General features: G+C 39.3%; 1 protein-coding gene and 1 pseudogene across 2 annotated transcripts; both read left to right on the top strand.

Moving 5' to 3' along the window:
• The first annotated feature begins 42,751 nt into the window (after positions 1-42,751).
• Positions 42,752-116,179, top strand: LMNB1 (lamin B1). Of its 2 annotated transcripts, none has more exons than XM_077138773.1 (11): positions 42,752-43,520; positions 79,882-80,038; positions 80,589-80,714; positions 86,352-86,522; positions 88,307-88,432; positions 99,052-99,272; positions 100,350-100,575; positions 101,820-101,924; positions 105,439-105,558; positions 112,526-112,630; positions 115,451-116,179. In XM_077138773.1, the coding sequence occupies exons 1-11, from the start codon at positions 43,162-43,164 to the stop codon at positions 115,490-115,492; spliced, it is 1,758 nt and encodes a 585-aa protein (XP_076994888.1). In that variant the 5' UTR covers positions 42,752-43,161; the 3' UTR covers positions 115,493-116,179. The 2 variants fall into 2 exon arrangements, with proteins under 2 accessions (XP_076994888.1, XP_076994889.1); XM_077138774.1 differs by lacking the exon at positions 42,752-43,520 and adding an exon at positions 44,067-44,086 and having other exon boundaries at positions 115,451-116,173.
• LOC143665234 (transcription initiation factor IIA subunit 2 pseudogene) lies at positions 89,461-91,467 on the top strand (annotated as a pseudogene).
• Positions 116,180-117,889: the final 1,710 nt, after the last annotated feature.

Genomic DNA, 117,889 nt, shown 5'->3' with positions numbered 1-117,889 from the left:
TTACCTGGAAATAGACCTGCCGAATCAGAAGCTCTGAGTGGATCCCAGCAATCTGTGTTTTAACAAGCCCAGATGATTCTAGTGTGTGTGAAAGTTGAAGAACCACTGAGCTAGAAATATAACCATATTCACCAAACATTCAATGGGACACGGCTGAACGAAAAGGTAAGGAGAAGATTTAAACTTTGGGGTTGGGATCTTAAGGAATATCCTTTGGCTTTGTATAAATCTTTTTTCCTTTGGGGAATTGCTTTTATCTCACACCACTCTTATGATTTTGGTAGGGCTACTGAACTGGGACTCTGCTTCATAGTAGGCACATGACCCAAGTCCAGACACATTCCTAACGTCCCATCTTCCTGGCTCTAAGACCAGGGCATGCAACCCAAGTCGGGCCAATCAGAGTCCTTGTAAGGATTTTAAATTTGGAGGTGGAGGACAGAGTGCTTTGCTTTTTGCATTCTGGATATGGGCAGATGTTAAATGGGGAACACTGTCTTATGATGTCCCTGCTCCATGGAAAGTCTTCCTCAATAGAGGAAAACAAGTCCAGAACATTGCAAAAGCAAATTTGAGAGAGAGAGAGAGCCCTGACAAGCTTAGGCGAGACCCTGGATCCATCGTCTGAAACTAGCCCTACCCTGAATTTACCAGCTACACAAAGCCACAAAGTCTCTTTTATGCTAGGGCTATTTTGATTGAGTTTCTGCCACTTGCCACAGGCTACTATTCTAGAAGTAGAAAGTGTGCAAAGGTTGTTAACCTACTTTATAATTACAATATTTTAATTTTCAAATCTATTAATATTTTGGCAACACTGAAGTGACTCCTCCAATTTATACGTTTATACTATTTCATACCTTAAACAGTGAATGTTTAAAGAAATTTAAACATTTTACATTGATGTTGCATAAACTTGCATTTTTTTCTGAATCCATGCCATTGCTTCCATCTGTCACCAGTAAGCTATGACACTTTTGTTCTCCCACAGCTGGCAGCTGCCACAGAAAAAACCCACTGTAGACTGCTGACTCCTTCGGGATTTTGTTCACTTGGAAGGAAACTGAACAGGGTAAACCTGGACAGCTCTTTTTCCTCTGTTTGGTTTCACACTAAGGAAACCCTGACAGATAGTAGGTGTTCAGGGAATGTTTATTGAATAAATGAAATGAAAATGCAGGAGAAACTTGAAATTACAATTTTTAAAAATCACTGAGGATTTTATCTCAACAGCAAATTTCAGCATCCCTTCCGGCATTTGGGAAATGTATTCGCTTGGCAAATATTAAGTAGCTGGGTTAAGGAAGTTATGGTAACAGAGTTTGTGTAGTAGAGTCTTTAAGTTTTAGGCAGGCACAACCACAGCACCTGTGCTGTGCAGCCCCTGCCCGGGCTTGTCAGGTGGTAGGTGAGTTGTGAGCAGCCAGCCAGCGTAACTTATCTCTGACCCAGCTTTACCCTCTCAGCTGTCGAAACGGATTACTGCATCGTCTTGGCTTCTGGCCGAGGCTGGCATAGGAGTGAATCTCTAAAGTGTTTATGGTAGATGAGGGTTCCGCCCACATGGTTACTCTGCTGAGGTATCATCCCTATTGGGATATGCATTCCAATGAAAACTAAGCTTTATTCTGGCTGGAGTACAGAAAAGTTTCCCTTGGTAGGCTGTTGTGATTTTCTCAATGTTCCTGGTATTTTGTGATAGTTGGTCTTTGTATTACTCAGGGTTCTCCAGAGAAATGGAACCAACTGGAGGTTGAATGGCTGGAAGTCAGCAAACTAGGGGAGGTTGGGTGGTTGATTCCTCAGGCCAGACCATTGCCGGTTTATTTGGCAAAGAAGACTCAGCAGAATCTATGGATTCAATGTCCCCTCCGCGACATCAGCCCATATGTCCCCGTTCCAATTTTCAGGGTCCCATTTGTGGTGGTTTGGGAGCTGTTATGTCCTCCAGAAAAGGCAGTACGCTTTCTTTTTCTTTAATGTTTGTATCGAGAAATCTTCACACACAGTCCATCTACAGCGTACAATCAGCAACTCACAATATCATCACGTAGTTGTGTTTATCACCATGATCATTTCTAGACCATTTGCATCACTCCAGAAAAAGGAATAAAAATAAGAAAAAGAACCTAAACATTCTTCACCCCTCCCTCTCATTGACCACCAGTATTTCCATCTCCCCAATTTATTTTATCCCTTAACCCCCCAATTATTTATTTATCTTTTATCCATATTTTTTTACTCCTCTGTCCATTCTCTGGATTAAAGGAGCATCAGACACAAGGTTTTACTACCACACAGTCACATTGTAAAAGTTATATCTTTATACAATTGTCTTCAAGAATCAAGGCTACTGGAACACAGCACTACAGTTTCAGGTACTTCCCTCCAGCCACTCCAATACATCATAAACTAAAAAGGGATATCTATATAATGCATAAGAATAAACTCCAGGATAACTTCTCAACTTTCAAATCTCTCAGCCACCAAAAATAAAGCCACTGAGACTTTATTGTCTCATTTCTCTCTTCCCCCTTTCTTGATGCCGTGTCCGAGCTCAACTCAGGAGTTCTGTCCCATGTTAACAGGGAGACTTATACCCCTGGGAGCGATGTCCCATGCAGATGGGGGAGGGCAGTGAGTTAACCTGCTGAATTGGCTTAAAGAGAGAGGCCACATCGGAACAACAAAAGAGGTTCTCTGGGGTGACTCTTGGGCATAATTATAAATAGGCTTAGCCCATCCTTTACAGGAATAAGTTTCATAGGGGTGAACCCTAAGATTGAGGGCTTAGACTATTGAGTTGGTTGTCTCTACTACTTGCATGAGTATCAGGAATTCTCCAAATGAGGAAGTTGAACATTTCCTCCTTTCTCTCCAGTCCCCCAAGAGAACTTTACAAATACTTTTTATTCACTGCCAGAATTACTCTGAGATATATTGGGGCATCACACTAACCTGAACAAACCAACAAGATCTCATGCCCTATTCAAGATTCCATGTACTTATTTTATGGTGTTCAATTAAACTGACCATATAAGTTAAATTAGGTAATGCACTATCCAAAATGTAAATTTTGCACCAAATAAACATCTCTCCCTTTGGTCTCACATAGAAGTTGAAGTTTTAAAATAAGTCCATGTTCTTTTAATTCATTTCTGTGGGTGCAGACCTCTTGTGGGTGGGACCTTTTGGTAAGGTTATTTCCATTGAGAGTGACCCATCCCATTCAAGGTGGATCTTAATCCTATTACTGGAGCCCTTTATGAGAGGATCAAGGATATAAAAAGCTGAGCGAACAGAGAGAGAAAGGCCCCAGAGAAGTTACGAGGGGACCTACAGGACACAGAAAGGAAGCCACTGAAACCAGAGCTGAAAGCAATGAAACCCAGGAATGAAGGACCAGCAGATGCTGGCCATGTGCCTCCCCATGTGACTGACGTGTCCCAGATGCTGGCAGCCTTTCTTCAGAGTCCAGGAAGGATCCTGCTGATACTTTAATTTGGACATTTTCATGGCCTAAGAACTGTGAATTATAAGTTAATAAATCTCTTTGTAAAAGTCTATCCATTTTTGGTATATTGCATTCCAGCAGCTTTAGTAGACTGAAACACCATTCCTTCCCAATACATGCCTTCACTTTAACAGCAGATACCCTGCAAGGTTGGAAATTCAATTCATGTTGTAATTCAGCCGTTCTCACAATGGGACTCTGGGTCTGGTTTACAGAGATCTCAAGCTTGCAGCTACAAGAAATAAAAGTTTCTTTCAGAGAAGTTTCTTTCAGAGAATTTTCAGATCCTTTGGGCAGTGCTAGAGTTGGAGATCTGCAACCTTGAGCTCATTCCTCTCTTTAACAACTGTATCTAGCATGTTTAGGAACAACCAGCCAAAATCATCAGACTTTTTAACTCCACAAAACTCTGTTAAGGTATCAAATACAGTATCACTCAGAGTATTTTCTCTTGTAAGCATTTAAGTAGCTGTAGCCAGTGGTGGTATTTTGCATAGCTCTATTGCCAGTTCATGCCATAGAATATCAGTGCCATCTTGAGAATTGGAAATAGTCATTACTGGCTTTTTAAGAAAATATGTTTATTATAAACAATGAACAAACATACAACATGTGCATTCATTACCATGATCTTTTTTTTTTTGAACATTTGCATCTCTCCAGCAAAAGAAAGAAAAAAGAAAAAATTCATAAATACCATACCCCTTACCACTCCCTTTTATTGACCACTAGTATTTCAATCTACTCAATTTATTTTAACCTTTGTTCACCTTATTACTTGTTTATTTCTTATCCATATTTTTTACTCATCTGTCCATACCATAGATAAAAGGAGCATCAGATACGAGGTTTTCACAATCACACAGTCATATTGAGAAAGCTATATCATTATACAGTCATCTTTGAGAAACATGGCTACTGGAAGTCATTAATGGCTTTTAGTCTAATCAGAGTAGAGACCCAATTCCCAAAACCCCAGTACCAACTCAGATGTCTCATCCTTATGATGCTGTTCCTCAAGAACCACTCCTGGTACCAAAATCTGTATTAGTCAGGGTTTTCCAGAGAAATAGAACTGACAGGGTATATATTCTGTAAATAGTAACAGTTTTTAAAATAAGAAGTGGATACTGTGACCATGGGGATTGGTGAGTTTGCATTCCGTAGGACAGGCCACAAGTTGGGAACTCCAGTGAAAGTAACACTGAAATCTCCAAGAGAAGCTGGCTTCTTTCTGACTGCTGTAATCCACAGTTCTTCCTTTAAGGCCTTCAGCTAATTGCATGAGATCTCTACGGCTGAAGGGATCTTCTTTGTTGACTGTAGATGTCATCAACCACAGATGCTATCAACTGACTAATGATTCAAATCCATGAAGTATCCTCATGGTGACAACCAGGTCAGGGCTTCTTGACCAAACAACTGGGCACCATGAACTAGCTAAGGTGGCACATTAACTCAACCATCACAGTGTTGACAATAAAAAATGATTAGATCTCCTGGTAGGAGATTTGTTTAATTTCCAAATATGAATTTCTTTATGGCTACCTGAGCCTAAAATGTACATATTTTAAAGACTGAATCCTTTGAAAACATTCCCAAAACTGCAATTTTTCTATATTCTGGCTGTAGTTTGCTTAGGCTTTCTGGATATCCTTTCCATTCATAGAATAAAAAATAACATATCTCTGATGCTATTTTCAGAGTTGGTTTTTATTCCTTGATTCAAACAAATGATACGAATGACTGTGTGTGAGGGATTTTCTGTAAATACCACAACCCCACAGCCAAATGGGTATAGAACTTTATGACACATGTTTTTTTGTTTCAGAACAAAGTATAATCCTATAGACCTGTCTCCACAGATTAGATTTTTGTTTGAGTTTAGGGAGGAGCCTATTTCATCTTCTTTTAAGGTGTTGGGAAGTAAACATTGTTTACTATGGCAATATACAAGTTCCAATTTGCCAAATAAAGAGTCAAAGGAATCGGTGACTCTATGCTGACACATACCTGGGAGGTTTTTGCATGTTCTACAGGTGCTATTTGCTGTCTGTTCTTGTTATGTCCTTGCTGATTATCTGATCATGGATGACTTCTTTTTTTTTTTTGCATGGGCAGGTACCGGGAATCGAACCCAGGTCTCTGGCATGGCAGGCAAGATCTCTGCCCCTGCGCCACCATCGCTTGCCCCATGGATGATTTTTGAATAGAGGAACAGGCACTCCCATTCTTAGTTTGAGAATATAAACTAGGTAAACAAAAAATTTTTAAGACTTAAGGAAGTCACATAATACCAAGGGTGATGATGAAGAAACATTAAAAGATTTTTATGGACAAAGATTATTCTAGTTATCTTTAAAGACAGATGTCTAATATCCCCATTGCTTCAATGCTTAGATCCAGCTGACAAGCTGAGTTCAAGTGCTTTAAATCTACAGGAGCATTTTTTTTTTTTTAAGGAAAGAAAATGTTTATTCGGTGAAGGATAACCTTGCAGAGACAGGAAGATAAGTGTTTCCTAATAGATGTCACTCAGCTGATAAGGTGAGGAATATTTCTTGGATTAAACAAAAGGGAGGTGGCTTATGTATAAGTCTATTGGCATATAAGAGGCCACATTTAAGATAGTGTGTTGACTATTGCTTTGCATTTCTTAAAGCTGCCAGAATGAAATACACCAGAAATGGGTTCACATTTACAATGAGGATTGGTTGACTTACAATTTATAGTTCTTTGAAAGTGAAAATGTCCAAAAAAAGGTATCAACAGAAGGATAAACAGAAAGCACTTCACTGGCATCTGCTGGTTCTTCACTATTGAGTTTTGTGTCACTTTCAGATTCTGGTTCTAGTGGTTCCTCTCTGAGTTTCTGTGGATCTTATCTTAGCTTCTCCAGGACTTTTCTCAAAGCTCTATGTGCATTTTCCATGTGTTTTAGTTTGTTAATGTTCCTGCTCTGCTGGGGCTCCAGAGATTCAGGGATTCATCCCATCTGTGTCACCAAATGGTTACCAGACAAAGGCTGTGGGTTTTTCTGCCCAACATACACAATTACCAATTCCTGAGACACCGGGTTTTCCAAGAAAGGAAGAGTTTATTACTACATGTGTTGCAGGAGAATAGACTGCCTAACACCCCAAAATCTGTCTTCAGGAGCATTATTTTTTAAAACCCATTGGAAGTGACCCATTCAATCAGCTTTCCCCAAATAACCATTTTGTTCATTTGTTTGTCATAGCCACCTGCTCAGTTCTGTCTTATGTCATGTGACATTGGCCCCCAAATCTCATCTAAACTTTCTTGTTCCCTCCTGTGTATGCCATTCTGAAACATTTCAAAATATCCAGTCTGACCAAGCAACATTCTATTAGCAGAATGTAAAGCTCATTTTTAGGCAGTTGCTATAGCGTCTGAAATTCATCCAGAAGTTTCTTGCTCCCTTTTGCCCTAACAGGAAATTCCTGGTTCTTATCTTTCCTGGAGATCTGATTCTTTTGGCTCTGCACCTTCTCTAACACCTGTCTCCAGCCACTGGCTTGCTCTGACAATTCATTTTGGAAGCACCTCTCTGGGTGACGCTCCCTAGGATGGATTGGATCCACTCATTGTAGCTGGACAGGGGCAAGTGCTCCAGACACCAAGCTCACCTGAGGACTGCCTGGTCAGCAGGCCAACCCTGCCAGACCCCTCCTGTGTCCCCAAGGGGAAGCAATGGGACCCCTCCTCTGCTCTGTAGTCCCTAAATAGCACCCATTTAGGATGTGACTGCATTACCTGCCTCTAGCAGTTTCTGATCAACTCTTTCAGTCCTTTACTAAGTAAATGACCCAGACCTTACCCTTCCAAAAATAAGGCCAGAAAGAAAAATCGTTTAATACAAAAATAACAAATTATATGTAGAATTCTTTAAAATATATTTTATTTTGTCAAAAGAAGCTAACAGTTATTCCAAAAACTTTTGATATATGTAGATGAGCTGACATTAAAATTTTCAAGCTTTGAATTTTTCTTTCACTCACCAGGCTCTTATAAAGCAGCAATGGCAAAAAAAAAAAAAAAAAAAAGCAGAAAAGAAAAAAAAGATCATTAACAGAGTTTTTAAGTGTTATTAACCAAAAGTGGAAGAAATGGGTTTCTTGTGATCTGCGCCCGTCACCATTCCTCATTCTTTACTATGATAAGTCCCTGGAAGTTATGCCAGCAAAAGTAAGCAATTTTAGCAAGAGAAAGGTTTGTTTTCTGTTTGTAGATGCTGCAGCTGGAACAGCGTGCTCAGGCCTACTGATAGCAGAACCTGCCGAGACCACACATCAAGGCCCCTCACTGTGGGCTGTGTCTAGAGTTTGGTAGGGAGACCAAGAGGCAGAGACTGGAGAAGAAAAACAGACCAGGGAAAGAGTGCTCTCCCAAAGGACCACTCAAGGCCGACCAATGGGTGTCAAAGGCAACCCAAAGGGAAAACAAAAGACTTGTTTCACCCCATTCAAATGTATGCAGATAGGCTGACAGCAATTTTGGTTTCTTTCCAGTAGAGAACCATTTTGCATTCCCTTCCAGAGGCTGAGTAGCACCAGCCCCTCACAAGGGTGGAGCCAGGGTAGAAGGATGTATGCAGAGCCCACCTATCATATACCCAAATATTTAAAAGTAATAAACCAAAGGCAATAAATTGTTAAATGAAATATGTTCCATTATCCCACCTTGATAGACACACCTCCTAAGCACTTGGCAAGCCAGAGTTCCATGTCTAAATGTGGCGGCACTGGGAGCTGACCCTTAGCCTCACTCCCCAGCCTTTTCTTTGCACCCCTGCATTTGTCAGGCGCTGTGAGAGGCCGTGTGTGTACATAGGTGCACCCAGCCCACATGTCTAATTCCTCCCCCACTTCCCCCCAGAAAATTCCAGCTGTTCCTTGTCCATATTTTGGGTCTGGAGTGTGCACACCTGCTGTGTGTCTTGGAAGGAAGAATCCAGGGGACAGACTCAAAAGCCATGGAAATGGGAGCAGGGCTGGAGCACGTTCTGAAATAAAACATCCCTCAATGAGAGAAATGTTCTACATCTGCCCTGACTAATATGGTAACCACAGGCCATAGGAGGTTATTGAGAGATTTCAATGTGGCTAGGGTGACCAGAGAACTGAACTTTAATTTTATTTAATTGCAGTTCATTAAAATTTGTTTCTGATGATTTGTCTTCTTTAATAGACTCACCATTTAATAACAACCTTGAAATCTGTTCCACTCATTGCAGGGGTCTTGCCTCAATAACTTAACCCAGTGTGAGTGGTTGTTGAGCAGCAGTCTATCTCCCAGGAACCCACTGTCTGTCCCCTCACAGCATACACTCAGTGCCTGGGACTCATGCGCTGTGAGACCCACACACTCCACTTGGAAATTTGAGCCCTGATCCTGAACTTTGATTGGAAAGCAACTGTGGAGTTACTATTGGGTTTTTTCCCTCCTTCTTCTTTGGTTTAAATTGATATATTCACATTCCATGTAGTCATCCAAAGTGTACAATCAATGGCTCACATTAATTTAAATCCAAATACCCGTGTATGGGTATTGGCTACTGATGAGGCGTCACAGATCTGGAAGGGAGGGCACAGGCTCTAAGTGACCTGTCAGACCCATCTCCCTCTGGGTGTCTGGGGGGGTGGGCTGATGGGAGGAGGATGAGCGTGGGGACCCCTAAAGGCTGACGGCCCCTCTTGCCCAGGGGGCATTATGGTGGGGTGTAATGACTGAAAGAAGTCTTATTTTCCAACTTGATTAAGCGAACATGGATTTCATGCTTACCAAGGGCAACATGCATTGCCACATGATGTGAAGAGAAATAAGATTTGGTTTTTACTCTCCAACAGCGTACAATCTAGCCTAGCAGATACACAGAGGCAAGACACTGTAATAAAGATGAACTGTGATAAATGTGCTAATCAGGGTATGCATGGAATGTGATGAGACAATCTGGGAGGAAACCATCTCCAGCCATGGTTATTTAGAATGGGCTGGGGGAGGAGGTGGAATTTGAGCTGGGAAAAAGCAAATGCCAGGAAGAAACACTAACAAAGACAGGGGGACTAGACCACGCAGCATCTATCCAGGAAAGGGCAAAGAGTTCAGTGGAGAGTTGCTAAAGCTATGCCTTGCAAACTGGACTTCGGTAGAGTCAATGAGGTCCTTGGTTCTGGGCTGAAAAGGAAGTTTGCTACTATTCAATAAGCAATGGGCAGTTGGGAGAGGAAAGAAGTGGTCAGATCCGCACTTTAGAAAGAAAACTCTAGTGGCATGGGGGGGAGACAAAGAACAGTGGGGGCTAGAAGCAGAAGGATCTGGAAGAAGGAAGATGCCAGGGTAACCATTTTAATAACCCAAGAAGTAAATAGTAGAATGATCCAAGACATTGTCAGCAGAATGGAATGAAGGGGCAGACTTGGGATCCCTGAGCAGACAGTATCAAGGACAGGCTGGGTGAGGGAAGCAGGAACTTAAGAAGTCAGAATGGAATGAAGGGGCAGACTTGGGATCCCTGAGCAGACAGTATCAAGGACAGGCTGGGCGAGGGAAGCAGGAACTTAAGAAGTCAGAATGGAATGAAGGGGCAGACTTGGGATCCCTGAGCAGACAGTATCAAGGACAGGCTGGGCGAGGGAAGCAGGAACTTAAGAAGTCAGAATGGAATGAAGGGGCAGACTTGGGATCCCCTGAGCAGACAGTATCAAGGACAGGCTGGGCGAGGGAAGCAGGAACTTAAGAAGTCAGAATGGAATGAAGGGGCAGACTTGGGATCCCTGAGCAGACAGTATCAAGGACAGGCTGGGCGAGGGAAGCAGGAACTTAAGAAGTCAGAATGGAATGAAGGGGCAGACTTGGGATCCCCTGAGCAGACAGTATCAAGGACAGGCTGGGCGAGGGAAGCAGGAACTTAAGAAGTCAGAATGGAATGAAGGGGCAGACTTGGGATCCCTGAGCAGACAGTATCAAGGACAGGCTGGGCGAGGGAAACAGGAACTTAAGAAGTCAGAATGGAATGAAGGGGCAGACTTGGGATCCCTGAGCAGACAGTATCAAGGACAGGCTGGGCGAGGGAAGCAGGAACTTAAGAAGTCAGTGGCTACTGAGATTGGAACCTGGGGATTGGAATTGCGATTCTGAAAAGGAAACGCCTAAACCCAGACCTATCACCAATGAAGCCATTCCTGGTAGTTGCTGAGTAAATAAGTATGGCTTGAAAATCTGAATAATTTAAGTAATTCCTTTAACTGGAAATTCTCCTTCTTTGATTATGTATAATGTTAACTCTAAAAGAAGATCACATCACCTGCCCTTACAGATCTCACGTGAGGGATTCTTCTTCATTTAGAAGATATTTAGAAAATAACATGTGCTTCATTCTTTTTATTCTCTGCAGACTTGCTTTCCCCCTGCTCCTTAATACACAGGGTAGAACTGGTCTAGTCCACAGCTTTTATGTTTTCACATCTCATTCACTTACAGGACCAGCCAGAGTCAGGTGACAATCTTGGTCCATTCAATTCAGGGGATGAAGTCATGTGCAAACATTGTCTTAGGGGTTTCATCCCCTGATCTGAAAAATATTTCTCAGCCTAAGGGAGCTCAGATCACGTATTTTCAAAATACATTAGTACAACAATTATATGTACTTTTAGCACTGTGACTACATTTCCAATTGAGAAAAGCAGGGGAATTAAAAAAAGAAAAGAAAAACTCTACTACGTTCAGTAATTTGAAAACTATTCCTCTGAAACTCCTCAGTAACTCAAGTTTCTGATCTAGGGTTTCCATTCACAGTCCACCATTCTGTCATGACGTCCATCTGTCACATTCTGACTACTGTCCCCATGACCTCTTAACATTGTTCTCACCAAGGTCACCAAAGGGCTTCTGACTTCCAGACCAGGTGTCCCTATCACTGAGCAACGCACCCAGACCAGGTGTCCCTACCACTGAGCAACACACCCAGACCAGGTGTCCCTATCACTGAGCAACACACCCAGACCAGGTGTCCCTATCACTGAGCAACACACCAAAGAATTTATCACTGTGGACCTTCACTTCCTAAAATGCTCTCTTTCCCTGGTTCCCCTACATACCTGACCCATCCTTTTTACTTCCAGTTCCCTTTCCATTCCCATGAAAATTTCTGATGCTCTTCTATTCTTCCACAACCGTTTACCTACATGATTTCTCACACTCTTGTGCCCATAATTTTTTTGTTTGTTTGTTTAATGGTTTTAATAGCAAACTTATAAGAAAAGCACAGAAGAAAAGCCACTTTAAAAACATTTACTTGCATTTAGGACAACTCAATTAGAAAAGGATAGTGAATAGATGGTGGTCAGTTGACAAGGGTGCCAATGGATAAAGAACAGTCATTTCAATGAATGGTGCTAAGACAACTGAATAGCCACATACAAAACAATGAAATTGGATCTTTATATCACACCATATACAAAATCAACTCTAAAAGAATCAAAGACCTAAATGTCAGAGCTAAAATGCCAGAACTCTTAGAAGAAAATAAAGGTATAAATCTTCATGACCTTGGATCATGTAATAGATTCTTAGCTATGACACAAAAAGCACATACAACAAAAGAAAAATTAGATTTCATCAAAATAATAACCTTTGTGCTTCTAAGGACATTACTGAGAAAATGAAAAGACAACCAACAGAATGGGAGAAAATATTTACAAATCATGTATCTGATAAGGGTCTAGCATCCTAAATAAATATTGGAATTTTACAGTCAACAATAAAAAGGCAAATTACCCAATTTAAAAATGGGCAAAGGATTTTAGTGTTTTTCCTCCAAAGAAAATATACAAATGGCCAAAAAATACATGAAAAGATGTTCAACATCATTAACCATTAGAAAAATGCAAGTCAAAACCACCATGATAAGGCGGGGCCACGGTGGCTCAGCAGGCAGAATTCTTGCCTGCCGTGCTGGAGACCCAGGTTCGATTCTTGGTGCCTGCCCATGCAAAAAAAAAAAAGCATGATGATATACCACTTCATGCCCGTTAGAATGGCTATAATCCAAAGACAGACAAAAACAAGAGTTGACAAGGATGTGAAAAAGTGGTTTTCTACTTTTAGCAATGTAAAATGGGACAGCTGCTACAGAAAACAGGTTGGCATTTCCTCAAAAAGTTTAACAAAGAGTCACAATGTGACCCAGCAATGCCACTTCTAAACATACACCCTAAGAAATAAAACATGTGTCCACACAAACACTTGTACTCAAATCTTTATAGCAACATTATTCATAATAGCCAAAAAGGGGAAACAACCCAAGTGTCTATGAGCTAATGAATGGGTAAACGGAATGTGGCATAGATCCATAACTGGAATATTATTCAGCAGTAAAAGGAAATGAAGAACTGATTCATGTTGCAACATGGATGAACATTCTGCTAAAAGAAAGAAGCCAGACACAAAAGGCCACATCTTATAAATTTCCATTTATATGGACTGTCCAGGACAGACAAATCTACAGCGACAGAAAGTGTTTTGTCTGACAGGGTTGAGGGGTAGGGGGCAATGGGAGTGACTGTTAATGATGTGGGTTTCTTCTTGGGTTGATGCAAATGTTCTTGAGTTAAATAGTGGTGATAGCTGCACAACTTTATGAATTCACTAAAAACACTGAATTAAAAAAACATTGAATTTTACACTTTAAAAGAATGAATTTTATTATATATATATATATGTATCCCCAATAAAAATATTTACTATGTCTCATGTTGTTTCTTTAGATTAGAGGGACAGTAAATAGCTGATGATCAAAAATATAGTCAAACAAATCTGGGTTTGAATACTAGCATCAAATAGCTCAACTTCTTTCATTCTTTTTTTTTTAAACCTTTTTTTGGGAAAGTGTATAATTTCAGACTTAGAGATAAGTCACAGGAATAGCACAAAGAATTTCCAAATGTTCTTTACCTAGATTCCCCAACTGCTTTCATATTTGATTATCCTTTTCTTACACTCTCCATTTAAACATATATACATTTTTAACTGAACCGTTTGAGAATAAGTTGCAAATATGATACTCCTTTATCCCGAAATGCTTCAGGGTGTATTTCCTAAAATTAATGACACTCTCTTATAAAACCACAAAATCAGAAAATTATCATTAATACAATATTATTATCAGATCTTATTCAGATTTTTTCCAATTGTCCCAATGTCCTTTATATCAAAAGAAAATCCCACATGATGCATTGAGTTTGGTTGTTATTTTTCTTCAGTCTCCTTTAATTAGGAACAATTCCTTATGTTCTTTTTTTTTTTCCTTTCATGATATTTTTGAAAAGTACCAGTCAGTTATTTTGCAGCGCGTCCTTCAGTTTGGATTTGCCTGAAGTTCCCTTATGGTTAAATTCAAATTATGTACTTTTGGCAGAAATCCCACCAACATCTCAGTGCATTATATCTGGAAGCACACGATGTCAATTTGTTTTGTATTTGGTGATCCTTTTTTTTTTAATCATATTTGGTGATCTTAACGTTGATCAATAGATAAGGAGGTATCTGCCAGCTTTTTCTTTTATAAGGTAACTATTTTTCTCATTGTAATCATGAAGAATCTTGTGGGAAGATAAACACAGCAATGGCCAAGCCTCGTGTCTTTATCTGCAAGGTGGGAATTAAAGTCGTGCACACGAGGCCCTTCAGTTCTGATCCTAACCCTCTTCTCATCTGGCCTCATCTGATTCTCACCTGTGCTCTCTGCTTCTTAGGTCCTTTCCCCGTTTCTCTGTCCTTAGAATCCACTCCTTTCCCAGCTCCCTGGGCTGAGTTGGTTCACTATGCTACTGGAAGCCAACAACTTTGCCTGATCGTTAATAGGTAACTTCTTTCAGCTGTGCCGTGCTGTGCTGTGATTTGTCGTTTTTATTTCCATAATGGTCAGTAGACTGGAAACTTCCTGGGGGACAGGGCCAGGTTTGATTTATTTTTGTGTCTGGGAATATGTTAAATTGTTGCTGTCTTCCCATGAATGAGGGCCCTGGTAAGGAAAGACCCAGTTAACCTGATTCACTTTGGTTTCACTGCTTACGTCTCTGGACTTTTTAAATAATGAGATGTAAAAGAAACCCATTTAAAATCTAACAGTGAAGATGTAGATGCCGCTTCCTTCTAAGTCAAACAATTTATATCTGGAAGAGACCTTGGTGACCAGATATTCCAATCCTTGTATTTTATGGACAAATTTAGGCATGGAGAGGTTGAAAACCACCCCCAGGAGTTTTAGTGGCAGAACTGGGTCTTGAAAACTCGGATTCTCTGTCCAGGGTTTCTTCATGGTGTGATATTTCTTTTAGTTTTGGTCCAGTCTTCTACAAACACAAACAGGATGCACACATTTCATGACATTTGAAAGATTTTCAGAGAGAGCAAATTAAGGTAACTCTACTCATTTTTACCCCCTACTTGTTTTTTCTTTCCTTGTTTCCATATAAAAGAAATGAAATTTCCACATGTGAAATTCCATGAACTCCTATCCCACTTAAGCTCTAGATAAAGAGTTATGTTTAGAGGGTGTGGAAAAGCTGTGTAAAGAAGGAAAAAAGTCAGTCCTTCTCCCTCCTTCTCCTACACACACTCCTGGGAGGGAGAGATGTTGAGTTAACCCTTTAGGGGACACTCGCCAAAGACAATGAATATGTCATTCCTCCCTCTTCAAGCACACTACTTTATTGTGAAAGTTTGTGCTGCCTTTTTATTTTCTCTGTTGTCTTGGGTGCAAAAAGAACAGAGGGGAAAATGCCTAGCAGCTTTGATGACAGTTTTGGTTTGACTCATCAACCAACTGAAAAGCATGGGTGGAGGTGACTATTCAAGAACCTTGGAGGGTGTGCCCGTCCAAGGGGTCTCCCCTCCCTTGTGAAGCCTTCCCCGAAATCCCCAACCTGCTGTGGTTTCCCCTCCCCGGGTGCTTGCTTTTCGTACTACTCATTTGGTTCCAAGCACATAGCCCCAGGTTTTTTTGAGTGGTCTTTTTATATACCTGGTTTAATCATCACAGTTTGGCTGAGGAGCCTTTATATGTGAAATCTCTTTGTATCTGTAGAACTTACTACTTTTTCTTTAAATCTATAAATATCTAGTAAGATACTTAATATGTTCCTTCTATGTGCAGAAAATCTGTTGGACCTTTGTAAAATCTAAGGCACGTGGCTCTTTCTCCTTTTGAGACCAAAATCTAGGAGGAAAGATAAATGAAATGTTTATTTGGCAAGTATTTATTGCACTTCCTTTCCCAGTTCAATACCAGGCCCAATGCTAGGTGTTAGGGATGCAAAGATGAAATAGAAAAGTTTCCTGTACTCAAGGAATCACTAACAGTGCGATGGGAATTGTCAATTCCAGCTGACAATAAGAAGGAGTCTCTGAACTTGATCAGGAGACCCCTAGGAGATATTTGGAATTCTCGACTTAGGCCAGAGAAGGTGTATCTTCCAAGACATTCACACTTAAAGAAAAGCCTAAGAGTTCCCTTAATATCTTCTCTTACAAAGAACTTTTTGATCAATGAAGAAAACTAGTTAAAGAGGAGGGAGAGAGGGAGTAGAAATTCAATGAAAGGATGTTGTAGATGGTAACAAATTTAATCCTACCCAACAGTGCCCTCAGTTTTAAGTCATTTTTTGGGAGGACACACTAAAGACTGGACAAATTCCACGAGGCCTGCCTGTGCCTTGGATGGAGATTTTCAGGTCTAACAAAATATTGCTGCCTCCAGAAGAAGGAGGAGAGAAGTGAGACAGAACCATATAAATTAGTTTTCATGACAGATATCATGAAGAAGAAACCAGAGGCGCTTACTGTAATCTTAGTTTAATTGGACACACACCCTGAATATTAGGCAAAACCAAAATTGTTGCTTTCATCTGAACTTAGAAGAATTAGAGGCCACGGACTTAATTATGTTCCCGCCTCCACACTGAACAGTAAATGCCTATTAACTTCTTCCAGAGTTAACCAGGTCTACGAGACAATATAATGCAGCCAATGAATGTGGCAGAACGGGATACTGTATATTTTGTGTCTATTGCTGTAGTCTGCGTGAGTCTGTAACAGTTCTGCTCAATTTCCTGCTGTTTAAATTTTTTTAAAACATCACTGACATATAACGACTCAGGAATTTTACATCCTGAATAGGTCAGCAACAACATTTGTATCTGGTGTTTGACTCAAAAGGAAGAATCACTTGGATATATGAAGTCGAACGGATCTTAAGGAAGGCTTACAAAGCAGTCTCCTGGGATTCTGGAAGGAAGTCTCTCAGACATTTTTTACTTCGAAAAAAGTTGGCGTTTAAGTTACCAGACCGCATATGTTCCACGAATTCCTTAAATACTTTTGTAATACACTGCTTTGACCTACCTTCAAATAATTCTAAATATATCTGCTGTGGCTGTTTGGAGTCTGTACTCCAGAAAGGACAGTGGTAAGGGAAGCTTACTATATGATTTTCATTGTACCATAAGCCATAATTTTTATGTAGTACTGAAATTATATATTAAACATGTGTATCACATTATCCTTTTTTTCCAACTTTTTTTTTTTACTGTATAATATAACATATGTACAAAGCAAAGAAAGAAAAAAGCAATAGTTTTCAAAACATTCTTCAACAATTAGTTACAGGACAGATCCCAGAGTTTGTCATGGGCTACCATACGATCCTCTCAGATTTTTCCTTCTAGCTGCTCCAGAATATAGGATGCTGGAATGCATAATTTTTTTTTTATCATCACAGTCGACTTTTTGTGTGTATCTGTGGGAAAAATGACATATATACAAAAACAGCAATGCATTTCAAAGCACAGCACAACAATTAGTTGTAAACAAATTTTAGAGTTTGACATGGGTTACAATGCCACAATTTTAGGTTTTTACTTCTACTGCTCTAAGATACTGGAGACTAAAAGAAATATCAATTCAATGATTCAGCATTCATATTCGTTTGTCAAACCCTACCTTCTCTGTATAACTGCACCATCACCTCTGATCTTTTGCCCACTCTTTAGGGGTGTTTGGGTTATGGCAATTCTAACTTTCTCATGATGGAAGGAGCTGTCAGTAATATAGGGTATGTATCATGTTACAGTGAGTTAAGTTTTCTGTGGTTGTAAGTGACGGTATAAGAAGAGAGCTTAAGCAGTAAACCAAGGGGGTAGATGAATTTATGGAGAACACTAGAGTGCCTCCTAGAAGCCAAGGAAGAGTGGAGAACAAGTCTTGGAGACGCAGAATCCAGGCCATCTCTAGGGACCTCAGTGAGGTCAGAGACTTTGTCTTTAGAGTGGCGCCCGCAGATACTTCTTGGGCAGCATGTCTACTACCCAGGAGAGAGAACTGATTGTCCTCTCTTTGCTCAAGATTTCACCTCTTGACTAACCAGCCAAGGTAGAAGCAAAAAGAAGGCTTGGAAGAATCCACTCCTGTGAGTACAGCGGGCTGTTCTCAGAGAGCAGAGGGTAGGGCGGCAGCACACAGCTCCTTTAACACTGTATCTGTACGGTGTAATGTACGGATACAGTGTTAGAGGAGAACGTCGTTTTTTTCCTACAGAAGAGTGCTCACCACATTAAATGATGTGTTCTCTCCTGAAATTCTATTTTCAACATTTTTCTTCTTCCTTTTTCTTTTAATTAATTGAGGCTCGTGTAGTGCTATGGGTCAGAGATGCAACCAATGGAAAATACAAGATGAGCCTGGCATATGAGATATGTCAGAAGTGAATAACTTGCAATTACAATGAACATACGTGCAGGGATAAATCTCATATTTAATTGGCTTTTCAAATAGAATTTTAATTTTAAAATAAAAGGCCAAGAATATGTCATTGTAACCCTGTGCTGTGGACGCTAATTGGCTTCTAGTCTTGAATGTGAGCATTTATGCCAACATAAACACATATTTTTTTATATCATTGTCCTTCACATCCAAAAATTATGCCATTTAGTCTTTCTAAGATGCAGGTGGGAAACTATAACTAATGATGTCTATCTTGTGTTTATGGAAATACAGTTTGCTGCTAGAACCAACGTTTCGATAGTCCGTCTCTGTATGAGTCCCACTTCTTTGTCTCATGTAAGTTCACCTCATACAAAAATGTCTTAAATAAGTGTCTTTATTTTCAGTAGCTATGTGATATATTGGTCACAATAAATTTAATGCACGATCTGAAGTGGAAAGATGGCTGAAATGCTTTTCTAGCTATCCAGAGAAAATGCCGGAATGCCGGCACGACTGCAGTGACCCCCGGGTCAATCACTACATTGGCAAGAAGGCAACTGCTCCGGCACTCGGTCCTCAGTGTCTGGTGTGGCTGGAAACCATGCCCTGTAGGCAATGCAAGCACAGACCACCTTCCTGCCTGGCCAGTAACAAAGCATCTTCGTTTCTAAAGAAGTATATAAGCAAATGTTTTCTCCTTCTTCCAGAACTAGACATATAATGAGAATCCTAGGAATTCTCACTCCAGATTGCAGCAAATATTTAGCTTTTCATATGCGCAAATGGAGATGGCATCTTTTGAACTATTTATCTTCTTATCATCCCATCAGCTGTGATTTTTCTGTAGCCCCTAAAAAGTAAACCCTTCTTTTACTTTTTAGGGGCAGGGTGTAATTTCCTTCTTTCCATTATTTAGGAATGGAAGTAGCATCTGTTTCATCTCCTTTATCAACCTCAGCCCATGGACTGTGAAAACACATTCGTCACTCAATTTACACCTCTGAAGGAAACCAAAACACCAAACAGAAAGAGAAATGCGAACCATCCAAACACTGTGTTTCTTGGGTCATTAGATCTAAGAATATAGTTAATGGATTTACATCTCAACTGCCAGATTGAAACCCCAAAACCTGGGTCACAGCACAGAAGGAAGGGGCCTGTGCTTTCACTGGGGTCTGCATGCAGCTTCCCGCGAGAAGCCAGTTGTGGATCCCTTAGCCTTGACCCAAACCAAATGACTCCACAATAACATTCCCAGGTGCCCCAAGGAAGCAAGGTGAATTTCTCTCACCAGTGTTATTTCTGCTGTTTGTTCATTCAGTATATTCCAGGAAGATGTAGAAAGACATCATGGTTTGGAGTCAAGCAGGCGTAGGCTCCAGTTGTACCTCAGTCTCTCCAGCTGTGAGACCACGACTGAGTTGTGTCCTCATCTGCATCTTCCTTAAAATAGAAATAGCGATATTTGGTTCCAAGACTGTGGCTGGATGCTTAGCAATAGCTGCCGCTCCTAGCACAGTGGCAGTGGTGAGGAATTCCGTAAGTGGGATTGGCTGCTCGTGCTGACCCTGCGAGAACACAACTCTCAATAAGCCTTTCAAACCTCTCTGGATGCTGGTGGAACAAGAGATTTTAATAAATGCCACCCAAAGAAACCCAGACTGATGTCATCCCTTGTTATGCACAGACTTATTCTGTTTTTAAGGAGACAGTGGGGGTGAGGGGTGGAGAGGGCATACTTCTCTGGAATTTCTCTATCTGTTTCTTGTCACAGTGGATACCTTGAAAAGCATTTTGGGGTCAAGACTTATTGATGCCTTCTGCCTTTGGGAGGCTAGTAAGACTTAAAGATGCAGGAGTCCTGAGGCCTTTTTTCATCTAAGGAGCAGCTTCTTTTTAAAATGAGATATTCTCATTTTAATGCCAAACCTTGGTGGGAGTGTAGGTTTCCAGGGAACATTTTGCATAGCTTCATAGAATGGTACAGCAGCTTATTCAGCGATCAGACAGTACAGTGACAGCAAATGTCTCTATGCCCCATGACCCAAGACGTCCAGAAGGGGACAGGTCAGTGCAAGGGGGCTCACCACAGTGGGGCCAGCAGGGGCAGCGACTTGGCACAATCTGAGTGCCCACCAATGGAAGGTGAGCTAGACGTGGGAGATGCGTTATGCAGTGCTGGGTAACAGACTAGATGACACACAGTTCAATGATGGACCTCAAAAACCCTGCTGAGATTAATTGCAGGTGGGAGCTTTTGATTAGGTTATTTCCATGAAGACGTGACCCTGACCATTCAAGGTGAGTCTTAATTAGTTTATTGGAGTCCTTAAGACAGCTGACAAGGGTGCATGGGTAGTTCGATTCCCAGACCATGCACCCAAGAAAAAAAAAAGAGAGAAAGCTGACAAAGAGCAGAGAGATGAAACCAAGGTATAGATGTTCAGAGATGCAGAGGGAGCTGAGTGAGCCACGTGAACCCTGAGGCCGGGAGAGAAGGACAGCAGACATCCCCATGTGCTCTTCCATGTGACACAGAAACACTGGATGCGATCAGCCTTTCTTGAGAGACAGCATTCTCTTGCTGGTGCCTTAATTTGCACATTTCCACATTTCCACAGCATTAGAGTTGTAATTTGTAATTTAAATAAATCCCCTTTATAAAAGCCAAAAAACCAACAAAACCCTACTGAGGGAAAGCAGCAGAATGAGCGCCATAGCACTGAAGATTTCAATACGGATTGAGAATATATGAGTGCAAAGTAAATGTATACATTTTACAGTGACCCATAAAATAAAATAGTATACATTAAACATATCAAAATGGCAGCCACTAGGGTGGGGGTTAGAAAAGGAAGTGGAGAATGGAGATAAAAGGAAATGGATGAATGAATGAATAAATAACAGGGGTTGGAGAAATTGGGGGTATGATTTGTTTCATTCTGTTTCTCTTTAACGATGAACCTTTAATGTATTTCAAACCCTGGGACATGTGTGTGTCTACTGTCCCTGATATCCGTGTCTAATATGCTGAGAAGGGAAGTGACCAGTTGTCTATTAGACAAAGGGAATAATTTTTCAGTCCCCAAAAGGTTGTAAAGTTTAGTGCCAAATGCCAAAATTTAAAATAGTTAGAATATTACCATGCTATAATTAAGCCTATACTAAAAGGTTTTGCTCCATAAAATCATCATTCTATACCCATGGCTCCCGGCCCAGGTGTTCTTACAACCCCACGCTGCTTACTTGTACCTGAATTGGGAACAACAGCTCCTCTCCACACCCAAAGGAGGGGCAGCTGTATCTCCTTTCTGTTACGGAGAACTCAGAAGGTAAAGGAAAGGTCACCGAACAAATGAGCCAGAGGCCTTTAGATACAAGCCCTGCACTTCGCACAAGTGTTTTGAGGTCTGGACCTAGTTAAAAGGATACGTTTTCCTTTCATTATCTTCCAAGTATCACTGAAAGCCAACTTCCCCCGTATATCCTTGTATATATCTCTCTGCCTTTCCTTATTTTAATATGCACACATCTGTTCACTAATGCTGTCATCTTCAGCATTTCTTTTAGGAGCAGTCATAGTTTGCATGCTGCATTCCCTGCTGCCCTCTTAATTCTAAGTCACTGCTCCAGTAGTTCTTTGACATTTAGGGTTCTTGGCTGCAAGCAACAGAAGTCAATTCTAGCTGTCATTTAAGCAGAGAAGGAAAGTATTGAATTGAAAACATATTGGGTACATCACAGAATCATGGAAAGGGTAAAGGTCAAAGGTCAAAGAAGGCTCCCTAACTGGGGTCCTGAACTTCTCTGGGAAGGTCACCGTTGCTGCCAATGAAGAGAAGACCCTGGAGCTGCTCCCCCGCCTACCTCAACACTGCTTTGCTGGCCCCACTCCCCTTTGAAACTGGATGTTGCTACCAAAATGAATTTGCCACTCTCCCTTTGCCTTAGGGTCACGAGCTTCCAAGTTGAGATCAGGTGCTGGTGCATCTGATTGACCAAACCTAGGTCTGCAAAGGAAGTGGGTAGCTGGCCTTCTCGGCACCGTTAGTGGGAAGGTGACCCTTCCCCCCACGAAGACTCACATGGTGGAGAATTCCCCAAACATACGAAGTTCAGAGGGCGAACAGTGAAAAAGCTACGGATGTCAGTACAGGTAGGGGGCATCTCATGTTCCAAACGGATGTGGTCTTATTTCACCCAACTTAGAAAAAATACTCTAAGTATTTTGAGTATTGGCTTCCCAATACTCAAAATATTTTGTTGGCTTCCCTTTCCTTATTAAAATTATTAATATTTATTAAAATAAAAAGATACACTTGGACAGTTTCTTTTAGTAAGGTACAAACTGTGACATCAAAACCTCACTTTTTTGTCTTTTCCAAATTTACATCGTTGTGTTTGAAGTATTACTATGGGGTAAATCTTCTCCTAGTCAAGCTTAACTGCAACTTATCACCAAGATTTTAATTATATTCTTATTAGTCAATATTTGTAGTTTTGTAATTTTCAGTTTATTTTCTTTTGCCTTTCCAGCTTTAAACTGCCATGATTATATTTAAAAATATATAACATGTATACAAGATTGAAAATGAGAAAAAAGAAGTCAGAACAAGAAAAGTAAAGGAAAAATATATAGTGTAAGAAAAATAGACTAAAAAGGATTTTTGTTAGTGAAATAAGCATTAGTTTATTCAGATAGCATTATTTCTCAGGCAAATAAGGGAATCTTATTTCTTCTAGACTAATAGCTAGTCTGTATTTGTTTATTTGTGAAAAGGTTGACTCTTTATCCTGTAAAGTTTCAAAATCTAGTCTGCTTTGCTGATGTCCTCTTTATCTTGCATCTTTTTGAATAATGGCGATTGAGCTGTCACTGCTGTTCTACATCGAATGTACCCTCTATTCCTGTGGTTTTATGGTGAAATGTATTTCCCTAATGATTTTATTCCATTTCTCTCCCCCAAACCAAAATGAAATTGATAGAGACTCAGTATAGGAATTAGGTACTTGTCTATCATTAAACAACTGACAGTTACAAAATAGATCTGATTCCAAACCTGTCAGTTTTCTTCAATAGGGAAGAAAAAATGTTTTAAGGACGATAGCATTGATCAGAGAAAAAGAGAGCCTTGTTGGTGGGAGGGGAAGTAATTGGTGTAACTTCCTTTCAAATTAGAAACCCATGGCCTAGGTGCTGCTGAATGCTGGTCTCTCTTCCTAACAAAGGCAAGTGTCTCTGACCTCCCCATGCTGAAGGGTGCCGAAAGGAGCCAGTGTGGGAGAGAAGGGAGGCCAGCCAGATGGTGGAGGGACACAAAGGAGGTTAGGGGTGAGGGGACTAATGGGCTTTCCTTCCTTCACTAGGAGTCAGTGGCCAGCAGATGGTTACAACTTTAATGCACCCATTTTCTGTCCAGCAGGCAGCTGTGTTGGTCCTGTCATCATGCAGAAATTATGCACTTTTTTTTTCCACTTCAATTGTGGAAGTGATGGATAGACATACAAAAGAAAAAAATCTGTATTTAAGTAGTGTTTGTATCTAAGAAAAATAGATATCTCCTTCTATCTTTTGCAATAACTAGGTGCCCATTAATATTTTGTCATCATCCCAAAGTGATTTTTTTCTTTCTATTACAAAAAAAAAAAAATACAACAACAACAAAAAGCCATTCTGGTCTAAATCTATCTGTGTACCTGGATACATAAAAAGTAATCTATAAAATGATAAAACTGCCTATGAAGCCAAACTCAGCAGCCATAGCAATGTGTGTTTGGGGAGAGGTTGGCCTATAAGTGAATTAAAAGATGATTCACCATGCACATCTCAGAGATTCTAACACCTGCCTTTCCTTGTACACACTGTCAGCTGCTGTGGAGTGGGGGCTGTGTCTTTATCATCTCCTATTTTCTATGGGGCTAGTCACAGTAGTATTTACTGAAAGTTTGTTCAATTGAATCAAGTTATAATAAGTCAATCATTACATCTACCATTCAATATTTGTGTAACTATTGATCCTATACCAAGATAAGCATTAATGAACGTGACAAAGTAAAACAATTTGCATTTTGAAAATGCAGTATTGTAAAAGGCACTGATTTTTCTCCTTACTGTATAATCCTTTATATGCTAAATTAAATAGTTGCTGTCAAAAATTGGGAAGTAATGATCCTAATTACTTCCTATCTATTTTTGTAGGGGAAGGGAAAGGAGTATTTATTGAGTACCAACTATGTGCCAGATACACTCTACATACAATAACTTAGTCAGTACTTTCTTATTTTTTTAATTAAAAAAATTTTTTTGACCATAACATACAAAAATGAACATTCTTGCCATATGATCATTTCATTCTTGGTATATAATTAATAACTCACAATATCATCACATAGTTGTATATTCATCAGCATGATCATTTCTTAGAACATTTGCATCAATTCAGAAAAAGAAATTAAAAGGAAAAAGAAAAAAACCTCATACATGCAATACCCCTCACCCCTCCCTCTCATTGATTGCTAATATTTCCATCTACCCAATATATTTTATCCTTTGTTTCCCCTATTTTTTTCTATACCCCTTATCACTCCCTTTCATTGATCACTAACATTTCAATCTAGTAAATTTATTTTAACTATTTTTAATCCCAATGTTTTAATCATCTGTCCATACTGTAGATAAAAGAACCATCAGGCACAAGGTCTTCACAATCACACAGTCACATTGCGAAAAGCTATATCATTATACAATCATAAGAAACGTGGCTACTGGAACACAGCTCTACATTTTCAGGCAGTTCCCTCCAGCCTCTCTGTTACACCTTAACTGAAAAGGTGATACTATTTAATGCATAAGAATAACCTCCAGGATAATCTCTCTACTCTGTGTGGAATCTCTCAGCCATTGACACTTTATTTTGTCTCATTTCTCTCTTCCCCCTTTTGGTCGAGGTTTTCTCAATCCCTTGATGCTGAGTCTGAGCTCATTGTAGGATTTCTGTCCCATGTTGCCAGGAAGGTTTACACCCCTGGGTAGTCAGTTCTTTCAAAGCCCTTAGGAGATCATTTCTCTGCCTCTTACAGATGAGGAAACAGAGTTCATATGAAGTAACTTCCTAGAGATTACTAAATGAGTGGCTGAGCAGGATTCAGACTTGGGTCTGCCTGGCTCTAAAGCCTGAGCTGCCCTGCCTTTATTTATTGATCCTCATTACCACCTTCGTATTCCTGGGTACTCAGTTTCATTTGTCTCATGTGAAGGCAGGTTATGGTGTTCAGTTGTTTGGTCAAGCGCTGGCCTGCCTGTCAACGTGAGGATATTTTGAGATGGAACTTTTACTACAATCAGTTGATTGCATCTACTAACAACAAAGGAGATTGCCCTCGGCAATGTGGGGGAGGCACCTCATTCAATCAGTTGGACATCTTAAAAAGCCAGAACCGAGAATTTCAGAGGTCGGAAGAGGAATTCGGACTCAACTTCAGCATTGGCTCTTGCTGAAATTTTCAGCCAGTCAGTTCCCATGCGGAATTCAGATTAAGGAATTCTGTCTCATCTTTATCAGATTGTCCAGCTAATGGCTTGCCCTACTGAGTTCAGACTTGTCAGCCCCTGTCGTTGTGTGAGCCAATTCCTTACAATAAAGCTCTTATCCTGTTTGTTCTGGTCAGCCCACTCTATATCCAAAACTTTCTCCATGCTCTTCCCCAATCCTAAAAAAAGACGTCCTGCACCCAGATCTTCATTCTCCTACACTAACTCTCCTACATTAAAATGATTTCTGGAGCTTTAAAAGACAAATGGAAGGTGAAATGTTGTGTTGTCTGTGATCTAGCGCAGAGCGTGAATGCTGTTCCTGATGTGCAATTCTGCATCCTCCCTCTCCCAAATTTCCAAAGCTTCACGTTAACCTTGTGTCTAATATGTGATGCCTGTATCTTATTCTTATAGTTGATATTTATTCTACTGGCTGGACAACTTTTAGATCTAGCAACATCTCTGGTGTTAACTAGATTCAAAACCATTTGGTGCAGGTGATAGATCTATCGTTCTTTCCCTTTTAAATATCGTTTTAAATAAACACACCATATTTAAAATAGGCATTTTAACAGTCAGTTTCCTTCCATTTCTTCATCAGACATCATGATCAGTTTTGCAGGAAGCATTTGAGGTGACATAGTAAATCTGGAACTGAAATAGGTCAGTAGTACTTAGAAAGATTGCTTTACTTTCGGTATTGTTGTTTATTATATTTAGTACTATTTTACAATAATTGCTATATGGCCACTAAAACAAACATTACAGATCAGACTCTTATTTTCAGACAAGAGTAATAGGAAATAAGAAGTATTCCAAATGTAATCCTTGCAAAGTCCTTAAATAATTGTTTCGAGAGGTTTCAAAAGTCTCTCGATTCACGCCTCCTAGAGTGCTTTGCTTAAAGGCAGTATGCACAAATACCTCTTAGATAAAGCAGACTCTTCTGAGAAATGAAAGACGGAAACGACCGGGGTACTTAGATCATCCCCTATTGTATATTGCTCTATTTGGTATGGGTGACAACTGGCAGAAAGGTGACAGCGTGTTATCATTTGCTACTGCCTTAACCAGTCTTACGATTCTGGTTGACTAGGCAGGACAGACATCCCAAAAGCTGAAAAGCTATGTGATGGGTTCCAAAGGAATGCAATGATGCTACAGGGATGATAATGCTACAGGGATGATAATGCTACAGGGATTCATAGGAAGAATGGCATCTTAATTATTTTGGGGTAAACCAGACATTTTTGATTCACATTACTTTAAAAAATGAAAGTACTGGACTCACCCCAGGACTTCCCTTTTCCCTGTGGCAATTGAGAATTCATTTCACCATCCCTCACTTTGAAATGAAGCCAACTTAAATCCTTTAAAGGAAGTATATAGTAAATGAAAGAAACTAAGAATTTAAGATTAAAGAAATGAAACCCGATTTCTCATAAATGACAACAGGCTTCTGAAAACATTGTACCACAGGGTGATTTTGCAAGTGCACGTTGTGACAGAACGTCTTTCTGCAGCCCTGGCTCTCAGGGAGTTGTGTGACCTAGTTGTTGTCACTCCGTAGTCAGTCACAGCCACACTTCTGTGGTTCTGGTTGAAATTTAAGAGCTCCAGGGAAATGAAGGCAGGAGCTTTGACTTATGCTTCCTCTATATTCTCCACAACAAAGTTTCATGATTTCATCATCCCATGATCTCTTTTGATAAATATCAAAATCACATTAACTCCCTAAATCTCAGAAAGTCCTTTGTGAACGGTGGGCATTCTGTCCTTCCCTACCATCTGCAGTTGAGAATCACCGCTTTTATAAAACCTCTCTGGCCCCCCAAAATTTAGCCATGTTTTACCTTTTATTTTAACTTTTATATTTATACTATAATGATACTTTTATTGTATCATTAAAACAATAGTTTTTTAAATTTTGAAATATAAAATCATGTAAGAAGATTAAATATCTTTTATACGTTGCAATGCTACCCCAGATCTAATAACTCTCTCTTTCTTCCTTTCTTCCTCATTCCCATCCCCCTTGACAGTTACTGTTCTTCTCTTATTCACTTAAACTTACAGAGTAACTTCTGTTGTTTAGAAAGTGTTATACTATTAAGATAATCTAAAGAGCAGCATTTGTATTTTATCAATGGAAAGATTAGTGCTCAAATTTGTAATCGTATGTAATAAAACCAACAGAGTAGTGAAAAATGGAATTTTGTAGGTAGAAACTGTTGCTTAAAATTTTTTTATTGAGTTCTCTCTTTTGTCGCATTCCTATTCCTATTCCACTCTTTCCAAGATAAAATGTCAGCAGCCCGCCTCAAGTTCCACCCTTGACACCTATCTTTAATACTCATTACATCTTTTAGATCTGATCAAGTAACAGATTTTTTTTTAAATCTGATTTTGTACAGTTTCTGACTCCTGCAGAAATTAAATAAGTTTTACAACATGGGTGTAAAAATGAAGAGTTCATAGAAAATTTATAGTTCAGGCAACAAATAAGATAGAACTTTTATTTACTTTATTTTACAAAAGAAAGCTTCAAAGTTTATCTAATGAGTTTTTTTTTTTTTTTAATATTAGGAAAGTTGTAGGTTTACAGAAAAAACCTTCCCCCACCTGGTTTTCCCTATTATTAACATCTTACATTAGTGTGGTACCTTTGTTATAACTGATAGAATAATTTTATAATTGTACTGTTAATTATGGATCATAGTTTACAACAGTGTTCATCATTTGTGTTGTACAGTCCTGTGATATTTCATTAAAAAATTTTTATTCTCGTTGCATATACAAACTAATATTTCCTCTTTTAACCACATTCAAATATATAATTCAGTGGTGTAAATTACATTCACATGTTATGCCACCATCACCACCCCCCATCACCAAAACTTTTCTATCACCCAAGCAGAAACTCTGTACCAATTAAGTATCAATACCCTATTCTCTAATGCCCACTCTGGCCCCTGGTAACCTGTATTCTAGTTTCTGGCCTATGAATTTACTTATTCTAATTATTCTATATCAGTGAAATCAAACAGCATTTGTGCTTTTGTGTCTGGCTTATCTCATAAGTATAATGTCTTAAAGGCTTGTGTTTGTTGTCACATGAACCAGAACTTCATTCCTTTTCAAGGCTGAATAGTATTCCCCTGTATGTATATACTACCATATGTTTATCCATTCATCAGCTGATGATCATTTGAGTTGCTCCTGTCTTTTGCAGTTGTGAATAATGCTGATTGGAAATCAGTGTGCAAATACATTTGAGTCCTTGATTTCAATTCTTTTGGCTATAAAGCTGTAAGAAAGGATGGCCAGGACATATGGTTATTCTTTACTTACTGTCTAAATAAACCCAATCATTGAAGGAACCAGGTAAGCTTCTTCTTTTCTTTCTTTTCCCTTGGGTTAGAACTTCCTTCTCCCTTTCAAATGCCAGGGTGGATGGGATGGCCAACTGGACCAGAGCACAGGTTCCCTTCTACTTCTTAAGTAATCCTGGTTGGAGGGTGCCCTTTCCACAATACCACCAGAGGCCTGCTTGGGGTATGGTTAAACTGGAGAAATTGCCAGTACTATTCTCAGTCACATCCCATGCTTGGGAGGCTGTGATCCCAAGACACTGGAGACCTTCTTCCCATCTAGAGAGATAGGCATAGTGGTTTCCTGGACTGAAGCAAGAAGCCAGAATGGCTTTGACTTTTCTGCCCTGGTTGAAGGGAAAAGTAAGGACAATGTACTATAATTTTCACCAGGAGTAGTATTCTGAAAAAGGAGTGCCATGCATTTGAGCTCCTTTTCGTGTTCCTCCATACCCACTGAGAAGGGCACGACAAGACTAGTGGGTCAACCTGTCGTGCAAGCATAGCAGTTGCCTTTGTCTATACTTTATACTTTATATTTAATCCATTCCATCCAGGCGTTTGCATCTCCGTATCCTGTCCCTATTGCTATGGTTTGCTCAAATTTTCTGTCCTGCCCACCCTGACAACTTTGGGATCATTCTGTATTGGGGAACTTAACCTCCAGCTGGGTCTCCTTAGGCGCTTTCGAAGAGTTAACTGGAGACGGCATTATTGGTGTTGGGGACAGGACTTGTATCCTGAACCTTCCCAGAGCCTCCCCTCCAGTGATATCGGCCCCCATTCCATAGGTGTACTTGTTTGAGCCCAAACTGGATTTCCCACCTAGAGTGGTGATACTGACTTTGCCATTTTGATCATCATCGGTATGGAATTGCACTGAAGATCTTGGCAGTCTGATGGAGGGTTTCCTTTGTAAAAGGTTATTTTTTTCTTTAATGGCCTCTAGGTCTGTGTAATGAATCCCGTGTTCACAGTCCACCCTTGAAACTGGGTAGTCCAACATACATCATCTCAGGAGGGGCAAGGAGAGTCTCGACTATAACATCCCCCTACTGGTTCTGGACACAAGTACTTGTTTTCCTCACTCAACTGCCATTGATTCATTAAGTCTCCACAGTCTGTTTCTAGGCAAGCATCAAATGTTAGGCCTGGAAGACAGGACACCTTTCCCCCAATATTTCAGAAAGCCTCTCTCACCCCAAACCATGCCAGTATGGCATCTCCTTTACCTTCCATCAGCTTCCCTCTTGCGATAACCTCCCATTACTCAGCCTCCACTCTTCGGCAAATGCATTCTTGTGTAAACTTCCCTTATTTACTGTATGCCCTCTGATATTAAACGTGCCCAAGGCAGCATTTAAATTTTAAACTTTACCAATGGAAAGCTGCCGACTCCAAACATAGCCCCCTATTTCTGAAAACTAGCCAATAGAGACCTGCCTAACCCTTGTTCCCAACTCCCTAACCCTAAGCCTTAAAAACCCTATCCCCTGCCACCTCGGGGCAGCCATTTTTCTCTCTCTCTCTCAAAATGCTTCCTGGATGACTCTGTTTTTCCCTGAAATAAAGCCTTTGCCTGAACTCTTTTGTCCCACCTCCTTCCTGGTGAGTTTGTTAAGTTTGTTTTCATCGAACTATACAGTTTGGGACTTTAAACCTTCAGTTACATTCACCACTAATCTAGTGGGGCTTGTTGCATTCCCAATTTGGAACATTATGACTAGCGTGATTATTCTCATTTTCAAATTGGACCTCAGATCTCTCATATGTCTTCCTTGGGTAAGACTCTCCTTTGGCCAGGATCACTATTAACTATGTTAGATTAAAACACAGAATTCAACCCCCCAAATCCAAAAACCCCTTCCACCTCCCAACTATTATCTCTTCAATGTAATTTTTAAAGGGTCCAAAGTTGGAGTTATTTCCCAGGAATCCCAGACTGCGTTGTTGGGTACTTATCATCCAGATCAAATACTGGTCCTTCCACTTGGGTGTAGTGAGTCCAGCCTTTTTCTACTGTCCAGATGGCCATTTCAGTTGTCAAAATAATTGGATAGGGCCCTTCCCAGGCCGGTTGGAATTCAGACTCTTTCCATGATTTGATGAGGACCCAACTGCTGGGTTGGTGTTGATGGACAGCAAATTTAAGAGGTGGGGTCTGGGCCAGCAAGCCAAGGTGCCTGAGGGATGACAGAGTAGAGGACAAAACCAGTGCATAAGACATGAGAAGTCCTTTGCAAAGTCAGCTACTGGCATGGTCTATCCTAAGGCAAAATTCTCCTCTGGCTCTGGACCTGTAAAACTCAGAAGTAACTTGTTGCCAACATACAAAGGAGGGACAGTCATAGGATAAATACCCTGTTTTCTATGAGGAGAAATTGGAAGGAACACATGGGTCACCAGACCCAAGCGGTTTTGAAAAAAACCTGCAGGGCAAAGTCTATTAGATTTCAAAGTGTGAGAGTCATTGATCCTCAGGGCCTTAGAAAGTGGCCTTCCAAGGGCCTATGCAGTGGCCGGCTTCTCTCCAAATGCAACCTTGGAGGACACTGAAGAGACCACCTTTTTCTCAGCTCCACCCTCTCCAAGCATCGGGCTGCATCTGGGCTCTTTGCTATTTCTGGGCACATGCTCAACGCCTCCATGTGGTGGCAGCCAGGCTCTCCCCAACCCCCAAGGAATGTGCTGCACCTTCTCCAAGGCCTGAGGCAGCACAACTCCTCCACAGCAAGGAGGTGGAAGGCCCACCCTCTGCCCCCTGGGCAAACTCACCCACTCTAAGTATCCGGTGGGTCTGCTCTTCTGCCCAAGGCTTCCTGACCTCTTTAGCTTCCACAGTTCCACGTCTAAAGTTATTTCACCTTCACATTGTCCCCCTTCTGAGCCCCCCAGTCCAGACCAGCAGTGGCTCCATCCACACAGGCCCCACAGTGCTCCTGTTGGCTCTCTAGGTAGTAGTCTCGGATTGTGCCCATTAGCCAGTCCCATGGGTACTAACAGGTCCCTTTCCAACAAGTTATCCCCAGCTTCTGGAATGTTCAGCAGGCAGCTTATAATTTGGTTATCTTCCCAACAGATATTAGTAGGTTTGAAAATGGGGACTTTAAATCCTTCCCTTTTTACACCCCAAACTGTGAGAGAGCTAACAGAGAATTTGATCCCCTTTGGGATGTGGTTCACAGAAGATGGAGCTGCCTCCGTGTCTAACAAAAATGTAATTTCTTACTGATATGGGCCCACCTTCAGATTTACCAAAGGCTCCAGGTGGGTTCTTGAGATGAGGAGCCTTTGACCCTCCTAATCCTCAAAATTCATCAGGGGTATTACCTGACCTTTTTTTAAACTCAGGCATTCACTTTTGAAATGACCAGGTTTCCCACAGTGATGACACTCTACTGAGTCCTGTGTCCTCCACACGCCTTTGTCCCCTTTGGCTCAGACTGTTTCTCTATCTCACCTCTGCCTGTCTCCTCCCTGCTTTATCTCTAATCTCTTCTTGACCATGTGGCTGACCATGCTCAATATGACTTCAGCTTGTTGTTTCTGCTTTTCCTCTTCCTTTCTCACAAACACCTTCTGAGACTCTTATAATCTCTCCTAGTGGTTTATCCATCTACCATCTATTTTCTGATCTTTTTCTGAAAAAGACCCCTTTACATCCTTGGGCCATAGGACAATCAAGGTCCATTCTTGAGTATTTCCTCATCTGGTCCCTCAACCTTTGCAGGCAAGTGAGGGAGTTTTGTCTAAGTTCATTCCTCAAAACGTAATACCCAATAAGATTTTGTTGGAAAAAATGCATAGAATATGTGGCTCAATGTCCAAGAGATTATTTGAGGTTTTTGGTTCCCAAATAAAGTCTTCTGTTTAACCAAGAATCCCTTGTATCTCTTTTAATCATCCAACCTCTCCTTGGCTCAGCTACTTGCCCAAATAAATCAGAAAACAGACATCTTTTCTGCCACCTGAAATAATGCCAACATTATTCCCCAGAAGTAGTTGGCAGGTCCTGTCAGGAGACATCACAATTCCTGCACTGACACTTTCATCAAGACTGAACTCCTACAGGAAAATGCTCCCACATCAAGATAGCTTTATGCACCCATTTGCTTCACTCTTACTGGTAGCAAGTCTGCAAGTCCTGCATTTGGCAAAGGGATTTGTTATAGAAAAACCCAGTCTCTGCATCAAGTGGTCATATACTACTTTGATGTAGTTCCATTGAAACAAAGAGACAAAATTAGAAAATTACCACAATATCAGTAACTCTGGGTAGCTTCTTCAAGTCCCTTTCAAGGACTAAAAATTACTGGATAGTTTAAGCTGCCTTTTTCTTGCACCACTTCAAAGGCTCTATTTAAGTTCTGAGATTTGGGTACACCCAATTTTATCCCGTGTATAGTGAGGTCTCTAAGATCGCTCATTTGTGACTTGCCTTCCTGATCATTATTATTCCAGTTGGGATCTACATGGGGAATTTCTGCTCTGCTGCCATTACCCTTTGTCTGGGTGGGTGCTGCCTCTCCTATTCTTTCATAGCTGCCCTCTTCACCATTCCCCTTTCTTTTCCCGTAAAGAGGATATTTAGGATAGACATAAGTTTGGACCAGGTATATAAGCTGGGCCCTAAAAATTTATCCAGTTGTTCAGCTAGTCCTGCCAGATCATCCATTAATGATCTCATCTCTTTCTTAAAGTTCCTTACTTCAGGACTCATCAACAGGGCATTTACATAATTGATTTCCCCTGGTCCAATAGGCATTGCTCGCAGAGTGTATGGGGACTCAACAGATCTATGTTCTTTCACCCTTTTTCCTCAGGAGCCCCAGAAATGGAAAATTCTGTATATTTTTCTTACATTGTTCCATCTCCTTCCTCAATTGTTGGTGGATTATAACAGGTGGAGCAGTTGGCCCTGATTGCCCCTCCAGCCATTGAGACTTCAATGGGGAGAAGCCAAGGGTAGGGGAAGGCTCAATAAAGGATTCCAGGCTTTAGCTTCTAAAGATTTAGCCTCTGGCTCTGGGGTTTTGGCCTTTGCAGGATAAAGAGGGGTCCCCGTTTCCTTCAGTCAACACATGGCATAATTAGACTTCTCTTTGGAGAAGGGCTTCTTTTTGTTAACATAAAGCATGAGGTTGGCACAAAGCCGATCCTCATCTGCCCAGAATTTTGGCCAGAATACATCGGGAGGTGTAATACTTTCCTTTTGTCCAAATGTACATTTTCCTTTCCCTTGGTCCAATCATTCTCAGTCCAATATACCAAAATTCTCCCTATGAATATTCCAAGACAATCTTTCTTGGGGACACGAAAGGATCCTCCTTCCCCTTTTCCCTGGCTGGCCAACTGACTCTACCCTCACCTGTGTTACTTTGTCTCAATACTGTCTCCCATTATCTGACTCTGGCCCTTTCCCATGTGGGAGAAGGGTACCACAGATTGCGACTCCACACTTGCTTGCTCAATGGCAGGCTCCTCAGAATTCTTCCTGACCACCAAAGTAATACTTAATAGTCTTTTCCTTACTTTGGTCCATGCACAGAGTTGCGTGGTGAGGCAGATTTTTCCCTTCCCTATTTCTCATTCACAATTGGTGGATCCAAGCATCTGGTCTCAGGTCCTTCTGGATGCCAGAGGTGGGCCCCCAACTGTGGAGTCTGAGACTGCTCGGTCAGCAGGGTGCACCTTCCCTTTGTCATCCCCAGAGGTCCACCTCTGAAGCCTCAGATCCTGGATGAGCCACAAATTGTTAGAAAGAATCCCATACCTGTAGGAGAATAAACGCTCACCCAATTGTGGAGAAGAAAAGAATTTATTCATGATCTTGCAAGAATGGGCACCCAGCCAAAAAATGGTAGCTGGCACACTGAGCAACCAAAAGCACTGATATTTATCTCCTAAGCCTAACCCACAGGTCCCTCCCCCGTTCCTCCACTGATAGGATAGTTCAAAGGTTACAGCCTATCCAGATAAGACTAATTCAAATTTCCCACTGAAGGTTCCTGCTTTACATTTCAATGACCCTGGTTGTTATTTATTTAAAATTGTTTCTACCTATTTTGGTGCCAATTTTAGGCTTGCATCAGAGGCTTACTCCTTCCCTACCTGCAAGACTGGCTTGAGCTGTCCTGCAGCTCTTTCCTGCACCATCTTATGTGAAAGCTAAACTTAATTTTACTCTTATACTATATAATGCATAAGAATAGCCTCCAGGATAACCTCTTGACTCTGTATGAAATTTCTCAGCTACTGAAACTTTATTTTGTCTCATTTCATTCTTCCCCCTTTTTGTCAAGAAGGCTTTCTCAATCCCTTGATGCTGAGTCCTGGCTCACCCCAGGAATTCTGTCCCACGTTGCCAGGGAGATTTACACCCCTGGGGGTCATATCGCACGTAGCAGGGAAGGCAGTGAGTTCACCGGCTGAGTTGGCTTAGAGAGAGAGAGGCCACAACTGAGCAACAAAAGATGTTCTCTGGGGGTGACTCTGAGACCTAATTTTAAGTAGGTTTAGCCTATCCTTTGCCGGAATAAGTTCCATAGGTTTGAACCCCAAGATCGAGGGCTTGGTCTATTGATTTGGTTGTCTCCACTGCTTGTAAGAGTATCAGAAATTCTTCCAAATGAGGAAGTTGAATATTTCCTCCTTTCTCCCCATTCCCCTAAGGGGACCTTGTAAATACTTCTTTGTTCACTGCCCAAATTACTCTGGGATTTATCCGGGCATCACACTAACCTGGGCAACCAACAAAATCTCATGCTCTATTCAAGATTCCATGTACTTACAGTGTTCAACTAAACTGACCAAACAAGTGAAATTAGGAAATGTACTACCCAAAACATAAATTTTGCACCAAATAAGCATCTCTCCCTTTTTCAACTTCACCCAGAAGTTGAAATTTTAAAATATGGATGATATCATCCTTTACCTAGTCTTCTGATATACCTTAGTCCTATCCAGATTAGCTTCAGTCATATCTCTACTCAAAAGCCTGATCAGTTTTTCAACTTTTTAATCAGTTCTGTATGGGGTACTGCTGACTTTCATAGCTTCAGAACTCCAACTCTGAGTTTGAGGTGTCACATAAATACTCAAAGTTTCTGGAAATGACCATGTTATATACCAACAGCTCAGTATCTCAAAATTTATAATTAAGTTACACCTCCTAAATATATATGACTGCTGTAAGAGTTTACAACCTGGGACCCTTTACAATAGGCCCCAACCTGATAACCTATGCTCTCAACTTCAATTTACTGAGTTTTTATTTTATAGTTATTCCATATGAGTGGGGCATGGTAATATTTGACTTTTTGTCCTGACCTTTCTTTCAACATACAGTCCTTAAGTTTCATTCACCTAGTTGCATGCCTCACAACTTCATTCCTTCTTGTGGTTGCTCAGTAGTCCATTCTATGTATACACCATAGTTCCCTCTTCCATTCCCAGTTGTTGTACCCCTAGGCCACCTCCATCCAATGTGGATTGTGAACACTTCCACCATAAACACCAGTGTGCAAATGTCCATTCATGACCCCACACTCAGTTCCTCCAGGTATATACTGAATCATATGGTTTCAGAATCATATGGCAACCCCTTCCCTAGCCTCCTGTGGAACCACCACACAACCCTCCAAGGGGCTGCACCTCTCAGTTTCCTTACCGACAGTGAATAGGTACATATCTTTCTCCACATTTTCTCTAGCACTTGTTTCTCTCTGTTCATTTTTAAACAGTTACTCACATATCATACAACCCAATCTAAGTGTATAGACATGCTTTCACCATCATAATCTATATGAAGATTTTCTTTTCTTCCACAAAGAGCCTATACCCCTTTCCCATGCCTCCCTGACTGTTGATATTTAATTTTGGCATAATGCCTTTGTTATATTTAGTGGAACATATTACAATGTTACTATTGACTATAGACTCTAGCTTGCTTTGTTTGTACTTTTTTTCATATGCCATCTATTTTCAGATTTATTAGCCTTTTATTTCATGTGTATATATATTTAATTTCCACAAAACACACTCTATCTTCATTGAAGGAACCATATTTCACACTTAAAAAAAATCTCTTTCACCGCATCAAGTGCAGTTCCTTGCATACAGGAGATAATAAAATTTTTTCGCAACATTGGTTTTCTATTTTTGTTTTGCTTCAAGCAAGGCATAGCTGTTATTTTATGACAGTGTAAGTAATTTGTTTTAATTGCATGGCGATTTCCTAAATTTTCCATTTTTCTTGACTGATATAAAACAGGCTTAACAATAAAGATAAGATTGCTCACTAAAATCCATTTATTCTACTACCTTAGTACTTCCTAGTTTAAAGCATCCCCCATGTGGTGTGGTTTAAAATAAAAAACACAACATAGGGTGATTAGGGATTCCATCTGGAGTTTCCCTCTAATTCTCCCTGGGGGCTGTGGTTTGCCATTTACAGGTCTCCACAAGCTATTAGTATCCATTTGCCAATCGCTGGAGAGACTGATCTTTGAAGACCAGGTCAGAGATGATCTTGTTTGCCAGTGGTTTCTTCTTCCTTGACAGACCCTGTGCCCGGTGCTTGGCTTTCCTGTATTCATTTGTTGGTACCTCCTGGCACATTGAGGCATAATTTATTTATATACATGCCTGCCTGTCTACAATGGGACCACTGAGTTCCTCAAAGTAGGGATCATGTACGTAGCTATCCTTCCCCAGTATGTGGGTATCCTAATCCTTTAAAGATTTCTATCTTTTTTTTTTTTTGCATGTAAATCTCTAGAGCATTTTAGGCCAGAAAAGAACTATGTAGTTTAATTATTTTATTCTGCTTTCACGAATGAGGTAGATACATGTTGTTTTTCTTTATCAATGTTCTTCCATCCTGTTTTGGTAATAAACCCCTTTAATCCCATCCTATGGGGTTTGATGAAGCCAGACTTTGCTGGTCTCCTGACTCCCACCTGAATCCTTAATCACACCCTCAAGGCTGCCTATAGAAGGGATGGTATTTGGCCTATGCCTGGCCAATTAGAATATATTGGAGCCCTGGACACAGTAATCATTTCAGAGCTGGTTACAAGATTCAAACAAGGCAAATCAATTTTCCTTAGATTTAATATTGAAACAGACTGACACTCTATTGAAATGTCCTTCTTTTATTCTCCCATGTCAGCTATACAAATATTTTATTTTCCTTTTTTTTCTTGTACACAGCTGTAGTACAAGTTTGGAATACTGCCCTTACCTTCTAAGACTGACCCCCAAAGCCTAAGTCTCATGGGGCATTTCAGGCAAAATGAGAGAAGAAGCCTGGTGGGCTCTTGGAGAGAAGAGGCTCACTTTTATAACTGACAGATTAAATTGAGAATGTTGTTGGGTAGGCAGAAATCACAGAAGCAAAAAGGAGAGAACGTCTGCCAGGTGACAGGAAAGCCAAAGACCCCAAGGATTTCTGGCAGTCAGCACTGAAATGCTAACTCTTTAGAAAGTAAGCCTTGCTGATATCTGGATTCTGGTTTTCTTCTAGTCTCAAAACCATAAGCCAATAAATTTTTGTTGTTTAAGCCAACTCCTTCTATGGTATTTATAAAAGCAGAACTGACACAAACCATGCAATACTGTGTAACCATTAAATATGTTGTGTGAGACATAGGAACATTTTTCTTTATGTATTAGCTGAAAATAAAAGCAAAATACAGAATAGGAAAAAAATTTTTCAGGTAGTATTTTAGTTTGTTGAAGCTGCCAGAATGCAATATACTAGAAACAGTGCAGCTTTTAAAAGGGGGAATTTATTAAGTTGTAAGTTTACAGTTCCAAGGTTATAGAAATGTACAAATTAAGGCATCCAGAAAAAGATACATTAACTTCAAAGAAAGGGCTGATGATGTTCCCGGTTTCTCTCTTAGCTGGGAGGGCACATGGAGATGTCTGCTAGCTTTCTCTTCAGCTTCCTGTTTCATGAAGCAACTCCGGGGGGCATCTTCTTTCTTCATCTCCAAAGGTCTCTGGCTGCCTGGGCTCTACACCTTTTTTCAAAAATGGTTCCCTCTTAAAGGACTTCAGTAAGCAACCCCAGCTTGAATGGGTGGAGACACATCTCCACGGAAACCATCTAATCAAAAGTTACCACCCACAATTGGGTGGGCCACATCTCCACGGAAACAATCAAAGAGATCCCACATAGCACTAAGGTATTAGGGTTAAAGAGCATGGCTTTTCTGGGGTCCACAACAGTTTCAAACCAGCACATTTACCAGGATGAATAAAGTGACTGATTGACTAAAGCTTGGTCACGAAAAAGAAAACCCCATAACTCTAAAGAGCTGGGTCAGTTCCAATCAAATCAGAATCTGACTGGCACCAGTCTTTATTATTATTTTTATCTCTCTAGAAGCAAAGATGCAAATTATAGGGTGAAAGGACATAACATTGTCAGATAAAAAAATTATTAAAAACCAGATGCATAAGTGCTCATTTAGGCACTGCTTTAAAAATCTTTAAAAAATAATTTAAAGGAAAGTGTTATAGAGTTATCATCATATTTTGGCATCAAATAAAACTGAAATGGAGAAATTCAAACTGTTTTCTCTTTTTGACTAAACCATAAGCTATTACTTAGATAGAACCACTGGGTTAAAAGAAAATAACTCCATCAATCCAATTATTGGCAAATGTACAGAGCTTAACAAGCCTATCTGGAAACCAGTTTTGAGTAGTGTATAAACTTCAGAGGCTGTGCTGTGAGATCAATTCTATTAAAGAAGATAAATATACTTAAAAACCTCTAAGCTCTTTTTAAAATACAAAAGCAGAACCAGAGTTGGAAGGGACCTGGATATGCACACAATCTTCTGAAACATGACTTTTTTTTTTTGCATGGGCAGGCACTGGGAATTGAATACAGGTCTCTAGCACGGCAGGCGAGAATTCTGCCACCGAGCCATCATTGCATCACCCTGAAACATATTAACTCTACTTTTATGAAAACCAGAAAAAGTATGAATTTTGCAACGTATGTTTAATAGAAACAACCTTGATCAGTAGAAGACCATGCTTTTATTCCTTCAATCATCCATTCAATAAACATATATTGGATACTGCTTAGCAATACTTATTTTTTTCATTTTGTTCTGCAGCCCTATCTATCCCATTTGTTTGCACTGCATACTCAGCTATCTGCCAGCTGTCACTCTACTCTCCCTGGACAAAAGTGTCTAACTGCTAGCCTTCATTCTCCCCTCCCCCTCTCCCCCTCTCCCAGTTTCCCCATCCCCATCCTAGTCTGGGCCCCTCTGCCCAGATCTCTTGTATAGCCTGCATTTTTCTGTCCCTGACTCAAACGTCATGAATTAAGTTTTCAATAAGTGTAATAGCTGTGTATTGTAGGACGAGTAGTGATAGAATGGTATGTTGAGAGAATATTTGAAATCACGATTGTCCTAGTAAAGGCAGGAAGTGTCATCAAATTTAAGTGGTATTTGTTACCTCTGTACAACTCATAGAAGAGCGCTTTGGAGATAGGGGGATTTCAGAAATTATTTGAATGAAGAAAACAGGACAGATTTATCCTGAAAGAGTAGGGAAGAACAAGCCATACTCTAGGTACACAGTTAAATGTGGGAAAAGCACAGAGAATAAGAGAAATTTAGTAAAATATCCGACAGAAAATTTGCACAATTGCCTAATCCTAAGGCCAAGAGATATCCCATTCTTTTTCATTGCTTTTGGAGACATGGGATTGCTAGTAGTAAGTTACCACTTTGCAATAATATATGCCTACATATCACACATGTAATTTTATTTCAATCTTTGCAAAAATCCTTGCAAAGAATGAATCATTCCCATTTTCCTACGAGGAAACCAAGGTATAACTTGCCCAAAGTTACACAGCTATCAAAAGCAAGTCCTGGACTGACTCCAATACATTTGCTGTTTCAGATAATAGTATATATATTGTGCCTCCAAAAACTTGACGAGGGACTCTCATCAAGGGAAAGCTTCAATTGGGTTGAGAGTAGTAGAGATTATGGCTGAAATCACTTTGCATAGTCTTAAAACTTACAAAGTGGACAGAAAGTAATTTTAAAGGAAACTTTCCAAGTCTGTTTTAAGTCTAAGGTAAAGAGGGGTAAAGAATAAAAATCCTAAGATCAGTGTAGTGAAAAGAATGAAAAAAACACGAAAACTTTATTATGAAAGAGTGGATTTACATTCGGATCCTCATTCCTCATTCTTGGACCCAGCGTTTTTGGATTAAGACCCTTTTAAGCTATTAAAATGATCTGTATTCTTAAACACAAACTACTAGATACAAGCTCTAAAACGAAGCTTTTCAACTCTTTTCTCAACTGGGTTAAGGGCATATCTTAAGACGACAGCACGGGAAATAGAACAGTGAAGAGAGCGCCAGAGACTCGTGCAGGGTAACGGCAGTCCGGTGCCCTCATGTCACTGTGCCCACGCCGTGACCGATGTTAAGGGCGTCCCGGCCTCCGTTTCTGCCCTCCGCAGGAACGGCCCCGTAAGTGCCCTGCGGACGCGGCCCTAAGGCCGGGGGCGGCCGGCTACAGCAGGGCTGCTGGCCCCGCGTCGGAGTCAGACCGCCCGGGTGCGGACGCAGCCCCGCCGCCGCGGCGTCCTCAGGGAGCTGTCACTTTTCCACCCATACAACGGAGCCAACCCGGTTCGCACGGCGCCAGGCGTGGGGCAGTGCCCCAGTGCTCGCCTAAAGAGGTTAAAAACGCTCGAGGGGGATCACGGAGGCCTAAGGAGACTGGCTGTCCCCTACGGTCGGACGACCCCCTGCTCCAGGCTGTTTCCACGCGTCCGGTCTTCCTGCCCCTCACCCTAGCTAGGCCCCGGCGCCCAGCGTGCCGCCCGCCCCACCGCCGGCACCCGTCGTGTCCTGGGTGCTCTTCCATTCACCAGCCTCGACGCCTGACGGGCCAGACGAACGGCCGACGAGGGTTCCCGGTGTCCCGGCCGCGTTTCTTCGCCGCTTCCAGCCGCACGCTGCATTTCTCGGGCAGGCTGTTCCGAGCGCGCCCTCTAATCCGGGCTTAGGAGGTGCGCCTTGGGCGCCGGCCCCCAGCGCGCCCCCGCGTCGCCTGCGCGCCCCCGCGCCTCCCCCGGCGCGTCCCGTAGCGCGCGTGGCTGTGAGGGACGTTACCGTTTGAATGTCCCCGCACGGCGGGGCGCTGGGCGGCGCGGACCCGCCCCGGAAGCCTGCGGGCCCCTTCCCGCCAGCCGCTGGCGCGGCCCAACTAGGGGTCCCCGCGGGCCGACGGGAAGGCCGGCCGGGCGCTGGGCCGAGCGTCCCGGGGCGGGAAGTGCCGGCCGCCGCTCGCTCCCCGCGGCTCTCTGCCCTGCCCCGGCCACGCCCAGTTGGCGGGCCCGCTCGACGGTTGCCCCAGGGCCAGATTTTGAATTGAGAGGCCGGGCCTCGGAGCCGCAGGAGCGCGCCGGCGGCTCGCCATTGGCCGGCGGCGGTCACGTGCCGCCCCCCCTCCGGGTGCGCCGGCCATGTTGGAGAGCGCGGCGCCGTGGCCCGCGCCACCTCCGCCCCCCCGCCGCTCAGCGCAGCCTGTGAGGAAACAAAGTGCTGCGGGCGGGAGACTCGGCGGCAGCGGCGCGCGGACTCTGCTCGGCCCCCGGCTCACCCTCCCCTCGCGTTCTCCCGTGCGTGTGCGCGTCTGCGGGTTTGCTCGCAAAGGGCATTTTGCGATTTATTGATCGGTCTGTGATCCTCTCCCTTCGCCCTTTGTGCTGCTGCCCGGCTCCCGCCATCCCAGGTGCTTCTTCCTCCCCCACGCCTTCTGCACGCGAGGGCGGGTCTCCGGCTTGCACCTCCGGTACCACTCTGCCCCCTGCCACCCGCTCCGTGTCCCGCTTTGCCCGTGGCCTCCCGGCTCCGTCCTCCCACCCGGTTGCTGCATCCGATCGCCCCTCCGCCCGCCATGGCGACCGCGACCCCCGTGCCGCCGCGGGCCGGCAGCCGAGCCGGCGGCCCCGCCACGCCGCTGAGCCCCACGAGGCTGTCGCGGCTGCAGGAGAAGGAGGAGCTGCGCGAGCTCAACGACCGGCTGGCCGTGTACATCGACAAGGTGCGCAGCCTGGAGACGGAAAACAGCGCGCTGCAGCTGCAGGTGACGGAGCGCGAGGAGGTGCGCGGCCGCGAGCTCACCGGCCTCAAGGTACTCTACGAGACCGAGCTGGCCGACGCGCGCCGCGCGCTCGACGACACGGCCCGCGAGCGCGCCAAGCTCCAGATCGAGCTGGGCAAGTTCAAGGCCGAGCACGACCAGCTGCTGCTCAAGTGAGTGCGCGGGGAGAGGCCGGGGGTTTCCGCCCGCAGGAGGAAGAGCGAGGGTCTGGGGGCCTGCGCCCTCGGAAGGGCCAGTATCTACGGCTTTGGAAGGGAGAAGGAATATGGTGTTCCGTGGTTGGGGGTGGGGGCGCGGGGAACTCGGTTGTGGCGGTGCCAGTGCGGGGCTGCGCATGTGCTCCGCCTGCCCACCCAGCGGGAGCGGGCGACGCGAGCGCCCCTCAGGCCCTGGCTGGCGGCGGTCTCCACGGCGGGGAAGGCGATCCCGCGGCCCGGTGAGACCGGGTGCGGGGAGGGAGCGCCCGGCCTGACACCGCGGCTGGCGGGTGTGCGGCGTGAGGACTGGAGACCCAGGCAGCCCGAGAATGAATGAGCGCTGCGCGGGCGGGCGGAGAAAGGGGAGGGCCCTGCCGGAGCGCCCCTGCCCCTGGGGGTGGGTCTTGCTTTGGCGCGCTCGGTATGGGCCGGGTGACGTGTTGCCATCGTCCTGGGCCTGTCTTGGGCGGTAGAGGAGGGGAGGGCTCTGAACTGCGCGCCTTCTTCTTTAGCCGGGGCAGGTAGGATTTCCTGGGTCCTTGGCCTTCTGTGGATCAGAGCCCCGCTCTGCGCGGACAGGCGCAGTCCTCGGGCTCTTCCACGAGCGGGTCTCGCAGGCTGGGTCCACCGCTCCCGGAGCCGCGCGCCCCGCCCTCCCCGCCGGGCCGCAGGCGCCTCTCGCCTGGTCTCCGCTCCTGCCCCCCGCGTAGCGCGGCGGATCTTTCGGGTGGCAGAGAGGCTGCGGTCACTCCGGCGCCTGTCGTGCGGACCGACCAGGGCTGCCGAGAAGGGTTGTTGTACAAGCCTGGCGTCCTGTGGACAGAGAGAGCTTGTAATTCCACCTGGAGGGGTCAGCGCTTTTCGTCCTGGCCACAGAGATAAATTCGCAGTCCCTTGATGACCCTGCTTTGACTTTCTAATGAGCGAATGGCATAATTGTCATCAGTAGGTAACCAGCGTTTAGAGATAGACTAGATTTGGTTCCCGAATCCAGTGTCGCCGTTTCTGGAGGTACCTGATTTTGACTGTAGACTCTGTGTTTGTCCCTGGATGCCTTTCTGTTTGTATCACTGTGAATGTCCCAGTCTCTGTTTTTTTTTTTGCAAAAAAGAGGAGGGAACTCTTATTAAATACCAATAAGAGATTTATAAAAATACGTATGTGCAAGTGGTATATAGCCCCTTTCCAGAGGTATTCATGTTTAACTGTTTTTGGTTTTTTTTTTAAACATTTGTATTTTAAACAACAAACATACAAACATTCTTGATGTAGGAACTTTCTAAACGTAGTGTACAATCAGTGGCTCAGAAGGTTTTTTGTTTTTTTTTCCCGGAAGTGCAGGGTCCGGGAATCGAACTGGGTTCCCCCCCCTGGCGGGCGAGAATTCTACCACTGAGATACCCTTACACCTCCTGTTTTTATTTTTTTAAGCATTTAGTTCCATAACTCAAAATAATAAGCTTATTCTTGTTTATTCTATTTACCTACTTTTGAGTTATCCTTTGAAATAAGGATACTGTCTAGTTGCCATCTCCCAATTGTTTATTACTGAAATTCTTCAACTCTTAGATTCCATTGCTTTTATGTCCTGCCATTAGTATGTGTGTCACTAAGAAGAAAAAAACACCAAGGCCAACTGTGTAGGAAGGACCCCTTTTATTGGACACGTTCTGATCTTCAGCGATGTTGAATTGTGACATATTAAGTATATGCCAGTTCACTTTCTGGGTGTTGAGGATATCGAGATTAAAAAAGTTATTGCCCTTATGGAACTGGAGTACAGTAGAGGAGATACCCATCAAGCAAATAAATATCATATTTCAGCTAAGCTGAAGCATTTTGGTGCTAGTGCTTTTATGATTGTGTCTGCTGAAGGTTTTTACACAGTAACAAGACTGCCACCTGGCTGACAGCAATTGTAGAATGCTGTGGGTTGTAAAACACATGCTGGTTTTTTAGCAGGATTGAAACGTGAGAAGAATGTGTATTAGAACAATGAAATTATGTGTGTGATGTAATGTTAGATAGCAGATGCTAGGGCAATAAAAATTAAACGGATGGAGGCATGGTGTGGTTAAAGAAGGCCTTTCTGAGGGATTGACAGTAGAGAATAATATTTCTTGAGATGTCAAGTAGTGTGCAGGGATTATTTTTCTTAAGCCTGTGCCAGTGTATGTATACTCATGTTTTTGTGGTGTTCAGGCCCAGACCGAGTTTGTGTAAAGCACTGGTCCGTGCTGCTGCAAGGTGGAAAAACATGCCAGGCACGGAAAAATACTTAAAGACTTACGAACAGGACAAGGGCCTCCCATGGCGTGGTCGGGAGGCGTAGTGCCCCGCAGAGGGGCAGGAATATAAGGGGCAATATGCATATGATTTTAGAACAAAAACATTCCATATAGTATGAGGACACCGGGCCTCTAGTATAATCATTTAAAGGTCTTAAGACCTTGTTGTCTTACTAAGATTAATGTTTAATATACAAATACTGACATTCCACTCCTGCCCCTTTGCGTCTGTGATTCCATTCTTTTCCCTCCAGGTGGTTGTTGTCTTTCTTGATTTTGTCTTGATCACAGAAACCACTGGGTACTTGGGAGAGGGCCCAGGCTCGGAGCTGCTAAATGTGGTTACCTATATTCTCTTTTTTAACATGCCATCAGTTGTTCAAAACAAGCGATATTTTAATTTGCTTCATATTTGGATCATGGCTTTTCTTTTATATTTTGTTCCTAAATAACCTTTCATTTTTTTTATTGACAAGTGATGCCTTTCTTATGCCTTTAGCCTATCCTTAAACTTTTCTAGCCACTAATCATAACATTTATTAGGAGTCTACTTATTTTTTTTTCTCTGGAGCTCTCTACTCCTTAGGCCCGCTGTGTAGTTGACATCTTAGGAATTTATCTGGGAAAATATATTTTACTTTTTCTTTTTCTCATCTTTTTTTTTGTTGGAGAACATCCCTAAGAAACTTCTTAAGAAAGGATGGCAGGAGGTATACTTTCTGAGTTCTTGTGTGTCTGAAAGTAGTTTTGTTTTATCTCATTTTGATTGACAGTTGGGCTAGGTATAGAATACTAATTTGATCAGAACTTGGGAAATACCATATTGTTCCATTGTCTGTTTTTTAAAAAATATTTTTATTGTGAAATCTTCACACACATACAGTCCCTACATGGCATACAATTAGTGGCTCACAATATCATCATATGGTTGTGTATTCATCACCATGATCATTTTTAGAACATTTGCATCTCTCCAGAAAAAGAAATAAAAAGAAAAGATTTGTATGTCCCATGCCCCTTACCCCCCTCTCTCTCTCCTTGGCCACTAGTATTTCAGTCTACCCCGTTTTTTTACCCTTATTTCCCCCTTGCTCCATTGCTTTTTAGCATCCAGTATTGTTAATGTCTGAGGGTCATAGTTTTCTTTTTTGTTGGTAAATGCTTTTGTTTTTCCTCCCTTTTGGAGACCTTTCCCCTTTCCTACTTTTTTGAAATTGTATGGTAATAGGTCTAGATGTGAATATTCCTGGCTGTTATGAGGCCCTTTTCAGCTTGAAAGCATAATCTTTATTTAGTTCTGGGAAACTTTATTCCATTTTTTTTCTCTCAAATAGTTTTCTGTGCTTCATTTTCTTTGTTTCCTCTTGTTAGGAGTATTGAATCTTCTGGTCTCTTGTTTTCTCTGTCTCTCGCTTTTTGTTCTGAGATAGTACCGTGACTCTTTTCCAGCTCAGTAGTGACATTTTTAAAGGCAGAAACCATACTTTTAATTCCCGAGAAAACATTTTATTCAACTATTTCTTTTTTATTCAGCTTCTTCCTGTTATAAAGATGCAGTATCCCCTTTAATCTCTCTGATAATATTTATGGTTTTCTTTCTGTTTTTTGGGGGTAGGGTGATGCATTGTCCAGTAATCTAACCTGGGTCTCCCATGTGAAAGGTGAGCAGTCTACCACTGAACTACCTGTGCATTCTAAGTTTTCTTTGAACAGTTCTCTTCCCTTACTTGGATTCTTTTTTTTTTTTTTCCCCTTCATCATGTATTCTTTTTGTTGGCTAGACCTTTTTATTGTTACTGCTGTTTCTCCTTTCATGCCTGGTGATCCTCAACTTAGAAATGAAGGGCTGGGTGATGGCTCATTGTTACTGTTACTTTTGTTTACATAGTCACATGCTGTCTCCTCCCCCAAACAGAACAAATTAGGTTCGCTTTGTTAAGGGTGTGGGGTATAGGCTGTTGGCCCATTTGTTGGTGTCTGCAGGTCGGTGAAGAGGGGGTGCTCAGAGGGGCAGGTGCAAAACTGTTCTATTGGTTAATTCCCCATTTTGAGCCTGTTCCACTTTCCTCTGCACCCCACTGTTGCTTCTTCTGTGATATGCACTTTTATCTTCATTTCATATAGGAATTTGTTGAAATGTCTGCTAATGATCCCTTCCCTGTTCATTTTAGTGCTGTGGGTTTAGTCCATGGTGCGTACTTTACTGCTTTGTTGTTAGGGTGCTGTGGGGAGACTAATGTCTATGCCTAGTGTGGCATCAAGTTGAAAATCATTTATCTTCGACAATAATTGAAGTATAATTTGGGAGTTAAAGAAGCAGTGTTTTATTGTCCCTTTGGGTCCACTTAGCTTGTTTGTTTAAAAATGCCTTCTTATATTAAGTTTTTTTTTCAGTTGAAGCCGGAATCTTTGTAATTAGTTAGCATGTTATTTAGGTGGATTTAGATTTAGAAAACAGTATTGAGAGACTTAGCAAATTACTTGATCCCTTTTTCGCTCTTTAGCACACAACATAACACCTCAAAGGCAGAACTACTTGTGCAGACATTTGCCCTTCTGGAGAGAATGTGGCAACGGCTTCCTGCAGGTGATGCCTGTATCCACAAGGAAAATAGATCTCATGTCTAAGATGCAGTTACTCTGTTTCAACCCAAGCCTGGTTATATTTTGTCATAAGCTTTAAATTGGCATCAATTAAACTTTCAACAAAAAATAGTGAAAAGTTGACTTATCTCAGAATTTCAGTATTCTGGGTATTGTTAGGTTGAGGTAATGAAGAAATCTAATTATGTGAGAAAACTAGATAATAAAAGAGACTACGTTCACCAATCTTTCAGTGACTATTTTCTGAATCATACTTTTTCTTATTCAGTGATAAAACCCACAGTCCTTTATATAAAATCCTTATTGCAGATATATTTTGGAAATAGAGCAATTAAATTTTAAGAAGATAAAAGTATGTGTATATGGTGGTGTTCTAGTTTGCTAGCTGCCGGAATGCAATATACCAGAAACAGAATGGCTTTTAAAAAGGGGAATTTAATGAGTTGCTAGTTTACAGTTCTAAGGCCGAGAAAATGTCCCAATTAAAACAAGTCTGTAGAAATGTCCAATCTAAGACATCCAGGGAAGGATACCTTGGTTCAAGAAGGCCAATGAAGTTCAGGGTTTCTCTTTCAAGTGAGAAGGTACATGGTGAACACAGTCAGGGCTTCTCTCTCAGCTGGAAGGGCACATGGTGAACACGGTGTCATCCGCTAGCTTTCTCTCCTGGCTTCCGGTTTCATGAAGCTCCTCGGGAGACGTTTTCCTTCTTCATCTCTAAAGGTCCCTGGCTCGTGAACTTTCTGCTTTGTGGTGCTGCAGCATTCTCTGCTATCTCCAAATCTCCATTCTCCAAAATGTTTCCTCTTTTATAGGACTCTAGAAATTTATCAAGACCACCCAAATGGGTGGAGACATGTCGTCACCTAATCCAGCTTAACAACCACTCTTGAGTAAATCACATCTCCAGAGAGATGATCTGATTACAGTTTCAAACATACAGTATTGAGTAGGGATTATTCTACATTTAGAAATGGGATTTTGATTAAAACATGGCTTTTCTAGGGTCCATACTCCTTTCAGATCAGCACAGATGTATGTATGATGTCTGTACATCATATGACACCCCCGGTGGGGTTTGGGTGGTAATATTCCATCATGAAACAGTCATTACTTCAGAGAAAGATGAAAGTCATGGTAAATGGAGGAAAAAAGACAGACAAGATAAAAATAGCCTCATGTCCATTCAGGTCAGGTTTTTGCCACCAAATAAATTAATGAAAATTTTAAGTTTTAGAACTCTGGATTTAGGAAGTAGGAATAAGGAATAGTGGATCATCTGATTCTAGAAGTTGTCTTCTATTACTCATTTGGTTTTGTAGATATTAAAGCTCTAAAAGCAACATAATTAACTTGAACTCCAAATTAGGTTTCTGTTTTTGCTAGTTATGAATTAATACTTAGGAAAACTGATGGTGGTTCACTGGTACATAACTAATATGCTTGCTGTAGGATTTTTTTAAGATGCTGAGCAAGTGAATTTACTATCCCTTAGTTTAAAAATGGTTAAAGAGAGGATGCTCCAGGAAGCACAATTAATACCCAACAGGTCCTCAAAGCCATGTTTTTCAAATTCATCTTTAAAATATTGGACAGAAATTTATGGCTTTGTTATTTAAAGCAGAATTTTTGTCCTTTTTAAACAAATATCTCCAATTTTTATAATTTATTTTATGCAATTAGAGTTGTATTCTCCATAGAATAGTAAATAATATTTGTTGTGCTTTTCGTAGTACCTAGGGACCTGAAGATTCTTAAATTCTCTCCTTCCACCTCTGTTCTGGTTTGCTAGCTGCCAGAATGCAACACACCAGAGACGGATTGGCTTTTAATAAAAGGGGATTTATTTTGTTGGTTCTTCAGAGGAAAGGCAGCTAACTTTCCACTGAGGCTCTTTTCTTACGTGGAAGGCACAGGATGGTCTCTGCTGGTCTTCTCTCCAGGCCCCTGGGTTCCAACAACTTTCCCCGGGGTGACTTCTCCAAAGGCCTGGGCTGAGCTGCAAGTGCTGAGATGAGGAATGCTGAGCTGCTAGGCTGTGCTACATTGCGTTCTCTCATTTAAGCACAAGCCAATTAAGGTAAACGTCACTCATTGCAGCAGACACGCCTCCTAGCCGACTGCAGATGTAATTAGCAACAGATGAGATTCACCTACCATTGGCTCATGTCCACAGCAACAGAACTAGGTGCTTTTACCTGGCCAAGTTGACAACTGAATCTAACTACCACAACCTCCAAGTTTCACTTCTTGAAGGAGCATGGGTTTGAGGTTGAAGGATGAAGCCTACAAAGTATATTCGTTTGGGGAAAGCAGTGAGCACTCTTCTGCTTTTGCTTTACCAATACATCAGTAAGGAAACATCTAATGGAAATTTAGATTTGTGTGTTTTAATTTTAATTAAAAAAAAATGCATAGACGGTGCTACTCACAAGTGTACTTAGGACACTGGAAATGGGACAACAAAAGCATGACATGAGAAGTTAGAACTCCCTACTTAATTTCTTTTTGTGACCCGAGGCAGATACTTTACTAACTCTGCCCCATCTTTTCCTCATTTGTATGATTGAGATAAAGACAAGTTTTCTGAATCTCAAGAAGACTTAAGAAACGTAGACAGTTTTCTAGTTTTGTCATTTACTTGTAATAATGGATGGATTTTTATCCAAATTAGTAATTTGAAGAAATTAGGCAGCATACAGAAATGTAAATATGATAGACTTTTTCTTTTCTATTATTTTTCTTTGAGTGGAGAAGGAGGTAGGGGATTACTATGTATCTTGGGCTTACTATATATTTATTAGCCTGTTGACTTTCTGTATTTTTAGGAACTGTCCATAGATTAACTGATATATGCAGGATTGTCATATTCATATTCTTCAGTTTTCAGACTTAAAGTAGTTTTTTAAAATGCTTATCTGCCTTAGGGAGTTTTCTTTGTACATGGGATGGTTAGTTGAAAATAATAAAAATCTTCATCCCAAGTATTCCTTTGTTTTTCATTTTTTACATTCTGACTTTGTCCTGGTAAAAAGCAGGTTGGTAATACAGACTTAATATAAAAATGATAAAACTTTGTGTTAAGTACTTAGCTGTCATGATACTTCCTTCCCATGCTTCCAGAGGATGTTTGGTAGAGCAAGATATCTTTTGGAGTTGTTTATTTAACCTAAGGCATTAGAGGAGGTAAGCCTTTGGTGTACAAGATTCAAGGAGATAAACATACAGAATAAAAGCTAAAAACACTCAGAAATGTGCTGCTGTCTTCCTTTTTCCTCCACACAGTCTCTTATGTTTTTTCTCTCATTTGTTCATATGATGTTAGTCCTATATACCTGAGTCAGGGATCTTTAGACTTTAAAATAGCATTGTTGGTCAATTTCATGGACAAATAGAATGAGCCTCAGTTGTCACTTGAGTGATGGAACCCTGTTTAATTGAAGTTGCCAATTTTGGGATCCAAGGAAATTTCCTAATCAGATTTTAAATCCTCCTTTTTCTTTCTTTCTTTGTTTTTTCTTCAGTTAATCTGTTTGGCTTTGTATATTCAGGGAAATTTTTTTCCTTTAAGTTTTTATTCTGGTAACAAATATACAACCTAAAATTTCCGGTTTTATCCACATTCCAATATACAATTCTGTGGTGTAAATCACATTCACAGTGTTGTGCTGCCGTTACCACCATCCATTATAAAATAAAAACTTCCCCATTGTCCAACAGAAACCCACCCCTAGCAGGCATTAATTCCCTCAACCCCCACCTGACCCTTGGTAACCTGCGTTCTAGTTCCTGACTTTATGAAATGTGTATATTCTAGTTTCATATAGGTGAAATCATACAGTATTTGTCCTTTTGTGTCTGCTTATTTCACTCAACATGATGTCTTCAGGGTTCATTGGGTGAATTTTTTTATTAACGTTTTTATTATAGAGAAACATGTTCATTATGAAAAATTAGAAAATGCAGATAAACACCAGAAAGAAAAAAAATCACGTTTAGTCCCTTCTCCCAGAAATAATACCTTTGAAGTTGTCTATTCATTTCTATGCTATGCTAATTGGTTCATGATACACTGACATGTAACCCTTTTTCATCCCCCCAAAACTATTGTGAATCTCTTTACATGGCAGTAAATAAACTATGCCATTGTTTAATACATTTTAAAGATACATCTAGATAGCTTTTAGTGGCCATGTAGTTTGCCACGACCAAGGAATCAGGCTTTGCCTTCACTGAATCTTCCCAATTTCTCAGAGGCCATGATTTCCCAGAAGGTTTCTCTCTTGCTGACAGTATCAGACTTTTCTCCTATCGCCTGGATAGGGAACAAAGGGACAGATAGCCCATGATACATGTATATCACAGCATATTTCTTTAAATGCCAGTTCAGCCGTCTCAGCATTCAGTGGTTAGGTCCATTTAATGGCTTGACTATAATTAATTTAACCAGTAATATTAGTGTTAAATGTCAACCACTGGATAATAGAATTACAATTTTTCTAACTTTTGATGTCAATAGCAGTGAATGAGTATACCATTCTTGTTTGGGGGAATTTTTTTTTTATGTAATTAAATATTTAAGTGTATATTCAAAAATATAATAAGTGAAAAAATAAAATGAAAGAATATACACAGTATGAGGGTGTTTTGGTTTGCTAGCTGCCAGAATGCAGTATACCAGAAATGGAACGGCTTTTAAAATGGGGAATTTATTAAGTTGCAGATTTACAGTTCCAAGGCTGTGAAGTTGGCCAAATGAAAGCAAGTCTGTGGAAATGTCCCAATTAAGGCATCAACAAGAAATTACCTTTACTCAAGAAAGACTGATGAAATTCAGGGTTTCTCTCAACTGAAAAGGCACAGGGGGAACAGTGGCAACCTTTGCTAGCTTTCTCTCCAGGTTTCTTGTTTCATGAATCTCCCAAGGGTGTTTTCCTTCTTCATCTCCAAAGGTCCCTCGCTGGTGTACTCTGTGGTTCTTGTGGCTTTAGAAAGGGACTCTCTCCAAAATGTCTCCTAAAGGATTCCAGTCAAGGCCCACTGGAACGGGTGGAGTCACATCTCCCTCTAATCAAAAGTTAATACCCACATTCAGATGAGTCACATCTCCATGGGAGCAATCAAAAAGCTCCCAGCCAGCAATATTGAGTGAGGATTAAAGGACATGCGTTTCTGGGGCCCACCAGAGATTCAAACCAGCACATCACACCCTTTGGATCCCAAAAAGACATGTTCTTTCCAAATGCAAAATACATTCATTCTATAACAATATCAGAAATCCTTAAAACATTTCAGTAACAATGCAAATACAATACAAGGTTAGAAACAGTACAAAATCTCAAAAGTCAATTTACAGGCATGGTCTGCCCTAAGGCAAAATTCTCTGGCTTTGGACTTGTATACTCGGAATAGTTGCTGCCAGCATACAAAGGAGGAACAGTCATAGGATAAATACCCCCATTTCCATCAGGAGGAATTGGAAGGAACACTGGGGTAACTGAACCCATAAAGTTCTTAAAACCTGCAGGGCAAACTACATTAGATTTCAATCTGAGAGTCATATATCTTTGGGGCTTTAGAAAGCCACAGTCCCATCCTTTCCAAGGGCGTCCGCAGTGGCCTGCCTCTCTCCAAATGCAACCTTGGTGGGCATTGGGGTGACCACCTTTTTCTCAGCTCTACCTTCTCCAAGCATTGGGGCCGCACCTAGGCGCTCTGCCATCTCACGCTCAACCCCTCCATGTGGTGGCAGCCAGGCTCTCCCCAACCCCCAAAGAATGTGCTGCACCCTCTCCGAGGCCTGAGGAAGCATGACTCTTCACTGCAAGGAGCTGGAAGGCCCACCCTCTGCCTTTGGGGCAAACTCACCTAAGCAATGCCAGGCAAAAAATTTAACCTCTCTGACTCTTAAGTTTTTCATATAGCAACAGGATTGACATAAGGCTTTTTAAAAGACAGTGGCTGTCACTACCTCCTCCCACCCCCATGTGCGGACGCCCTTGGAAAGGATTTTTGGCCACTGCGGACGCCCTCGGAAAGGATGGGACTGTGGCTTTCTAAATATTCTCCAAATACTTGGGTGGGTCCACTCTCCTGGCCTAAGGTTTCTTGACTTTACACTTTAGCTTCCAGAGTTCTGCCTCTGAAGTTCTTTTACTTTCACATTATCCCTTTTCTGAGCCCTTTGGGGGAATTTTTATATTGATTTTTGGAGATTCTTTCTAGTTCTCAATCATTTCTATTGTGTTATGGTGCTAGCATAAGGGAGTTAAAAGATTCTAAACTTAGGTTTCTCCTGATAGTTTGGTGTAGTCCTAGGTGATAATTGAGGCTTTCTTTAGCTCATCTATTGCTTGATTTTCTTTTTAAATAAAATTTTTTTTGTCATTACCGCATTTGGGTTTATTTATCCATCATGGATGGTATTATAGCACTCTCACTATTGAAAGAGGTCGTGGATCATCTGATCTAACCGACTCATTTTGCAGATACAGAAATTGACACCTAGAGAGATTGAAAGTTTGTGCAAGATACAGAACAAAAAGAACTACCATTTCTTTTTTTTTTTTATTAATTAAAAAAAGAATTAACAAAACAATTAGAAATCATTCCAATCTACATGTACAATCAGTAATTCTTAATAACATCACATAGTTGCATATTCATCATTTCTTAGTACATTTGCATCGATTTAGAAAAAGAAATAAAAAGACAACAGAATAAGAATTAAAACAATAATAGAAAGAAAAAAAAAACAAAAAAAAACAAAAACAAAAAACCTATACCTCACATGCAGCTTCATTCAGTGTTTTAACATAATTGCATTACAATTGGGTAGTATTGTGCTGTCCATTTCTGAGTTTTTATATCCAGTCCCGTTGTACAGTCTGTATCCCTTCATCTCCAATTATCCCTTCTCTCTTTTTTTTTTTTTTTAATTAATGGAAAAAAAGAAATTAACCCAACATTTAGAGATCATACCATTCTACACATGCAATCATTAATTCTTAACATCATCACATAGCTGCATGATCATCATTTCTTAGTACATTTGCATTGGTTTAGAAGAACTAGCAACATAACCGAAAAAGATATAGAATGTTAATATAGAGAAAAAAATAAAAGTAATAATAGTAAAATCAAAACAAAACAAAGCAAAACAAAAACCTATAGCTCAGATGCAGCTTCATTCAGTGTTTTAACATGATTACTTTACAATTAGGTATTATTGTGCTGTCCATTTTTGAGTTTTTGTATCTAGTCCTGTTGCACAGTCTGTATCCCTTCAGCTTCAATTACCCATTGTCTTACCCTGTTTCTAACTCCTGCTGAACTCTGTTACCAATGACATATTTCAAGTTTATTCTCGAATGTCCGTTCACATCAGTGGGACCATACAGTATTTGTCCTTTAGTTTTTGGCTGGATTCACTCAGCATAATATTCTCTAGGTCCATCCATGTTATTACATGGTTCATAAGTTTATCTTGTCTTAAAGCTGCATAATATTCCATCGTATGTATATACCACAGTTTGTTTAGCCACTCTTCTGTTGATGGAGATTTTGGCTGTTTCCATCTCTTTGCAATTGTAAATAACGCTGCTATAAACATTGGTGTGCAAATGTCCGTTTGTGTCTTTGCCCTTAAGTCCTTTGAGTAGATACCTAGCAATGGTATTGCTGGGTCGTATGGCAATTCTATATTCAGCTTTTTGAGGAACCGCCAAACTGCCTTCCACAGTGGTTGTACCCTTTGACATTCCCACCAACAGTGGATAAGTGTGCCTCTTTCTCCGCATCCTCTCCAGCACTTGTCATTTTCTGTTTTGTTGATAATGGCCATTCTGGTGGGTGTGAGATGATATCTCATTGTGGTTTTGATTTGCATTTCTCTAATGGCCAGGGACATTGAGCATCTCTTCATGTGCCTCTTGGCCATCCATATTTCCTCTTCTGAGAGGTGTCTGTTCAAGTCTTTTTCCCATTTTGTAATTGGGTTGGCTGTCTTTTTGTTGTTGAGATGAACAATCTCTTTATAAATTCTGGATACTAGACCTTTATCTGATATATCATTTCCAAATATTGTCTCCCATTGTGAAGGCTGTCTTTCTACTTTCTTGATGAAGTTCTTTGATGCACAAAAGTGTTTAATTTTGAGGAGTTCCCATTTATTTATTTCCTTCTTCAGTGCTCTTGCTTTAGGTTTAAGGTCCATAAAACCGCCTCCAGTTGTAAGATCCATAAGATATCTCCCTACATTTTCCTCTAACTGTTTTATGGTTTTAGACCTAATGTTTAGATCTTTGATCCATTTTGAGTTAACTTTTGTATAGGGTGTGAGAGATGGGTCTTCTTTCATTCTTTTGCATATGGATATCCAGTTCTCTAGGCACCATTTATTGAAGAGACTGCTCTGTCCCAGGTGAGTTGGCTTGACTGCCTTATCAAAGATCAAATGTCCATAGATGAGAGGGTCTATATCTGAGCACTCTATTCGATTCCATTGGTCGATATATCTATCTTTATGCCAATACCATGCTGTTTTGACCACTGTGGCTTCATAATATGCCTTAAAGTCAGGCAGCGCGAGACCTCCAGCTTCGTTTTTTTTCCTCAAGATGTTTTTAGCAATTCGGGGCACCCTGCCCTTCCAGATAAATTTGCTTATTGGTTTTTCTATTTCTGAAAAATAAGTTGTTGGGATTTTGATTGGTATTGCATTGAATCTGTAAATCAATTTAGGTAGGATTGACATCTTAACTATATTTAGTCTTCCAATCCATGAACACGGTATGCCCTTCCATCTATTTAGGTCTTCTGTGATTTTTTTTAGCAGTTTTTTGTAGTTTTCTTTATATAGGTTTTTTGTCTCTTTAGTTAAATTTATTCCTAGGTATTTTATTCTTTTAGTTGCAATTGTAAATGGGATTCGTTTCTTGATTTCCCCCTCAGCTTGTTCATTACTAGTGTATAGAAATGCTACAGATTTTTGAATGTTGATCTTGTAACCTGCTACTTTGCTGTACTCATTTATTAGCTCTAGTAGTTTTGTTGTGGATTTTTCCGGGTTTTCGACGTATAGTATCATATCGTCTGCAAACAGTGATAGTTTTACTTCTTCCTTTCCAATTTTGATGCCTTGTATTTCTTTTTCTTGTCTAATTGCTCTGGCTAGAACCTCCAACACAATGTTGAATAATAGTGGTGATAGTGGACATCCTTGTCTTGTTCCTGATCTTAGGGGGAAAGTTTTCAATTTTTCCCCATTGAGGATGATATTAGCTGTGGGTTTTTCATATATTCCCTCTATCATTTTAAGGAAGTTCCCTTGTATTCCTATCTTTTGAAGTGTTTTCAACAGGAAAGGATGTTGAATCTTGTCGAATGCCTTCTCTGCATCAATTGAGATGATCATGTGATTTTTCTGCTTTGATTTGTTGATATGGTGTATTACATTAATTGATTTTCTTATGTTGAACCATCCTTGCATACCTGGGATGAATCCTACTTGGTCATGATGTATAATTCTTTTAATGTGTTGTTGGATACGATTTGCTAGAATTTTATTGAGGATTTTTGCATCTGTATTCATTAGAGAGATTGGTCTGTAGTTTTCTTTTTTTGTAATATCTTTGCCTGGTTTTGGTATGAGGGTGATGTTGGCTTCATAGAATGAATTAGGTAGTTTTCCCTCCACTTCGATTTTTTGGAAGAGTTTGAAGAGAATTGGTACTAATTCTTTCTGGAACGTTTGGTAGAATTCACATGTGAAGCTGTCTGGTCCTGGACTTTTCTTTTTAGGAAGCTTTTGAATGACTAATTCAATTTCTTTACTTGTGATTGGTTTGTTGAGGTCATCTATGTCTTCTTGAGTCAAAGTTGGTTGTTCATGTCTTTCCAGGAACCCGTCCATTTCCTCTAAATTGTTGTATTTATTAGCGTAAAGTTGTTCATAGTATCCTGTTATTACCTCCTTTATTTCTGTGAGGTCAGTAGTTATGTCTCCTCTTCCATTTCTGATCTTATTTATTTGCATCCTCTCTCTTCTTCTTTTTGTCAATCTTGCTAAGGGCCCATCAATCTTATTGATTTTCTCATAGAACCAACTTCTGGCCTTATTGATTTTCTCTATTGTTTTCATGTTTTCAATTTCATTTATTTGTGCTCTAATCTTTGTTATTTCTTTCCTTTTGCTTGCTTTGGTGTTAGCTTGCTGTTCTTTCTCCAGTTCTTCCAAATGGATAGTTAATTCCTGAATTTTTGCCTTTTCTTCTTTTCTGATATAGGCATTTAGAGCAATAAATTTCCCTCTTAGCACTGCCTTTGCTGCGTCCCATAAGTTTTGATATGTTCTGTTTTCATTTTCATTCGCCTCGAGGTATTTGCTAATTTCTCTTGCAATTTCTTCTTTGACCCAGTCGTTGTTTAGGAGTGTGTTGTTGAGCCTCCACGTATTTGTGAATTTTCTGGCACTCTGCCTATTATTGATTTCCAACATCATTCCTTTATGGTCCGAGAAAGTGTTGTGTAAGATTTCAATCTTTTTAAATTTGTTAAGACTTGCTTTGTGACCCAGCATATGGTCTATCTTTGAGAATGATCCATGAGCACTTGAGAAAAAGGTGTATCCTGCTGTTGTGGGATGTAATGTCCTATAAATGTCTATTAAGTCTAGTTCATTTATAGTAATATTCAGATTCTCTATTTCTTTGTTGATCCTCTGTCTAGATGTTCTGTCCCTTGATGAGAGTGGTGAGTTGAAGTCTCCAACTATTATGGTATATGAGTCTATTTCCCTTTTCAGTGTTTGCAGTATATTCCTCACGTATTTTGGGGCATTCTGATTCGGTGCATAAATATTTATGATTGTTATGTCTTCTTGTTTAATTGTTCCTTTTATTAGTATATAGTGTCCTTCTTTGTCTCTTTTAACTGTTTTACATTTGAAGTCTAATTTGTTGGATATTAGTATAGCCACTCCTGCTCTTTTCTGGTTGTTATTTGCATGAAATATCTTTTCCCAACCTTTCACTTTCAACCTATGTTTATCTTTGGGTCTAAGATGTGTTTCCTGTAGACAGCATATAGAAGGATCCTGTTTTTTAATCCATTCTGCCAATCTATGTCTTTTGATTGGGGAATTCAGTCCATTGACATTTAGTGTTATTACTGTTTGGATAATATTTTCCTCCAACATTTTGCCTTTTGTATTATATATATCATATCTGATTTTCCTTCTTTCTACACTCTTTTCCATATCTCTCTCTTCTGTCTTTTTGTATCTGACTCTAGTGCTCCCTTTAGTATTTCTTGCAGAGCTGGTCTCTTGGTCACAAATTCTTTCAGTGACTTTTTGTCTGAGAATGTTTTAATTTCTCCCTCATTTTTGAAGGATAATTTTGCTGGATATAGGAGTCTTGGTTGGCAGTTTTTCTCTTTTAGTATTTTAAATATATCATCCCACTGTCTTCTAGCTTCCATGGTTTCTGCTGAGAAATCTACACAAAGTCTTATTGGGTTTCCCTTGTATGTAATGGATTGTTTTTCTCTTGCTGCTTTCAAGATCTTCTCTTTCTCTTTGACCTCTGACATTCTAACTAGTAAGTGTCTTGGAGAACGCCTATTTGGGTCTAATCTCTTTGGGGTGCGCTGCACTTCTTGGATCTGTAATTTTAGGTCTTTCATAAGAGTTGGGAAATTTTCAGTGAAAATTTCTTCCATTAGTTTTTCTCCTCCTTTTCCCTTCTCTTCTCCTTCTGGGACACCCACAACACATATATTTGTGCGGTTCATATTGTCCTTGAGTTCCCTGATACCCTGTTCAAATTTTTCCATTCTTTTCCCGATAGTTTCTGTTTCCTTTTGGAATTCAGATGTTCCATCCTCCAAATCACTAATTCTATCTTCTGTCTCTTTAAATCTATCATTGTAGCTATCCATTATTTTTTCTATGTTTGCTACTTTATCCTTCACTTCCATAAGTTCTGCGATTTGTTTTTTCAGTTTTTCTATTTCTTCTTTATGTTCAGCCCATGTCCTCTTCATGTCCTCCCTCAATTTATCGATTTCATTTTTGAAGAGGTTTTCCATTTCTGTTCGTATATTCAGCATTAGTTGTCTCAGCTCTTGTGTCTCATTTGAGCTATTGGTTTGTTCCTTTGACTGAGCCATATTCTCAATCTTTTGAGCGTGGACAGTTATCTTCTGCTGCTGGCGTCTGGGCATTTATTCAGACTTCTCTTGGTGTTGGACCCAGCAAGGTTGTAATATTTTTCTGTGAAATCTCTGGGTTCTGTTTTTCTTATCCTGCCCAGTAGGTGGCGCTCGTGGCACACGTTTGTCTGCGGGTCCCACCAGTATAAGGTGCTGTGGGACCTTAAACTTTGGAAAACTCTCGCCGTCCTGGGGGTTCGCTAGCTGAAGCGGCTTGAGCCGGCCCTCGGTCTGAACGCAGGGAGGGTTGCTGGTCGCCGCAGCCAGGGAAAGAGCCCGTCCGAATTTCCTAGTCGGCCCTGGGCAACAAGCGTGGCGGGAGGGCGCCAGCGGCAGCGGCCCGCCCGAGAGAGTGCACGTTCCCCGGGAGTCACGGGTTTGGAAGGGGCCTCCCCCACCCGTCACCGTTTTCCGCGGGCTGGGGATTTCCGATCCAATAATCTCCGTTGGTCCGGGGGCTGCGCGTGGTGTGGGCGCCAGTCGCCTTGGTTTCAGGGGACCGCCTCTCCAATTCTCCCAGCCGGCCCGGGAAGGGGGAAGGGAGTAACTCCGGCCGCTTCCCGCCCCGCCCGGTAAGGCCCGCGCGCCTCGGCGATCTCACCCGAGCTGCTTCTCTCAGCCAGCCAGCCGTTCCAGGATGGGGTACGCTGTCTTTTTTATCTCTGTTGTGGCTTCGGGCGCTTTCTGTATCGTTTCTACTCCCCTAGTAGGTGTCCTGGAGAAAAAACTAAGATCCGCGCGTCTTACTAAGCCGCCATCTTCCAGCACTACCATTTCTTTGGCACCTGTTTTGTTTGCCACACATCATGGTAGATGGTTTACAAATATTGTCTTTTTTTTTTAAACTTCTTTAATTGTATAATATCTAATAAAAGCAAAGAAAGAAAAAAGTAATAGTATTAAAAAACTCTTCAACAAGTAGTTACAGGACAGATCCCAGTATTTGTTGTGGGCTATCATATCATCATCTCAGACTTTCCTTCTAGTTGGTCAGAACATTGGAGACTAGAAGAAATACATATTTTTTATCATCACAATTGACTTTCTTTTCTTTTTTTGTGAAAAATAGCATAGATAGAAAATAAATTTCAAAGCACAACAAACATTGTTTTTTGTGGTTGTTTTTAAGCAGGCAGAAATTTATTGTTTACATGCAAGAACGACATGCTGACACTTTCACAAAGAAAAAAGTGAGAGAGTGAGATGCTCTGACACTGTGGGACCACCATCACACACAAAAAAGATTTTTGTCCCTTTTGTAATTTTCATTAGCTCTTTTACTACCCCCCACCCCCTTCCTCCTCCTTGGTAGATGCTTTAGCTTAGGTGACTCACTCAGGTGGGGGTTATTTGCCCCCTAGGTGCTGTTTATTGCCATTCTTCTCAGGGATAGCTTTCTTGTTGAGGCCTGACTGCCCCTTGGAATTTGCCCTTTGTTCATCAGCCAGCCACAGTCCTAATCCTAACCCTGCCCCAGTTTCCCCCTCACGGATTTTTAGCTCCCTGAATCGTAAGGAATTGGGGTGGATGGACTGTCTTCTGTGGCTGCTTCAAGCTGTCAGTGGGTTGCAGGCCCTATTGTGGGAACAAGGAAATCGCTGGTTGTGCTGTTGAGGGTGACTGGCTGAGCATGGGGAATAGGAGTATAGCCTCTGGCAAGGAGAAGTTTGCAATAAACGGCGTCTAGTCTGTAAGAAACAAATTAGGTAAGAAATTGTATACATGGTTTGAACAGAAGCAGGAGTAAGATGGAGCTGGGGTATTCTTTGGAGTTTTTAGGAATACTATTACTTGGGGCTTGTCATACTGTGGCAGTTTGCGATATCTGGCTTAAATTTGAGTAAAAGTAACTTCTAGAATGACTTCTCAACTTCATTTGAAATTCCTTGGCCATGACATTTTATCGGGAATCAAACCCAGGTCTCCAGCATGGCAAATGAAAATTCTGTCACTGAGCCACTGTTGTCCACCCTATTTCCTTTTTTGGTAACTAATTTTTATGATGCAAGGTCCAGGCTCAATGGGGTCCTGCTCAGAAAAGGATTTTTCTTTTTCTCTTTTGTGGCTGTGTTTCTGTGGGTTGATTATTCTTTGGATACAGCGGCAGGACTTCTTGGGCTCCCCTACCCCAGGCATAGGCAGAAACAGGCTTGTTTGAGAGCTTGTCTGGAGCCTTTGCCTTCCCCAAGAGAGGGGCGGGGCCCAGCTCAAGTGGAATCCCTTCCTCAAGGAATTCAGACCTCAGAGTCTGGAAAAGGAAAGCGATTAAAGCCAACCTACACTCTCTCCTCTGTCTTCACCCTGCGCCCAGCAGGGAGAGTTGGCTGAAGTTAAAGGTAACACATCACCTTATGCTGGTGGGACCCACAGGCAGACAAGCACCACATACTGGGCAGGATAGGAAAAACGCAGAGTTCAGAGACTTCATAGGAAAACCTTTTAATCTTCTGGGTCTCATCCTCAGGAAAAACTGAAGCACTTGACTCTTTCCTCCTGAGAAGAGATCAATTTGGTCTGGGAAAATCTGACTGGGGTCTATAATACCTAAGTAGACCCTCCTAAGGGGTGGGGGAAAGGCACCACACAGGCAGGGCAAGAAACAAAAAAACAAGAACTGAAAAATTCTGATCTATTAAATGAAACCTACACTAGAATAAGCTGAACTGAATGGCAAAGAACAGATAGACAACAAAGTTAACCAGCAAGAAAATCCTAGGAAAAATAAAACAGTGAAAACAATCTCCAGAATAAACTAATTAAGGTAATTAAATGCCCAAACACTAGCAAAAAATAACGAATCACACTAGGAAAATTGAAGAAATGGGCCCAGTCAAAGGAACACACCAACAATTCAAGTAACATACAGGAGTCGAAACAATTAATTCAGAATGTTCGAACAGACATGGAAAAACCTCAGCAAAAATCAAATCAGTGAATTGAGGGAGGTTATAAAGAAGGCAAAGAATGAACAAAAAGAGAAATCAAAAGTCTGAAAAAACAAATCATAGAACTTACGGGAATAAAAGGCACAGTAGAAGAGATGAAGAAAACAATGGAAACCTACAATGTCAGATTTCAAGAGGCAGGAGATAGGATTAGTGAACTGGAGGACAGGACATCTGAAATCAGACAAGCAAAAGAAAATATAGGGAAAGAATGGAAAAATACGAGCAGGGACACAGGGAATTGAATGACAACATGAAGCATATGCATATACATGTTGTGGGTGTCCCAGAAGGAGAAGAGAAGGGAAAAGGAGGAGAAAAACTCATGGAGGAAATTATCACTGAAAATTTCCCAACTCTTATGAAAGACTTAAAATTACAGATCCAAGAAGTACAGCATTCTCCAAAAGGAATAGATCCAAATAGATGTACTCCAAGACACTTATCAGAATGTCAGAGGTCAAAGAGAAAGAGAGAATTTTGAAGGCAGCAAGAGAAAAACAATCCATCACATACAGGGGAAGCCCAGTAAAACTATGTGTAGATTTCTCAGCAGAAACCATGGAGACAAGAAGACAGTGAGATGATATATTTAAGATACTAAACGAGAAAATTGCCAACCAAGAATTCCATATCTAGCAAAACTGTCATTCAAAAATGAGGGGGAAATTAAAATATTTGCAGCCAAAAATTCACTGAGAGAATTTGTGACCAAGAGACCGGCTCTGTAAGAAATACTAAAGGGAGCATTAGAGGCAGGTAAGAAAAGACAGGAGAGAGAGCTGTGGAGAAGAGTATAGAAATGAAGACTTAGTAAAGGTAAAAAGAAAAATGAGATGACGTATAAAATCCAAAAGGCAAAATGGTAGAAGAAAGTACTGCCCGTACAGTAATAACACTAAATGTTAATGGATTAAATTCCCCAATCAAAAGACATAGACTGGCAGATGGATTAAAAAAATAGGACCCATCTATATGCTGTCTACAGGAAACGCATCTTAGACCCAAGAATAAACAGGTTGAAAGTGAAAGAATGGGAAAAGATATTCCATGCAAATAACAATCAGAAAATAGCAGGAGTAGCTATACTAATATCCAACAAATTAGACTTCAAATGTAAAACAGTTAAAAGAGACAAAGAAGGATACTATGTACTAATAAAAGGAACAATTCAACAAGAAGACATAACAATCATAAATATGCACCGAGCCAGAATGCTCGAAAATGCATGATGCAAACACTGAAAAGAGAAACAGATAGATCTGCCGTAATAGTTGGAGACTTCAATTCCCCACTCTCATTAATGGACAGAACATTTAGACAGAGGAACAATAAAGAAACAGAAAATTTGAATAATACAATAAATGAGCTAGGCTTAACAGACATATATAGAACATTACACCCCACAACAGCAGGATACACCTTTTTCTCAAGTGCTCATGAATCATTCTCAAGGATAGACCATATGCTGGGTCACAAAGCAAGTCTCCATAAATTTAAAAAGATTGAAATCATACAAAATACTTTCACAGATCATAAAGGAGTGAAGCTGGAAATCAATAATAGGAAGAGTGCCAGAAAATTCACAAATATATGCAGGCTCAACAACACACTCTTAAACAACCAGTGGGTCAAGGAAAAAATTACAAGAGAAATCAGTAAATATCTTGAGGCAAGTGAAAATGAAAACACAACATATCAAAATTTTTGGGATGCAGCAAAGGCAGTGCTAAGAGGGAAATTTATTGCTGTAAGTGCCTATATCAAAAAAGAAGAAAGAGCAAAAATTGAGGAATTAACTGTCCACTTGGAAGAAGTAGAGAAACAACAGCAAACTAACCTCAAAGCAAGCAAAAGGAAAGAAATAATGAAAATGAGAGTAGAAATAAATGAAATTGAGAACATGAAAACAATTGAGAAAATCAGCAAAACCAGAAGTTGGTTCTATGAGAAAATCAATAAGATTGATGGACCCTTAGCGAGGTTGACAAAAAGAAGAGGATGCAAATAAATAAAATCAGAAATGGAAGAGGAGACATAACCACTGACCCCATGGAAATAAAGGAAGTAATGAGAGGATACTATGAACAACTTTATGCTAATAAATTCGACAGTCTAGATAAAATGGACAACTTCCTAGAAAGGCATGAACAACCAACATTGATTTGAGAAGAAATAGATGATCTCAACAAACCAATCACAAATAAAGAAATTGAATCAATCATTAAGAAGCTCCCCAAAGAGAGAAGTCCAGGATCAAATGGCTTTATGTGTGAATTCTACCAAACATTCAAGAAAGAATTAGTACCAATGCTGCTGAAACTCTTCAAAAAAATTGAAGAGGAGGGAAAGCAACCTAACTCATTCTACGAAGCCAACATCACCCTCATACCAAAGCCAGACAAAGATATTACAAGGAAAGAAAACTACAGGCCAATCTCTCTAATGAATACAGATGTAAAAATTCTCAACAAAATTCTTGCAAATCGAATCCAGCAGCACATGAAAAAAATTATATGTCATGACCACGTAGGATTCATCCCCGGTATGCAAGGATGGTTCAACATAAGAAAATCAATTAATATAATGCATCATGCCAACAAATCAAAGCAGAAAACCCACATGATCATCTCGATTGATGCAGAAAAGGCATTTGACAAAATTCAACATCCTTTCTTGTTGAAAACACTTCAAAGGATAGGAATAGAAGGGAACTTCCTTAACATGATAAAGGGAATATATGAAAAGCCCACAGCTAACATCATCTTCAACGGGGATAAACTGAAAACTATCTCCCTAAGATCAGGAATAAGACAAGGATGTCCACTATCACCATTGTTATTCAAATTGTGTTGGAAGTTCTAGCCAGAGCAATTAGACAAGAAAAAGAAATACAAGGCATCAAAATTGGAAAGGAAGAAGTAAAATTCTCACTGATTAGAGATGATATGACACTGTATGTCAAAAACCCTGAAAAATCCACAGCAAAACTACTAGAGCTAATAAATGAATACAGCAGAGAGTGACAGGTTACAAGATCAACAGTCAGAAATCTGTAGTGTTTCTATACACTAGTAATGAACAATCTGAGGGGGAAATCAAGAAATGAATTCCATTTACAATTGCAACCAAAAGAATAAAATATTTAGGAATAAACTTAACTAAAGATGCAAAATACCCATACAAAGAAAAATACAAGAAATTGTTGGAAGAAATCCCACAAAACCTAAATAAGTGGAAGGGCATACCGTTCATGGATTGGAAGGCTGAATATAATTAAGATGTCAATTCTACCTAAATTGATTTACAGATTCAAGGCAATACCAACTAAAATCCCAAAAACTTACTTTTCAAAAATAGAAAAGCCAATCACCAAATTTATCTGGAGTTGCAGTGTGCCCCAATAGCTAAAAATATCCTGAAAAAGAAAAATGAAGTTGGAGACCTCACGCTACCTGACTTTAAGGTGTATTATGATGCTATAGTGGTCAAAACAGCACGGTACTGGCATAAAGATAGATATACTGACCAATGGAATTGAATAGAGTGTTCAAATATAGACCCTCTCAACTATGGACAATTAATCTTTGATAAGGCAGTCAAGCCAACTCACCTGGGACAGAACAGTCTCTTCAATAAATGGTGCCTAGAGAACTGGATATCCATATGCAAAAGAATGAAAGAGGATCCATATCTCATATGCTATACAAAAGTTAACTCAAAATGGATGAAAGACCTAAACATTAGATCTAAGACCATAAAACTGTTTGAAGAAAATGTAGGGAGATATCTTATAAATCTTATAGTAGGACACTGTTTCCTAGACCTTACACCCAAAGCATGAGCACTGACGAAAGAAAGAAATAAGTGGGAACTCCTCAAAATTAAACACTTTTGTGCATCAAAGAACTTCATCCAGAAAATAAAATGACAGCCTACACAATGGGAAACAGTATTTGGAAACGATATATCAGGTAAAGGTTTAGTTTCCAGAATATATAAAGAAATTGTTTAACTCAACAACAAAAAGACTGACACCCCAATTACAAAATGGCCAAAAGGCTTGAACAGACACTTCTCAGAAGAGGAAATACAAATGGCCAGAAAGCACATGAAAAGATGCTCAACTTCCCTGACTTTTAGGGAAATGCAAATCAAAACCACAATGAGATATCATCTCATACCCAACAGAATGGGCATTATCAATAAAACAGAACACGACAAGTGCTGGAGAAGATGTGGAGAAAGAGGCACACTTATTCATTGTTGGTGGGAATGTCAAATGGTACAACTGCCTTGAAGGTGGTTTGTCAATTCCTCGGGAAGCTAAATATAGAATTGCCATATGACCCAGCAATACCATTGCTAGGTATCTACTTGGAGGACATGAGGGCAAGGATGCAAGCGGACATTTTCACACCAATGTGTATAGCAGCACTATTTACAATTGCAAAGAGATGGAAACAGCCAAAATGTCCATCAACAGACGAGTGGCTAAACAAACTGGTATATACATACGATGGAATATCATGCATTATAAGACAGAATAAAGTTATGAAATATGTAACAACATGGATGGACCTTAAGGACATTATGCTGAGTAAGATTAGCCAGAAACAAGGACAAATGCTATATGGTCTCACTGATATGAACTGACATTAGTGAATAACCTTGGAATATTTCGTTGGTAACAGGCCATCAGGAGATAGAAATAGGAAAAGATACTGGGTAATTGGAGCTGAAGGGATACAGATTGTGCAACAGGACTGATTGTAAAAACTCAGAAATGGATAGCACAATACTCCCTAACTAATAAAATTATGTTAAAACACTGGATGAAGCTGAACGTGAGAATGACAGAGGGAGGAGGGCTGCGGGCACAAATGAAGTAAGAAAGAAGGATAAACAATAAAGACTGAGATGGTATAATCTCGGGATGCCTAGAGTGTATAATGATAGTGACTGAATGTACAAATTTAAAAAGTTGTTTTTGCATGAGGAAGAACATAAGAATGTCATTACTGTAGGGTGTTGAAAATGGATAATAATGTTTTAAAATTTTAACTTATGTGTGAGACTAAAGCAAAAAATGCTTATTTGGTATAAAATTTATATTTTGACTAGTACATTTCCTAATATAACTTTTGTAGACAGTTTAATTGAATACCATAAGTACATGGAACCTGGAGTAGGGCATGAGATTTTGTTGGTATATACAGAGTGATGCCCTGATAAATCCCAGAGTGATTTGAACAATGAATAAAAAAGTATTTGCAAAGTCCCCTTTGGGGAATGGTGAGAAAGGGGGAAAATTCAGCTTCCCCAAGTTGAATTCTTGATATTCTCAAAAGCAGTGCAGACTACCAAAGCAATAGGCTGAGCCCCCAATCTTGGGCTTTGTTCCTATGAAACTTAACCCCACAAACGATAGGTCAAGCCTACGGCCTAAGGGTCATCCCCAAGAGAACCTCTTTTGTTGCTCAGATGTGGCCTCTGTCTCCAGCCAACACAACAAGCAAACTCACTGCTGTCCCCCTGTCTATGTGGGACATGACTCCCAGGGGTGTGGACCTTCCTGGCAACATGGGACAGAAATCGTGGAGTGAGCTGAGACTCAGCATCAATGGATTGAGAAAACCTTGACCAAAAGGGGGAAGAGCGAAATGAGACCAAATAAAATGTCAATGGCTGAAAGATTCCAAACAGAGTTGAGAGGTTATCTTGGAAGTTATTCTTACACATTAAATAGACATCACCTTGTTAGTCAAGATGTGATGGAGAGGCTGGAGGGAACTACCTGAGAATATGGAGCTGTGTTCCAGTAGCCATGTTTCTTGAAGATATAGCTTTATAATGATATGGCTTTCACAATGTGACTGTGATTGTGAAAACCTTGTGTCTGATGCTCCTTTATCTACCTATCAACAGATGAGTAAAACATATGGAATAAAAATAAATAGTAGGGAGAACTAATGTTAAAATAAATTTAGATTGAAGTGCTAGTGATCAATGAAAGGGAGTGGTAAGGGGTATGGTATGTATGAATTTTTTTCTGTTTTTTAATTTTTTCTGAATTGATGCAAATGTTCCAAGAAATGATCATGATGCTGAATATGCAACTATGTGATGATATTGTGAATTACTGATTATATATGTAGAACGGAATGATCATATGTTAAGAATGTTTGTGTTTCTTGTCATATTTGTAAAAAACATTTAAAAATTAGTAAAAAAGTTTTTTGAAAAATTAATGTTTACCTGTTTTCATTGTTCCTTTGGTATTTACCTCCATATGTCATTGACTTTGTGCTATGGAAGATGAGGAATTGAGCTCTTTTTCACTCTGTTCTCTCCTTGCACATGTTGTTCTTGCCCTTACTTGTTTCAGTAGTCAATGCTGTATTCTAGTTTTGGTCAGGTCTGTTTTTCATATTTAAAATATTCCCTAAAATTACCTTCTGCTACAATATCAAGTAGTTAATATGTAATTGGTAAATAGAAAAATAATATCATTATATCTGGAAATTTACTGATTTATATGTGACTTTCCTAGAAGAAGAACCAGAAATAACAAGAACAGAGTTTTTATCTTCAGCAGGATACGAAAAAAAAGCACTTAGTTCTGTGTTCAGCTTTGTTTTAAGGAAATTAAAATGAGTGCCTGTGTCCAGGGTTCCCTCCCCCAGAGAAGTGCAGCCCTGGCCTTCCTCTTGTGACCTGTCTTGTTTGTGTGCTCAGAGCTTCAGTCTATCTGTATTGTCTCAGTGCCTGCAAGCGTGCATTTCCACTGTTGTTGGTGTGTTTTTACCATCCCGTGAGGCAGCTTCTAGCCACACTAAATTGCCTGGCTGGGCTGTCCAAGTCATTCCCCAAGGTATTGATTATTATTTATGTTAGCATTGGTACTCTGGTTACGAAGCTGCATAGATTTTGAGTGGTGTATTCCAACCTTATTTTCCCAATAACCCTTTATTTTTTGCATGCAGAATGCACTGGTTTTCAGGAACGCATATTTTTTTATAGTAGAAATGCCTATACTATGTAAACATAATCCCCAGCAGAACTCCATGTTATATCATGACTGTTTTTCTTTCCTATACAACTTTTTGATCTTTTATGAATTAATAGTATTTTCTATTTAGTTTTGTGTAATTATATAGAAAATCTTATGTCACTTTTAGAATTACCAAGTTCTAGAAGAATTATGTTTCTGTTTGTTTCATTTTATTAATAAATATCTTGTGTAGCCTTCAGTTCTGTTCTAGTCTAGCTCAGTTGCTTAAATATTGATAGTTTGTCTGGGTATAGAATTCTAGGTTACAGAATTTTTTCTTCAGAATTTAAAGACATGCTCTACTCTTTTCTAGTTTTTGTTGTTGCTGCAGAATTACTACTGACTAATAAAAGCTTGCAGCATCTTCTCTTTGGCTCATTTCTGAAATTTCACAAGCTTCTTCCTTGGTATAGATCTGTTTTCCTGATCATTTGGTAGGCTTTTTTTCAGCCTGGAAATTCATGTCCTTCAGTTTGTGTAAATTTTCCTGAACTGTTTTATTGATGATTTTCTCATCTTTTCTCTGTGTTTACATTGAGGCTTCTTGTTTTTCAGTGTTGGATCTCTTAAAGTGATTTTTTAAAGTTTGTCTTTTTGTTCTCTACTATGAGGTGCTCTCAATTTGACCTTCACTTTGCATTATCATTTTACATTTCTAACTGTTTTACATTTGAAGTCTAACTTGTTGGATATTAGTATAGCCACCATTTTACATTTCTAATAGCTTATTTTTATTTTCTTGATGTCTCTTTTACAGCATCCTGTTTTTGGGTAAATTTTGTGAATGTAGTAATTTCCTTCTTTTCAGAAGTCTTTTTCCGTCATGCTCCCTGTTTGCTCCAAGTAAAAAATCTGTTTTTTCTCTTTGTCTTGTATTAGTCAGTGCAGAAAACAAAAACAACTAGATATTCTAAGCGGAAAGAGAAACAATATAGTTTACATGAGTACTTAGAGAAAATTATTGGAAGGACTCAAGGAGCAGGAGATATTAGCAGAATAATGCAGACTGATCCTCTATGGAAGGTTTATATTTGGGGCTGTTTTAGTTTGCAAGCTACTGGAATGCGATGTGCCTAATATGGAATGGCTTTTAAAAGGGGGAATTTATTAAGTTAGAAGTTTATAGTTCTAAAGCTGTGAAAATGTCCAAATTGAGCAAGACTGTGAAAATGTCGAAGTTGAGATATCCAGGGAAAGATATCTTAGTTCAAGAAGGTTAAGGGTTTCTCTTGTAGCTCAAAAGGCACATGGTGATATCTGCTAGCATCTCTCCAGAAATCTTCAATGGCTTTCCCAGGACTCTGTCTGTTCTGTTGACTCTCTCAGTTTTGGTTACTCTGTAGCTTTTTCCAAAATGGTTTCCTCTTACAGGGTTCCAATAAGCAACCCCACCTTGAATGGTGGAGACACATCTCCATGGAAACCATCTAATCAAAAGTTACCACCCACAATTGGGTGGGTCACATCTCTATAGAAACAATCAGAAAGGTCCCACCCAGCAGTATTGAATGAGGATTAAAGGACATTGCTTTTCTGGAGTACATAATAGCTTCAAACTGACTGAAAGCACTGAATTTGAGAAGCAGTCTATAGCTACAATCTAGGAACAGGAAGCTACCACTGCTGCTGCTTTTGAAACAACTGCCTTATGATACCCAGGAATCCAGTGAGTGGACATTGAAACACTACTTCATAAAAACTTCACAGACCAATATCCCTTTTGTATAGATGCAGAAACTTTTAACAAAATAGTAGCAGACCTAATCAAGCAGCATATAAAAAGGATTATATATCATAATCAAGTGGTATTCATCCCAGGAATGCAAGGTTGGTTCAATATATGCAGATCAATAAATGTAATATACTCTGTTAATAAAATAAAATGAAGAACAAAATCCACATGATTATGTCAGTAGTTGCAGAAAAACACATTTGACAAAGTACAACATGAAAAAAACATTCAACAAAGTAGGAGAAGAATGGAACTTCCTATAAGGCATATATGAAAATTACACAGTTGACATCCTATCAAGGGTGAAAGACTGGATGCTTTCCCTCTAAGGTCAGGAACAAGACAAGGATGAGAATGTTTGCTCTCACTACTTCTAGTCAGCATTGTACTGGAAGTTCTAGCCAAAGAAGTTAGGTAATAAAAGGAATAAAGTGAATCCAATATCTCTTTGCAGATTCCATAATCTGGTATATAAAAAATGTTAAGGAATCCACAGACACAGAAAATTCTTAAAGCTAATAAACAAGTTCAGCAGGGCTGCAGGATGGATATGAGATTGATATACAAAACTCAGTTTTATTTCTGTAAACTATCAATGAACAATATGAAAATGAAATTGAGGAAACAGTTCCATTTACAGTAGTAGCAAAAGGAGAAAACACTTAGGAATAATTTTAATAGATGAGGTATAAGACTTTTACACCAAAAACTACAAAATATCATTGAAAGAAATTAAAGAAGACCTAAGTATGTGGAAAAAGATCCTGCGTTTTGTGGGTCAGAAGATTTGTTAAGATGGCAGTACTTCTTAAATTGACCTACAGATTCAATGCAATCTCTAGCAAAATCCTAGCTGTCTTATTTTGCAGAAATTAACAAGCTTATCCTAAACTTCATTTGGAAACGCTTGGGACTTAGATAGCCAAAGCTATATTGAAAAAGAGCAAAGTCTTGAGAACTCACAGTTCCTGGTTTCAAAACTTACTACATAAAATTACAGTTATAGGTGAGTACTGGCTTAGGATAAAAGAATTTCAGGTCTCAGTGGCTCTCAATGACTGCTTGCCAGCAGAAAAACTGCTGCAAGGGTCAGGAAAGTGGCTATGACACTTTCTTCGAAATCTCTTGTGGATGTACCTAGTTTCAGAACCTAATTTTCTTTCGATGTCCTAGCTGCAGGAGAGTCTGGGAAATTTAAGTTTTTAGCTTTCTAATTAGGAGGATATAATGGACTTTGGTTGAGCCAAATCACAGAGCCTGAGGGTTTTCCTAGATGTCAGGTGACCCATCTGCTTTCTGCTTAGATTCAGAATTTGGATTCTAAAAATCTGAGAGGAAGAGTTGTGCATGAATGGGGCTTCTTGATTAGGCTTCATTGTAGGATGATTTGGCTTGGCCATTCATTGGAAACACCCAATGTCAGTGTCTTCAGGTGTTTTCTCTTGGGTTTTCCCCCTTGTCCCAGAGGGGATAGGTTGGCTGCTCATGGACTACCAGCTGAGGGAGGTGAGAGGCCTGGAGGATACTAACATTCCATAGGTATAACTCCACCAGATTCCTCTGCTTTTAGTATATAACTGCTACCTTTGGTTGTGCCAGGTGTTCTGCCAGGCCAGAGATTCTGCTTTACACTCCTGAGTCAGTAAACCTTTTATCTTCTGTCATAGTGGAATGGGAGAGAGGCCAGCATTGCTTCTTAAAGATTTTCAACTAGTTTTTCTGCTTTCAGGGTACCATGGTATCTCTTAGTATCAACAGTATCTGTAGTATTCATTAGATTGTTTCGCAGATTTCCCTGCATCTGGCTTAGGATTCATTGCTCTTCAGTTGACTAAGTCCGTTTTTACTCATTCATCTGTTTTCCAGCTTCCGAAATTATATTTCCTCTCTAGCTCTATTTATTGTGAGTTTGTGCCTTTGCTGTTTCAGTTGGATATCTGATGAAAATGGAGTAGTGTGTGTTTAACTTTTTATACAAAAGTTCATGACAAGTTTGATTGTCAGTTTGACAATTGTATGCTTGGTTGCCTTCCTTAGAGAATGTAATCTCTTTGTGGACAGAGCTAGTGTCTGTTTTGTTTGCTACTATGAGCACAGTTCCTAGGACTCTGTAGGCGCTTCCAAGATAATTATTGACTTAATGATCACCATTTTTATAGGAGACTATTTTTACATAAGTTTGGGTTACATGTTATCCAGATAGGAGCAATGAAATGATTACTGATATAGTATTTGTGTTGCTGAATAAAATATAAGATTGAAAAATGATTTTCTGGTGTGCATAATGACATTTGGCATTAATTACAGCCACAGAATCAATCTTCCTGCTCACACATTTTTAAAACCATCACCTCTGCTTTCCATGTCTACGTTCTTTGTTCTGTTTTGTTGCTCTTTAAATTACTGATTAGCCCTGACATGTATGTCTTTGTTTATTGTGTGCCCCTCCTCACTAGAATGTACCTTTCATAATGCCAGGGACTTGGTACAAAATATTTTGTTCACTGCTGGTTTCCAGTATCCAGATCAGTGCCTAGCACATGATAGGTACTTGATAAAGTGGTGGTGTTTTTTTTTTTTTTTACTGAATATGTCATTTTTTATTAGCTCTTAACCTGTAAAGTTATTTCCCACTCCTGTGCCTGTTTATGTAAGAGTAAATTTCTTTTGTTCAAAGAAATGGTTTTGTGGTTCAGTTTCAGTCTTACTTAGTAGTTTTCCTAATTTTAATCTGATTTCAATTAGAGTTTGATTTATTCTGGTTGATTCTTGCTAATTTAACTGAACTGATCTGTTTATTGAGGTAGTAGCAGAATTGTATTGTCATGAGAAATTAATGTTTTGCAGCTTTTGAGTTTGTGCAAAAGCATCTTGGTCTTTGGGCATGTTCCAGAGGAGACTCTTGTTAATGAAAATTGTGATCACATACACTTCTGGAGTTTAAGTGTATTAAATTATATTTATTTTAATTTCAGGGAAGTTCATTAATGCTCTTCAGTAAAAATATTGTAGATCATATCCTTTTTCTCTTTGGAAGAGAAGATGATTTGAAGATAGCATTGAAGTTGATACCTGAATTTTGCAGCAAATGCATACTTAATGTGCAGTTTGGTCATAAATATGCCATGTAATTATTTGGTTCTAGGATAGAAGAGTTTAGTTTAAGCATATTAATAACTTTTACTCTAAGTTCTAAATAAAGTTTATTTTCTAAATGTCTGGACTATGGCTAGAAAATTAGGATTATGTTGATTCTGAATACTGGGTATAAACTGGGCCCCAGAAACTAGTTTAATTATTTGGTAATTATTTGAATAACTGCACTAGTGTTGAGTGGTGTTCTGCTGTCACCAGGCAGCTAGCTGTTCAGAAGAACCTTACAGTATTTTAAAACATGAACAGAATGCAAACAGCTGTGCCTAATTGCCCTCGCTCTCCTTGTGGAGTGTGTCTGTTTTATTTTTATTCTTTATTCTTATTGACACATCTTCTTATACATACAGTCCATACATGGTGTATATCATTGGCTCACAATTTCATCATATAGCTGTGTATTCATTACCATGATCATTTTTTAGACCACTCCAGAAAAAGAAATAAAAAGAAAGAAAAAACTCGCACTGTATTTTCCCTTCCTCTCATTGACCACTAGTATTTTTCCATCTACCCGATTTATTTTACCTTCTGTCCCTCCTATTATTTGTTTATTTTTATCCATATTTTTCCCCTCATTTTTCCATCATACCCTGGATAAAAGAAGCATCAGACACAAGGTTTTCACAATTACACAGTCACATTGTAAAAGTTATACCATTACACAATGGTCTTCAAGAATCAAGGCTACTGGAACACAGCTCAGCTGTTTCAGGTACTTCCCTCCAGCCACTCCAAAACACCATAACTAAAAAGAGATTATCTGTATAATGCATAAGAATAACCTCCAGGATAACCTCTCAACTCTGAAATCTCTCAGCCACTGAAACTTTATTTTATCTCAATTCTCTGTTCCCTCTTTTGGTCAGGAAGGTTTTCTCAATCCCTTTATGCCAGGTCCTGACTCATCCTGGAGTTCTGTCCCTGTTGATTTACTTGACTGTAAATCTCCTGGGAATGAGGTCCCCCATAGGGGGAGGGCAGTGTGTTCACCTGCTGAGATGGCTTAGAGAGAAAGGTCACATCTGAGCCACAAAAGAGGTTCTTTGGAGATGATTCTTATGCATAATTTTAAGTAGGTCTAGCCTATCCTTTGCAGAAATAAGATTCGTAGTGGCGAACCCCAAGATCAAAGGCTTGGCCTATAGATTTGGTTGTTCTCACTGCTTGCAAGAATACCAGAAATTCTGCAAATGGGGAAGCTGAATATTTCCTTTTTTCTCCCCAGTCCCTTGCAAGATACCACAAGGGTACCTTGCATATACTTCTGTATTCACTGCCCTAATTACTCTGGTATATATTGGGGTATCACACTAATCTGGACAAACCAACAAAATGTCATGCCCTAATCAAGATTCCATGTACTTATGAAAGACCATTTTTTATCTTGATCACAATCTGGCCTAGTTTTTTTGAAGAAATCACCATCTTCTACTCATTTAGGTCTGCTTTGTTGCAGTAATTTTGTCATGTATTTCCTATACACCATAAGATGTTATATAGTGTATTTCACTCAGATATAACATTCTGAATTTGAACCATTTGCATGTATTGTTACCCATTGAAACAATGAAGACAAATAAATAGGCAGAATATACAGTAGCCTGTCAATTGGCATGATTTTTTTTGAAATATAATTCTTGGGTGCCATTTGGTTCTTGGGAAGCGCAGGTTCCCTCTCCTGCCATGAGGCACCTGACTGAGATGCACTGTTGTGATCTGGGATTAAAAGTTGACAGGTGGTTTTAGTAGAAGTTTTTGTAACTGTTAAATAATTTTAAGTCAGTAGCTTTTGTAAGTATCATGTAATACTCTCTAATTTTGTTTCAGAATCATATGTATATGATATGTATCCTAGCCCAGCACTGGTCATTTATTGTGGAATGAAATAATAGATTCTGTTATTTTGGAATTCCCAGCTTTAGCACCCAGCACTTGTATAAACTAGGTATTATTGCTAAATTTTATGACTGTATGGGATTCTTTTTTTAAAATATTTTTATTGATAAAACAACATACAAACATTCTTAATGCTCAAGCACTCCATACATGATGTATAATCAATGGCTTACAATATAATCACATATTAATATAATCACATATTTGTGTATTCATCATCATGATCATGTTTTTGAACATTTGCATCACTCCAGAAAAAAGAAAAACCTTTGTACTTTGCATTCAATTCCGTGTTTCCACCTGCAGCTCTAGGTACCAAAAAAAAAAAAGAAAACCTCATACAGACCATACCCCTCACCCCTCCCACTTATTGACCACTAGAATTTCCATCTACTCAATTTACTTTAACCTTTGTTCCCTCTATTGTTTGTTTATTTTTTATCCATGCTTTTTACTCATCTGTCCATACCCTAGCTAAAAGGAATATCAGACACAAGTTTTTCACAAGCACACAGTCACATTGTAAAAGCTATTATGGGGTTCTTTTTTTTTTTTAATTTTTATTAATAAAACCAATCAACATACAATATGAACTTTTTTTCATCACATAGTTGTATATTCATCATCATGATCATTTCTTAGAACATTTGCATCAATTCAGGAAAAGAAATAAAAAGAAAACAGAAAAAAAAATTCATACATACCATATCCCTTACCCCTCCTTTTCATTGATCACTAGCATTTCAATCTACTAAATTTATTTTAACATTTGTTCCCCCTATTATTTTTAATCCATATGTTTTACTCATTTGTACATAGGTAGATAAAAGAAGCATCAGACACAAGGTTTTCCACAATCACAGTCACACTGTGAAAGCTACTTCATTATACAGTCATCTTCAGGAAACATGGCTACTGGAGCACAGCTCTACATTTTCAGGCAGTTCCCTCCAGCCTCTCCACTACATCTTGAATAACAAGATGATATCTACTTGATGCATAAGAATAACCTCCAGGATAACCTCTCAATTCTGTTTGGAATCTCTCAGCCACTGACACTTTGTTTTGTCTCATTTCTCTCTTCCCCCTTTTGGTTGAGAAGGTTTTCTCAATCCCTTGGTGCTGAGTCCCAGCTCATTCTAGGATTTCTGTCCCATGTTGCCAAGAAGGTCCATACCCCTGGGAGTCATGCTCCACGTGGAGAGGGGGAGGGCAGTGAGTTTGCTTATTGTGTTGGCTGAGAAAGAGGCCACATCTGAGCAACAAAAGAGGTTCTCTGGGGGTGACTCTTAGGCCCAATTTTAAGTAGGCTTAGTCTATCCTTTGCGGGATTAAGTTTCATATGAACAAACTCCAAGATTGGGGGCTCAACCTATTGCTTTGGTCGTCCCCACTGCTTGTGAGAATATCAAGAATTCTCCACTTGGGGAAGTTGAATTTCCCCCTTTTCTCACCATTCCTCCAAGGGGACTTTGCAAGTAGTTTTTTATTCACTGTTCAAATCCTTCTGGGATTTATCGAGCCAGCACTCTGGACAAACGTGCAAAATCTCATGCCCCAAGTTTCCATGTACTTATGGTGTTATGCTGTTCACATAAGTTATATTAGGAAATGCACTAGTTGAAATATAAATTTTGTACCAAATAAACATTTTTTGCTTTAGTCTCACATATAAGTTAAAGTTTTAAAATATTAATTACCATCTATTTTCAACACCCTGTGTTATTGACATTCCGTTGTTCTTCCTCATGCAAAACATTTAAAAATTTGTACATTTGGTCACTATCAGTATACACTCTAGGCATTCCTAGATTATACCATCTCAGTGTTTATATGGGGTTCTTTTTTTTAAGATTCTTTTTTTTTTAAGGGAAATCTAAAATCAGTCATTAATCATTTAAGAAATGGAAGGTGCTTGCAAGGTTAGGGTCATTAGTTCTTGGGTAATATCAAGGAAATTTCTGCGTCATACATCAAGTTATAAAATTATCTTAAAAATAACTTCATTTTCATTTATTTAACTGCACTTTACATCTTGATTTGATATCTCCTGTACATCTTGGTTTATAATTTATAATATGCATTGTATTTAGAAAATAAATTTCCGTTTCATCAAAAATATTCTCTTCTCATGAAACATGTAATGCCTCTTTCCATAGAAAAACGAGGATATGGTTTTATGCTCAGAGGCAACCAGGATTCTGGTACATTGCTGCTCATTACTAATGACCCAGAGTCATTAGTAATCATTTGACATTGGAGGAGAAATTAGGTATCTACCAAAAGCTAGCTCAAGGTCTCCTGAATTGCTTCTCTAGTTTTAGTAGGTTAATTAAATTGCCTCTTCTTTTGTTTCTTCCTTAAGCAGGGAGGGAGTCCTCAACCAGGGGTATAACTTGATGTCTTGGGCTTTTGAAATGTATTTCAGTTATGCTAAGAAAGAATCTGATCTTAATGGGGCCCAGATTAAACTTCGAGAATATGAAGCAGCACTGAATTCAAAAGATGCAGCTCTGGCCACTGCACTTGGTGACAAAAAAAGTTTAGAAGGAGATTTGGAGGATCTGAAGGATCAGATTGCCCAGGTAAGGTAAACTCTATTCAAGAGCCACGTCCGGCCGGTTAATTGCCCCTTCTGCTTAAGGGGTGTGTGTCTGCTGCCCTTAATTAAGAATCTTCAGGTAGTGAATATGGAAAATATTGTCAACTCTCAATCGTTGTGATTAGGTTATGCACGTCTTCTGTAGTACTTACTTGTTCTCAAAGCCTCTTTATTATTGCACCAAAATGAGAGGTAGGAAAAGAGAAGATGCCATAATGCTGCTCTGCACAAAGGAGAATATGGAAGTGCCTAGGTGAAATCTTTGGTTTGACTTTGAAAGTGAATCATAGGTCTCTGTTCCAATTTCTATTGCCCATTATCTAATTTGAGAGTTAATTTGGGATAGCACCCTGTGGGTGGGACCAGCAGTTAAGAATGCAGTTCTGTGATAAAGGTTAATATGAGGTACCCTCTTATGTTGATAAATGTATAGGGATTTTATAATACTTGATTTGATTCCTAAGTATCTTAAATTCATTATTAAATGATTACTTACTGTAATTTTTTTATCACAAATCTTTTTCTTTTTCCAGTTGGAAGCTTCCTTAGCTGCTGCCAAGAAACAGCTAGCAGATGAAACTTTACTTAAAGTGGATTTGGAGAATCGCTGCCAGAGTCTTACCGAGGATTTAGAGTTTCGTAAAAACATGTATGAGGAGGTAACTCGATATAATTTTACTCTTAAGGAATGGAGGGGACCTAAAATACTTTGTTATTGAAAAACTATATTTTATTTACGAGTTTTTTCTCACAAAAAAGATTTCGGATAAAAAGTTGAAATTTTGGGAAGGGACAAATTTTGTTGATAAATTATTCAAGGTACTGCTGCTAAAAGGCTGCATCTAAGAACTCAGGCTGTTGTGATAAACAGATGTGATTTCACCTCCATCTAACTTAAAAAGGCTTGGTTCACAGCTTACTGTTGCTGCCTTACAACTTCCTCCAAAATTTAGCAACTTAAAAACAACAGACCTTTATTATTTCACAATTTCTGAAGGTCAGGAATATGAGACTACTTAACTAGTTGGTTCTGTTTCGGGGGCTCTCATGGTGTTGCAGTCAGTCTTTCAAGTGGGGCTGGAGACAGTACTTCCATACTCATTCATGGCTGTGGGCAGGGGTCATCAGAGCCTTGCCACGTGGGCTTTTCTCTGTAGGGCTGTTCGTGATATGGCACCCCTCAAGAGTGTGATGAGAGAGAGAAAGCGACTAGCACAGAGGCTGCAGTATCTTCTGTTGGCTAGTTATAGGGGTTGTGTATCATCATTTCTACTGCATTGTATGGGTGACACAGAACAACCCTGATATGGTGTGGAAGGGGATTGGTTACACAAGCGTGTGAAAACCAAGAGGCAGCAACCATTGGGCATCTTGGAGGCTGACTATCCATGGCACTTATGGGTATACATGGAAGTTTTTAAAAGTCAATTGCAAGACCAAGCTGCTTTTGTTACTTCTTACTGGAGGGACAGTTTGTTGCCAAATGGAGGAACTAATAAAATTGAATAAAGGGAAATGAATGTCTGTTTCCTCATTATTGAAGAGGGTGGAGAATATAAAGTTAAATTTTTTTCCCACATTACATTTGTGTATTCTTTTTTTTTTTCACATGGACAGGTACTGGAAATCGAACCCTGGTCTCTGGCTTGGCAGGCGGAAATTCTGCCACTGAGCCACTGTCGCAGCACCCTATGTATTCTCTTTTTAAAATTTTTATTTTAGTAACATGTAACTAAAATTTCCCCCCTTTAACCATATTTAGATATATAATTCAGAGGTATTAATTACATTCACAATGTTTTGCTTCTGTCACCATCACCCATTATCATAACTTTTCTATCACCTCCACAGAAATTCTGTACCAGTTGAGCTTTAATTTCCATTGCATAGCTCTCTCTAGTACCTGGTAACCAGTATTCTAGTTTCTGACACTGTGAATTTACTTATTCTAATTATTCCATATCAGTGAGGTCATACAAATTTGTCTTTTGTGTCTGGCTTATTTTACGCAACAAGATGTCTTCAAGATTTCCGTTGTCCAGTGATTAGAACCTTGTTCCTTTTCATGGCTGCATAGCATTTCACATATTTTGCATATCCATCTGTGGATGGATACTTGGGTTGCTTCCATCATTTGTCAATTGTGAATAATGTTGCTGTGAACTTCAGTGGGAAAATATCTGTTTGAATCTCTGCTTTCAATAATTTTAGTATATATCTAGAAATAGGATTGCTGGGTTACATGGTAATTGTGTATTTAACTTTCTGAGGAACTGTTAACTGTTTTCCACAGCAACTGCACCATTTTACATTCCCACCAGCAATAAATGAGTGTTACTATTTATCTGCATTCTCTCCAACACTTGTTATTTTTCGTTTTTTCAATATGAGTATCCTAGTGGGTGTGAAGAGGTATCTTGTGATTTTGATTTGCATTTCCCTAATGAGTAATGATGTTGATACATCTTTTCATGTGATTTTTGACCATTTGGAGAAATGTCTATTCAAATCTCATGATCAGTTTTGATTGGGTTGTGTGTGTTCTTGTTGTTGAGTTTGTAGAATTTCTTTATAGATTTTGGAAATTAAACTTTTATCGGATATGTGGCTTTATTTTTTCCCATTCTGTAGGTTATCTTTTTGCTTTCTTAGTGGAGTCCTTTGATGAACAAAGGTTTTGAATTTTGTTGAGTTTCCATTTATCTTTTTGTTGTTGTTGCTTGTGTGGTTTGTGTTTTTAGCGTAAGATCTAAGAACCCATTGCCTAACATAAGGTCCTGAAGATACTTCTTACGTTTTCTTATAGGACTTTTATAGTCCTGTTTTGTTTTTTTTTTAAGTCTTTGATCCATTTTAGAGTTAAATTTTATGGTGTGAGATAAGGGACCCAATTCATTCTTTTGCCTATGGATATCCAGTTCTTCCAGCACCATTTGTTGACGAAACTATTCTTTCCCTATTGTGTGGACTAGTCACCCTTTAAAAAATCAATTGGCCATAGCTGTGAAAGTCTATTTCAGAACTGTCGATTTGATTCTGTTTCTATCTTTGTGTCATTTCCATGCTATTTGACCACTGTATCTTTACTTTTTTTTTTGGCATGGGCAGGCACTGGGAATTGAACCCAGGTCTCCGGCATGGCAGGCGTGAACTCTGCCACTGAGCCCTTGACCACTGTACCTTTGTAATAAAATTGGGAAGTGTGAGTTCTCCAACATGATTTTTTAAGATATGCTTTTGGCTTTTCTGTTTCTGCAGAGAAGGCTTTTGGAATTTTTATTGGCATTGCATTGAATTTGTAAATTGTTTTGGGTAGAATTGACATTTGACAATATTCAGCCTTCTAACCGATGAGCATTGATTGTCCTTTCATTTATTTAGGTCATCTTTGATTTCTTTTAACAGTGTTTTGCAGTTTTCTGAGTTTAAGTCCTCTACATCTTTGGTTAACTTTAGTCTTAAATATTTTATTCCTTTTGCAACTGTAAATGGAACTTTTTTCTTAATTTCTTCCTCAGATTGTTCATTACTAATGTATTGAAGCACAACTGAGTTTTGTATGTTAATCTTCTTCCTCTCACTTTGCTGAATTTATTACTCTAGTAGCTTTGTTGTATATTTTTTAGTGCTTTCTCTGTATAGGATCATACTGCCTGCAAATAGTGGAAGTTTTATTTTCCTTCCCATTTTAGGTGCCTTTTATTTGTTTTTCTTGCCTAATTGTTCTAGCTAGAACTTCCAGTTCAGTGTTGAGTAACAGTGGTGGCTTCGGTGTCCTTGTAGAAGCAGTATAATTTTGAAAACAGTGACAAAGTAACAATGGCTCAAAAACAGGAATTCATTGTAGTGGTTGGAAAAATTTTTTTAACTGGGGAAGAAAATGTAATAAAAATTTGAACATTTTTAATAGCAATTTATTTATTGCTGGTGCCCAGTACACTGGACAAATGGAATTTAGACAACTCTTGAGTGAATTTTTTCACTTAAAAATGAAATACTGATCCTAGTTTTTTTAATTCAAGGGGTGGTGAGGATCAAAGTAAAATATTGTTTATAAAAGATCTTTATAAACTATAGTGAATGCTGCCAATATAATTGCTAACAGTAACAGTTTTGTTGTAGTAAATCAATTATTTTTATATGAAGTTGACTTATCTTTTTTTTTTACATTTTGTTAAAACTGTCTGTTTTGATGTTCAGTGTGAACTCCTGTATCTTTATACTGCACCTTTAAACCTGGGGTAAGGTAATGTTTTTTCTTTGTAAGGTCACAGGTTCTACATAAAATAATAAATGAAAAATGGTACATGTAAAAATAATTGAATATTTTTAGAGTGTTTGGATGGGATCTTTTAACTTTTAGCTTTTGCCTTTTCCTTTTTTATAATTTTCATCGTGGAGACATTTTTAGAGCATAAAATTTCCCACTTTAACGACTTTCAGGTATACAACTGATTGGCATTAATTATGTTCACCGTGTGGGCCATCATTTGCTATCTATTACCAATGTCTTTTCATTGCTCCAAGTTGAAACTCTACACCCACTGAGCATTAAACTCCCCATCTTCTCTCTGTCCCCATAACCTCTAATCAACCTTCTGCTCCTATGAATTTGCATATTCTAGACTATTTCATGAGTGAAATAATATTTCTCCTCATGTCTTCAACTGTAGCAGTATCAGAACTTTGTTCCTTTTTTACAGCTGAATAATATTCCATTAAGTGTATGTACCATATTTTATTCACCTGTTCATGTTGATGGCCCTTGGGTTGCATCAACCATTTGGCCAGAATGAACAATGCTGCTTTGAGCATCGGTGTACGTGCATTGCTAGTCCCTGCTTTCAGTTCTTTTGTTGTATATCTAGAGATGGGATTGCTGGGTCATGTGGTAATTCTGTGCTTAACTTTGGGGAACTGCCAGATGTTCCATAGTGGCTGCACCATTTTACATTATGAGGGTTCTTCTCTGTACCCTCTCCAACACCTATTTACTTTTTTCTTTTTTAACAGTAGTGGTTCTAGTGGGCGTGAAGTGGTATCTCATCATGGTTTTGATTTGTGTTTCGCCAATGGCCATAATGATGTTGAGCACCTTTTCAAGAGTTTTTAGGCCATTTGCTTATGTTTTTTTTTTTTTGAGAAATATCTATTTCAAGTCCTTTTCCCATGTTTAAAATTAAATTGTCTTTTTGTGTTTGGCTTTTTTAGAATTTATTATAAAACATTTCTTTCATTGTCTTTTCTGTTTTTTTTTTTACAGTGATGATAGTTCTGTTCATTAGGTATAACTAAGTTCTTTTACGAACAGTGAAGGAGGAAAGAAAAGAGGAAGGAGAAAGGAAGAATAAGGTGGGAGGTAGATAAGCTCACCATTAGTAGATGGGTAAGAGCTCAGGGAGGTTAATAGCAGAACTGGAATTTAACCCTGGTCTTCAGATTCTGTCGAGTGCCTTTTTCTCTGCAAGTTAGAGAAAAATGAATGCACTATTAAAATACAGAAACGAGAACTTGCCTGGCATATGTCCCCCTCTTGTGGCCTGTTTAATTATTGCCATGAAAGACAGAGTGTTGTATTTTCATAACTAGATGTTTAAAAGGAAATTTAGAACTTGGGTTTGTAGCCACAGATTACCCCATTCCAGTATAGACAGTTCCTTAAAACAAGGAGTGAAGGATCATGCCAACTATTTCTATTCTTTTTTAGTGAATGTAATATGTATTAATCAGTCAGGTAAAGTTCGTAGGATCCTTTATGAATCGATAGTGATAGATTTAACACCAGCTGTTAAAAGAAGCCTTGTAAATTAGCTTGCTCTACCTATTGCATCCTAGTGTATTTAAAAAAATAGTTTTATTGTGCACTAATCTTCTACTTGAAGTTGTTCTGACTGACTTTACCTTTTCCATGTGAATTGTTTGTACAGGTATTCTTAGAATTATCATAAAAGAATTTAGGAAAACAGTTACAGTTCCATGTACATAGTTATCCATTTTTGCGCAGTGCTGTAGTAAATCATCTAAAACATTCCTTGCCTCCAAAACTAAAAAATAGCTTTACTGCTTAGAAGAAACAGAAGGTCCTAGGGCTCAAGATGCCACCATTCGTGCCATCAGTCCTGTTTCAGAATCTTTTCACCTGAAAACTAAGACGTTCTTCTCCGACAAATTCACATGCCTGCCCAGGACAGACATCAGGGTTTGCGTGTAGAACTTCAGATGACCCTGAAGCCCCTCACACTTGTAGCAATGCAGCCATGGTAAGCTCTGGTTTTTGTATCGTTTCTCTTTCCCAGGAGATAAATGAGACCAGAAGGAAGCATGAGACGCGCCTGGTGGAAGTGGACTCTGGGCGCCAGATTGAGTACGAGTACAAGCTGGCCCAAGCCCTGCAGGAGATGCGAGAGCAGCATGATGCCCAGGTGAAGCTGTACAAGGAGGAGCTTGAGCAGACTTACCACGCCAAGGTCAGTCGCCCGCCACCCGAGCATCTTTGCGTAAAGTCAGGACTTTGCAGTCCTCGTGGAGAGCAGCATGCAAAGGTGTTTTATTTCCCTAGTCACCATTAATTTAGGAAATGAATTCCTTTAAAAATTTTGATAGTCCTTCTTCTGCTGTTCATTTATAAACTATTATAGAAATTTTACAAGTGTTAGTAGGCCATGCAGAAATTCATAAAATAATCACCTAGTTCTTGCTTTACTAGTAAATGATTTTACCCTAGTATGTTAAGTGTTATATGATTTTATTAAGAGAGTTATTAGTGGAAGGCTTAGGAAATTAGGGCCACTGGCAGTCTTGAAAATGAGTTTCATTGCAAGGCCTTGAGCTGCTCTTGTTGCTTTAATTCATCTTATGAGTAATAATCGCCTGGTGACAATGAGAGATCTTTTTAACGATACGTTCAGTTGAGGCATTTTCCTAGGCAGTGAAGGAGCTAAAGTAAGGATCAGTCACATACACTGCGGCTTCAGATGGATCCAGAGAGAGATGGTATATTTAAAACATTTGCCTGAGAACATATAGAATAGAATGTTACGGCCTTTGGAGAAATAGGGTATCGTTTCTATTTGAGGAGCTATTTCTGCTTCCCAGAGGAAGATATCAATTTCTATCTGGTTTGAAGTAATCAATAAATTACTCCTTTCTGCTTTTGCTTTATACTCTATATTGGATTTGCTAAGTTAGGGATGTGTGGTTTATTTTGCAACATACATCACTATAGTCAAATTCCTATGATCCAATTTCCTTATTAGTGGTTTTACCTGAGACTTGAAAGATTTAATGGATGAAGTAATGTAGTAATAAACTTTGGTTAAAGACCCAGATGTGTTAGCATTGTTAAAGCTCATGCATTAGGAATTGACTCTAAAAGTTGGACAGACTTTTTTTTTTTTAACTTTCTATTTTGAAATAATTTCAAACTTAAAGGACGAAAATAATGTAAATCCCAGAGAACTTCAACATACTCCCCCTGCCTGATACCCAGATCAACCAGTTTTAATATTTTGCCACCTTTGCCTCATTCTGTCCATCCATCTGTCTGTATCAATCTAACTATGCATCTGTTTTCAGAACATTTGAGAGCAGGATATACACATCATACTCTTTGAATACATAATCTCCATGTACATTTCCTAAGAACAAGGGTATTTTGTAATCACCGTAAGTGCATTACACATTATCAGGTTCAAGAAATTTAACAAGAGCTTATAGTCTGTACTCTAAGTTTTTATTTCAGTATTGTCCTTTCAACCTTTTCCCCCTCCATTCTTAGATCCCACCCAGGATTAAGTATTGAATCTAATGGTGATTATCACTTTGATTTCTTTTCTTTCTTTTTTTTTTTTTTTTTATTTAATTGTGGTAATATACATAAATCTTAACCCCTCTCAGGCATACTAATTCAGTGGTATTCACAATGTCGCAATACTGTCAACCACCGTCTGATATCAGAACTTTCCCTTCACCCCAAGGAGAAACCTCACTCTCATTCTGCGTTAACTTCCCATGGCCTTTGCTTCCCACTCTTGGCAACCCGTGCTTTAATCTATTTCTCTGTGAGCTTTCATTTTGAACAGACTTAAGGTAATTCATACCACGTCAGCAAACTTCATGATGATTTTCCTGCGTTTCATCAACTATTTACCAGCAGACTTTTGTTTGAAATATCTTTAGGTGAGTCATGCTTCCTCATTTGTTGGCTGTAATTGACCAGATAAGACTGACCATAGCTTGCTTGTTGTTTTAGCTTGAGAATGCCAGACTGTCCTCAGAGATGAATACTTCTACTGTCAATAGTGCCAGGGAAGAACTGATGGAGAGTCGTATGAGAATTGAGAGCCTTTCATCTCAGCTTTCTAATCTACAGAAAGAGGTAAGCAGGCATCTTCCCCTAAGAAGAATTGATGTTGAACTTAGAGGCTGCCTTCAACCAGCAGTCGTCTACCTGCTTGGCTCTGCCTGGTGGCACTCCTCCCTCTATTTGCCAGTGATGATGCCATGTGGGTTGGTTTCCACAGCACTTTCACCAAAGTTTCTTAAATTGCGTTGTATAAACATCCTCTGAGCCAATATTATTTTTCCTAATTAATCACCTAGAGCCAAGGGACTTGCCTTTGGGGAAGCAGCCTGCTAGTTCAGTCATTGGCCTTACCTTTAGACCCAGGCGTTCTTGCCTATCCAGTAGCACTCAGCTCCAGAGTGTTGTTCCCAACACATTCCTTTTATTTTTTTTTATCATGTGTGGAAACCATAATGAAGAAAATATGCAAAAATTCCTTGTGGGTGGCGAATACTTTGTGTTTCTAGATAAATTCTCTTAGTGCTTAAGCTACTTAGTAATTAGGATCTTGGGAAGTAGCATTAATTTCTGAGCTGAGAATTTAATGACTTATCACTTGTCCCGTAGGTGTAGTACTACTGAATTACTCAGTGTGGAGACTGGGTGTCCACAAGGTTGTGGTGGTGTGCTCTGGGTGCAGCTTGAGCATACGTGGGCACGGCCTGAAATCAGTTTTCAGCCTAAGGGCGATGTTGACACACACACACAGAGTACATGTACAATTGGATAAGTGTTCAACTAAATACTGTAATAATTTACTGCCCACCTTAATTCCTTAGGAAGTGACTTCCCTTTCTGTTTTCCTTAAGGATGGAAATCTTAATTTTTTTTTTAACTTTCCATGTAATGATAAAATTTATTTTACTTTACTCTTGATGCGGTCCCTTTTAATTTTTTTAGTAAAATCTTTTCTAATTATACAGCTGAAGTTGTAGGAATTTAGAAAACAGCATGAAATGAATTATATATAATAGAGTAATGTAAAAAAATTTAAAATAGAGGCTAAATTTTACATTGCCTGTCTTGGGTATATTACTCACAATGTTTATTTTTAAATTATATTAAACCTATTTTGTCCTGATTTAAAAAAATATATTTTTATTGATTGAACAGCGTACAAATATATAAACATTCTTGACATACAAACATTCCATACCTGGTGTCCAATCAGTGGCCCACACTGTCTCCTGACGGTTGTTTTAGAGTTTTCGTGTGACAGTGGAGCTGGAAGAACCTTGGAGGTCCTTCACTGACCCAAGAACTAGGTGACTGTAATGATTTGTCCAGAGGCTTCAGGCTGATAAATGAATTTTGTTTCTTTCCCTTTATACCTCACTTTCTTCAAAGATTTTCTATAGGAGTTTAACAAATAACGTTTATTTCCACTGTGCTGTTTTAATGGGTACTTTCTAAAAATAGGCCTCTCTGTTCTTAGAATGAGTTGATATTTACTACTTTTCTCCAGTTAATAAATCATATTCTAGTTATTGCCTTCCTCCAAATTAACTTTACTTTTTTTCTTGGCTATTGCTTAATTCACTTGACTATTTGGTACAAATTTTTTTTTTTTGAGGTTAATCTTCATTTTACAGATGAGGAGCCTGAGATATACCTATGGTCAAGTAGAGTAGACTGTGAAACTTCATTTTGTAGCTGAATTTTCTTTTTAAATATTTTTATTGACAAAGCAACATACCAAGGTGGTCAGCGAAGTAGGTACCTTCTGCCAAACTTCTGTCTGCTCCATGGTGGGAAGCGCCTTCTCCACAGGACATTAATGCCAGCCTGTAGAAGAAAAACAGTTTCTTCCTCCAAAGCCATGGCATATCAGTTATACAGAAATGCTACTTGGGAAGCAGTTTTTAAGAGAACCTGGGTGATCTAATACAGTCTAAACAGATCGCCCCTCAACGTGCCCTTCAAATTCTACTTCCGCTTGATAAGGCTATAAATTCAGCATTGGCTCAAAGGGTCTGGAATACAGTCAATTTCAAGGGCTCACTACATATGTACAGATTTTGCAATAATGTGTGGACTTTTCTTTTGAATGATGTTGAATTCAGAGAGGTGACAGAGCTTATTAAAGTGGATAAAGTGAAAATTGTAGTCTGTGATGCGAAAAATGCTGGCTGCAATACTACAGAATGAATAGGAAGAAATGGCTTTTTATTCATCGTTTTTTGAAGAGAAGCATAGAAAAGACTTTTTAATTTATTCTAGCAATGCAGAATACCCTAGATAAAGGGAACATCAGACACAAGGTTTTCACAGTCACACAGTCACGTTGTAAACGTTGTATCTTCTTGTAATCATCTTCAAGGACAAAGTTACTGGAACACAGTTCTACAGTTTTAGGTACTTCCCTTTGGCCATTCAAGTACACCATAAACTGAAAAGGGATATCTATATAATGCATAAGAATAACCTCCAGGATAACCTCTTGACTCTGAAATCTCTCAGCCACTGACACTTTATTTTTTCTCATTTCTCTCTTCTCCCTTATGGGCAAGAAGGTTTTTTCAATCCCTTGATGCCTGGTCCTAGCTCATCCCAGGATTTTTGTCCCATGTTGTCAGGGAGATTTACACCCCTGGGAGTCATGTCCCATGTAGGTGGGGAAGGCAGTGAGTTCACCTGCTGTGTCAGCTGAGAGAGAGAGGTCTCATCTGAGCAATAAAAGAAGTTCTCTGGGAGTGACTTTTAGGCCTAATTTTAAGTAGGCTTAGCCTATCTTTTGCAGGAGTAAGTTTCATGGGGGTGAGCCCCAGGATCAGGGGCTCGGCCTATTGATTTGGTTGTTCCCATTGCTTGCAAAAATATCAGAAATTCTCCAAGTGGGAAATTGAATCTTTCCCCCTTTCTCTGCTTTCCCCTAAGGGGAACCTGCAAATACGTCTTTATTCACTGTCTGAATCACTGTGGGATTTGTCTGGTCGTCACAATAACCTGGACAAACCAACAAAATCTCATGCCCTTTCCAAGATTCCATGTACTTATGGTGTTCACCTAAACAGACTGTAAAAGTTAAATTAGAAAATGCCGTACCCAAAATATAAATTTTCTACCAAATAAACATCTCTCCCTTTAGTCTCACATAGAAGTTGATGTCTTAAGATATGGATGATATCATTCTTTTTTTTTTTTTCACAAAATCATCATTTTGTTGCATATTCATCGTTTCTTAGAACATTTGCATACATTCAGAGAAAGAAATAAAAAGACAATAGAAAAAGAAATAAAACGAAAACAGAAAAAAAACCCCACAATTATGCCTACCATACCCCCTTACTCCTGGCCATCATTGATCAGTAGCCTTTCAAACTAAATTTATTTTAACATTTTTTCCCCCTATTATTTATTTTTATTCCATATGTTCTACTCCTTTGTTGACAAGGTAGATAAAAGGAGCATCAGACCAAGGTTTTCACAATCACACAGTCACATTGTGAAAGCTGTATCATTATTCAATCATCCTCAAGAAACATGGCGACTGGAACACAGCTCTACATTTTCAGGCAGTTCCCTCCAGCCTCTCCATTACATCTTGAATAACAAGATGATACCTACTGAATGCATAAGAATAACCTCCAGGATAACCTCTTGACTCTGTTTGGAATCTCTCAGCCATTGCCACTTTGTCTCATTTCACTCTTCCCCCTTTTGGTCGAGAAGGTTTTCTCAATCCCTTGATGCTGAGTCTCAGCTCATTCTAGGATTTCTGTCCCACGTTGCCAGGAAGGTCCACACCCCTGGGAGTCATGTCCCACGTAGACAGGGGGAGGGTGGTGGTGAGATGGCTTATTGTGTTGGCTGGAGAGAGACCTGCCTGTGTTTAGGGGAAGCAAATGAAGAAGAGAGCTCACTGCACCCTTCTTCGCAGGAAGAAAAAGAGGCTCAAATGGTCAAGGGGCTGCTTCTAATTAGCCCTGATCCCTGTTGGCCTTAGGGTCACCCTGCCTGTCTCCAGCTGGTCAGGTGGCTTAGCCGTCCCCAGGGAGACTAGGCCATTCCAGGCAGCCACTTCCCTCCCACCAGTGACCCGGAACCTCCCAGCCCCAGGCAAGTTCCAGCCCTGAGCCTTTTCTCCTGCCTGGCATGACCCTGTCCCTTGACAGGCTCATCTGCACGCCAGATCTTATACTGCCCCCTTGCCCCCCAAAATAAAAGATGTAATTTGAGATGAATTTTGAAGTGCATGATGGTATTTTGTTTTCACGCTTTTGTCAAAACCTTCCGGGGCATGTTAGCCTGCCGTGTAGGGGCGTCTTCCCACTAGTGTAGGGCGCTGAGTTAGAGTAGAGCCAGGACTAGCTCACAATTTTGCATCCTAGTTAGATGATATCATTCTTTACCCAGTCTTCTGATATACCTTAGTCCTATCCAGATTTGCTTCATTCATATCTCTACTCGCTATCTGATTCCTTTTTCAACTTTTTAAGCAGTTCCTATATGGGGTATTGCTGGCTTTCATAGCTTCAGAGCTCTGACTCTGAGTCTTAGGTGTCACATAAATACCCAGAAAGTTTCTGGGAAAGACCAGGTTATATACAACAGCTCAGTATCTCAGAATGTAGTATTAACAATGATACCTCCTGAACATATGTGGCTACTGTAAAAGTTTACAATCTAGGACCCTTTACAGTAGGTCCCGACCTGATAACCCATGCTCTCGACTTTTAGTTCACCAAATTTTTATATTATAGTTAGTCCATATAATTGAATCATGATAATGTTTTTCTTCTTGTTCCTGACATTTCATTCAGTATACATGTTGCTGTATTTTCTGATTCTAGGTTTAGACTGTTTCCCTGATTCTCTTTAATTATGCTCCCATCCTTGCAGGTTTTCTTATTACTTTCAGGTTAGTGGTTTCTAAATGGTGTTCAGCAGAGCCTTGAAGCTTTCCAGGAGCTAACGGAGAGAAAGCATCCTCCTCAACCAGAATAGTTTTTTTTTTTTTTTTTTTGAATTGTTAACTTCTTTTATTGTATAGTATAATATATATACAAAGCAAAGAAGTAAAAAAGCAATAGTTTTCAAAGCACTCTTCAACAAGCAGTTACAGGACAGATCCCAGAGTTTATCATGTGCTACCATGATAGCCTCTCATATTTTTCCTTCTAGCTGCTCCAGAATATAGGAGGCTAGAGTGCTTAAATATTTTTTATCATCACAATCGACTTTTTTTTCCTCCTTTTTTTTTTGGTGAAAAATAACATATATACAAAACAATAAATTTCAAAGCACAGCACCACAATTAGTTGTAAAACATATTTCAGAGTGGCAATTTCACAATTTTAGGTTTTTACTTCTAGCTGCTATAAAATACTGTGGACTAAAAGAGACATCGATTTAATGATTCAGCATCCATATTCATTTACTAAATCCTATCTTCTCTGTATAACTTCACTATCACCTTTGATCTTTTCCATCCCCTTCTTTAGGGGTGTTTGGGCTATGGCAATTCTAAATTTTTGATATTGGAAGGGTCTGTCACTAATATGGGGTAGGGAGATGGAACTAGCTGATGTTCTGGAGAGGCTGGGCTAGGTTTCAGGACTTATCTGGATGGGACCCATCTGGGAGTTGTAGGTTTCTGGAAAGTTACTCTAGTGCATGGCATCTTTGTGGAATCTTATATATTGCCCTAGGTGTTCTTTAGAATTGACCGGATGGTCCTGGTTAGGGGTTGGCAGGTTATGATAGGTAGCAAGGTCTAACTGAATCTTATGTAAGAGCAACCTCCAGAGTAGCCTCTCAACTCTATTTGAACTCTCTGCCACTGATATTTTATAAGTTACACTTCTTTTCCCCCATTTGGTCAGATGGAATTATTGGTCCCATAGTGGCAGTGCCAGATTCATCCCTGGGAGTCATCTCCCACAACGCCAGGGAGACTTTCACCCCTGGATGTCATGTCTGTAGAATAGTTTTTAATTTTGGGGTTGGGCTTCTTTCATCTATTCAGTACTGGCCACAGAATTTATGATAATTATTTTGAGAAGATTTTTCATTCGTTAAGTTTTAGCCTTAGAAATATCAAAAAGAAAGAAAAAGCTTCCTGTTTTAATATTTCCCATTTGTATATCTTAATAGTGTCTGCTGTTTAGTCTTACCAGTTTCATCATGCTGCTTGTTAGGCAATAAGAATTTCCTTTTGGTTTTATGATTGATTCCACCTTGTTCCTCATTCTGTTTTCTAACTTTCACGTGTGATACAAGGTAAGAGATTGCAGAGGAAGCATTTTTTACATGGGCAGGAGCCGGAACTGAACCTGGGTCTCAGGCATGGCAGGCGAGAACTCTGCCACTGAGCCACCGTGGCCCAGCTGAAGAGGAAGCATTTTGAACTTACATTTTTTTTTTTGGGAGAGAGGAAAACACGGGAAAGAAGTAATTTCTTAGTTTATAGTATGGTGGGTTTTGTTTTTAGTTTTGTTTTTTTGCAAATGGAGCAAGTTTTCTTATGTCGGCCACTGTGTTTAATAGCACCCTCAAGGCCATTTTCTGCTTCTGATAGAATGTCAGCTGCTACTGTTTGATTTTAATTAAATAATTGATTGCTTATTTTTGAAATAACCTTTTTGGGAGGGGATAATTGTAGATTTACAGAAAAGTCGAAGATAGTATAGACAATTTTTCTATATATCCCCACCCAGTTTTCCCCGTTGTTGACATCTTACATTACTGTGGTACATTTGTCGAAACTATGAAAATGACATTGGTAATATTGCTATTAACTAGACTCCAGAGGATTTGGCTTTCACCAGTTTTCTATTGATAACCTCTTTCTGTTTCAGGGTACCAGTTCTCCTCCATCTTCTCTGGTCTGTGAGAGTTGTTAGTCTTTCTTTGTTTTTCATGACTTTGCAGTCTTGATGAGGACTGGCCAGGATTCCTGTAGGATGTCCCACAAACTGGGTTTGTCTCGTGTTTCTCTCATGATTAGATAGGGGCTGTGGGTTTTTGGAAAGGATACCGCAGAGTTGCAGTGCTCTTCTCACCTCATCATGTCAGGGGTACATGATATCCACACGGCATCGCGGGCACCGTTATCCTTTGTCATTGGTTAAAGTAGTGTTTGCCAGTTTCTCCACTGTTAACGTTACTATTTTCCCTTTTTTATGCTGTGTTCTTTGGAAGCAAGTCACAAAGTCCAGCCCACCCCCAACATAGAGAGAAAATTAAGCTCTACATCCTGAAAAGGGGGTATTTACATTTATTAAATGGCACTCTTTTTATTTTAATTTTTTTTGGTTGTGACATATAGCATATATACAAAATAGTAAATTTCAAAGTATGTTTTAGCAATTAGTTATAGAACAGATTCCAAGTTGGGTTACAGTTCCACAATTTCAGGTTTTTCCTTCTAGCTGCTCTAAGATACTAGAGACTAAAAAGAAATACCAATATAATGATTCAGTAGTCATACACATTTGTTAAATCCTAACTTCTCTGTTATAATTCCTCCTTCTCCTTTGATCTTTCTCCCAGTCTTTAGGTATATTTGAGTTATGCCCATTTAACTTTTTTCCTGTGAAAAGGGGTGTTGACAGTGTGGGACAGGGGGGTGACCTGGATGATGCTCTAGGAGAGACCGGCCTCTCTGGGTTTCGGGGCTTACCTGGTCTAGGAACCATCTGAAGGTTTTAAGTTTCTGAAGAATAACCTTAGTATGTGCTACTTCTGTAGGCTTTCACATAGGGCCCTGGGTGTTTGTTAGGGTTAACAGGAATGATGTTGGTTGGATTTGGCAAACCTTGGCAGTTAGCAATGTCTAGCTGACGTTTGCCTCCAGAATGGCTCTTGAATCTCTTTGAACTCTCTTAGCCACTGATACCTTATTTTGTTACATTTTTCCCTCTTTTGGTCGGTAGGGTAGGGTTGTTCCCATGGTTCCAGGGTCAGCCTCAGGGAGTCGTACCCCACATTGCCAGGGAGACTCCCTGGTACCTGTGGGATTCAGGGCTTATCTGGCATGGAAACAGTCAGGAGGCCTTAAGTTTCTTAAAAAATAAACTTTATAAGTAAAACATGTATAGAGTCTTAGATAGAGCCCAGGGTATTTAGGGATTTCAGGAATACTGATGGTTGGAGCTTTTGTTTTCCCACTTTTGGCCAAGAAGGCATTCTCATTCCAGTGATGCTGGGCCAGTCCCCTGCCTGGAAGACTGTACCACGTTGCCTAGGAGCCATACATCCCTGGATGTCATGTCCCACGTAGGGGAAGGTATTGGCTTTGCTTGTAGAGCTGGGCTTAGAGAGAGAGAAAGGCCACATCTGAGCAATAAATGAGGTTCTTTGGGAGTAACTCTTAGGCATAATTATAGGTAGGCTTAGCTTTTCCATTACAGAAATAAGTTTTATAAGAGCAAGCCTCAAGATCAAGGGCTTAGCCTATTGGCTTGGAAGTCTCTTGTGTTTGAGAGAGTATCTAAGCCTTCACAGGTGAGAAAGTTTAAGAGTTCCATATTTTTATTCCCAGCCCTCAATGAACGTTGCCGGTATTTTTTTGATACCTGCTCAGCATACTCTGGGATGTATCTGGGAATTACGTTAACCTATACAAGTCCTCGTTCCCATTCTGGGCTCCATGTATTTGGGTTGTTTAAATGAACTATCAGACAGATTGAGTTTTGTGTGCTATAAAAACTTTAGGTTTTGGACAAAATAAAGCTTCTTTCCTTCGGTCTCATACAGTAGGTGAAGTTCTAAAATACAGATAGTATCATCCTTTACCCTGTGTTCTGATTTACCTTGGTCTTGACCAGTTTGGCTTTGTTCTTATTTCTAATTGAAGCCTAATCTCTTTTTTCGTTTCTTTAACAGTTGTAGGTAGCAATGCTGACTTTCAGAGCTACAGAACTCCAACTCTGAGTCTTAGGTGACATGGAATTCTTTTATAAAGATTTTCTTCTTCTCCATTTATTCATTCACTCATTTTTTTCAATATGGATTTATGGATATTTATTTTATATATTGGGTTACAATCTGGTACAGTATTATTCATTTGTTGCTCAAATTGTTCCTGCTTTATCCATTGGGAGTTCTTTTAGGTTGACTCCTGTGTCCCTTTGTATTTTGAACACTTCCTTATTTTCTGGTACTACAAGTTGCTCCAGATTCATCTTATATCTCCTCTGCTCCGGCCCTGGAATCAGTCATTTCTCCGAGGAGCCCTGCTTCTTCTTATTAGAGACAGCATATGGAAATTAAGATCTGGGCACTGAGTGTGCTTGATGCTACTGGGGTGTTGTTGCTTCTGGGCTGACCCAGCAGACACAGCTGGGTAGTATATGTGTGTATACTAACTCATGTATACACATGTATCTATAAATATTTCTGCATTTGTAGGGATTTAAATTAAGCTAATCCTGATTTCATACAGACTAATCCAGTACCACTAGGTCCATTCTAGCTTTCTTTTCTTACTTCGCTATAACTTTTGTCTCCTAGAGTGAGAACACCTGGTTTCCAAACCATCCATTGACTTATTTGTTCACTCCCAGTATATGAGTAAAGCAGTTTCAAAATCAACCTATATACTCGTGGAAAATAAATTTACCAATAAGAGTGCAGTGTTTATGTACAGTGCACAGTTTCTTGTTTTAAAACTTCTTATTTTGAAGTAATTTCAGACTTATAGGACAGTTGTATAAATAATACAAAACCCATACAGAGAAGTTCAACATACTCCCCACCCGGATAACCAGATCCGCCAGCTGTAATATTTCACCACGTCTGACAGTCATTCTGTCCATTTGTCCGCCCATTTCCTTATCCACCAGGCGGTCTGTTTACTAGTTCTCCAAACGTTTGAAAGTAGGTTGTAGAGTTCCATTTTTATCTCTAGCCTTACAGATTTAATTTTTGCACCTTAGGTACCCTTTCTCTCTTGTTCTTCTGCAGCTACTTGTGATTCTAAGGACCTAAGCTATCCACTGGTCTCTTTGAGTTGATTATACTTGCCGTTTTCTGAGTTTACTGAGATGAATTCTGACAGGGAGACTCAGAAGAATAATTATCCTGTGCTCCAGAAAGGTTTCTGAATGAACTTTTTGGTGTGGTTGCTTATCTTTTTATAGCAAATTTAAAACTTCTATATTTAAAACAATATTTTCAAACCACACCATACTGTATAGCCTTTATGTGCTGATCAGTGGACTTAAGTGTTGAGATAACACCGCCATCATACAGAGACTCTATGTAGTGCCTTCCATATAGAAGTCAGAATCCCTTTTCTTTTTAATTTCTAAATATTCCCCAGCAGTTCCCCAAAGCAAACTTTCACTCAACCCTAGGCTTCTTTTGTTTAGTGAATTTTTTTTTTAGTTCTTTACTTTTGTTAATTTATACTTCTGAAGTAAAATTAAGGGGACCGGAGTTGACTTCCCAGAACTACAGCTTAAAAATTTGTTTTATTTGGCCCTATATGGAAAAATTACATGTACACTTACATTTGGAGAATGTTCCTTTTTGTCTTTTAAAGCCAAAACTTTCCTGAGAGCTATGTTTTGTATTTGAGGAATTTTGAGTTGGAGATTCTGTAGGGCTCTCTTTGTTTTCCAGTCCAATAAAAGGTTAAAATAGCTGTCTTGTGCTAATGTTGAAGTGATGCCACAATGTACCAATATGTTTCTTTGAATCTGAAGTCTAGAGCATGTTTGGAAAGGATTCAAGAGTTGGAGGATTTACTTGCTAAGGAAAGAGACAACTCTCGTCGCATGCTGTCTGACAAAGAGAGAGAGATGGCAGAAATACGGGACCAGATGCAGCAGCAACTGAATGATTATGAACAACTTCTGGATGTAAAGTTGGCTCTGGACATGGAAATCAGTGCTTATAGGAAACTCTTAGAAGGGGAAGAAGAGAGGTATGTAACTTATGTGTTTTCCTATCCTATAGTGTACTTACTGCCTTATCCCTTTCATTTAAAGAAAAATGGTTTTTAATACTTTCTCTTCCATTTCTTTTTTTTAAACATGGGCAGGCACCAGGAACTGAACCTGGGTCTCAGGCATGGCAGGCGAGAACTCTGCCACTGAGCCACCGTGGCCCACCCTCTTCCATTTCTTTTAAAACAGTTGCAGAGTAGTAATGGATCATATGCTACCTCAGCCACCTAAAATGTCACTCAAGCAGGTTTTTGTTTTTGATTTGGTTTTGTGTGCTGTATGGAGGGGGGTCACATTTTGTTCTTTTTCCATGTGACTATCCCATTATTGCAGCACCATTTGTTGATTTGGGGATGGGGGTTCGGGGAGGAGGAGTGCATGAATTGGGAATCAAACTCAGGTCTCCCGCTTGGCAGGCGAAATTCTACCACTGAACTACCCTTGTACTCCCTTCAAGCATTTTTATTATATTATTATTGGATGGAGTCTCTCCTTTCAGAGATTTAAATGTTTTGGTATTTTAATATGTTGTAAAATTCCAAGTTTGGCTATAGGAGTCTTTATTCTTATACTATTCTACATATCTGGTTATTGTATAAATCTTTATAATGCTTATTCTCAGAGAAAGGGCCAAAGGGAAAATGAATGATTTAGGTTTAAAAAGCCAATCCATTTCAATATTATGTTCACAGTGATTGTGATTTTGTGAAAAGAAAATACAGGTATGATAAGAGAAAAAAGTATGCTAAATACAGTGGTTGTGGTAGAGTAGTGATAGTTAGCATGATTTTGCCACCTATGTTGCATTAAGTTATATTAGTTTTATTTCTAGGAAAGACATTAAAATTTTTTTTTTAAGATCGTTGATGATCCTTCTAGCGTAAATGTGTATATGCTAGAGTGTACATCAGTTAAAATGTGTATCGGCTTTGTCAGATTTTAGTAGTGTTTTGTTTTAGAAATGCATGTGCAAGATATTACCATACTTTTTGTTTGTTTTTAGGTAGAAAAGGCATATGTGTTACATAGTGGAATGTTTTACTTTTCCCATGTAGGTTGAAGCTCTCTCCAAGCCCTTCTTCTCGTGTGACAGTGTCACGGGCATCTTCTAGTCGCAGTGTTCGTACAACCAGAGGAAAGCGGAAGAGAGTTGATGTGGAAGAGTCTGAGGCAAGCAGCAGTGTTAGCATCTCTCATTCTGCCTCAGCTACTGGGAATGTTTGCATTGAAGAGATAGATGTTGATGGGAAATTTATCCGCTTGAAGAACACTTCGGAACAGGTAAAAAAAGAAAAACACAACATTTTTTCTCCAACAAGCCTTTACTGATTGGTGTTTGATCCTTCAACTGTAAGAATTCTTCAGCCTTTATTACCTTTATTTGGATTCATCAGTTTTATGGAATAAAGGTTTCCTTTCTCCTTATAACATAAATTCATGAAGAAATGGCTAAATTAAAATAGGAGGAGGAGGTGGAGTGTCATTGGTAGTTTTCTTATTAGAGTTATTAAAACTTACCTTGTACATGGATGCATGAATACTTTCTATGGGCAAAGGAGCGCTAGCAATTGTGATACTAAAGAGGTTAGGTCATGAGGCCTCTCTCAGTCATAATTTCCAAAAGCAAAAGAACCAGAGTAGCCTCTGCTGCCCCATTATTGCAATTTTGCTATTTTTCAAAAGGCATAACAGCCCTTGGTGGAGCTATTCTGGAACTGGCTCTCATCCTGGTTTATTCTTTTTTGATATGTATTCACATGCCATGTAGCCATCCAAAGTGTGCAGTCTGGTTCACCATATCATCATATAGCTGTACATTTATCATCACAATCAACTTTTTTTCTTTTTTTTGTGAAAAATAACATATGTACCAAAAAGCAATACATTTCAAAGCACATCACAACAATTAGTTGCAGAACAGTGGTGTATTCTTATCTTTGGGTTAGAGGTACATATGTATTAGTGGAACTCTTTGCTTTAATACCCTGCACCTTCCCATGGATGTTGGGCAGTTTTGGGCAATTTTGGAGAGAAAGTTGAGAGCTATCACCTAGGACTGACTCATTGTATCATTGGGCCCGTTCTTCCAGGTAAGAAAGCTGTTTGTATGGGGGTGGTACAAATGCAGAAGAAAAGGAACTTATGTGTCTATATTTTTAAAAGCCTAAAACAGTCAAATGTTGAATGTTTATAATTAGGATTTTGATAGCTAGATTATATTATAAATTTTAATGACATACCCGATCTAGCAGTGAATATGACCATTTCATTTGGTTCATATTCTTTTTCTTCTGGTTTTGACCTCCTTAAAATTAAATTCCTTAATAATTGATTAACTGCAGCAATGTAGAAGTTACTGTTTTACAGAATGACAAAACCATCTTTTTATAGTAGGAAAACATGAATCATGGGAAGACAGTCATAAAATTGTTTTCAGTTTAACTGCCTATATGGATTAATTCAATTATTCCATAACATTCTGCATATTTGAAAATTGACCTTATTTTATTTTGTTCTGTGAATAGGATCAACCAATGGGAGGCTGGGAGATGATCAGAAAAATAGGAGACACATCAGTAACTTACAAATATACCTCAAGATATGTGCTGAAGGCAGGCCAGACTGTTACAGTAAGTGCAACTGCTTTGCTCAACTAACAGATAAAGTAGTTTAAAATAGTTTGGCTTAAAGAGAAACATTTAAGAAATTAGCATTTTATAAGTACTATTAAAGATTGAGAAAAATTATCTTACTGAGAGTGGTGATCGACTATTAATTTAAAGATTAGTAGTCAATTAGAGGGACTGACCTTTGCCTTCTTATTTTGTCTGCTCCAGCAGATGTGAATTAGCTCTCTTGACTGATACTTACATGGCCCGGTCTTATGCAGGAGATACATCATGGCCCTTAGGAAGATAATCTGTTAATACTAGCTGTATGCCTTAAAACAACAGCTCTCAACCTTGGGTGAACATCAGAATTGTCTGGGGAGTGTTTGGTGTCCAGGCCCCACCCTGAACTTAGCAAATCACCATCTCTGGGTTTGGGATATAGGCCGATGTTTTGAACAAAAGCCCTTAGGTAATAGGCACCCTTGCAAAGAATCACTGCTTGGAAACATAATATTTTGCAAGGGCAAATTGTGGTTTTTGATTAGTATTTAAGGTTCCAGATTGGCAATGTGGCATTCTGACTCTATCTTTGCTTCTAAATCACTCTACTGGCATGTTTTGAATTAGCACATTTTTAATGCTTATTTAATATTATTAGTTCACCTTTCGGAGACATATGCTTCATCGAGTAAGCAAAATATTCCTTTGCTTTTACTTATTACTAAATTAGACTTAGCAAACAATAAAATGTCAATTTTGGTATAGATTTCAAAGAAGTCACTATTTTTATCCCTAAGAAATACAGAGATAATTGTCTCCTTCCTTTTTTGGATCAAATGTTTTAAATTTTATAATTGATTCAAATTTTACTTAATATTTAAGATCAGAGGCTCAAAGTGCAGATTAGAACGTCTCTAAAAGAATGTGTATTCTGAGAGCGTAATGCCGCTGTGAATATATCAGATGCTAGTTTTGTAGTAATGGGAAGAGATATTCAATCTTTCTGTCCTTTCTTCTCTAATAATTATATAGTGAAAGAAAAATTGCTCAGTCCATTATGTGTTTTATGGTAGCTGTATAACACAGTGGAAAAATCATGTTTTAATTCAGAAGATTCAGATTTGGATAAGTGCTTTCTTTGGTAATGTGATACGCTTATGCCCGTCATCTGCTTTTTCCACCGGCTGTAGTTCCTCAGGGACCAAATGGATATATATTCTATAGGTGTGGTGGGACACTCAGATCATATAAGGTAGCATCATAAATTTATTTCTCTTCAACAGTTAGCATTTAATGTGACAAGTTTTTCTGAAGAGAATGGCGATAAGTGATCTTAATTGTATAAGGCAATAGCAAAGATCAGTTTAAAACTCTAGAACAGAAATATGCGAACCACATATGTAATATCAAATTTTCTAGTAGCCTCATTTAAGAAATATAAAAAAGAAACACATGAGATTAATAATTTATTATATTTAATCCATTATATCAAAATATTATTGTTTTAACATGTTATTAATATAAAAAAATTATTAGTCAGATACTTTACATTCTTTATGACCAAGTCTTTGAAATTTGGTGTATATTTTGCCCATATTGCATATCTTAGTTTGGTTTCACCACATTTTCAAGTGCTCAGAAGCCACATATGGACGATGGTTACTGTATTAAACAACACGTTCTAGAACTTTTTTTTTAATTATAGGGTAAGATACACTGTAAGGTTATTGGCATTTTATGATGATTACTAATACTAAACCATCAGTGACATAGACTAATGAACAGTTTAGCTGGAAATTAGGAGGACTGACGTTCTACTCAGCATTCCCTTAACTGGGAAGTCGACCTAGACTCAGTTCCTTTTTTCAGTTTCATCCTAGTAAATGCTCCCCACCCTTTCCATTTGTAATGCTGACGGAAGTTTAGGGCTTTATGCTAATCAATAATTCATAGATACTTCTCCCCATTAAAAAATACACCTGCCGCCACCATTTCCAACTTTCCTTTTGCCATCATGTGGTTCTTTATATTGTATGACAATTTTTTTTAAAAAAATTTTTATTAATTAAAAAAAAATTACAAGAAAGAAACACAAACATTCCCAACACATACACTCAGCAATTCACAATGTCATCACATAGTTGCATATTCATCACCATGATCATTTCCCAGAACATTTGCATCAATTCAGAAAAAGAAATAAAGACAACAGAAAAATAAAGCAAAAACAGAAAAAAAAAATTTTACATACCATACCCCTTACCCCTCCCTGTCATTGATAACTAGCATTTCAAACTAAATTTTAACATTTGTTCCCCCTATTACTTATTTTTATTCTGTATGTTCTACTCATCTGTTGACAAGGTAGATAAAAGGAGCATCAGACACAAGATTTTCACAATCACACAGTCACATTGTGAAAGATATGTCATTATACAATCATCCTCAAGAAACATGGCTACTGGAACACAGCTCTACATTTTCAGGCAATTCCCTTCAGCTTCTCCACTACATCTTGGTTAACAAGGTGATATCTACTTAATGCATAAGAATAACCTCCTTGTATGACAATTTATGGATTATAAAACTTAATTCTATTTTCATATGATCTTTATAAAATATCAGGGTTAGTAGTATTATCCCTATACATGGATGAGATTCGGGCTCCTGGTATATTTGTCCAGGATTCAAAGCTAGGTCTTTTGACTCCCAGGTTTTCTGTACCCGACTCATACTTTTTTGCCCATAAATGCATTAAAAAGTTTGGCAGAATTCCTGTGCTGATAAGAAGAGAACCGTAATTATTTTCTTTGCTTAGCTGATTTCAAAAGCAATTCAGTGTCTCCTCAAATAGTGGAAAGAGAGTTTATTCATTTCCTGTATTCTTTTTGGAGCAATCTCAGACACTCCAGGGTATTGTGACACTGTCCCTGTTTGTGGACATGCTGGATTCCATGAGCATATTCTACTGTTCCTGCAGAAAGTATGAGAGAAGTTAGTCATCTCCTCAATTCCTGCTGTAGGCAGCCAGAAAATACTATTAGAGAGTGTCAGATATAGCACAGAAAGATGGCCCATAAAACTCAGGGCAGTAGAGTGCTCGTAGTGAGAGGTAATACTCATTGGGGGAGCCAGTCCTCCCCGTGGATAATTATTTGCTGATCACAACAATCCCATGCATAATAAGTACTATTATCGCTCCATTTTAGCTTCCAAATTAGGAAGTAGGCTAACTTGCTCAAGGTCACCTGGCATGTAGAGGTGCTAGGATGTGATTGTAGGCAGCTTCACTCCAGAGCTCTGAGTATCAAGATTTTCATTTATGAGCTGGGGAAGTGGATGCCTTGGGTAGCTCTGTGAGTTTTCTTAGACATCCAGGTAGTTCATGGAGCAAGTCTGAAGCTACACATAGTTTTCAGACTTTTAGGATCAGTCTTCTTATAAGGTGTTCAAGTCTCATCATTATACTACTTTTATTGGGATGTGAGAGAGCTGGGTTCTGGGTATAATGATTTCCCTTTTTTCCCTCCAGATATGGGCTGCAAATGCTGGTGTCACAGCCAGTCCTCCCACTGACCTCATCTGGAAGAACCAGAACTCTTGGGGCACTGGCGAAGATGTGAAAGTTATACTGAAAAATTCTCAGGGAGAGGTATGGCCATTTTGTCAGTGCCACTGCAATGCCAGTTTCACCTGAAAGTTTGTTGTGCAGGTGTGATTTCTTTTCAAAAGTCAAATTGAAATATGAAGTGACAGATTGCTTAAATCAGACCAAGGCTGCTAAGTTAAACTGAAATTATCTTCAAATTTTAGGAAAGATGAATATATCTGAAGAGTACGGTTTTTAGCACAGGCTTCAGAGTTAGATCGTTCATGTTCAGTTTCTACCTGCACTACATACCGGCTTTGTATTTTTGGGCACATTATTTCTCCTCTCTGTTTCAGTTTTCTCATTTTAAAATGAAGATAATATTAATGGATTAAATGGGAAGTGCTTAGATCAGTGCCTGGCCTCTCATGATCCCCTTAGTAAGTGCTTATATTATTAACCTTGTTACCAGCTCTTACAGTTCTCCTAAAACTCTGTGTTCAAAGATTTGGGGCATACATCTGCTTGATGCATGTTTTCAGCATGTCAGTTTTAGAATTCTTGCCAAAAACCGTGGCCCACCCTCCACTGCAATGTAACATACCACCCCACGTACCGTATATCAGTCTCATAAATAACACCATTCCTAAGGAAATAAAGCATACTTTGAAGCTAGGAAAGCCTGTTTTAATCCCAGTATTTCCCCAGCCTGATTACTTTATTCAGATGCCTTACAAAACTTCAGTGCACCTCTGTTTAGAATTTCAGAGTTCTTCCTTGTTTGTAACTATTGCCACAGCATGTTAATGGAGCTTGTAGTATAAGTTCAGAGTAGCTTGTGCCTCTTTTTTTTTCTTCTCTGAGTTGTAATGCTGTTTCTTCATCTGCTAGTGAGATTTAAGTTGGCTTGTGAGGAAGCCATAGCTAGGACCTTGCTCTCACGTTTTTCCTGGTTCTGACCTAGGCTGCAGGCTCTGTCCTTCCCTCACAGCATGAGCAGGCACACACTTGGTTCCCATGCTGCTCGCACAATGTACGTGTTAGTAGTCCCCTCTCACTAGACTGAGAGCAGAGACCGCTTCTGATTTATCTTGGTGTCATGCCTGGCACATAGTAAGTAATCCGTAACTATTTATTGGATTAAAAAAAATGAACATGGACTTTCATTTAAATCCTGAGAAATAAAGTAACAGGATTCATCTTGGGAGTCTGCCGTGTTTGAAGAGTCAGTCCATCTTCTTGTCCGTACCTCACCATAGACATCTGCTGGTGTTTAGACTTCTCTTCATAGTGGATTCATTGTCTACTGGATGATAGTGCCCCTGATCTGAGGCTGAGATTTTTTTTAATCTTTTTATTGACAGATCTTCCCACACATACGTTCCGTACATGGTGTACACTCAGTGGCTACAGTATTATCACATAATTATGTATTCATGACCATAACCATTTTTAGAATATTTGTATCACTCCAGAAAAAGAAATAAAAAAGAAACAAAAAATACTCATACATCCCATGCCCCTTACTCCTCCCTCTCATTGACCACTAGCATTTCCATCTACCCAATTTATTTTATCCCTTATCCCCCTTATTATTTATTTATTTTTTATCCATTTTTTTTTACTTATCTGTCTATACCCTGGATAAAAGGAGCATCGGACACAAGGTTTTTACAATCATATAGTCACACTGCAAAAATTATATCTTTATACAATCGGCTTTAAGAATCAAGGCTACTAGAGCACAGCTAAAAGTTTCAGATACTTCCCTCCAGCCACTCCAATACACCATAAACTAAAAAGGTTATCGGTATAATGCATAAGAATAACCTCCTCTGTCTCTCAACTGTGTTTGAAATCTCTCAGCCACCGACACTTTTATTTTGTCTCATTTCCCTCTTCCCCTTTTTGGTCAAGAAGCTTTTCTCAATCCCTTGATGCTGGGTCCTAGTTCATCCCAGGAGTCCTGTCCCGTGTTGCCAGGGAGATGTCCACCCTGGGAGAAAGACTGCGATCTAAAAGGGAGTGGCGCCTTATGTTTTCACCGCAGGCCTCAGTACAGCTCTGTGAGATTTTTTACCATAGTTGGGGATTTGCCTCCACATTCCTGCTTGGTTCTTGGTAGGGGTTAGTTTTCAAATGCCTTACATAATTCACACATTTCAAGTGGCTGTTGAGAATTGTTCCTGTTCTCTGTGCTACCTGCTACTTGCTACCTGCTTTCAGCACTTAGGGATGTTTCCTAGCTGTCATGGGTACTGTCACCCGTGTGCTAGAATAGCTGCAGCCCCTGTAACTAGTAGTTATCCCAAATTGGCAGAACATGTTTCTTTCAAAACATTGTTATGAGTGGTTATTTACTCAGATTGAAAAGTGCTGCTGTAAGAGGTACATGGCAGATTTGAGTAGGCTTCTGTGAGCTGCCGAATCTGACTTTTGTGTGTGTGTGTGTGTGTGAAATGTGTTCGAAGTTAGAAACAATCTCTTAGGGTGGTATTTGGAATGCAGCATGTTTAAAGTGCTACACTGCTTGTGAACAAAGTTGTATGAAGACATGAGTGGGATACATTGTGAGACATTTCAATAAAGCCACCAGAAGTTAAGGTTTTCCTTCATTATTCAAACCATCCAGTATTAGAGTATTTCACTGGTTTGTTTGACCATTTTTTTAAGCAAACTTTCATTGCCTTCTACTTTGCTAGGCTCTGTGTTAAATGATTCCTGTCAGAAATGAGGAAAGTATCATGAATTTAATTCTTAATAGGTCCCAGACCATGTTAGCAACAAATTAAAAATACCGTTTTGGAGACAACTTTTCTATAAAATTATAGGTAAATTGGCTTTTGTCAGTCAGATAAGTTAATACGTTTTATATATATATATATATATATATGTATAACATATACATATATATGTTTCTTATTGCTGGTATATTGGAGATGTCAGAAAATCCAATTAAACTAGTTTAAAAATAATGGAAATTCACATAACCAAAAATTCAGAGAGTAATGGGCTTGTTCTAGTGGCTCACACAATGGCCCCTAGGATTTGCCTGCTGTCTCTCCTTCTCGGCTTGTCTTCCTTTGTGGACAGCAGATGGCTGCTGGCTGTTTCTAGAGGCAGCATTCCAGGTTTGCTTCTTGGGAGAAGGAGCGTCTTCTGCCTCAGGGTACCCATTCATGGCTTCACTTTTTTTGGGGGGGTGGTGCATAGTCTGGGAATTGAACCTGGGTCTCCCGCATGGAAGGTGAGCATTCTAACACCCCTGAACCACCCGTGCACCCTTTGACTTCACTTTTATTGTACCAACTTGGGACATAGATTCACCCCTAAGCCAGTGTCTGGAGTCAGAAGGATGGAGTTAAGTGAGACTTTTGTCCCTACCTTGTAGCCAAATCGCCCTCAGATAAAACTGAGGGCCCTTACCTAGAAATGAGGGAGGAGATGCTAGAAGATTAAAAACAATAAATATTACTGTAGTAAAATATGTTTTTCTGTGAGGAAAATAAAAAATAAAGCAATCTTGTGCCTTCCAGAATGTGTACATGCTGACAGTTTTTTATGCAAAGAATTACGTACACATGGAGGGAGATCTTATAGTTCAACAACTAGCTCCTGCGACAACAAACACAAGGCTCTGCTTGGTGACATTGCTGATTGCTGTGGTGTGATTCCCTCGTAGTGGCTGATTCCAGGCTACCAACATGATTTGACTGATTGCAGAGTTGTGACCACTGACTAAATTAATGTATTTTTATTGAACAGTGGCAGATCAATAATGTTTTACATAGAGTAAAATCTGTCATATAAGACCATTTGTATGTGCCTTTAATTTATATGTGTTTAGGCTTAGGAGGAATTTTTGGATGAAGATAGGTGTTTATTTGTACCTTGAATTATAATAATTTCTTAGGCCTATAACTTCCAATATCATTTGGTTCTAAATGTATTTTTTTTACTATTTTTCCATAGTGTTTTTTACCTTATTCATTAGTCATTTGTTTTCCATAGGCTTTCTGTATCAAAAAAATTTAAAAACCGATTGTTTTTAAGATGTTTTCAAATGAAAAGTGCTTAACAGCAGGCTTACATTAAAAGTGTGGTTTTATTGAAGTTATTCATAATTAATGAGGTTGGTCAAGGGTCTGTTTTCTAAGTCTCATTTGACACTAACAATCTTAGGTTACATTGTGTGCTTTAAGAGCCAGCAGCTAGGTTTTAGCATATGTGCCTACCACAAGCTGCTAGAAGCTGAAATGTGAGAAGTCTATAACAGAAGATTTTTCTTTCATTTTAAGAAGAAATGAGGAAAACTGGTTACCCTCAAAGCCGTTTGAGAGTGTTTTTTCTGTTTCATATGCTGTCCTCTCCTAGTTGATGTCTTGCTTCAAAGACTTGTAATTGTTCCACATACTTTTCTCTTTATTATCTTTATTGAGAAATCTTCACACACAGTCCATCTACTGTATACAGTCAATGGAACAGTTGTGTATCCAACACATGATCATTTTTAGAGCATTAGCATCACTCCAGAAAAAGAAATAAAAAGAAAAATCTCATACATCCCATACCCCTTACCCTTCCCTCTCATTGACACTAGTAGTTCAGTCTACCCAATTTATTTTATCTCTTATCCCCCCTATTATTTATTTATTTATTTTTACTCATCTGTCCATACCCTGGATAAAAGGAGCACCAGACACAAGGTTTTCACAGTCACATGTTCACATTATAAAACCTGTATCATTATACAGTCATATTCAAGAATTAAGGCTACCGGAACACAGCTCAGTAGTTGCAGGTACTTCTAGCCTCTCCTATATACCATAAACTAAATAGGGATATCTATATAATGAGTAAGAATAACCCCCAGTATATACTCTCGACTCTGAAATTTCTCAGCCTCTGGAACTTTGTTTTATCTCATTTCTCTCTTCTTCTTTTTTGGCCAAGAAGGCTTTCAGTCCCATGATACTGGGTCCCAGCTCATCCCAGGAGTCCTGTCCCACGTTGCCAGGGAGATTTTATACCCCTAGGAGTTATGCCCCACATACGGGGGAGGGCAGTGAGTTCATTTGTCCAGATGACTTAGAGAAAGTCCACATCTGAGCAACAAAAGAGGTTCTCTGGGGGTGACTCTTAGGCATAATTATAAATAGGCTTAGCCCATCCTTTGCAGGAATAAGTTTCATAGGGACAACCCCCAAGATCAAGGCCTCAGCCTGTTGACTTGGTTGTTCCTATTACTTGTGAGAATGTCAGGAATTCCCCAAATGGGGAAGTTGAGTATTTCCTCCTTTCTCCCCAGTCGCCCAAGGGGACTTGCAAATATGTTTTAAATCTCTGCACAAATTACTTTGGGATATATTGGGCATCACATTAACCTATCCAAACCAAAAAGATCTCATGCACTATTCAAGATTTCATATAATTAGGGTGTTCAAAAAAACTGACCATACAGATCAGTTTGCTACCCAGATATACCAAGTGAGCTACCAAGTGAGTTAACGCAAAATATAAATTTTGTATCAACTAAACATTTCTGCCTTTGGTCTCACACAGAAGTTAAAGTTTTGAAATATAGACCACATCATCCTTTACCCTGTATTGTTATTTACTTTAGTCCTATCCAGAACAGCTTCATTCATATCTCTAGTTGAAGTCTGATCACTTTTTCAACTTTTTTAAACAGTTGCTGTATGGGCTAATGCTTGACCTTCATAGCTTCAGTGTTCTAACTCAAAGCCTCAGATGTCACACAAATAACCAAAGTTACAGGGAACAACCAGGTTATATACGAATAGCTCAGTATCTCAGAATTTAGAAGTAACAGTTACATCTCCTGAATATATGGATCCACATACTTTTAAAATTTTTATTAATTCAGTTAAAGCAGGCTGATATTTATGAAATGACTATTTGTTTTTTTAAACACCGACTAATCTCACAGAATTGAAGTTTTTAAGTAATTGTGAGCAACTTAAAATGGCCATCTTCCTTGGTCCTGCAGCAATAAAAAATCCTCACAAAATATGACTGTTCTACCACCCTACTTCACTGACAGAGCATAACCTGGACATATTTAACATTAAAGTTTCATTTCTATCACAGTGTGTTTTTTTTTTGCTTTGTTTTGTTTTTTTCTTCCCAGCTGGTTTGTGCTAAATTTCAGATAAGCTTTTACTAATGTAATTTAAACATTTTCCTCTGTAGAATTATCTTCTTTAATGACCCTAGGACAAAGTACAGAATAAAATTAGATTCTCTGTAGCACTCTCTAGGACAAACTCATTTACTTTCTGCCAGATCATCAGGTTAGCCTTGTGCTATCAAACAAAAACATTGTGTTTGTGCCAAGTCAGCATTCTCTAGAGGAATGTAATCTGTATTTGAGCCTTTTAGTAGAAAATGGACGTGATTGCCTTCTGTCCTACCTCCAGTGAATGATGGAACAGTTTCTGTATGGAAGGCATTGGAGTCTCACTGTTGTGATATTGATCAGCAGTGCTCATTTGCCTTGATTCCATTTCGTTCAAGAGGCAGCGGCTGTGCAGGACTGGAAAGGCGCTCACCTTTGTGCCCCACTCACTGGGCGGTCCTCTCGCCCGGTGTTGGTGCTGAGCCTCCAGCTTTACTTCATTCACTCATGTGGCAACTTCTCTTTGCTAGAAGCTGAACTCCTTAAGATGAGTTCCAGTTGAGTTTTATCAAGTATTTAGTGTGCCAAATCTTTTGCAGAATTCTTACAGAATAGGATAAAAAGCAGTGGAGACATCTCAGCAGGTATTTCAAATTGGGTAACAGTAGCTTCCCTGCAGGAAATATTGTAGAGCTAAGAACTTCTACTAATTATGCAAAAATTCTTGTTCCAGTAGCTAAAGCTACTGATGGAAAGACTTTTTAAAAAATAATCCTTGAAGTAGGAATGTTAGTTTTTAAACTTAAGCAAAGAAAAGATCTCCCACTCCTCCAGCCTTTGTGATTTTTAAATATGTGGTTTTAAGTGAAAGCAAACTACTTTTGATTTTAGGAGGTTGCTCAAAGAAGTACAGTCTTTAAAACAACCATACCTGAAGAGGAAGAGGAGGAGGAGGAAGCGCCTGAAGTGGTTGTAGAGGAGGAGCTCCAGCAGCAGGTATTCACTTTAATATGTTTGTTTTCAACACGATTAATAAAATTATGTGTAGAACAAAACCAGTTGTGGGTTTCCCTCCATTACTTCATGAATCAGAATGGTGATCTACCAACTGAGGTTTTACGTTCCAGGGGATATTTAGGCTAGTACCTCAGGGCAGTTCTTTTGTAATTTTTCTATCTCGTTCTATCAAATTTCAATTTTATCTTGCTTTTTCATTTGCACAATATGGTAGAAAATATATATTACTTATAAATAAAAATATCTGGATTGTAATGAATGCCCCAAATTTTTCAATGAATGGGTTCTATGAGTGAAAACTTTGGAGATCACTTTGCAGGGGTCTCATAAAGTTAAAAAAATAAAGAGTAATATATTCAGCTTCATTGAAAAGCAAATTAATTTCTTAGTATAATAAATTCCTAATCATTATGTAACTGCAAGATAGATTTCAGCTGATGCTTAGGCTTTTAAGAGCCCTTGAAATAAAGGTACTCAAAATTCTTTTGTTTTAATTGATTCAAATGAGAATGATTAATAACTAATTGAGCTTTCAGTTACTTTCTCAAGCTGTTTGAGTCTGATCATTAATCAAAGTCCTTACCTTTATCTGTATAAGACTTCATCCCCATATCGCCTGATTTATAATTTAAGTTTTTTGTGCTTCATTAGCGCTATGCCTACTTCAAGTAAACATTCTCCTATGCATTTAGTCTGCAGGGTTGAGAACCACTCTTAAGAACAGATACTTTATTCTTGAAGAGAAAGCATGATCCTCATTTCCTCCCTTTTTTGGGAAACATTACAGTGACTGGAGCTATTTTATAAGAGATATTTCAAGGACAGGTGGCTTAGAATATATATGAGTTGTAGCTGCTGAAAAGCTGAAGACCTCAGGGCCACCAGCATAGCTGACAAGCTCTTTTGAGAATATTCCTTGCCCAGTATTTTGAAGGATGGGAAATTATTTGGAGGTGTTAGAGAAGAAGCAAATGTTGGTGTTCTGAGGATGTTTTAGTTTCTATTGCTGCATTAACATTTCACCCCAAAATTTAGGAGCTTAAAATAGTGATTTCTAACTTCCTGTGATTGATCTGACTGAGCTCAGCTGGGCAGGTCTCCTCCGCTTGGTGGAGACCGAAATCAGTCATGCAGTTCAGCTGGGAGTTTGAGTGAGGCTGGAATGTTGTCCAGGCTCCCCATGTGGCTTGTCATCATTTAGTGGCTTGGCTCAAGGTTCTTTAGGACATGGCAGCTGGCTTCCAAGGACTGAAAGTGGAGAACACCAGATATTTTCAAGTTTGGGCCAGAACCAGCAGTGCCCCTTCTACCGCATTTTCTTAGTCAAAGTAAGACCAGCCCAGAATCAATGTGAGGGTAAATAGTCTCTACCTCTTGATGGGAGGAGTAGCAAAGAATTTGTGGTGACCTTTAATTCACAGTGGGAGATGACCATGTGATTGTACTGTAGGATTTATGTAAGAAATAAACGAAGTTGGAAGGTTGGTATGAATCTAGGCAAGTAGCTTCTGTGCAGTGTAGAACAAAGGAGAAATTGAGAACCACATTTTGGAATATCTCTGGGCGAGCTGAATCAGAGAGGGGTTGAGCATATAAAGGAGGCCACAGAGACTCTGCAATATATAAAGGGAGATTCCTTAAGGCTCGTTGACTAAACTGAAGATGAGAGAAGGAAAAAGAGAATTCAGAATGAGTGAACATGATAGCTTTTATGATCAGGGAAAATAATGATATCAGGGTCCAAAGGAAGATGGAAGAGCACATCAGTTTTGAGAGTGAAAATGATAAATTCTATGAATTTGATGTGATAATGGGATACAGAATAGAGATGTCTACTAGGCAGTTGTAAATTTGCGTGTTGGAAGCTGAGAGTTAGCATAGCAGTAAAGAAGTGATGGCTGAAGCTCTGAGAAGAGAGTACTTAGGGAGAAAGAGAAACTCAGGTCCAAAGAGCGCACCCTGAAAAGCATCCACCGCCGGAGGCAAAGGGGAAGACGAACGGTCGGAAGACATGGCTTTCTAGAAGTTTGAGTAGGGTATGCTTTTGTAGCCAGCAGAAAAGGGTTTGGAGGCTGAGGGGAGTCAGCAGAGTCGGACGCACCAGAGAGGTCACGAAAGATAAAGAGTAAGAGTAGGCCTTTTCAGTTGATAGGAGTTTTTTTGTCAACCTTTAAGAGAGCAGCTGCAGTTTCGTCAAGTGGTGAGTTTCAGGCCATTTTGTGAGATTTTAAGGAATTGGTGGGTGATAAAGAAATGGAGAGAGGAACCATTTTGACTTCACATTCAAGGATGAATCCATCAAGAATGTCTTGTGATGTGGAAGTTTAGAATTTGGCAGGCTGTGCTCTGATGTGGTTGTTCAAAATGGAGTCCGCTGGTCTTCTCCCTGTGTTATAAAAGGATATCAAACAGTGGTTTTCTGTTTTGGCTGCACGATAGAATTATTTAGGGAGCTTTAAAAGAGATGGATGGTTGGATGGATGGCTGCCTTTCTCCAATTAAATAAAATTCTCATTTAATTGATCTCGGGATTTAGCTGGATAGGTTTTGAAAGGTCCTCAGGATCTAATTGTGCAGCCTGGAGCAACCAGATTTGAGAATCGCTGTTTTAGAATTTGTTGAGGTATTCTAGGGAAGAAATCCTTAAGGTTAGAAAGCATAAATGAGAAATGATAAGGGTCCATTTGAAGTTAGGTGATATGGATTTGTAGCATCCCTGTAGTTAAAGGATTTTTTCTTGCTTTGTAGTACTGTGATCCATTTTCTTAGCATTAACTATTCTTTCTGTTTCTTCATCAGGGAGCCCCAAGAGCATCCCATAGAAGCTGTGCAATTATGTGAACTTTTCCAGTCAACTGTCTTCCTCAGAAGCAAGTATGGTAATCCTTGCCTCCGTACAGTGCAGAGCCTTCTCGAAGCACAGAATATTTTTGTATTTCCTTTATGTGAATTTTTAAGCTGCGAATCTGATGGCCTTAATTTCCTTTTTTGACACTGAACGTTTTGTAAAAGAAATCATATCCGTATACTTTGTTGCAAGATGTGAATTATTGACACTGAGCTAATTGTACTGTTTGGAAAGGGTCCCTCAAAATTTTTGACATATTTTGTATGTGTGTTTTTTTAAACTCTTATGAGAGGGGGCATAAGTAAACCACTGTGTGTCTGGGTGTAATCTGAAGATTGCTCCATCTAGATTAGCAATCTGTTCTTGATTATTCTCTGCTATATATAACGGTGCTGTGAGGGAGGGGAAAACATTTTTCAATATTGAACTTTTGTACTGAATTTTTTTGTAATAAGCAATCAAGGTTAAAATTTTTTTTAATAGAAAAGAAAAATTTTATAAGAAGGCAATATTAACCTAATCATCATGTAAGCACTCTGAATGAAGGATTCCACAAAACTTTGTTTTATGGTTATTTCTTCTCTTAGCTTCTTAATTCATAAGGGAATGGTGGGAGGGAGGGATGGGTTTCTCTATTATAATGCATTAGTTGTGTTTTTTAAGATAGTGTAACTTGCTTAAGTTTCTTATGTGACATTAACAAATAAAAATGCTGTTTTAATATTAATCTACTGTCTTTTTAACTAAAAAAAAGCATTTTGGCAGAAAAAGTATTTTGGTTTTGCTTTTGATAAAAATAATTCGGCTTTCTCCTTGAACTGGAGTTTTCCTTAAGACTTTGACAGTGAGGAGGATAAACACAGATACACTTAATCTTTTTTTTCCTTTTTAGTGTTCTTTTGTCATTGATAATGACGGTAATAACTAATGGAAACAGTTGACAGTAGGTAATATTTATTGAGCCAGACATTGTGCACAGTGCTTAAATTTTTTAGCTCACTAATTAGGCCAAAGACCATTCACAATTTTTTCAAGTAGGAATGTCAAATGGGAACATGAGGAGAGTGGGAGAAGATATTCTCTTTTAAAGGAGAAATGAAGAGAATATTTCTAGAGTCTAGTTTTACTGCCTTTTTTTTTCTTTCCTTTTTTAGTTTTACTGCCTTTTAAACTAGGAATTGGAAAGAAATTGATTAAAAGCCATCTTTTAGAGGCGTAATTATGACTGTTATGGAATATAGGTGTGTGCTGTGTGGGGTCTCGGTTGTTATATATGATTATAATTAGTTGTCATTTTTGTAGGTCTTGGGAATTTTTGTCTTGTGTTGCTTGAATGAGTTTATCTTGTAGAAAGCAGAATATCTGAACCATATCTAGAATGAATAGATTAATATTTCAGAAGTGAACTCAGGGGCAGTGTTTGCTTTTCTCTTAAAAATATTCCAGCAGTCAGCTGTGCAAAGACCACCAGCTTTCTCTTGAAAACAACTCAGAAAGCCCCAGAATTACTGTGCTCCATAGATTTATTGCATACTCTGGTGGCATCACAGATCCAAGATAAATCCTGGGTAAGAAATTCTGCCTTGTGAAGCAGATAAGATAACTTTTCTATGCAGATTTATCTTCAGAATGAGAATGGTATTGCAGTATATGGCCGAACTTTGCTGTGAAGTGGTTTACCACAAGATGGGGTTCTTCTCATTAAAATGCTCTCTAGGTACTTCGTTGTGGGATAAATTAGATTTAAAAAAAACCATACTATTAATTGGTGTTAAGGAAAATTGACGGTTACAGTGTAATAGAGTAGTACATATTTTGGTGAAATTTAGAGTGAAAATCCAGGGCTCAGTTAACATAGTTTGTTTTCCCAGGATGTGTGGCAGTGGGTTGTTGAGTCTATTTAAATGGACAAACTGAACTAAATTGAGAATTTCCTAAATTGAGCTGTATCTAAGTTCTTTTCCAGAGAACATGAGAGACTCAGAGTATGTGTTGCCAAAGACTACTGAGTAGCATTTGCTGCTTATTTTGAAATTTAATAATTGCCTCTTTATATTAAATCTGTGTCTTTGCATCAGTGGAACACAGAGATAGAGCTTCCATGAATACATTTCTGGATTATGTATTTTACAATGATCATGAGTTCATCTTCCTCTCTGGTTTTGTCTTTGATTTTCTAGTTTGATTACTATGTTTAGATAGGGATTTAATTGTGTTCTTCTTCTCAGGTCTCGGTATTCTTCACCAAGAAAATTCTGTGTGCCCTTATTTTATTGGATATTACCTCACCCCTGTTCTTTCTCCTTCCTTCTGGGACTTATTCTAGACATATACTGAACTTATCTGACTTCATATTTTTTGCATTTCTCTGTGTTGTATTCTCAGGACCT

Source organism: Tamandua tetradactyla, chromosome 21 (assembly GCF_023851605.1).
Source record: "Tamandua tetradactyla isolate mTamTet1 chromosome 21, mTamTet1.pri, whole genome shotgun sequence".
Classification (NCBI taxonomy): domain Eukaryota; kingdom Metazoa; phylum Chordata; class Mammalia; order Pilosa; family Myrmecophagidae; genus Tamandua; species Tamandua tetradactyla.
The sequence above is the reverse complement of the archived record's forward strand: the minus strand, read 5'-3'. Positions and strand labels throughout refer to the sequence as shown.

What these genes read in the sequence shown, in the direction of transcription:
- LMNB1 (XM_077138773.1), top strand. Translation starts at nt 43,162, where the DNA reads ATGGCGACCGCGACCCCCGTGCCGCCGCGGGCCGGCAGCCGAGCCGGC. An exon ending in TGAAGGATCAGATTGCCCAG is followed by an intron (nt 80,039 to 80,588) that starts GTAAGGTAAACT and finishes TTCTTTTTCCAG; the next exon opens with TTGGAAGCTTCCTTAGCTGC. An exon ending in TTAGAAGGGGAAGAAGAGAG is followed by an intron (nt 99,273 to 100,349) that starts GTATGTAACTTA and finishes TTTCCCATGTAG; the next exon opens with GTTGAAGCTCTCTCCAAGCC.